The sequence below is a fragment of the Schistocerca nitens genome, chromosome 10, assembly GCF_023898315.1.
Source record: "Schistocerca nitens isolate TAMUIC-IGC-003100 chromosome 10, iqSchNite1.1, whole genome shotgun sequence".
NCBI lineage: Eukaryota > Metazoa > Arthropoda > Insecta > Orthoptera > Acrididae > Schistocerca > Schistocerca nitens.
In genome coordinates this window covers 229,509,431-229,653,609 of record NC_064623.1, presented here as the reverse complement: position 1 = coordinate 229,653,609, position 144,179 = coordinate 229,509,431, and the positions used below count along the sequence as shown (strand labels likewise).

The 144,179-nt window shown below is 45.7% G+C and overlaps 1 protein-coding gene and 1 non-coding gene across 2 annotated transcripts; both read right to left on the bottom strand.

The window, feature by feature from the left end:
- Nucleotides 1-26,519: 26,519 nt before the first annotated feature.
- On the bottom strand, nucleotides 26,520-115,971 carry LOC126210171 (UTP--glucose-1-phosphate uridylyltransferase-like). Its single transcript, XM_049939328.1, has 11 exons — nucleotides 115,840-115,971; nucleotides 81,736-81,972; nucleotides 81,265-81,447; nucleotides 75,748-75,953; nucleotides 75,585-75,660; nucleotides 62,465-62,608; nucleotides 60,628-60,766; nucleotides 55,751-55,888; nucleotides 44,634-44,800; nucleotides 39,823-39,927; nucleotides 26,520-27,048 (listed from the first exon to the last, which is right to left on the bottom strand). The coding sequence occupies exons 1-11, from the start codon at nucleotides 115,858-115,860 to the stop codon at nucleotides 26,941-26,943; spliced, it is 1,524 nt and encodes a 507-aa protein (XP_049795285.1). The 5' UTR covers nucleotides 115,861-115,971; the 3' UTR covers nucleotides 26,520-26,940.
- Nucleotides 34,109-34,182, bottom strand: Trnat-ugu (transfer RNA threonine (anticodon UGU)). The gene has a single exon. It is a non-coding gene; the product is annotated as a tRNA-Thr (tRNA).
- Nucleotides 115,972-144,179: the final 28,208 nt, after the last annotated feature.

The window sequence follows — 144,179 nt, the reverse complement described above, 5'->3', positions numbered from 1 at the left end:
AGTGGGTCTGCACCTTTGATGGCCCACCAATACCAAACTCTCTACCAGGACTACAGTGGGTCTGCTCTGTGATGGCCTACCTACCAATAGTTTTCAAAACTTCGAATGACTCTGTTGTGGGTTTGCTCTGTGGTGGTCCATTACCTGTCTGCATGTCAAGAGTCAGCATTGTCTTTCCTTTGGAAGGAGAACACTACTTCTTCAAGACTGCATGGAAATCCACTACTTCTGTGTGCGTATTCTTTCACTTATGAGTCTTAGTGAAAGAAACTGTAATTACTATTGTGATAAATGATCAGGAGTGTCTTTATGAGAACAATTTCAGCTTTTGACCAACATTGTATCAATAAGTGTGTGCATTTGATTTCTTTGTTATTGTAATTATGAAAAATTTTATCAAATCATTATTGGCCACTGCCCAAAACAATTTGTAAAATTTTTTGTTGGGAGCATGGGGCTATGTAAGTAGGCTGTTTAGGTTTTTATGTTGGTAACGCCACGTAGCGCTCTGTATGAAAAATCACTGACTGTGCTGTGTGCAGTCTTTGGCTGCTTTGCATTGTTGGAAATTGCACGTGTGTGCATCAGAGAGAGTAAATTTGTAAGACTGGACGTCATGAACTGATAAATATATTATGACTTTTGAACATTATTAACAATAGTGTCGCTCGCTATATTGCAGTAGCTCGAATAACGAAGATTTTTGTGAGGTAAGTGATTCATGAAAGGTATAGGTTATTGTTAGTCAGGGCCATTCTTTTGTAGGGATTATTGAAAGTCAGATTGCGTTGCGCTAAAAGTATTGTGTGTCAGTTTAGTGTTGATCAGAATAAGTAAAGAGCGAAATGTCTGAGTACGTTCAGTTTTGCTCAGCTGTTTGAAAATCAAATAAAAATGGTTCAATTGGCTTTGAGCACTACGGAACTTAACATCTGTGGTCATCAGTCCTCTATAACTTAGAACTACTTAAACCTAACTAACCTAAGGACATCACACACATCCATGCCCGAGGTAGGATTCGAACCTGTGGCCGTAGCGGTCACGTGGTTCCAGACTGAAGCGCCTAGAACCGCTAGGCCACACTGGCTGGTGAAAGGTTTATCAGCACAGTAATTCATAAATTTTTCTAAGGGGCTGTTTCAGTGGTACCCGACAAATGAATTCAAAGATACTTGTATCATTCGATTCCATTTACGAAAGACAGAAATCCCGATTTGTTACAAATGGTTGAAGCGGCTCTAAGCACTATGGGAGTTAACATCTGAGGTCATCCGTCCCCTAGACTTAGAACTACCTAAACCTAACAAACCTAAGGTCATCACACACATCCATGCTGGAGGCAGGATTCGAACCTGTGACCGTAGCAGCAGCGCGGTTCTGGACTGAAGTACCGGATTGTTACAAGCTCACCTGAAAGATTTCATCTTCATGTAAGATATTTATGTAATGTTAAACTACATCATTTTTACTGTCAGATGACATCATTAAATTTATCTAAAAAATTCTTCATAACAATAAAAAACTTTTTCCATTTCCCTTTCCTCTGTGTCAGCCTTTAGGTGTATGTGGTCATAGACGATCGATTGATACCGTGTTTTCGTACAGCCTTTGACGCTTCGTAGATGTCCTAGCTAGTATTTGTGGTAGTGTAGCTGCGTCTGATGCGTCAGCACTTTGACTAATGGGCATAAAATGTAAGCGGTGTTGGGTCGTCGGAATGTCTACCACCTGCTACACGCGCTCTCTCTTAGCACCTGACTCAGATCGACTGGAGGGTTTCCGCTGACCTTGTCCCACTATCTGCAACATTATCTGCTGCGAAGCTGCACGATTGTCCGGTGACACTCGCCACCTGCAGACGCCGACGTGAGTTCTGTCACGACGGGTGGTTGTAATCGAAATGCAGCTACCCGCGCAGGGCCAGTGTTAATGCACAACCGACTTACCCTGAAAAAAAAGTTTGTTTCCGCCACCAAGTGCAAATCTGGCACTGTGAATGCAAGGAAGACGTACAGAAATATTTCTGCATGTAATGGATTAGGAACAATACGTGGGCAGAAAAGGTCAAAGGAGTGAGAAAGGCATAATGTTGATTTTATTATGAACTGCCGCCGACACAAGTTATTCAATACGAGGCACTGAAGAGTGCCAAATTTGCATCTGGCGGCCGAAACTAGAACAAATTTTTTTCCCAAAGTAAATCAGTTCCACAATAACGAAAGTTGCGCTGCCATACAACAGTTACAACCCACAATGGACCTCCGTGAGTAGCTGCACTTTAATTGTAATCACGCGGTGAGTTAATATAGATATTTTTTATGTCACTGTACAATCACGTTTTTCTCTTTTCACGTAACCCCTGACCACAAGGAGAATGTGGGATGCTTCTGCAGATGGGCCGCGCTGTCGAGTATTTGCCAGCGAGCTGCGACGGGGCGGGGGTTGTCCGTCACTAAGAGCAGCGATCATATCTTACCTCTGTCTTTCTCGAGAGACTTTTATCATTTTTCGGTAACTTAATGTCAGTGGAATTGTTTTTAGTCGTTTTCAGTTTATCAGATGAGCTTGTTCGCTTGTAATGTACAAAGCTTATAACATCAACAAATGTTTACTGAAGATCGAAAGCCAAAGATTAGAATACAGTAGAACCCCTCTCATACACCCTCGGCTGGTCCTCGCTCGAGCCGAACTTGCCTCGACTCGTGCCGTCGTTGCGTACTGTATTGTTATTTACATGTAGTTGTTGCTTACAGGTAATTGTTGTTATCGCTTCTCCGTTTTAGTGCTCCCTCATCTCATCTGTCGCACTGTTTCTGTAGTTATCCATGTTTCTTTTTGTACAGTACTGCACTGCGAAGTTCTTACTGCTTACTATCATTCGGTGGTTTTACGACATCGTTTTTCTTTGTTCGTTACAGACTGTATGTATTTGTTTTACTTTGTCTCTAATGTGCAGCTGTGTGTGTTTTTTCAACATATCAGAAGTGGAACGTAAACACGTTACTCTTTCATTAAATTAAAAGTTAGCAGCGCTACGGAGACTGGACAAAAGGGAATCACTTCAGAAAATCGCCAAGGAACTCATTGTAGGCGTTCCAACAGTAAAAGATTGGAGAAGAAATCGGGCAGACACTGAAACACGTGCAGTGACGATAGATGGTGAAAACGCTGTTAAGAATCGGTAAACTTCGAAAAAGTCCAAACATGTACTGCTTCGCGACGCATTGTAGATGTACACTCCTGGAAATTGAAATAAGAACACCGTGAATTCATTGTCCCAGGAAGGGGAAACTTTATTGACACATTCCTGGGGTCAGATACATCACATGATCACACTGACAGAACCACAGGCACATAGACACAGGCAACAGAGCATGCACAATGTCGGCACTAGTACAGTGTATATCCACCTTTCGCAGCAATGCAGGCTGCTATTCTCCCATGGAGACGATCGTAGAGATGCTGGATGTAGTCCTGTGGAACGGCTTGCCATGCCATTTCCACCTGGCGCCTCAGTTGGACCAGCGTTCGTGCTGGACGTGCAGACCGCGTGAGACGACGCTTCATCCAGTCCCAAACATGCTCAATGGGGGACAGATCCGGAGATCTTGCTGGCCAGGGTAGTTGACTTACACCTTCTAGAGCACGTTGGGTGGCACGGGATACATGCGGACGTGCATTGTCCTGTTGGAACAGCAAGTTCCCTTGCCGGTCTAGGAATGGTACAACGATGGGTTCGATGACGGTTTGGATGTACCGTGCACTATTCAGTGTCCCCTCGACGATCACCAGTGGTGTACGGCCAGTGTAGGAGATCGCTCCCCACACCATGATGCCGGGTGTTGGCCCTGTGTGCCTCGGTCGTATGCAGTCCTGATTGTGGCGCTCACCTGCACGGCGCCAAACACGCATACGACCATCATTGGCACCAAGGCAGAAGCGACTCTCATCGCTGAAGACGACACGTCTCCATTCGTCCCTCCATTCACGCCTGTCGCGACACCACTGGAGGCGGGCTGCACGATGTTGGGGCGTGAGCGGAAGACGGCCTAACGGTGTGCGGGACCGTAGCCCAGCTTCATGGAGACGGTTGCGAATGGTCCTTGCCGATACCCCAGGAGCAACAGTGTCCCAAATTTGCTGGGAAGTGGCGTTGCGGTCTCCTACGGCACTGCGTAGGATCCTACGGTCTTGGCGTGCATCCATGCGTCGCTGCGGTCCGGTCCCAGGTCGACGGGCACGTGCACCTTCCGCCGACCACTGGCGACAACATCGATGTACTGTGGAGACCTCACGCCCCACGTGTTGAGCAATTCGGCGGTACGTCCACCCGGCCTCCCGCATGCCCACTATACGCCCTCGCTCAAAGTCCGTCAACTGCACATACGGTTCACGTCCACGCTGTAGCGGCATGCTACCAGTGTTAAAGACTGCGATGGAGCTCCGTATGCCACGGCAAACTGGCTGACACTGACGGCGGCGGTGCACAAATGCTGCGCAGCTAGCGCCATTCGACGGCCAACACCGCGGTTCCTGGTGTGTCCGCTGTGCCGTGCGTGTGATCATTGCTTGTACAGCCCTCTCGCAGTGTCCGGAGCAAGTATGGTGGGTCTGACACACCGGTGTCAATGTGTTCTTTTTTCCATTTCCAGGAGTGTAGTTACACTAAGGAAGAAGGAGAGTAACATCAATATCTGGGCCCATTATAAAAGAAAAGGTAATAGCTTTGGAGAAAAAGCTAGAAGCCGGAAGTAGGTTCGCAGTTAGTGAAGGCTGGATGCATCGTTGGAACACCCCTTGCGGTTTTAGGTATGTTTCAATTTCTGATGAAAAACTGTCTGCTGGTGCGGAAGCGGCTAAGGAGTTTTCTGTGAAGTTTAAAGAAACTGTGCAAGAAAATGGGCTTTTGCCTTGCCAAGTCTGTAATATAGATGGGACGGGCGTAACGTGTAAAAGGATGTCAAACAAAAAGCGCCAATCGTTGCTTCTTGCAGCATCGCTCATAGTACACACAGGCTTCCCCTGTTCATTATTGGCCAATATGAGAAACCTCGGGGATTAGCAAACATTACTGAGTTACCTTTCTGCTGGTTTATTACCGCAATCAAAAATCAGCTTGGATGAACTGCAATTATTTCCAGAACTTGAGTTTTCGATGAGTTCGTTGCAACTGTTCAAAGGGATTTGAAACAAACTACAACAACAAAAAATCCCTGTTCGTCCTGTGTTGCTTTCGAATAATGCACCATCACATCATCTGAGGAGGAGTTAGTGAAATAGGATATAAGAGCTATCTTCCTTCACTTATTCAACCAACGCATCAGTGAGTGATAGAATGCTTAAATAGGTGGTATCGCATCTTGTTTTGAATTTTAGAAAAGTCCAAAGAAATCGGTAACGTACTTGCACCTGTGAAACGTCGAAGATGCTAATCTATGCGAGTGCTGAGTCGTGGGAAGAAATAAAACCTGTCATACTGCGAAAATCTTGGCGTAAGTTTTGGCCAGTAGTTATGTCCGAAAGTGACCAGATCGAAATCGAGCAAAACAACTGCAAACTCTACAACTGAAGTCCCGGCCAGTGGTGTGACACAGACATTGAAACCAGAGATGACAACCAGATTTTTGCCGCTGTTTTAGAAAAAAATGGTGAAGAAACTCTGAACGAGGACGTATGGTGATGATGATGAATCCCCTACCCGGATTTCACACACCGTAGACTTCAGTACATCGAGAACTCAGGCGTAACATTTATGGACATTTTGTGGCTCAAGAAATGAAGGAACACTGCAGCTAAGTCTGGAATTTAATATGATACACTAAGATCTATAACTGACTTTCTTCCTAAGTAATTTTTTACTGGTGTATAGGCCACCTTCAATTCTTACGGTACTGTACATATGTACTGCATGTATAGTGCAGAACACTATGTACATACTGTACAGTAATTCTGTTTTTCCATATGTAATAATAAAGCTTTGGTGCGGTTTATTGCAATGTTTTCACTACCGAGAACAAATAATGCACTTACGTATAGCAGTCAATTTTGAGTTCAGAGATTATTTATTTTAATGTAAATCCGTATTTTTCTGTACTTGCTGATAATTCGACCTTTTTGCGTTCTGCCCCATATCCTGCCCCAAAGTTGATGGCTTGCAGAGGTTGTACTGTTCAGTGAAATTTATAGAGGAGACATAAATTAATTTTATCGGAAGAATATAATTTAATTTTTCTTATACGTTGGTGCCTGGAGGGGCGTGTGTGGGACAACGAGGTTGTTAAATTATTAATGCATATGAAGACAACTTTAAGAGAGAAGTATCTGATTTGATATTTCTGAACAGTGTATGGAAGGACTGTGCCGCTCAGCGTCTATTAACTGAATGCTATTGCCGATGGACATCATCACAGTCGCCATTGTTACTCTATGTTTCCTATTATCTTTTCCTTCACAACAGCACTGATGCGTCATGTGAGATGTCACAGTATCATTGCCAGTGAGGATACGTAAACACGGTGCTTAATTTACCCCCTGAAACGTCCCCTTAGAAAAATTAATGAATTACTGTGCTGATGAACCTCTTACATTATTTGATTTTCAAACAGCTGAGCAGAACTGAACGTACTCAGACATTTCGCTCTTTACCTATCCTGATCAACACTAAACTGACACACAATAGTTTTAGCGCAACGCAGTCTGACTTTCAACTATCCCTACAAAAGAATGGCCCTGACTAACATTAACAAATTACTTACCTCACAAAAATCTTCGTTACTAGAACTACTGCAATACAGCTAGCTCCACTACTGCCAGCTGAATAAAAGATTCAAACTACCGAAGGCACTGACTACTGATAGGCATAGTTAGCAATTGAAAAATTTTGATAGAGAACAAACAATGTATTTACCTTAATAGTGTTCAAAAGTCATTATATATATATAGCAGTTCATGACATCCAGTCTTACAAATTTACTGTTTCTGATGGACACACGTCCAGATCATCCGCTCTCAAAACTCCGCCATTTCTCTCCCCACATCTACCACTACTGGCAGCTCACCTCCAAATGCGCAACGCTACGCGCTGTTAACAGCCAACTGCCCAACACTACAATAGCATATACTCCAACAAAGCAAACCAACCACAGCCTTCACACAGCACAGTCAGTGATTTTCATATAGAGCGCTACGTGGCGTTACCAACATAAAAACCTAAAGAGCCTACTTACATAGCCCCCACGTTCCCCACAAAAAATTTAAAAAATTGTTTTTGGCCGTGGCCAATACAGATTTGAAAAAGTTTTTTCATAATTACAATAACAAAGATATCAAATGCACACACTTATTGATACAATGTTGGTCAAAAGCTAAAATTTTCTCACAGTCCATAAAGACAGTCCTGATCATTCATCACAGTAAACTTGCAGTGGTTTTTTTTTTTTTTTTTTTAGTCTGAGCGGTAAAAGAAAATGCACACGGAAGTAGTGGATTTCCATGCAGTCCTGAAGGAGTAGTGTTGTCCTTCCAACAGAAAGACAGTGCTGACTCTTGACATGCAGACAGGCAATGGGCCACAACAGAGCAAACCCACAGCAGAGTCAGTCGAAGTTGAAGAATATTGGCAGGTAGGTCATCACAGAGCAGACCACTGTAGTCCCGTTAGAGATTACAGTATTGGTGGGCCACCAGAGGTGCAGACCCACTGCAGCCCTTGTAGAAATAATAGTATTGGTGGGCCATCAAAGATGCAGACCCACTGCAGGCCTTGTAGAGACGGCCAGCAACCATCTGTTGCGACTGTGCAGGTGCACAATCACCATCAAAGAGTCTTGCGGAGAATATAGCAAGTCCATAAACCACCACTTGTGTACTCACAAAGCTTTTGGTGTTGTCCGTAGAACCAGCAATGCTGTTAATCAGCCCCTTGCTGAATTATTAACACACGTCCAAACACTAACAGTCCTCTTTTTTCACATATTGTGCATATACTGTGACTAACAGAAGTGTGTGCAGTGAAATGAATGCTTACAAGTTACTTTATTTGATGAACTGGTGTCAATTACAATTTTATAACATGAGAATACAATAAAAAAGGTACAAAGTACATCATTAAACAACATAACAATACAAATAACGTTTGTAGTAATACAGGCTTTACAAAAGAATAGAAATAAACACTGATGTATGTGTTACAGGAATTATGAGATAAGTAAATAAATAAAATAATGAGAATAGTTTTCAAAACATTAATTTCACACATGAGCATTAAAACAGAACAGAATAAATAATGTCTAAACACCTTTACAAAATAAATAACACACTATTAATGCAAATTATATTTGAGGATAACAGTATTCCTCATTGTAGTGAATGTAGGTTAGTATTAGAAAAATTCTACAACATAAATCTTATTAGGTAAGACACATAAAGACAGGAAAAACACAAATACACATAGCAGAATAACACAAAAGGAAAGGACGGAGTTCGTTTTCAGTGTAACATTTGGTACTGCAGTCCAACCTAAAACTTCATTCCATAGATCTTTCCTCTCATTTCAACACTTGCAAAAAAAAAAAAAATAAATAAATAAATAAATAAATAAAATAAAATAAAATAAAAAATCCTATCTAACCCTGTTGTCCCTAAACCCTACTGTTTTGTTCGTATCCTCTTTCAAAATAAATATTTCTCATTGTACAACACTCATTTTTGTCCAAATCTTCTTCGTATAACTTCTCAATGCTTTCTTTCGCTATTCTTCATAGTTAGTTTCTTATATAGTCTACCCCCTCTGAAGCTAACTTAAATCTACTGAGCTCAGATATATATTCTAAGGGACGAGGCAAAGCAGCAGCACACAACAGATTAACACAAGCAGCAACGACAAAAAATACAAATTGGCAAAGCAATCAGCAGTAAATCTAAATTAGCAAAGCAATTGCAATATTACAACTAATATAAGGCACTGTGCAGCAAACAAGAAAAATAAATTAGTAGTAAAACTGGCTTAACAGATAATAAAAAGTGAAATTCAGTAGCACTATGCCTGGCAAACAGCAGCAGCAAATACTGTAACTTATATCTAAACATGACAAAGCTCAAGAAGAAAATATAGTACACTAAAGACAACAATGCAGATAAGGGGAATGTCTATTCACATCTTAATGTCTATGTAATTTAAGTGGTGCACCACAATTTATTCTCAAAAAAAAATTACCAAGTACTTGAAAAGAAAATTATGTATGCAGTTACTGTTATTAGTCCTCTCTTATTGTTCTTTCCTTTCCAAGAAGAATGTGGATCATAAAATTATTATTTATTAGATCTGTTGACAGAAAGTGTTCACATTAGCAAATGCATTTAATTTTATTTTATAAAACCAATGCTGCAACACAGCTGGAAACCAGATATCAAATGAAATAAGCAACTATATAAAGCAAAGCATAACAATATCATTCAATATTCATGTGGCATTTCATAAGTCAGTAGAAGTTCTCTCAACTCTCGTAGAAAGACACTTGTCATAATCAGGTGTGCAGATCTAAGAGTATTTCCCATCAATTCATAAGCAATTCAGTAGCACAATATAATCATATGTTTCCAAGTAATGAGCGTGTCGTATTTGGGATGCTTTTTACAAAGGAATGTCAGTAGCGTGGTTAATGGCCTCTTTTTTCTCCACCTAATGGCTTTTTCTCCAGGCGTCTGGTGCAGCTGGGCGCCCACAACGCATTACGTCAAGCTCACTTGGCTTTCTTACCGAAATATTTACGACAGCAGTTTGCACTACAGTCACAGTCTCATATAAAAAATTTCAAAGGTCGAGAATTAGCGTTACAAATGTGTAGAAACAAAAACCAATAAATATAACAGTCTCCAAAGAAATTTCGTTGGCATTGTGATACATTCACGCATTTACACACATTTCATAACTCTTAAAGTAAGATTATTGGTTCCCAACATCCTTTTTGACAAATCAGAGTCCCTAACCACTACTCATTATTCGTTACCTTATTACTCATATACATATTCATAGACACTTCTTCAATATTTCATCATAATAAATACATAGAATAATCAAATTCCTCATATAGCATTAGCTTATTGATCATAAACATACCTCAACAGCATAATACACATTGTCATCCTAATGATAACATCATAAAAACTCCGCCAAATCTCAAAAACGTCGTAGCTTTCTGCAATAATTTCAAAACCTAAAAAAAATTCTCTGCTCATTTCCATAGTGTCATCTACCTCAAACCTCAAACGTACTTTAAAATCATGATCCCATACCAAACACATCATTCAAAGCTCTCATAGTATCACAATGGTTCCAAAAAAATGTGAACAGTTCACACAGTACAGACAAAATACAATTTCATAAGCATGAAGTTATCCAACTGTGTAATTACGTAGACATATGTCACTGATGTAGTAAAAAAATGTTTGTTTCACTGTTAAATGATCAGATAGCTGTGTAATTTATGTGTTAGAGAAATATGGTACCGATGTATAAAGTTGTATAAGCAAATACCATATTAGCTAGGGCTCCTTGTGCTTGCCAAACACATGGTACACAAAGTAAGCGTGTACCCCCTGAGGATTAATGTAATTATACCCTCAGGTGTTACAGATTACAGCAATGGAATGAAATGTATCGTGGAAAACTTTCTTTGTATCTTTGTAATTCAAAAATCTTTAAAAATAAATGTTTTAAGTACAAAATTAATCACCAAATGTGTGTCCTGTAGCGCTAAATGTGGGTCTTGCTGTAAGATAATTCTTTGGAAGTGTCATAGTTATCGTCCTCTGTAAGCAAAGTTCTGCTGAAGTCAATGTATTCACCTCATCATAAACAAAAGTGAAATGCTTTGCGTATAGATATTGTAGTTATTACGCTTATTGCCATGATGAAGAAAATACTGTACTCTAACGTGTTGTTGTGCTACGGAAAATGGTGTCTCATTGTAGCTATACCACAAAAGCTACTGCTAAAACATGTTTTACTTCCCAGAATGATACAGAAAAACTGTGCAGATATAAAATAGATACACCGCAAAAGCAAAAATGTAAATTGTCACTCATTAGTAGCGTCGTGATATAATCGTGTAGCTGTCACATAAACTAACCACTGTATCATCTGGTATCTCACAGAAAGTACTCTAAATCAAGAATGTACTTTCAAGTAAACCAAAATGTTGCATTAAAATCTCATTAGCAGTATATCTTCTAAGTATGTAAGCCTTATAGTCGTTACGTGATCGTGCAACTAACAAGCCAGATTGTGCACACAATACTACTGTACGTCTGTTCACTATAACAATGCATTTGTAATTACTTGTCTAAATAAGTTCCCTAGGTTCTAGGCTGGATAGTTAACTTCAAAACATTGTTGCAAGTTAACAGTTTCTAAGTGTGACAAAGCACAATAGTAATGTGAAGTGAAAAATTTTATATCAAAGACTAAGTTAAAAAGCAGATTATCTCCCAATAAACGGTTTTACATGTGAAATGTGGTGCAATCCATTAGTCTTCATAGTACTCAGAGTTTCAACTTGAACGCAGTTATCATGCGGTATAAGTCGGTAAAGAATGCTGGAATTTTCCTCAAGGTTAGCGTCTATGTTATTTTTCTCTGAGCCAGCCGGCGCACGCGGCTGCCTGCTGTGCGAGTCATTGTCTGTCTCTTTGTTGGCGCCAGTTCTGATGAAATTCAGGTCTGTCGTTGTCTGTCGTCATGTCGGTAATTTCTGTAAATAATTTCTTGTCGGTCAGGTAGTGGAGAACTTCTCCCTGAGTCGTAACTGCGTGGAGGACCGTTGTGTCTGAAGTTATTCTGTCTCCCTTGATAATAATTGTTTTGGTTCCCATATTATCTGTTTCTATGGTTGTCTCTGTCACATTCATTACTATGGAAAGGCAATCTTTCTCTGTAATTATTATTACTTTGCCAACGGTTGTCATACGGGTGGTGTCTGTTTTGGTCATGATTTACGTTGTAAGAATAGCCTTGTTGTGTCCAGTTATTATTTCGGTCATCGCGGAATTGTGACGGATGTGACCTGTAATTGTTGTTTCCCGTTTTCGCGTCCCGCAATTGTCAGTGTCAATTTCCAATTGTTGTAACAGTCCCTGAAAAGCTTCAATGTCGTCTTTGTAACGTCCTGCCAAAATAATATGTCGTAATGTTCAGGCAATTTGATTAAGCAAATGCGGATGAGTTCTGAGGGGCTGAAAGGGTTTGACAGGTACTGATTCTTGTGCAACATGTCTTCAAAATATTTGACAAGACTGGAAAATTCAGATTGTTCGAAATGTTTCATCATTATTATGTATGTTTTACTCGGTCTTGTGTAGCTTGAGACCAATACGCTGAGAGGAAGGCATGATAAAATTCTCCTTCACTGTGACAATCGTGAATGACCGATCGCATTCTTACAGCTGGTTCATTCTCTAAATAGCCACACACAAATTCTAATGTGTGCTCTAATGACCAGTTGGGAGGAAAACAATGAGAGAACTGATGAAGCCACGCTTGTGGATGAATGTCGTTGCTGGAAAGGTTGAATTTACGTGTAGTAATACAGCTTGTAGTCAAAATCATCATGTCGGCGAGTCGCATGTCGGTCATTGTTACGTCGTTTCGGCGGTTCCATCTCAAAATTCGGTGTACCTTGCCAATTTCTTTCATGATTTCCGAAGTGACCTGTCTTATTATATTGTGGCTGTTCCGTATTTCTATGTCCCTCTTCCGGTATTGGAGCGCGAGTGTCCTCTAAAATATGTAATTCTTGTATGACCTGTGTCAACTGATTTGTACTTCCCGGATTTCTCTTTGGTGTTGCGTATTAATTTGATTCTGATTTTGTTTGAATTTCCTAATTTGTTCGTACTCTTCTGTGTCATTAAAGACTACCGGTCTTGTGTCATTCAGATTATCATCTACCTTCGTAGATAAATTACTTAGCTGACCCGAAAGTTCGACTACTTTCTCTGATAATGAACTAATTTCCTCCATGTGTCTTTCTGAACCAATTTTCAGAGTATCTACTGTAGCGTAACCGAATCGGTAGATGCAACTGAGTCAATTTTAGCCTGCAAGGTCTCGTGATTTTCATGAACAATAGTTTGCAGTTCTTTTATGGCTGCTTCGTGATTCTGTAACGCATTTTCATGCCGCGAAAAAGTAGGTTGAAAATGCTCACGAATTTGTGTTTTTACGTCATTACAGACTTTTTGACATTTCGATTCGATGTTATGTAACTCAGTAGCTAAATCTTGACATGGTTGTTCAAGCGTGGTGTCTAACTTTTGAAGATTTTGTTCCATTGTGTCTAACTTTTGAAGATTTTGTCCCATGTGTTGTATTAACTGTAATAACAATGCACTGGTGTCTGAAACATGTTCCTCAGTGCTTTTCGGCAGTGAATTTACACCGGCAACATTCACATTATGATAAGCAGAAAATGTGTCTTGACTTATTTGAGAAAACGGTGAGGACCCAAAACCTGAATCTACAGTATTTGCGAGATTGTGTCCTGTCATTTCGGATTCCTGAGGCGAGCTGTTGCCGACCGATCGATCGATAATGCTTCCCTGTTCACTAATTGTTTCACTGTCTACACCATTATTTGCAGCCCGCTCAATTTCCCTTTGCATAATTACCAAATTACTGCTTTGAACAATCGTTAATTCATTACACGGCGGCGCTAACACACTGCATTCGTCTTCACTGTCATTTCTCAGTTTACTTTGGAGCCTAGTATTACATTTTTCACACGCCATTATTGTCACAGTATTTCAACGATTGTACAGAAAAGCACAATTTGAAGAGCAAAATAAGAAAACACATTAACATAGCATTGAAAATAATATCTCGTTAATTGCAAGCGCAGCTGCGAAATACTTGGTGCAAATCTACATGCATGCCAGAACTGTTTTGCTGTACAACAATGAAAAACTACAACTACAAAGGAAATTCTCTCTGTAATTACGCGCTAGCAATAAACAATAGCTACACTAATTACTCAAACTACAAGAAAAAATCAGAAGATTCCGGTGAGGTATCCTCGGCTAAGGGTCGACATATGAAACGTCCCCTTAGAAAAATTAATGAATTACTGTCCTGATAAACCTCTTATATTATTTGATTTTCAAACAGCTGAGCAGAACTGAACGTACTCAGACATTTCGCTCTTTACCTATTCTGATCAACATTAAACTGATACACAATATTTTTAGCGCAATGCAATCTGACTTTCAATAATCCTTAGAAAAGAATGGCCCCGACTTACATTAACCTATACCTTTCGCAAACCACTTACCTCACAAAAATCTTCGTTACTGGAACTACTGCAATACAGCGAGCGCCACTACCTTCAGTAAATAAAAGATTCAAACTACTGAAGGCATAGTTAGCAAATGAAAGATTTTGATAGAGAACAAACAATGTACTTATCTTAATAGTGTTCAAAAGTCATTATATATATAGCAGTTCATGACATCCAGTCTTACAAATTTACTGTCTCTGATGGACACACGTCCTGATCATCCGCTCTCAAAACTCCGCCATTTCTCTCCCCACATCTACCACTATTGGCGGCTCACCTCCAACTGCGCAATGCTAAGCGCTGTTAACAGCCACCTGCCCAACACTACAATAGCATATACTCCAACAATGCAAACCAACCACAGCCTTCACACAGCACAGTCAGTGATTTTCATATAGAGCGATACGTGGCGTCACCAACATCAAAACCTAAATAGCCTACTTTACACCCCCAGAAGAAAGAGTCAAGAGGCATTCATTAGCTCAGGCGACCTAGGATGGCACGAGCACAGAACCTCACTGCACCCAGTCCAGCGATGCGGAAGTTCGTCGTTGAGGTAGCGACGAACATCGATGCTCCTGTGTTGTTGGAAGGCGAAATTCCCAGAATCAGCTGAAACGACCACAACTACAACTCATCAAGATGAGATGTTTCGAACAGAGGAAAAACCACCCACAGAACTTGGCCTGCGACACTGCACAGGATACATTAATCTTCAGAGAATCTAGTTCATGAGCCATAGTTTAATGACGATTTTCAGTGCTCTACACCCATTACGGCGATTAACCTTTCCAGATAAATGACGGGTTACTTCGTCGCTCAATATCAGCTTCGAGATGATATGTTCATCCTAAAGTGCTCCTTGCATCGATATGCAGGATTGAAGGGAGGGAGAGAAGAGAAAGAGGGTGCCCTGGAGGAAAAACACAGGAGGAGGAAGGGAGGATCAAAGCTGGTAGGAGGGGTAGATGGAGGGGACAAGGGCATTATCAGGGAGGAGGAATTGGCGGAAGCCACCTCGGGCAAGGGTATGAAGTGTGGTGAGATGGAGAGCAGGTGGAATGTAGGTGTACAGGTGTGGCAACAGACAGGGGTGGGAAAGGATGGGAGGGACAAGCGGGTGAGGGGGAACAAGTTTACAATAGGTGTAAAGGATCCGTATCCATTCAAGGAAGAGGAGGAGGTGTGGGACAGGAATTAAGTCGTAGAGGATCCGCCTGAGGGCAGGGAGGCAGATACGATAGGCGAGGCGAAGCGTGTGGTGTTCCAGGATTTGAAGGGACTTGTAGAACGTAGGAGGGGTGGAGATCCAGGCGGGATGGGCATAAAAGAGAATGGGGCAGATGAGGGATTTATAGGTGTGGAGGAATGTGGAGGGGTCCAGACCCCATGTGCGGCCAGAGAGGAGCTTGAGGAGGCAGAGTCAGGAGCGTGCCTTGGCTTGGATCGTCTGGAGATGGGGGTTCCAGGAGAGGCGACGGTCAAGGGTGATGCCAAGGTACTTGAGGGTGGGGGTGAGGTTAATAGGACGGCCATAGATGGTGAGATAAAAATCAAGGAGGCGGAATGAAAGGGTGGTTTTGCCTACACTGAGCATCTGGGTTTTGGAAGGATTGACCTAGAGCAGTCACTGGTTATACCAAGTGGTGAAGTGGTCAAGAAGGGATTGGAGAAGGTGGTGGGAACATTGCAGGGTAGGGGCGAGGGCAAAGAAGGCAGCGTCATTGGCGTATTGGAGAAGGTGTAAGGGGGCTGAAGGCAGTGGCATGTCTGTTGTGTGAAGAAGGTAGAGAAGATGGGAGAGGACAGAACCTTGGGACACACTGGCAGAGGGGTGGAAGGTGTAGGAACCCGTGCTGTGGATGGTGACATAGGAAGGATGGTGAGAAAGGAAGGAGGCGATCAGACGGACGTAGTTAACAGGAAGGGCGAAGGTTTGGAGGTTGAAGAGGAGACCAGAATGCCATACACGGTCGAAGGCATGCTCAAGGTCGAGAGAGAGGTAGATGGCAGAGTGACGGGAATTTAACTGTTCAGAGAGGAGGTGAGTGAGGTGAAGGAGAAGGTCATTGGAAGAGAAGGATGGCCGAAAGCCACAATGGGTAGAGGGAAGGAGGCGGTGCTGGTGGAGGTGCTGGAGGATGCGTCGGGTGAGGATGGATTCCAGGACCTTGCTGAAGACCGAGGTAAGGCTGATGGGACAGTAGGAGGAGACAGCGAATGGCGGTTTGTCGGGTTGAAGGAACATCAGGATCTGGGAGGTTTTCCACAGGTCGGGGTAGAAGCTGGTGGACAAGACCACATTATAGTCTGACCAGGGTGGAGAGGAGGGAGGCGGGAGCTTTTCAGAGGTGATGGTAGGTAACACAGTTGTGACCAGGAGCAATGGTGCATTTCGTGCGTAGTGTAGCTATGATATCTTGAGTGGTGATTGGTATGTTGAATTCAGTGTGTGCAATGTTGTCCAAGTACTGGAAGCCAGGAGAGAGTGGAGGGGCAGAGGTATCAGTTCGATAGTTCGATCATGGACATCAGGGAAGAGGGAGTAATCGAACTGGGGATCGTCAGGGATGGTAAAGGTATTGGAAAGGTAGGAAGCAAAATGGTTGGCCTTACTAAGGTTATCAGAAAAGGAGTGGTCATCATGAAGGAGAGGGTAGTAGACGGGGGGGGGGGGGTTGGACCTGGCAAGGGAGAGGAAGGCTGACCAGTACTTAGATGAGTTAATAGACAGGGTAGCATTAAGGCGGGAGCATGTCTGTCGTGAGTTCCGGCGTTTCTTCGTCGCGAGCAAGTTTTGTTGTATGTGTCGTTAGAGTTGCCGGTTGTGTTGTATTGTGTCCCGGTCCTGTGTGTGAAGAATAGCACGGTACAGACGGCGGGATTCATGAAGGAGGAGGACGGCCTGTGGGGATAAAGTGGGGAGGTGTGGGTGGAAGGTGACGGTAGGGATGTGTGACTCCACGGCCTCAGACAAGGTCTGCTGGAGAAAGGAGGCGGCATGGGTGTCATCAGGGTGGTGGTAGGTGAGGAGGTGGCTATCGATCCAGGTAGTGAGGGTATTCTGGTAGGCATCCCAGTTGGTGCAGGAATAGTCATGTACATGTTTCAGGGGAGGGTCGATGCGAGGGTCTGGGGGGGGGGGGGGGGGGGACCACCGTCTGATTTGGTGAGGAGGGCAGGGAGATGGTCACTGCCTAGAGGGTCGAGGACGTGCACCATGATGCGGCCGAGGAGGTTGGGTGAGGGCAGGACAACATCGGGAGTGGTACTGGATTCGGGGCAGGTGTGTTGAGGAATGGGAAGGAGGTCACCTTGGAGGGTAGTGAGGAACCGATGCCACCGCCATAGCTGGCGGCGGAACGACTACGGATGTTGAGGTCGGCAGCAGTCACGTAGGAGGAGAAGGTACGATCGATGTGGGAAAGGAAGTCGAAGGGAATAGGGGTAGACGTAGATGGTAGCGCAGGTAACGGTAAGGCCGGGAAGAAGAGACTGAGGATCAGGTGTTCCGTGGGGTCGGTAAGGAGGGGTCGGAGCCGAACAGGGATCTGGCAGTGGTGGCCAATGGCTACCCCACGATGTGCTATCGGTAGGGGATTATCGGAGTGGTGAAGCAGGTAGAGCGATGTGTGAACAGTATGTTTGGGCTGGAGAAAAGTTTCGTTCAGGAGGAAGGCATCGATGTGGTGGGTCGTGAGGGTATGCACGAGGAGGTTCTTGTTAATGGAGAGCAGATGTTGTTAAACAATATACGTTGCTGTCGCCCCGTAATGGGAACTTAGAAGAGGGTGTCGAGAGGGGAGAAGGTGAAGTGGGCGGCGATACCAAAACACAGTGCTCTCTTTATACGACGATTCTTTCCCGTAATTCCTTCTGAATATCCTCTACACTGTTGTAACAGAGTTAGCATGGAAAGGTTTACGTCTAGGTTTTTTCTGCACACTTAGAACGCGGGCATCATTGCAATCGTTATTGTAATGCAGAAACGGAGCGGTTTATGTGACGTCTGAAAGGGCACAATCAATGGCTTTTGGCGAAGGATGGAAGCAAATCCGAAACGTCTAAGTTTGGAAACTGTCCGTGTGCTGCCGTGGTAACAGTTTACCGCGCATGGCGAAATGGCACTGCCGAAAACTGGCATCGGGGCAAGTGTCGTGCACCACACGCGGGGTTGCGCAGATGAGCGCAGTCTCGTAGGTGTGCGACAGATGAACTGAGGGCTACCGACGGCCGTTCTGCCTACGTTGCTGCGTCTTTGGTCTACCCAGAGGCCACTGGCATAGCCCTCGATTGCCCGCCATATTTTGCGGATCTGAACAAATGCGACTGCGTTTTGTGGGGGCTATCTTTAAAGACAAGCTGTACGGCAATAGCCCGAAAACCGTAGCTAAGCTGAAAACAGCCATTTAGTATGTCATCGACAGCACCGTTGTTCCGACACTTCAGGGGGTCATGCAGAATTTCGCTATTCGTCTGCCCCCTCGTCATCGCCAATGATGGCAGGCGTATCGAACATGTCATAACCTACATCCAAATATCTGTAGTGACGTTCACATGTTGAATGAAGTGTGTGCACGCCGTAGTTTGTAACTAATTTACGTTAGTTGAATAATCGTCTCGGTGCAGACTGTCAGCTGCGTGAGAAGTTCGATTGTCCTGCTGGTAGATGCCATCGCCACTACAAGAAACAAACTGCATGCAGGGGTGCACGTGGTGCCCGAGGGTAGATGCGTTCTGGTGTTGATCCATTGTGCTTTCCAGAATGACGAAATCATCCAGGGATTGTCCTCCAGCTCCGTCCTTTGCGACGATTGTTGCAGGGTGTTCGCTTTCAGACGTTTCACACCGCGCACGCCAACGACCACCTATTCGACGGTGCACAAACCGCGATTAATCTGGAAAGGTCACGAGTCGCAACTCAGTGGACTCGCAGTTGCGATACTGACCTGCAAATTGCAGCTGTGGCTGCAGACGAACAGCAGTCAACACCGGTGCACCAACCAGCAGCCTGCTGCAGGGGCCTAGACATAGCGACGTTCGCTGAGGACACGCCCTTAGTAGCCCCTCGGTTCATCTGGACGTCACAGCAGTTCGGCCCTGTCGTGTATGACGTGTGAGGACTGTTGTGTCTAGACAAGACAGCCTAGACACAATGAGAGGAAGCCGAAAGGCTTCAATTGAATACGGCGCCTTGCTAGGTTGTAGCAAATGTAGCTGAAGGCTATGCTAACTATCGTCTCGGCAAATGAGAGCGTAGTTGACATCTTGGGTTGTCGGGTGTTCTGCCGGATATCAGCGTCGTACTTGCACGATATTTCGGTCACGTAGCTCGTAACCTTCATCAGGTGCGACCTGAGACTGCTCCTCGAGTGGACCTGGTCCAGTATTTATGCCTATGGCCTTCCCCCTCCACCAACGGCTGCAGGCGCTTCCTCTGTGGTCCGCGCCCATTCCCTGCGACCTGCTGGAGCGCTGCTGCTCCGTTTTCGGTCCTCTGCGGTTCTAGGTGTTCCCTCTGCGGTCCGCGCCCACCAAACCCGCTCCTGGGGGTTTCATCTACGGTCTGGGGTACCAAGCGTTCCCCCTGCGTAGTTGTCAGTGAACCGTTCCTTGGAAAGTCGGCTGTACAACTGGGGCGAGTGCCAGTACGTCTTTCTAGACCTGCCGTGTGGTGGCGCTCGGTCTGCTATCACTGACAGTGGCGACACGCGGGTCCGGCGTATACTAATGGACCGCGGCCGATTTAAAGGCTACCACCTAGCAAGTGTGGTGTCTGGCGGTGACACCACAAGGACAGTTGCCTCGGCACTTGTTTCCGGTAGCGCCACTTTGACATCCACGGTATACTTTAAGCACGGAGGCATACGAACAGTTTTATACACACTTAGCCGCGTCGGAAATGCTTCCACCATTGGTCCGGAAGCTAATGACTGTGCCCTTCTGGACGTCAGATAAGTCGCTCCGTTTTCGCATTACGACAACGACTGCTGTCTCTTCCACGTCCCATAACACTCTGTATACCCTCCACCGGTAGCACAGCGTCTGAGTCGCTGCAGCCATGGACTGTGCGGCTGGTCCCGGAGGAGGTTCGGGTCCTTCCTCAGGCATGGGTGTGTGTGTTTGTCCTTAGGTTAATTTAGGTTAAGCAGTGTGTAAGTTTAAGTTCAAAAATGGTTCAAATGGCTCTGAGCACTATGGGACTCAACTGCTGAGGTCATTAGTCCCCTAGAACTTAGAACTAGTTAAACCTAACTAACCTAAGGACATCACAAACATCCATGCCCGAGGCAGGATTCGAACCTGCGACCGTAGCGGTCTTGCGGTTCCAGACTGCAGCGCCTTTAACCGCACGGGTGTAAGTTTAAGGACTGATGACCTTAGCAGTTAAGTCCCATAAGATTTCACACACATTTGAACATTTTTTTGGTACCACATCCACGTGGCTTCTGTGAGTGGTTAGTGCAGAGTGGCGTCGAACATCGCAGTCAGTACGTGAACAGTGCAAAAGAGACTGACGGCATTCTTAGATTCTACTTTCAAACTAATTCTCAGTGTTTTCTGAGCGGGTATTCATGAGCTATTAGGTATTCCCTTAGCCAGTCTGCTAGTTCTGGTCGTTTCTTTCTACCAACGGTAAAATTAGCTTGTGATCATTCATGCTGCACTCTTTTGCAGACGAGCTGCAGATTTCAAGTAATCTAACAATGAGTGAAGCCTGACATATGCCTTACCTTCACCAAGTTGCTGTGATGTTTCCTAGACGTACCGCTGCAGTTCCTTCAGGTGGCTACACAGCACGGTCAGAAACAGAGAAGCTCGTAATTTTTAGCCTTTGGCTCGGATTCGATCCTTACTATCGTCTCGCATGCAGTTTTTGTGTTGGTCTCTTTCAGTTTCAGGAAGCCAAACGAAGAACGTGTTTGGCGACTTGTATGTCACACAGTTATTTCTCAGCACAATGTACCGCGTAACTCCCTCTTCAGACTGTTTCTGACCACCGTGTACGGTAAGAGTGATTTCAGTTGTGAGTCTTCGTCCGTGCAAACAATAACAGTAACTGCTGGAAGCTTCGAGTGACACGTAGCTTTACGTTTCTATTGCTTAAGGGCTAATTTCTATTACTGACACGGGAGTAACAGGTTACCAGGATGTGAGTGGACACTGTTTCGTGTACTCGTTGCTGTGATCTGCGTTTCCTCTCATCTGGTCTGGAGGTCGCACTACCACTTAATTTCCGACACATAAGCGTGATTTTGCATTCCGAACTTTTTGTCACTGTTCACCATGTTTCTCCTTCTTCTTTGTGGCGCACTTTTATTCTTTTTGCCCCTCGATATAGCCACTTGTTCGAACACTGTGCTTTTAACAACATAAATATTGTGACTTCTGGATGTGTTTCCTCCTCTTTGTGGGTGACACTTGTTTACGCATAATACTTTCCTCGGAGCTGCAACTGACACTATTGCACACGTTATTGGTAATGTAATGTGAATTAGCGATTCAGGACACAGTCGTATTACCGGTTGTCTCGGCCGCCGGCGCCAGCGCTGGAGTTGCCTGCTGCTGTGGCTGCAGCAAAGAGTGTAACAGCCACGGCGGGGCCAGGAGCGGTCAGTGGCAGAGTGGCGACTGGCACGCACAGTGGCGCCGGGCTAGCCGTGCGGCCCTGGCTCAACTTCCTCCTGACTATTCGTATTTTTCTCCACAGTCGCTCATTGGACTCCTTTGGTTTACAAGTCGTCTCTTACAAGTGAAGTAAAAACAAATATGAACATAAAAGGGTGGTGTGCAAAGTGTTACACTTGTTGGACTTCTTCAGTTATTAATTAAACTACAGTCGTGTAATCTTTGTTATGCCTGTTGATGGTTTTACGAATACGTCAGTGGGCATAATTTATCTTAATGCTGAATTTTTATTTCCTTTACGTTCTTGAGTTCCTGCTTTAGAAAGAATGCATTTTTAATTTTTAATTTGTTTTTACTGGTCTATTCTATAAAATCTTGGTCCCTTTTCTTCAGTGAAATATATCCCCTCCAGTGGGTTATTTGAATAAAGAGGGCAGTGTGATGCCTGTGCCATGTACTAAGTCTTGCTGTTTCATATTGTAAACTGGAAGCTTAGTTTAGAATTTGTTCGTTAGCTCCTACGTTCTTCTGTATTGATGGCATGTTGAGTTGTAATGTGTGCTTTTATTACACGATTCTACAAGACTTTAATATCTGGTGTACGCTATCCGTCGTAATTTTAATGTACGCTGCTCGATGTGACTTACGCCTACCTTATGTAATACGGTTTGGGAGAGCCAGTCCTGACAAAACTCTACCATCTGGTGAGCAAGATGTAAGAGACAGGCGAAATACCATCGGACTTCAAGAAGAATATAATAATTCCAATCCCAAAGAAAGCATGTGTTGACAGATGTGAAAATTACCGAACTATCAGTTTAATAAGCCACGGATGCAAAATACTAACCCGAATTCTTTACAGAAGAATGTAAAAACTGGTAGAAGCCGACCTCGGGGAAGATCAGTTTGCATTCCGTAGAAATATTGGAACACGTGAGCCAATACTGTCCCTACGACTTATTTTAGAAGCTACATTAAGGAAAGGCAAACCTACGTTTCTAGCATTTGTAGACTTAGAGAAAGCTTTTGACAACGTTAACTGGAATACTCTCTTTCAAATTCTGAAGGTGGCAGGGGTAAAATACAGGGAGCGAAAGGGTATTTACAATTTGTACAGAAACCAGATGACAGTTATAAGAGTCGAGGGGCATGAAAGGGAAGCAGTGGTTGGGAAGGGAGTGAGACAGGGTTGTAGCCTATCCCCGATCTTATTCAATCTGTATATTGAGCAAGCAGTGAAGGAAACAAAAGAAAAATTCGGAGTAGGTATTAAATTCCGTGGAGAAGAAATAAAAACTTTCAGGTTCGCCGATGACATTGTAATTCCGTCAGAGACAGCAAAGACCTGGAAGAGCAGTTGAACGGAATGGACAGCGTCTTGAAAGGAGGGTATAAGTTGAACATGAACAAAAGCAAAACGAGGATAATGGAATGTAGTCGAATTAAATCGGGTGATGCTGAGGGAATTACATTAGGAAATGAGACACCTAAGTAGTAAAGGAGTTTTGCTATTTGGGGAGCAAAATAACTGATGACGGTCGAAGTAGAGAGGATATCAAATGTAGAGTGGCAATGGCAAGGAAATCGTTTCTGAAGAAGAGAAATTTGTTAACATCGAGTATAGATTTAAGTGTCAGGAAGTCGTTTCTGAAAGTATTTGTACGGAGCGTAGGCATGTATGAAAGTGAAACATGGACGATAACTAGTTTGGACAAGAAGAGAATAGAAGCTTTCGAAATGTGGTGCTACAGAAGAATGCTGAAGATTAGATGGGTAGATCATATAACTAATGAGGAGGTATTGAATAGGATTGGGGAGAAGAGAAGTTTGTGGCGCAACGTGACTAGAAGAAGGGATCGGTTGGTAGGACATGTTCTGAGGCATCAATTTAGTATTGGAGGGCAGCGTAGAGGGTAAAAATCGTAGAGGGAGACCATGAGATGAATAGACTAAACAGATTCAGAAGGATGTAGTTTGCAGTAGGTACTGGGAGATGAAGAAGCTTGCACAGGATAGAGTAGCATGGAGAGCTGCGTCAAACCAGTCTCAGGACTGAAGACCACAACAACAACATGTAATACGGTTTTCATTCTGATTTTATATCTCGTGTTATTTTAGTACTGAAGACAGTGACAAGTGACTGAAATCGATTTGTGCTAATAGATGAATTCAGATTGTTACTACCGCGGCTGCCGTTGAGTACACGGCTTCCAATGGAATCCAACCGCTATAATATTTTGTTGACACGGAGAAATGATCGCCGCTATAAAAGAAGACGAATCAGAGTTGGCACGGGAAGATTTAAATCTTCACTCTTCTCGAGCGCTGTTAGAGAGTGGAACGGTGTGCTGGCCCCGCGCGTTAGTCGGTGACAACAGCCCAGTGTAGACGGACAGGCGGCCTGCCGCGTGTTTCAGGGCGAGCCTCGGTGGATCGGCGGCAGGCCGAAGGTGACCAGGAGCCGGGTGGCGGCTGCACGTGGCCAGGCAGTCGGCCGGCGAGCGACTGGGAGGGGCGGGCGGGGGCGGCGGTCCGGTCCCAAGCAGCGGGCGGCGCTCTTAGCTGTGCGGGCTTCCGGCCACGACGGGTGGGGAACGTAGTGGTGAGTGAGACCTTGTTGTGCAGGCGAGTGCGCCCGGCTTGACCAAATTAAGCTAGCAAAAGGTCACAGTCTTCAACTGCAGTGAGGCCACCGTAGATCATACGTATTAAAGCTGGAAAATTTTATTTCATTGTATAATGTTAATCTCTCCTTGTTGCTGGTAGTCGATGTTTTCTTGTTGCCATTTATTGTGGCCAGCGGAACGTACTCTGTTGCTGATTTCGCTTTCTAGTTGATTAATTACATCCTTAGAGTCAGTTAAGGCTTTTGGTTGGATATATTTTAGTTTTTGGTATTCTGAGCTAAGACTGGTTATTGGGTATTTCCTTGTTCTTGTTTTACAGTTGTGATATTATTTTGAGTGTAACACGAGGGGGAGCTAAAAAGTAACGCCCTCTAACTTTGTATGTGAAAGTTCTCGAAGTTTTTTAAACAAAACAAAATTTATTAACGTCCTGCACTCGTACACATATTTATGTCTCAACCTAGAGATCACGGCCACGAACACATTGCCCACAACGAGAGACGAGTTCGTTTAACTTGACGGAGCCACAACGCCACCTCTGTTTGTCGCGCTGCATCACCACCAAAGTCGGCCGACTGGACGAGGCGGACCCAGGGCCTCGCATTGGTGCAGGTTTCGCAGCGCTCCTGTGTCGCCTGCCAGTGTCTGCTGAAAGAAGGGCTCGACGTGGGGTCCCGGTGTATCTCGTCGGCTGTCCTCCCCTCTGACCTTCGTCATACACGCTGAGGTTTAGCACTAGCGTACCCTTCATTACGAGCACGAACAAACCACCGTCGCGCACAACCGTACACAGCTTTCACAACGCTACGGATTTCAACTGGAGGCCTGTTTTCTGCGGTCAGAAACTCGATTACAGCACGCTATTTCTCACCCAGCGACACAGTTACTTTATACAGCTCGATGATACGCTGCAAAATTTGGAGCCTTCCACAGGCAGAGGGCTACAACTTGCGTCAGGGAAGCAAGAAAGTCGACAGAATAACGTAAATGGCAAGAAATACCTCAACCGATATTGAGAACAGAATACAAAATTCGGCGGCATTACTTTTCATCACGTCTTCGTACTTCTGGCCACCGTATTTGTAGAAGTTAGCGAGATACAAAGGGGCAAGCTATTTTATCGTGCGTTTTATTGTGTTAGATATTAAATTTTTACTAAGCTGAGCTCTGATTTCCTCTTTTGCGTCCTTTTTTTGTACGGGCTTGCAGTTGGAATTAGTTAATAAATATATTTAAATGTCGTTCAGGATTTACGCCCGCAAAAGCCACTTTTCTACTCTCAACGTTTCCTGCGTCACGATATATAATGAAGGGACAGTGAAATGTAACAGAGACAGATGCAGACAAAACGTAAGTATACTCTTTATTATTTAAAAAGTAGCTGCTACAGCTGTTAATACATATATCCGACTGCGATACAGGACGGCCACGGAAACATGTTAGCGCTTACCTACGGAACCATTCAGGCGTGCACCTCTTCGTCCGAAGCAAATCGACGACCACGAATGCTCTTCCTTAGGGGCTCCAAAAACATGGAAATCGCATTGGGAGGTATTGCGGTTTTGTGGGGAATGTGTAAGGACGAGACTTCTGCAGCGTAGTCTATACAGCCTTGTTGGGCAGGCTTTATCCTCCAAGTGCAACTGAACGATGCTGTCCGTCTGGGCCCCCGGCCGTTTGGACTCGATGGAGCGTTTCAGTGTCTGCAGAGCGTCCCACGTACCGACGCGCAAGCTGTGGCGCCGTGTTCCACAGCGGGCCCTCGCAGTCAAAGGAGGCGGCGCGCCTCTCGTTTGGAGTATGCTGAAGAAGTTGCGCTGGAAAGTCGCGATCTTTCCCCCTACGATTTCCAATTTTAGATGCGTGTTAAATGAAAGAAGGTATCTGTGTCTTTGAAACACTGAATGGGCACTTTTGTGGTTATAAGTCTGAGTACAAAGTAATTGTTTTCTTTATTCTGCTTTCGTTACATTATAAACATCTTAATACCACTTATAATTGCACATTCTATATGTACTTGTTTACATGTTTCATTATCCCGATACTTTACAATAAACATTGTCTGGAAACAGACACAGCCTTGTCAGAATGTTTCACATTCGCACCATAAATTCTTTTCCACTTGGTACTAGAGTTTTAACGTCACATACGAGAACAGTATAATCAGGTACTCTTGACCACATACCCTGCATATTCCACAACGCGCCATTTTTTTTCACCGGTAATCACTCTGGGAATTCCCAGACAAATGCGGGATGACAGATGATTTGTCCTGGACAGAACACCGCTTAAATTCCTCGCCTGGTTACACATTTCGTAAACCCAAAATTCTTTCATCGACTAGATGAGACACTTTAATGGTCCAGTATTCTCATATTTCCAGAAATGATCTTGTTTTCCAGTACGGAGCCGGATGGGATGTCGATCCTGTCCCCGTGGTTGGCGATGATTATCACCGTACCCTGCAACACACAAAGAGTCGTCCGTCAGGCGGGTAACTGTTTCACAGCACGTGGGAGAGAGAGAGGACACAGATCCACATAGCTAGAAAAGAATTGCAGGTAGCTTAAGATTAATGCAACAGATACTCATGTATATGATGGGCGTGTGGTCAGTTTTTTGCCAACCAAGTGTTTAACTATAATAAACTAATATGATACCGGGATATTGCTCTTATCACACACGGAACACGCGAGTAACGTCCTAGCTAGCTGCTAATTAGCACGCTACCCATTCCCGCATAATACAGTGTGGCATCAATGAATCGCACGGAGAATATGCACAATAAGGCTGAGGCACGTTTTGATTCTTGTCAGTGAAGGTGACAGAATAACTGCGTCACGCGCCATTTTGTCACTAAGAAGAAGACCACACGCTAATCCGATTTTTATAATTTTTCCCACTTCTGGTACGCGAAGTCCGGACCTCAACTATCAGCGCCCCACGGCAGTTTTATCGACAGACACTGTGGCTCCAGCTAGGTGGCTTACTTTCATTTTCCATCCGATGAAAATCTTTTTTTACAAAGCTGAAGGTTCAGCGAGCATTTACATGAATCGTAAAATACCTAGAGATGGAAGAAAAACCGGCAGCGCTCGAACTGGCAGCGGGCTCCTCGTTTCGGTCATCGCTTTTTCTCCCTTTTCTCTCATTCAGTTCGAATAACTTAGTCATTTAAATATAAAATTCATCAAATATGTGGTTATTAACAAGCCTATAATTTTCTCTTTTATGGAAAATTTGCATCTTAATTCAAACTACATGCAGCAAACTGAATAGCCAGTTATCATTGCAATCATAATTTGTTAAGTACTGATTTTTTAAAAATAAAAGACTAGTTTCACGCCCGCTGCTTTGCTCGCATAGACTGCATGGTCTGCACAGATTTTTTGTTTTTGTCTAATCGATTTTTTTTTGTCCACAAACTGCAACACCTTTTAAACCTTTCACGCTACTTAACGGCATAAAAACATTGTGTTTCTGGTTGTACTTCTGACGAAAAAGCGATTCTGGTAGCCCATGATTTTTGTTAATCATGACTTTTACGTTCTTATGGTGATATTTCCATAGAAAATTTCCTCCCCTAGCGCATGTTTCTATGCATCTAACCGAGAAGCGAAATACAAATTTTCGTAGAATTAACTTCAATTTTTATTAATGTATCAAAATATTTTCTTTTTTCATTACTTATTTTACCCCCTTAGAGGTTGAACTTCTAAAAACAGTGAAACATGTATTTGTCTAACAGAGGAGCCAAATACAAATTTTCATAGATTTAGGATTAAAAATGCTTTTTTAATAATGAGTTAATTTAAAAAAACTTTCACCCACTATTTTATTGGTTGAATTTCCAAAAATGCTGAAACGGATACAGTTTTTAAATTTCTCAATAAGAAACCAAATAACAGTATTCGTAGTTCTAGCTTCAAAATTTTCTTAATAGCGACGTGCTTTAAAAAAATCCAGTGTTCGTAGTTCTAGCTGCAAAATTGTCTTAACAGCCACATGTATTCAAAAAGCCTTTTGTCCGCCGTTTTATTCGTCACAGGATTAATTTCCAAAAATGTCGAAATACGTATTTTTATTATTTCCTATCGAGAAAACAAATACCAGTTTTCGTAGTCCTAGCTTAAAAATTGCCTTAACAGAGACATATTTTCCCAACGTTTCACTCCCTTAGAAACGGAATACTGAAAAATCCCTTCCTTAATGACGCCTACAGTATAAGGTGGACATCCTATCGAAATTTCAAGTTTCTATCGTTGTTGGTTTGGTCTCGACTATGATGAGTCAGTGAGTCAGACAGTCGGGACATTGCCTTTTATTGTTTGAACTAAAAAAACATACAAATATATTTTTAATCTTCGTGTTTTACAGCTCACGGCACTGGTCGTAGAACACGTAACTTGGTTTAAAAATTTATCACAGCTGGAAATCAAACCGTATCAATCCACAAGGCAGGCGAGCATTTTGCCCAAGAGGAACATGGCCTCTCAACCGAGTGAGTTTTGCTTTTGCCTATTAAACACACTTGGAAGATTTCAAAGTCGATTTTGTCGAGAACTAATGAGAGTTGAATCGAACTACTATGGGGGACTGAGTGCAGAACTTGACATGTCTTAAATATATATAGAAACACCGAAATACAACAGCCACATCGTCTCCTTGTAAGCTCTGCATTTCCGCCAAAACAACTGAAGCTTTGAACAGTTCCTCACGCGTTTTCCACGACCTGTGCTTCGTGTTACACGCGATGCTGCATCCTCGCTGTTTTATCGTGATCCCCATTTTGCGTCGCATTCAGCTGGTGACTAAACGCGTCTGCTCCTTTCATCCACTCAGACGCAGTGCCACAGCGATATACTTGGGACATAAAAAGTGAGAGGTGCGCATGCGCAGACATGTGACAGCAGACAACTGGTGGCCCGAAATCAGGGTTTCCAGCATTTTCTATGACGGGCTTGCTGCTGTTCATGAATAAGGGTCAATTACGCGTCAGTCTTATTAAAAAATTCGAAGACAAAAAGAACGACCCACCACGACAGATTTATTCCAGTGGGACAAAAATCGGTAGATCTACACTACTGGCCATTAAAATTGCTACACCACAAAGATGACGTGCTACAGACGCGAAATTTAACCGACAGGAAGAAGATGCTGTGATTAGCTTTTCAGAGCATTCACACAAGGTTGTCGCCGGTGGCGACACCTACAACGTGCTGACACGAGGAAAGTTTCTAACCGATTTCTCATACACAAACAGCAGTTGACCGGCGTTGCCTAGTGAAACGTTTTTGTGGTGCCTCGTGTAAGGAGGAGAAATGCGTACCATCACATTTCCGACTTTGATAAAGCTCGGACTGCAGCCTATCGCGATTGCGGTTTATCGTATCGCGACATTGCTGCTCGCGTCGGTCGAGATGCAGTGACTGTTAACAGAATATGGAATCGGTGGGTTCAGGAGGGTAATATGGAACGCCATGCTGGATCCCAGCGGCCACGTATCACTAGCAGTCGAGATGACAGGCATCTTATCCGCATGGCTGTAACGGATCGTGCAGCCACGTCTCGATCCCTGAGTCAACAGATGGGGACGTTGCAAGACAACAACCATCCGCACGAACAGTTCGACGACGTTTGCAGCAGCATGGACTATCAGCTCGGTGACCATGGCTGCGGTTACCCTTGACGCTGCATCAGAGGAGCGCCTGCGATGGTGTACTCAACGACGAACCTGGGTGCACGAATGGCAAAAGTCATTTTTTCGGATGAGTCCAGGTTCTGTTTACAGCATCATGATGGTCGCATCCATGTTTGGCGACATCGCGGTGAAAGCACATTGGAAGCGTGTATTCGTCATCGCCATACTGGCGTATCTCCTGGCGGCATGGTATGGGGTGCCATTGGCTATACGTCTCGGTCACCTCTTGTTCGCATTGACGGCACTTTGAACAGTGGACGTTACATTTCAGATGTGTTACGACCCGTGGCTCTACCCTTCATTCGATCCCTGCGAAACGTTACATTTCAGCAGGATAATGCACGACCGCATGTTGCAAGTCCTGTACGGGCCTTTCTGGATACAGAAAATGTTCGACTGGTGCCCTGGCCAGCACATTCTCCAGATCTCTCAGCAACTGAAAACGTCTGGTCAATGGTGGCCGAGCAACTGGCTCGTCACAATACGCCATTCACTACTTTTGATGAACTGTGGTATCGTGTTGAAGCTGCGTGGGCAGCTGTACCTGTACTCGCCATCCAAGCTTTGTTTGAGTCAATGCCCAGGCGTATCAAGGCCGTTATTACGGCCAGAGGTGGTTGTTCTGGGTACTGATTTCTCAGGATCTATGCAGCCAAATTGCGTGAAAATGTAATCACATGTCAGTTCTAGTATAATATATTTGTCCAATGAATACCCGTTTATCATCTGCATTTCTTCTTGGTGTAGCAATTTTAAAGGCCAGTAGTGTACATGTACAGAGAAACAAATGATTACAGTTTCAGGTAAAGAGCTTCACAAATTAAGCAAGTCATTTACAAGTTGGAGCACCTCTGACCTTTACGCAAGCAACTATTCGGCTCGGCACTGATCGATAAAGTTGTCGGATGTCCACCTGAGGGGTTTCGTGGCACATTCTGTCCAATTGGCGGGTTAGACCGTCCAAATCCGGAGCCGGCTGGAGGGCCCTCCCCGTAAGAACGCAAACGTTCTCAGTCTGGGAGATACGGGCGCCCTTACCGGTCGAGGTGTCTGCCGTCTCACAAGTACGAAGACGAGCAGTGAAAACTGTCGTCGAGTGTGGGCGCGAATTGTCTCGCTAAAATAAAGCCCAGGATGGCTCGGCAAGAAAAGCAGCAAAGCAGGACGTAGAGGGGCGTCGACGTACAGCTGCGCTGTAAGGGCAATCGAAGGGGTTGTGCGATGAAGGTAAGCCGCGACCCAGACCACCGCTGCCCGCTGCCGGGCCGTACGGTGGCCGACAGTATGGCGGCTTCTGCAGACACGCCTTGAATCGGGTGTGCAGGCGTCCCGGACGGCGGTGGGCGTCGCCCGCCATACGACGCAGCAGCCGGCAGCGGTGGTCCGGGGTGCCATTCATCTGCACAGTACGAGCCTTCGATTGTCGGCCGCGGCACGCTTGCAGCACACCGTTACGTCGACGACACTCTACATCAGGTTTTCTTACCCTTCACGGCGAGCCATCGTAACCTTACATTTCGGCAAGATAATGCCCCCCTGCACACGGCGAGAGCTTGTACCGTTTGTCTTCGTGCCTGCGAAACCCTACCTCGGCCGCCGGCTCTCTCCCTAGCTGAGAACTTTTGGAGCACTGTGAGTAGGGCCGCCCAACGAGCTGGTGACTCCGACGATCTAGCCCGCCAACTGGCCGGAATCTGGCACTATGTCCCTCACGAGGACATTCCACAACTCTATTAATCAGTGCCAGTGCATAAGGGCCAGAGGTGTTCTGGCGCGTCACTGACTTGCTCAGTTTGCCAAGTTCTCTCACTTGAATAAAACATCCAGTAGTTCTGAAAGTGCCGGCCGAAGTGGCCGTGCGGTTAAAGGCGCTGCAGTCTGGAACCGCAAGACCGCTACGGTCGCAGGTTCGAATCCTGCCTCGGGCATGGATATTTGTGATGTCCTTAGGTTAGTTAGGTTTAACTAGTTCTAAGTTCTAGGGGACTAATGACCTCAGCAGTTGAGTCCCATACTGCTCAGAGCCATTTCAACCATTTTGAAGTCCTGCAAGTGTAGTCACATGTTTCAGTGTACATATACACCACGTCTACCAATGTCGGTTCCATTCGGGTAATTCCTTCGTGGTGTGTCGTTTTTTTGTCTTAGAGTCTATTTTCCGAGCCGGTTTTATTCTTCCCAAGCTGTACTTCAGTACCGCAACTATGCCTCCACGTGGTTCTTAACCAGACAGTTGTAAAGTACTACAGCCTACGTTACTAATTACAAGTATGTTAATTTTAACATCAAAATTACCGCGTCTAAGCGGTGACTTAAGGTTAAAATGATAAAGAGAAAATATACAGGGTGTAACGTTAGGGCACCGTCAAACTTTCACGAAGTACAACAAAATGTGTTACAATAAAATCGGTCGGGAAACGCTTCCGTCATAGAGATTATTTTGTACTTGTCTTCATAATCACATTAATCACGGGAAAAACACAGGAACAGATCGTAGGAGCATTGCATCAAATGTTTTCTTACATGAAATGTTCAACATACCCTCTTGGTTACGTTTGGTTAGAACATACAGTAAGGTAATTCTTAGGTTGTTTCAATTGTAGGAAGGTAATGTTGACACGCATCTGTTTTCATTCCTGGTGCGGGCATGCAATGAACTTCTTTGCTCTAGTAGCACCTAGCAAATAGCATCAACAGCTTAGCGTCAATCGCAGATTCAGTTCGTTGTTCGGTGCGACGGAACTGTACTCAAATGCGGGACTGACAGACGCCCGTCTGCTGAACGAAACGGCGGACGGCGATGACCGTGGCTGCCAGTGTTTGTATCGCGAGCGATTACCAGAGGGGCAGGAGGGCGTGTGATGAAACTGAGGGTCGCCTCGGACAGTTTGGGGTGCTGAAGCCTTCTACTCGAAACTGGGGGACTTGTAGATGGATGAGGACGCCTCAGCTGGACGGGGAAACTTCTTGGAGCATTCGAGGACAGCCCTAGTGATGGCGTGGGACAGTCAGATGAAACGAGCAACCTTCAGCACATCAGAAAAGAGTGCTACATAAAAACCACGTACTACGTGTGCAGGCGCTGTCAGCAGCTGATTTTTCTGCACTGGTACACGTCTGATAATGATTCATTCGACAATGTACAGTTGTTCTTTTCAAAGTAAAAAAAAAAAAAAAACAAAGCGTTTCCGGACATATGTCCGTACAGTACATTTCCTTCCTCTACGTGTGGGAAGTATTTCCCGAAAATTGGCCGTACCTGCTCCGCACGCCAGTCGGAAAGGAGAGGGCATAGGGGGGCTGTGAAGAGGACGCCAGCCAGTGGCACGCACACCGACCCTCTGCAGGGCCTCTGTTATGCAGACGACAATCTGCTCAGCATATACCAGCATAATCAATAATAAAGCGCAGGAATTTGGTCAGTTTCTTTCCAGGAACTCCCCGACATAACAGGAATGATCCACGAAGAAGTTCTTCAATAGAGACTTAAAGTGCGAGGATTATTGCTAAGATTTTATACTTCTCGTGGCAGCCTGTTCAAACTGGATGCGGCAGGATACTGTACGTCATTCTGCACAAGACTCAAGGAGGTGTGATCCAAATACAGATTCGATTTCTGCCCGGTATTAACCGCTTCAAAGTTGCTAGTTCTTCGGAATAAGGCCATACTATTAATAAAAAAAAGATATATATACTAAGATGTCCGAAAGAACAGATACCATCGGTGACCATGCAGCTCGTTAGAATGAAATTACAATGAAATGAACACCGTTAGCTGCTTACAGGCGTTGACATACGTCAACGGGGACAGACGAAATGTGTGCCCCGACCGGGACTCGAACCCGGGATCTCCTGCTTACATGGCAGACGCTCTATCCACCTGAGCCACCGAGGACACAGAGGACAGATGTATGTCCACGCCTGTAAGCAGCTAATGGTGTTCATGTCATTGTAATTTCATTCTAACGAGCTGCATGGTCACCGATGGTATCTGTTCTTTCGGACATGTCAGAAAGAACAGATACCATCTTAGTATATATATATATATATATATATATATATATATATATATATATATATATATATATATATATATATATATATAAGGCTCACCGGCCACTTAACCATCTTCATCTTCTGTGCGAATGCACAAACAGTGCCCGAAATCTTACGGGAATCGGCAATGCGCCGCGAGTAATGAGTATAATGGGCGGGAGCACTACGAATGTAGTGCGGGACAATACGTTGAGAATGTGGGTCTCGCGGGAGGCGTGCCAGAGATAAATCCCTGCAGTCGCGCTATCCTCTGTGTCCTCGGTCGCTCAGGTGGATAGAGCGTCTGCCATGCAAGCAGGAGATCCCGGGTTCGAGTTCCAGTCGGGACACACATTTCATCTGTCCCCGTTGACGTATGTCAACGCCTGTAAGCAGCTAACGGTGTTCATTTCACTGTAAAAAAAAAGATAATTATATAAAGAGAGGTCAGTGTTCGAATTATCACAGTCAAGAAAGCGGATCGAAAGGAGATTCGCAAACGTACAGCATATATTACCCGCACTGCCCCTTTCGTGGCCGAAAATACATTTTGTTTGGGGGAAGAATTAATCCATAATATAATGCCATGCGTCATAAGCGAATGAAAGTAGCAAAGTAGAGTGATTTTGTTGTTCGACTAGTGACTTACTAAAATGACTGTTACAGTGGTAAATATAGCAGCATACAGTTTTTGAGCTATCGCGCTATCGCCAGATCCTGAACGTGGGCTTTCCATGGCAGCCACCACCTGGGAGAGTTCGTATGTTCTGTCTCGCTAATCATACGCCAATTCTGTGTAATCGAAATCTCAGTTTTAGATGAATTATGTCTCAGAAACTGTAAAAACTCTTATTGTGATTCAGCATGAATTTACTTTCTTCAAGCCACGAAGTTATGTCTTGGACTGCAGTATTTGATACATTAGCCAAGTCCCACGTAGTATCCTTCACTACCAAGCTAATGCCATGAGCTGACTACTGAGGCAGCATCCTTCACCCCCCCCTCCCCCCCACCCACCCTTCTTCCCCTGTTAACTCCGCTCCAAACGGTCGCCACCTCCTACTCTTTCTCATTACTGTGCAGAATGATGTTTTACTGTCTGTTCTTAAAGTATGAGAGGAACCAGTTGTGAGCTGCATCTCTTATTCGACAATGGTCCAACTTTTGCTGTAATATTTTCTGATTAGCGTTTTCAGTTGCTGAAGCACGTCTAAAACAAGCTTTACATTTGACAGCAAACTGTGCGACCTAAAGCGATCAGTTACCCTTATGGCTATAGATATAAAATTTTAGAAAGCACTCTATTAATGAAGCGTCAACAGCAATCGGTATAAAACGTTAAAATCCAATGAAACATTCTCGATCGCAACAGAGGTTTATTTTGGTTGGCAGCCGGCTTCGATGCATAATTTAGACCATCTTGTGGCCGTACTTGCAGCAGGCGGCCGTGGGCGGAGCGACACACGCAACAGCTCGGACACGGGGCTGACGGCCGGAGGGCGGTCTAAAGAATACAGCGAACCCGGTTGCCGACCTAAATAATCTTCTGTTGCGCTCGAGAATGTTTCACAGAATTTCAATCTTTTGTATACAGCCTTTTCAATAATTTTGTGAAGAACCAATAGCATAGAATTACGTCTAAAATCGTCTACACTCCCCTTTTCTTCTTTTTTGTATAGCGGTTTGACTAATGAGTAACTTAATAGGCTGGGTAAATGACCATTCCTAAAGGAAAAATTACAAGTGTGGCTAAGTACAGAGCTAACGTATGCGGCACGTTGCTTTAGTACCGAGTGAGGTGGCGCAGTGGTTAGCACACTGGACTCGCATTCGGGAGGACGACGGTTCAATCCCGTCTCCAGCCATCCTGATTTAGGTTTTCCGTGATTTCCCTAAATCGTTTCAGGCAAATGCCGGGATGGTTCCTTTGAAGGTATTAGAGATAAAGTTAGTGAACTGCTTATAGAAGTTGACTCTGAAATTATTGGTATATCTGAACACTTCTTAAATAAGGAGATAATTCAGAGGCTTCCTTTACCAGGATACAGGTTGGCTGGCAGCTTTTCTAGGAGCTCTTTGCGGTGTGGGGGAGTAGCCATGTATGTGAAAAACGCTATCCCATTTGAGTCAATTGATGTTTCAAAGTACTGCACTGAAAAGGTGTTTGAATGTTGTGCAGGTGTGGTTAAATTTAGTGGAGCTAAACTTCTTACTGTTGTTATTTATAGATCCCCAGACTCCGATTTCACAACATTTTTGCTAAAGCTAGAGGAGGTTCTTGGTTCACTTTATAGGAAATACAAAAAGTTAGTTATATGTGGTGACTTCAATATTAATTGTATAAGTGATTGTGCAAGGAAGAGGATGCTGGTATACCTCCTTAATTCATATAATCTTATGCAAACCGTATTCTTTCCAACGAGAGTGCAAGGGAACAGTAGAACAACCATAGACAATATTTTTGTTCATTCGTCATTATTAGAAGGGCATTCTATTAGCAAAAAGGTGAATGGCCTTTCAGATCATGATGCACAAATTTTAAGTCTAAAAGATTTTTGTGCAGCAACACATGTTAAATATAGTTACCAACTTTTTAGGAAAGCTGATCCAGTTGCTGTACAGACTTTTGTAAACCTTATCAAGGAACAAGAGTGGCAAGATGTTTATAGTGCTGATACAGTAGACGATAAATATAATGCTTTCCTCAAGACTTTTCTCGTGCTCTTTGAAAGTTGCTTTCCGTTAGAACGTTCAAAACAGGGTACTAGCACAAACAGGCAGCCTGGGTGGCTGACTAAAGGGATAAGAATATCTTGTAGAACAAAGTGGCAATTATATCAAAACGTTAGAAACAGTCACAATCTAAATGCAGCAGCCCATTACAAACAGTATTGTAAGGTGCTTAAAAATGTTATTAGGAAGGCAAAAAGTATGTTGTATGCAGATAGAATAGCTAAGTCTGAGGATAAAATTAAAACCATATGGTCAGTCGTAAAGGAAGTGGCTGATCTGCAGAGACAGGTCGAGAATATAGAATCAGTGCGTAGTGGGGATGTCCGTGTTACTGATAAGTCGCATATATGTACAGTACTTAATAATCACTTTCTGAATATAGCAGGTGAACTAAATAGAAACCTAGTCCCAACAGGGAATCATATAGCGCTCTTAGAAAAAAGTGTTCCGAGACTGTTACCTGAAATGCTCCTCCATGATACTGACAAGAGGGAGATTGAGTTAATAATTAAATCACTAAAGACCAAGAACTCTCATGGATATGATGGGGTATCTAGCAGAATACTGAAGTATTGTTCCACGTATGTTAGCTCAGTACTTAGCCATATCTGTAACTTTTCCTTTAGGAGTGGTCGGTTTCCTGACCGATTAAAGTACTCGGTAGTGAAGCCACTTTATAAAAAGGTAGACAGGGATAATGTTGACAATTATAGACCTATTTCTATGCCATCGGTGTTTGCTAAAGTTATCGAGAGGGTTGTATATACAAGGTTACTGCAGCATTTAAATTCACATACTTTGCTGTCAAATGTACAGTTTGGTTTTAGAAATGGCTTAACAACTGAAAATGCTATAGTCTCTTTTCTCTGTGAGGTTTTGGACGGATTAAATAAAAGGTTGCGAACGTTAGGTGTTTTCTTTGATTTAACGAAGGCTTTTGACTGTGTTGACCACAAAATATTACTGCAGAAGTTGGAACATTATGGAGTAAGGGGAGTAACTTACAATTGGTTCGCCTCCTACTTTAAGAACAGAAAGCAGAAGGTAATCCTCCGCAATATTGAGAGTGGTAATGATGTTCAGTCCCAATGGGGCACTGTTAAATGGGGCGTTCCCCAAGGGTCGGTGCTGGGGCCACTGCTGTTTCTTATTTATATAAATGATATGCCTTCTAGTATTACAGGTGATTCAAAAATATTTCTGTTTGCTGATGACACCACCTTGGTAGTGAAGGATCTTGTGTGTAATATTGAAACATTATCAAATAATGTAGTTCATGATATAAGTTCGTGGCTTGTGGAAAATAATTTGATGCTAAATCACAGTAAGACTCAGTTTTTACAGTTTCTAACTCACAATTCAACAAGAACTGACATTTTAATCAGACAGAATGGGCATGTTATAAGCGAGACGGAACAGTTCAAGTTCCTAGGAGTACGGATAGATAGTAAGCTGTTGTGGAAAGCCCATGTTCAGGATCTTGTTCAGAAAGTAAATGCCACTTTATTTACCATTAGAACAGTATCTGAAATAAATGACATTTCAACACGAAAAGTAGTATACTTCGCATATTTTCATACGCTTATGTCATATGGTATTATTTTTTGGGGTAATTCTTCTGATTCAAAAAGGGTATTTTTGGCTCAAAAACGGGCTGTTAGAGCTATGTATGGTGTAAGTTCGAAAACCTCTTGTCGACCCCTATTCAATAGTCTGGGAATTTTGACATTGCCCTCACAGTATGTATTTTCTTTAATGTCGTTTGTTGTTAGCAATATTAGCTTATTCCCAAGAGTTAGCAGCTTTCACTCAGTTAATACTAGGCAGAAATCAAATCTGCATGTGGAATGCACTTCCTTGACTCTTGTGCAGAAAGGAGTGCAGTATTCTGCTGCATCCATTTTCAATAAGCTACCACAAGAACTCAAAAATCTTAGCAGTAGCCCAAACACTTTTAAGTCTAAACTGAAGAGTTTCCTCATGGCTCACTCCTTCTATTCTGTCGAGGAGCTCCTGGAAGAGCTAAAAAATTAAGCAAATTCCAGTGTTACATTCTTGATTTTCTTTATTTAAACTAACGACTTGTCGCCTGAATATGTTTCTTATATTTCATTTAATCTGTTTCTACAATCGTGTTATAATTTCATGTATTGACTCGTTCCATGACCATGGAGACTTCTCCTAAATGTGGTCCCACGGAACAATAAATAAATAAATAAATAAATAAATAAAAAAAGGGCACGGCCGATTTCCTTCCCAATCCTTCCCTAACCTGAGCTTGCGCTCCGTCTCTAATGACCTCGTTGTCGACGGGACGTTAAACACTAACCACCACCACAACGTTGCTTTAGTAGCCTGCTAGACACCCCACCATATCCACGAGCATCCTCGGTCTTCCGAGATGTAATCACTGACTCAGTCTCCCCCATGCTTGTGTAACGCAGGCCCCACTGTGCACTACCGTCGGTGTGCTTTTGTAGTCGCCAGCAGGTCCTGGTGGTGCGACATCATCCGAGACACGAGGCAGGTGCGATTCAGAATATGTACGTCAGTCACGGAATGTTGGTGCACGGATACTAGTGCAGTTGCTCCGCGGCGATACAGTCTACCCACGATTTCTCTCAGCATTGTCGTACGTGAGCTCTAAATATGATAACCGTCCCCTTTCAATTTTTGGTTATGTTCTGAAGCTACGTTTCAGTTCTCTTGGTGTACGTAACAGGTACATATGTCACAACTGAATCCTGATAACGCTGCCATACTCTACCTTGAGCGATACGCCTCTTCCGAACGTTACGTCGCCAGACACTGTCAAGTGGTCCAACTCGATGAGGTCCGGTATGTTGGCGAACCTCGAGAGGAACTCTTTCACCTGAAACAGCGAAGGGAGTGTCAGATGAGATATACCACTGAAATGTGGCTAGTGAAACAGTTAGTCTATGAAATCCAAGCGACTTGAACTATGGCCAAAATTTCTAATTATTTCATTATTCTAAATATTGCGTTATTCTACTTATTATTTTCGCACTGCAGCGGAGTGTGCACCGCTTTCAGACTTCCTGGCAGATTAACACTGTGTGTCAGACTGGGATCTCTGCCTATCACAGGCAAGTACTCCAATGCCTGAGCTGTCCAAGGACGAGTCAAGACTCATCTTCACAGGTTCAGTTCTGCCAGTACCCCTTCCCCTACCTTCCAAACTTGACAGAAGTTCTTCTGAATACTTTGTTGGACTAATACTCCTAGAAGAAAGGACTCATAAGCGATCTTTAAATGTGCCAAAAAATTACAAATTATCGAACACTCAGCTGCGGAGTGGAAATTCATTTTGTAAACAACCCTCTAGACTGTAGCTAAGTCATGTCTCCCAAATGCCCTTCTTTCCGGAAGTACTACTCCGACAAGGTATGTAGCACAACTTCTGTGAAGTCTGGAAGGCAGGAGATGTACTTTCGAAAGAGAGACTGTGAAGGTGAGTCACGAGTTGCGCTAGAATATCTCAGTCACAGCGTTGTCGCATAAAAGACAAAGGTCCCAAAGTTCACATATGCACACATATCTGATCTGCCAGGAAGTTACAAATCCGTGCACACGCCACTGGCGAGTGAAAATATACCGTAGAAAAAAATTCGCCAGGCTGTGGCTAAACCATGTCTCCACGATATACACTCCTGGAAATGGAAAAAAGAACACATTGACACCGGTGTGTCAGACCCACCATACTTGCTCCGGACACTGCGAGAGGGCTGTACAAGCAATGATCACACGCACGGCACAGCGGACACACCAGGAACCGCGGTGTTGGCCGTCGAATGGCGCTAGCTGCGCAGTATTTGTGCACCGCCGCCGTCAGTGTCAGCCAGTTTGCCGTGGCATACGGAGCTCCATCGCAGTCTTTAACACTGGTAGCATGCCGCGACAGCGTGGACGTGAACCGTATGTGCAGTTGACGGACTTTGAGCGAGGGCGTATAGTGGGCATGCGGGAGGCCGGGTGGACGTACCGCCGAATTGCTCAACACGTGGGGCGTGAGGTCTCCACAGTACATCGATGTTGTCGCCAGTGGTCGGCGGAAGGTGCACGTGCCCGTCGACCTGGGACCGGACCGCAGCGACGCACGGATGCACGCCAAGACCGTAGGATCCTACGCAGTGCCGTAGGGGACCGCACCGCCACTTCCCAGCAAATTTGGGACACTGTTGCTCCTGGGGTATCGGCGAGGACCATTCGCAACCGTCTCCATGAAGCTGGGCTACGGTCCCGCACACCGTTAGGCCGTCTTCCGCTCACGCCCCAACATCGTGCAGCCCGCCTCCAGTGGTGTCGCGACAGGCGTGAATGGAGGGACGAATGGAGACGTGTCGTCTTCAGCGATGAGAGTCGCTTCTGCCTTGGTGCCAATGATGGTCGTATGCGTGTTTGGCGCCGTGCAGGTGAGCGCCACAATCAGGACTGCATACGACCGAGGCACACAGGGCCAACACCCGGCATCATGGTGTGGGGAGCGATCTCCTACACTGGCCGTACACCACTGGTGATCGTCGAGGGGACGCTGAATAGTGCACGGTACATCCAAACCGTCATCGAACCCATCGTTCTACCATTCCTAGACCGGCAAGGGAACTTGCTGTTCCAACAGGACAATGCACGTCCGCATGTATCCCGTGCCACCCAACGTGCTCTAGAAGGTGTAAGTCAACTACCCTGGCCAGCAAGATCTCCGGATCTGTCCCCCATTGAGCATGTTTGGGACTGGATGAAGCGTCGTCTCACGCGGTCTACACGTCCAGCACGAATGCTGGTCCAACTGAGGCGCCAGGTGGAAATGGCATGGCAAGCCGTTCCACAGGACTACATCCAGCATCTCTACGATCGTCTCCATGGGAGAATAGCAGCCTGCATTGCTGCGAAAGGTGGATATACACTGTACTAGTGCCGACATTGTGCATGCTGTGTTGCCTGTGGTTCTGTCAGTGTGATCATGTGATGTATCTGACCCCAGGAATGTGTCAATAAAGTTTCCCCTTCCTGGGACAATGAATTCACGGTGTTCTTATTTCAATTTCCAGGAGTGTACTTTCTTCAAAAAATGCTCATTCCGCAGAGTATGCAGGAGAACTACTACGAAGTTTAGAAGACAGAAGATGAACCTATATTAAAACTCTGCACTTGACCACAAGTAATTATTTAATTTATTTCATCTTCACGCTTTTTAACAGTACGCCATTTTCAAAGGAGCGAATTCCTGTTGACACAAACTAATCGAATTACGCATAACAGTTTGCAGTAGCGCCTGATGGCTGGCTGTGACTCGGAGGGTTGTCGAAAGGTTGTCTATTCCGCCGACACGTAGAGATCGGTGGACGACTGTGTCTGCACAGACACATTTCAGAAGTGCCCCACATAGCTGCGTGGGTGGCACTGAGTGTGGGAGGGGGATTTAGAGGGGCCCTCTGCCGGTTTATTCACGTGGTTAAGTGTTTTACCAGCTGAACGTGTCAATGGCGTAGCCCCAACCCTTTCTCCCTCCTCTCCTTGCATACGCCACTGGAGGGCACGAAAAAGCAACGATAAAAAGCATGAATATCCTTTTCTGCTTCGGATTGCGTTCACATTTGGTCGAATGGTTCTGACTGGTTTCTAGAGGTTTCACCCTGTACACTAGAGCAAAACTTGGAGTCACTCTACACTCTAAAGAGGTATCTAACCCCAATCACGTTCATTGCGCTTGCAGCTCCATGATGTCCTTCGAGAGGGTTGAATCGTCTGGGAGGAGTCAGCAATGTCAAAAGTTGTCAAGAACTTCGCACTGCGAACTGTCGTATTCGATCGCAAAATGTGTGAATGCCCAAAGGAAAGGGATGACTGCATTCATGCGCTTTTAGATACCTCTTGAGATCTTTTTGTGTCAGTTGTAAAGAGCAGTGTGTCCGATATGCTTTCCTCCGCCACCCATAAGAAAGTCACTTGATTTCGACGTAGGGGGTCCCGGTTCTGAAATCCGTCACACATGCTCCAAGGAATGGGTCACATGTGGGTAACGCAAGGTATGACGCCCTTCTCATGCTGTGACACTTGCACGGTGCCACTGGACATAATTTTGGGGAAATTTGGTGCTAATGTGACACCATTAGACCACCTTACACCTCGCGTGAACTTCTGACCTCTGGCCTTTTTGTGTACGTGTCAATATATAAGAAACTATCAGCCTCGATTGCGGTAATGGAACCAACCTTCACCTAGGTTTCAGCCCAAATAATTGAGCCTTCTTTAGAAGATATACCTGAATTTATAATTTGTCTAAGAGGGCATGGTCTAGAAATAAAACTAAAACAGCCTGAACAGGCGTAGTCACATAAGTACTAAGTCTACACCAAGACCTAAGCTCTGGTGTGCGCCTCGTCTCCATGGACGCCGTGCGGTGGGACTCGGGAGCTCACGTGAAACTAAGTGGGCAATTAGAGATTCAGGTATATGTTCTAAAGAAGGCTCAATTATTTGGGCTGAAACCTAGGCGAAGGTTGGTTTCATTACCGCAATCGAGGCTGATAGTTTCTTATATATTAGATTATCACGATTTCTGACTGTGCTGCAATGTTGAAAGTCCAAAAATACATGTCAGTACCTTGCCCTACGAAGCGTCGCTGACCCCGAGTATTACGTCGCAGCGCGCCACGCTTCTGCACCTTTACAGAGGAAGTTTGTCGGCATTTTCGAGCTAAATTTCTAACATATGCGTCGCAGTGGAAGGAAATGAAGGGGTTTCAAAGAAGCGGCCCTTTAATTTCTTTGGGCAGTATACAATGTGATTCAGCTGCCCCTATTGCTGGGTTGTGGGCAGCCCACAATGCCTTCAAATATTGTCTCGTTCGTTACGTGCAAACTATTAATTCTACATTAATTTAATGTAATTAAATTTTATACTGGGAGACGTTTTCACCAGAGAACAAAGTTTTCGAATTATTCAAGAAAGACGCATTTGACTGTCTTTTTTTCTACATTTCTCTCGAATTATTCGAAAACTATAGCCTCCAGCGAAAACGCATCCCAATACAAAATTTAACTTTATTAAATTTCCTGTAAAAGTCCTGTTCATTTTTTTTCTGTAGGACGAATAGTTTGCGTGTAGTGAGCGAGAGAATATGAAAATCTCGCAGATGGTATTTGAAGGCGTAGTAGGTTGCATAAAACCCAGCGATAGGGGCAGCTGAATCACGCTGTGTGTTCTTATACACTACATTACCTGCTCTCCAGACCATGCAAGTAGACAAGGCAGCACACGAAAGCTGTCTGTACCGCTTGCGCCGAAGCAGAGAGAACACAAATATCCTTTGACGCTTCGCTAAGAGACTGACAACCAGAGGAACACAAGCGAGCAATTGTGAATGGAAAGCTAACACGACCGAAAGGAGTTTGTTCGCACTCGCCTACCTTTTGTATCAGAGAGAAGTTTTGTTCGTTTTGCTTGTTTCCTTGTGTCGGCTCTGGCATAAACCAGGTTTTATAAGGTCACCCCCACGAAGGAAATCGCCGTAAGGTTACGGAGAGGCTGCACCACCGGCTGAACGCCGCACGTACCTTTCCGAAGTGCTTGTCGCCCAGCTTGATGAGCGGCGTGGTGGGGAACATGCGCTGCAGGCTCATCACCAGCGAGCCGCTGCTCAGCGAGTACAGGTTGCTCATCACCAGCAGCAGGTCGGACGTCTTCTTCACCGGCAGGAACCGGCTCCGAGGGACGTTGATGCCTGCAACGTGCACCACAACCACAGTCACCAGCTGCACACCGGGCGTCACAAACAGTTATCAAAATAACAGTATCGAGGCACTATGGGACTTAACGTCTTAGGTCATCAGTCCCCTAGAACTTAGAACTACTTAAACCTAAATAACCTAAGGACATCACACCCATCAATGCCCGAGGCAGGATTCGAACCTACGACCGTAACAGCAGCGCGGTTCCGGACTGCAGTGCCTAGAACCGCACGGTCACCGCGGCCGGCCAGTACCGAGACAGCATCCTAAATACACTGGTGTACAAAATTATATTTCCCCGTCCTGTGTCTACTTCACGATATAGTCATACAAACTGTCAATAGATATCCGTAGGATCGTATTCTGCGCGGAAGATGGACTACGGTCAATGGGCAACCGTGCTAACGATGACGTCAGGGCACCTGTCAAACAGGGTAGTGTTTGCCAGGCAGCCCCACATCGATAATAGTTGTGTACACTGTCACAGGCGGTGCAGTATGGCCCAGAGAAGATTCCTAACAGACTCTCTGTGGTGCAGAGCCATAGAAAGAAAGGAAGCAGGGCAGGCGCAAACTGATGAGGCCCGATGGCTTAATGTGGATCGTTCTGTTGTTTCTCGGATGTGGCGACAGTTTATAGAGGCCGAAACCGTATTCCAAAGACCAGGGCAGGGCCGACCACGTGTGACTTCAAAAGAGAGGATCGTTGTTTGGGTATAATGACAAGACAGTACCGCCACGGTATGTGGCATGTGAGCTCGCGACATATACTGCACGTGTTATATCGAGGCAGACGGTGTGCAGAAGGGTTCGGAAGGGTTCCTACAATAACTGTTGGAGATGTGCCGTATGTCTACTTGAGTGGCGTCGTCACGGAAGGGCACATCTAGAGTGGAGTCATCAAAACCCCACCTCGACGGTCGAACAGTGGGCCAATGTCGCTTTCACAGATGAGTCGCCATTTAGTCTGTGGAGTGATTGTCGATGGAGTCGCATCTGCAGGGAACGTAGAACACGATTTGTGGGCCCAAAAACTGTGGAAAGAGACAGAGATCGAGGAGGATCCCTGATGGTACGGGCAGGGATTATACTGACCAATCGAAGCCCTCTTCATGAAACTGTACAGGTGAATCGACAAGGTTCAGCTGCCGTTAGGTATCGTTACGAGAGGTTGGGACCTCATCTGCGGTTGTTGCCAGGTGCTGCGTGCCTAGACGTCGTATTGATTGACGGTAATGCTCGATCTCATAGAGCACAGGTGGTTCATGTTGTCTTGGAAACGGAAGATACTGCACGCACGACGTGGCCTGCTCGCTCTCCCGATTTGAATGCCATAGAGCATGTCTGGGATGCACTAGGGCCACGGGTTGCACCACGTGACCAGTTTCCAAGGCTTGGGAGCAGCGCTGCTGGAAGAATGGGCCCCAGTGCCTCAACACGAGACTGGCGAGGTCATTCACAGCAGGCCCCGTCGCTGTGAGGCCTGTGTTGCTGCTAGAGGCGCTCACACCCGTACTGACAAGGGAACCTCCCCATCGCACCCCCCTCAGATTTAGTTATAACTTGGCACAGTGGATAGGCCTTGATAAACTGAACATAGATCAATTGAGAAAACAGGAAGAAGTTGTGTGGAACTGTGAAAAAATGAGCAACATATACAAACTGAGTAGTCCATGGGCCACATAGGCAACATCAAGGAGAATATAAGCACAGGAGTGCCGTGGTCCCGTGGTAGCGTAAGCAACTGCAGAAGGAGAGGTCCTTGGTTCAAGTCTTCCCACGAGTGAAAATTTTACTTTCTTTATTTTTGCATAGTTATTATCTGCCCGTTCGTTCATTGACGTCTCTGTTCACTGTAATAAGTTTAGTGTCTGTGTTTTGTGACCGCATCGCAAAACCGTGCGATTAGTAGACGAAAGGGCATGCCTCTCCAATCGGAACCGAACACATTTGATCGCAAGGTCATAGGTCAACCGATTCCTCCACAGGAAAACACATCTGATATATTCTATACGACACTGGTGACGACATGTGCGTTACATGACAGGAATATGTTGTCGACCCACCTAACTTGTACACTTGGCGAATGGGTAAAAAGATTCTTCTACGTTGCCCGATTTAGGTTTTCTTATGGATGTGATAATCATTCCCAAAAAAGTGATGAAAACATAAGAGTTTGTCACATAAACTGAAAATAAAAAATTAAAGTTTCCACTCGATGGAAGATTTGAACCAAGGACCTTTCGTTCCGCAGCTGCTCACGTTACCACGAGACCACGGCGCCCCTTCAGGCCCAGTGTCCTTGATGTTGCCTAACTTCCCATGAACTACTCAGTTTGTATATTTTGCTTATTTTTTCACAGTTCGACACAACTTCTTCCTGTTTTCTCAATTGATCTGTGTTCAGTTTTTCAAGGCCTATCCACTGTGCCAACTTATAACTAAATCTGAGGGGGGTGCGATGGGGAGGTTCCCTTGTGAGCACATTAACCAGTTGTCGAAATATGTGTACAAATCCGTCAAGTTGGAAGAAACGAAGGACATTTTTGTCTACCGTTATGCATCTTGCAGTTGCTTGCGTTCTGTATTCTGTACAGTGTTTCTGCTTTACTATCACCTGTTTATACTGTTTTGTCGCAAAATAAAGGCAACCACGCAAATTTTCCTTTTGTTTCTTTAATTTTAGACACAAGTGTATAAGTGGGATAGTCATAAAGTTTTAATCATCATTCAGACAAAATGAAGTTGGCTAATTCTTTGGTTTGTTTGTTTGCGGGGATGTTTCTGCAGTTGTGCTACACACTGAAATAGCACAATACCAGAGTTTGATTACCTCCGTCGGTGGCCAATATTGATAGCAGCTTGGAGGCGCTACAGCATGTGACAGACAAGCGCCATCAGACGTGTGAGAGGGTGTCATATGGGTCCGGCTGCTCACAGCCCCAGGGTTACAGAAGCAGCTGTGAGTGACTCTTGTGTAGTACGCCGTATGAGTTACTGTGAGCGGCGTTCAATAGGTAATGCAACATTTTTTTTTTCTGATAGCAGGTTGGTTTTACTCAGGATTCTAATACACCAATTATTCCCCACCCTTTTGGCTACAAAACCCTAGTCTTCAACACAATCACCTTTGACTGCGATGCCCTTACGCCACCACTCTACTGGTGAATATCGGAGCCAATGTCTCGCTGCAGCAATGACCTCCTGTCACCCACGTACTGCTTCCTGTGGAGTGCGTCGTTTATCGGGTCAGACAGATGAAACTCGGAAGGTGCGAGATCCGGCCTTTTGGCCGGGATAAGGAAGCACTTTTGTATGGCCTTGCATTATCGTGGAGAAGGAAAAGTTCGTTTGTATTTTTCTGTCTAAAAACACGCAGAACTCATTTCTTCAATTTTGTGAGGGCAGGAAAACACACTTCGGAAGTGACTGTTGCATCATACGGGAGGACGTCGAGGACAATGACCCCTCCAGAGTTCAGGGAGACCGCCACTGTGACTTTACCGGCTGAGGCTGTGGCCTTGAAGGAGAGATGGTGTGGCGCCGCTCCGTGGATTGCTCTTTTGTTTCCGGTTCGAAGTTATGAACCCGTGTTTCATTTCCTCTGACGACGTTCGGCAAAACATTGTCCCGATCAGACACATAACGCACACGCAGTTCTGCACAGGTGGTCCATAGTTGTTGTTTACGGTCTCGTGTTAGGCAGCGAGGAAACCAGCGGGCACACACCTCTGAGCCCCGCAGCTGCTGCCTGCCTCTTTAGCTGAGTGCTCGGCGCGTCTGGCTGCCGTGCAGCTGGCCCGGGTTCGATTCCCGAGTGTGTCGGAGATTTTGCCTGCTCGGGAACTAGGTGTTGTGTAGGCCGTTCATCATTTCGTTATCATCGACTCTCCAAGTCGCCCAGTGTGGTATCGAACGCAAGGACTTGCAGCTCAGCGGCCGAACTTTTCCAGATGGGGACTCCTGGCTATTAATGCCGTGCGATCAGCTCATTTCACCCCAATTGGGGGACGAGTGTATCAGCACTACCAACAGAGACGTCCTGTTAAGCAGCGAGGTATCTGATTTCCATCCGTCGATCATGTTGAATGAGACTGTCCACACGTTCCAACACTGTGGGAGCCACAGCTGTGTGTTACCAGCCGGCAAGTGGGAGATTGCAATTGTTTGCGTGACCTGTTGCGATGATGACACGTGCCTCGCCAACGACTCGCTGTGCTTTTGTTCACTCGCACGGTTCCGTAGACATTCTGAAAGTGTCTATGAACATCTGCGATGCTCTGGTTTTCCGCCAAAAGCAATGACAGCTCTCTGCTTGAAACGCACCTCCAAGGAGGCTGGAGTATGAACATTCGACGATCTGCCACACCAAATCCCGCGTTGCTCAACAGAAACTGGCAGAGAAAAGAACGTGTTGCCTTACTTATTGAACTCCTCTCGTACAAATCACGTCTAGTTTCTAAGCTACTGGCCATTAAAATTGCCACTCCAAGAACAAATGCCGATGATAAACGGGTATTCATTGGACAAATATATTACACTAGAACTCACATGTGATTACATTTTCATGCAGTTTGGTAGCGTAGATCCTGAAAAATCAGTACCCAGAACAACCACCTCTGGCCGTAATAACGGCCTTGATACGCCTGGGCATTGAGCTTGGATGGCGTGTACAGGTACAACTGCCCACGCAGCTTCAACACGATACCACAGTTCATCAAGAGTAGTGAATGGCGTATTGTGACGAGCCAGTTGCTCGGCCACCATTGACCAGACATTTTCAATTGGTGCGAGATCTGGAGAATGTGCTGGCCAGCGCACCAGTCGAACATTTTCTGTATCCAGAAAGGCCCGTACAGGAGCTGCAACATGCGGTCGTGCATTATCCTGCTGAAATGTAGGGTTCGTAGGGTTCGAATGAAGGGTAGAGCCACGGGTCGTAACACATCTGAAATGTAACGTCCACTGTTCAAAGTGCCGTCAGTGCGAACAAGAGGTGACCGAGACGTATAGCCAATGGCACCCCATACCATCACGCCGGGTTATACACCAGTATGGCGGTCACGAATACACGCTTCCAATGTGCGTACACCATCGCAGGCGCTCCTGTCTGTGATGCAGCGTCAAGGGTAACCGCAGCCATGGTCTCCGAGCTGATAGTCCATGCTGCTGCAAACGTCGTCGAACTGTTCGTGCAGATGGTTGTTGTCTTGCAACGTCCCTATCTGTTGACTCAGGGATCGAGACGTGGCTGCACGATCTTTTACAGCCATGCGGATAAGATGCCTGTCATCTCGACTGCTAGTGATACGAGATCGTTGGGATCCGGCACGGCGTTCCGTATTACCCTCCTGAACCCTGCGATTGCATATTCTGCTAACAGTCATTGGATCTCGACCAATGCGAGCAGCAATGTCGCGATAAGGTAAACCGCAATGGCGATAGGCTACAATCCGATCTATATCAAAGTCGGAAACGTGATGGTACGCATTTCTCCTCCTTACACGAGGCAGCACAACAACGTTTCACCAGGCAACGCCGGTCAACTGCTGTTTGTGTATGAGAAATCGGTTAGAAACTTTCTTGATGTCAGCACGTTGTAGGTGTCGCCACCGGCGCCATCCTTGTGTGAATGCTATGAAAAGCTAATCATTTGCATACGACAGCATCTTCTTCCTGTCGGTTAAATTTCGCTTCTGTAGCACGTCATCTTCGTGGTGTAGCAATTTTAATGGCCAGTAGTGTATTTGAATACTAACCCTGCTTTGGACATTGAATTCCTGGTCACCTTTACCGGTGTTTGTTCAGTGTTCAGCCCATCGAAACCTTGGCTTTCTTTACGGATTACGTGTTTGAATCGAGAATGGATATGAAATGTGGGATGCTCCCATAGGAACCAAAACAAAATGGCGCGGTTTACTGATAAAGTGTTCATTTTTTTCAAAATGATATATAACCTTCACGACTTGCTTATAAAAAGGCTACATATCAACGAAAACATAGCGTGATGGTCTACCTTTGGATCGCAATAAAGCAGCGAGTTCTACAAGTCTCTGCTAAATTGTCGGAGGTGTGTGCACCAGTGGTCTGCACACGGCTGAATCACGAGTCAGTTGTTTCTGGGTGAGCAGGCGGCGCCCAATACGTGTGTGCCACGGAGTCCGTGTCAGGCGAATTTGGTGGCTGAGACGTCAACGTGAGTTCTCTACCGTGCTACTGCCTGACAGTTGCTGTTAGGCGGCTAGAGTGCACACACATTGTGTAAATAGTGAATACAGGTGGTACCTGTCCTAATCCGCCGAGGGCTGGATATCACCAAGTTTGCATAGGAGTCTGAAGACGATAGTAATGAAGTGTCGAAACTGTCGCATGATTAATATACTTTATAAAAAATGAGACTCTTTGTGTTCCTTATTTCTACTGGTCACTCCTGGTTGTCAGGTCGTACGGCCGGCGTCAATCAAGGCTGGTATTCCACCGCTATCTGGAGCGTCTCCAGACACGTCTTCGACCTGGAATCTCATTGACTGGATTGCGACTGGCTTTAGTGAGGAGGCCTGCTTTGAAGTGGACCCGGATGGCCAGCGAAGACAAGGAGGTGTGACGGTCTGGGGCGGCATTTCTCGCACACGGCGAGATTTTCCAACTCTTGCCTTCGTGCTGGCCAAACCCTCCATCAGCCAGCAAGGTCGCCGGATCTGTCCCCAGTTGAGAACGTTTGGAGCATCGTGGGCAGGGCGCTCCAACCAGCTTGGGATCCTGACGACACAACTCACCAGTTAGACAGAGTCTGGCACGATGTTCCTTAGGAGGTCATCCAACGACTCTGCCAATCAATGACAAACCGAGCAACTGCTTACATAAGGGCTAGAAGTGGACCAACGCATTATGAACCTGGTCAATTTGTGAAGCTTCTTTTCTTGAGTAATAAAACCATTTTTTTCTGAAATTGTAATCTTTGTTTGTCTGTACATGTACGTCACATCCACCAGGTTCCTTCCCATTCAGATAATTCCTTCGTGGTGTGTCGCTTTTCATTGCCTTACTGTATATTACGTTTTAATGTAGTTGGGACCTTAGGAATTAAGAATCTTCCTCCCTGGTCTTTGTTTAATGAATATTTCGGCGTGCTCCACACCTCCACAAATGTTAACACAAGGACAATGTTCTCGAAAGATACCCCATTCATTTTATTTGTATTGAAAGCTGTGGAGAAGGGCCTGCCTTAAATAGTGATTACAAATATATTAGGTAAGAATTTCCTCCATACAGATCGCTGTGGAAGTTCGAGACCCGAATCAGTGGTGATGGAGTAATCGAAATAATTTCTGCTACCACACAAGCTCGCGGTTTTTCAGATTATTAGATAGCGTAGAGCACAGAAGGCAAAACCATTTGCATTCCACAGATTGTATCTTTGACAGACAATTTATCGTCATATACAGTCAGTAGACATGTGTGGTCTACAGTGAGAATTCTAGTTTCAGGTTTGTCTTGGTTAAGTCTGCTTAAGCCTAGCTTTTATTCCGTTATACTTAAGGTCTTGCCACTCTGAAACTTCAATGATCTCAGTCAGACATCGTTTACGTAAATATGGGCCAGATTTAATATAAAGGGGTAACATTTCAGAGCATAAAACCCGTCATGGTCTCTCATGAATTATTACGTTAAAGTTGAAAAGAGACCAGGCTTTCAAGCTTTACTTGGAAGTGACTGGCTTTAGCTGTAAGCCAAGTAATTAATGCTAGATCATTAGGAAACTGAATTAATTTTATTCATTTAAATGTACCGTATATTCCTCAGGATCATTGTAAAATTATCGTGATATGAAAAGATACATTGAACAAGCTAGCGCATGAGGCCATAGAAAAATTTAGAAAGAGAACTGAACTTTATTTATATAAATGTGCTTCATTTTCCTAGGACTATTCTAAAATGATCACGATTATGGAAAGGTAAATTGAACAAGTAGAAAATGAGACCAAAGAGAAATTTGGAAAGAGAAATGAAGTTCACGGACAACAAATAAAAACTTTGAAATTTTCTGATGATATTATAATTCAGTCAGAGACTACCAACTGTCTGGGAGAACAGTTGAAAACGGGGTGGATACTGTCTTCAGATGAGGTTATAAGATTAAGATCAACAAAAGTAAAACATGTGTATTCAAACGTAGTCGAATTAAATCAGGAAAAGATGAGGAAATTAGGTAAGAAAATGATACACAGTAACCAGAAGTTGGGGTTTACTATTTCAGGACCAAATTCGAATATCTCATTAGAGAAGAATTAAGGACGATAAAATTCAGACTTACAACAGCAAGAACACATGTTCTAAGAAATAGGAATATTTTAACATCTAAAATAGATTAAAGTGTTAGGAAGACTTCTCTAAAAGTATTTGTCTCGAGTGCAGCCCTGCACGGATCTGAGACAAGGACGGTAAACGGTACAGGCAAAAAGAGCTTTTGAAATGCGGTGCAGCAGAAGGATGTTGAAAAAAATTAGATGGGTTGGTCGAATAACTAATGAGTAGGTGCTAAATCGAATCTAGAGGAAAAGAAATTTGTGGTGCGAGTTGACAAAAAGAAGGGTTCAGTTCGTAGGACACATCTTAAGACATCACAGACTAATTAATTTGATGATGGAGAGAAGTGTGGAGGTTAAATATTGTAGAGAGAGTCTAAGATCTGACTGCGATAAACAGTTTCAGTGGATGCAATTTCTGTAATTACATCTTCTGTGAATGGACGAATGGGGCTGCGGCTGGTAGACGACTTGCAGAAAACAGGTACCCAACGGCCGCAAATTAATGGAATACTTTTATTACGCAATAAGCAGATTATTGCACAAATTTACGGCTGTTGGTTTCTGTTTCCTGCAAGTCAGTGGATGTAGGTTGCAGGAATTGTGCAACGATGAAGAGGCCTGCAAAGTATAGACTAGCATGAAGTGCAGCATCAAACCAAGCTTCGGACGGGAAATCCCAATAATATTTTCTTTATTATATTCAGAATTTGTATCGATTACTCTGGTAAAATAAGTCAACAAACATCTTGAATGTTGAGCCGTGGTAAAAATTGCTGTTTTGAACAGCGCGCCGCAGCGCGTATTGTGAAGCAGTCGCCCTCCGTTTCTGGCGGTGGCGCCGCTGTGGCAATCGCAGCTTTGGTGTCGCCCTCTGGTGGGAAAGGGGAAAGGCTCCCTGTTCACGTGCATTTAAGGGGCGCTATGAGCCCGTCAGGGGGTCGGTCTGAGTCGGTGCAGTCTGGGTGAGTCTGGTCAGTTGGTCATCCGGGTCAGTGTGGGGCAATCAGTGTCTGTCCATCGTCCGGAGTGCTAGTATGTGTTAGGCCGCCACTCTGCACGAGTTTGTTCGGGCAATGGGCACTGGCGGTTGGACAGATCGGTTGGTCGGTCGCGCACGCGGCACGAGATGCCTTGTCTGTCTTGAGCGTCGGCCCACGTGAGGTCCCCACGTGAGTCCAGTGGACCGCGCCGTATAGCGGGGCGTAGTGGCTTCGCGGCCGACACGAGAGCAACAGGAGGCAACCCACGACATCGGTCTGGCCGGGGCGAGCTGCGACGCCGTGAGACGGGAGATCGGCGCGCCTTCCTGCGTCCGTTGAAGCGGCTGGCAGCGGACGGCTCGGGAGAGCGTTTTGGCGGTGCTGCGCCAGGTCTTCGCCAGACATCACAGTTATTAGAAGTTAAATGATTCGTGATATGTTGTTTCATTTAGTTGTTAAATTCTACTTGTTTCCTTGATCAGTCCCTCGTCCCCAGCTTACTCGTCCGTCTCCCGTCCGCATTTGTTAGGCAGTTAGTGTCTGTCTGTCTGTCGGTGTGTCATACGTTAGTAGCTGCCTCTGTCATGTTTGTCGGATTCGGTGTTAACGAATTTATTGCTTGAAGTGTAAAGGCCGAATTCCTGAAATATGTTTTTATGTTGCCTATCATCTTGAGAGGCGGTACATGTGTAATGTAGAGCATGTTTGTATATTTTATGTAAGACTGCATTTCATGGTTTTTTTAATTTAAATGGTCATTCTAGTATATAAAGTTGCCACCCTTCCACCATAAGAGTTTTCCTTTTAAAAACAAATTGCACCTTCGGTGGCAAGTTAATTTTTTTAATGTTAGTGTTTTTTACCATTTACATCCCTCCTACGGGGTGCATAGTTTATGTGCTTGTGTGAGTTGTTAAAAATTTTAGTTTAAGATAATGTGGTGTGTTGCAGATTAGCACCAGTGTAGTCTTTCAGAGGTGTCAAAAGGGAGCGGCAAGGTTCTCAGCCCCAAAAGCTCATACTGTCAAAATTTGTTATTTCTGGCTCTGAATAAATTGTAACTTGATATTGAGAGGGTGCTTTCTGATTATAATTTTTAAATATTTTTTAAAAAAGGATTTTTAGGCATAAAATTTCCATTTGTTGAAACAAATTTAATTTGTTTTCACCAGTTACCCACTGGCAACTACTTCCACGTTCACATAGTGTGATTAACTGTGTTAATGTTCTTGATGAGTCGCTAGTAAATAAAGTAAATTCTTAACAAAAGGTTTTGAAAGTAAATTCACAGTTCAAATGTATATGGCATACTTAGTCGTAATTCACCGGTATGCAGGTATGGGCGTATTAAGGGAAGAGGAAGTGAAAGTACAGAACCCTGAGGGACACTGCACACTATGTGCTTCAGCAAAACGCCAGTTTATGTCAGTGAAAGTGTAAATCGGCTTCTTGCTTCTGGCTCAATAAGCGAGTAAAAAGACTGTCTGTCTTTCACCTGTGCGCGAAATGTGTTAACTGGAGTTCTGTATTCTGCTGCAAGCGCCGCTCACCTGGCAGGAGGGAGTTTACGAAGTCGTAACAAGACACAGTGCAGTAGTTCCTGAGTAAAGATTAGTGGTCGCGAGATCCTGCTACGAAATGCGCGCTGTACTCACCCAGACCACCATCAAAGCACTTCATGGCGGCCCCCACGGCCGTCTCCAGCTGCACAACGTTCAGCCCTCCGTCCAGCGACTTGTTGTTCACGATTATTTCCATCTTGAGCGTCTGCTCGTCCAGGACACGTTCGATGGCTGCGTGCATAAGTAAAAGACAGCGTTAGCGGGGAAATAAATGTTACTAGCAGAAAATTAATACGCTGGAAGGAACTGTAGGAGGTATGAAACTGATATTATGTACACGTGAGTCTGAATTGATTTAACCGTTTCATATAAAAAGCTTTGACGACTTTCAAAGGACAACCATCTGAAATGAACTGCAACCTATGTTCACAGTTATTTGTGCGTGTATTCCAACCTCTGTCTTCTTCTACAGTTTTTACCGTCTACAACTTCCTCGTAACGTCAAAGTCATTCCTTGACGTCTTAAAAGATATCCAATCATTCTGTCCCATCTTTTGTCAGTGTATTCCAGATATACCTCCTCCTCATTCCTGACCTTATCAGTCCATCTAATTTTCAATATTATTCTGTAACAGCACATCCCAAATACTTCGATTCTCTTCTGTTCCATTTTTCCCACAGTCCATGTGTGACTGCAATGTAATTCTGTGCTCCAAACGTACATTCTCTGGAATTTCTTTCCCAAATTAAGGTCTACGTTTGATAATGTTATTCCTCTCTTGGCCAAGAATGCCCTTTTTGCCAGTGCTAGACTGCTTTTTGTATCCTCTTGGTTCCGTCGATCATGGGTTGTTTTGCTGCCTATGTCTTCTTCGTGATCACTAAGCCTGATGTTAAGTTTCTCGTTGCTCCCATTTCCGCCACTTGCCTTTACTTTCGTCTTTCTTCGATTTACTCTCAATCCATATACTGTACTCATTAGACTGTTCGTTCAATTCAGCAGATCATGTAATCCTTCTTTACTTTCACTTAGGATAGCAATGTCATCAGCGAATCTTATCATTGATATCCTTTCACCCTAACTTTCAATTCCAGTCTTGAGCCTCTCTTTTATTTCCGTCATTGCTTCTTCGATGAATAGACTGAACAGCAAGGGCGAAAGACTACGTCCCTGTCTTACACCCTTTTTAATCCGAGCATTTCCTTCTTGGTCTTGTAGTCTTACGGTTCCCTCTTGGTTATTGTGCGTATTGTATATTGCCCATCTTTACCTATAGCTTACCCCTATTTTTATGAGAATTTCGAACATCTTGCACCATTTTACACTGCCTAATGTTTTTCCAGCTTGAAAAATGCCTTGTATGTGTGTTGATTTTTTTTAGTCTTGCTTCTATTATCAAGCGCAAACTCAGAACGTCCGTCTGGTACCTTTACCTTTTCTGAAGCCAAACTGGTCATCTAACACATCCTTAATTTTCTTTTCCATTCTCCCGTATGTTATTCTTGTCAGCAATTTGGATGCATGAGCTGTTAAGCTGATTGTGCGATAATTCTCACACTTGTCAGCTCTTGCCGTCTTCGGAATTGTGTGGATGATGTTTTTCCGAAAGTCAGATGGTATGTCGCTAGACTCATACATTCAACACACCAACGTGAATAGTCGTTTTGTTGCCACTTCCCCAATGATTTTACAAGTTTCGATGGTATGTTATCTATCCCTTCTGCCTTATTTGATCTTAAGTCGTGCAAAGCTGTTTTAAGTTCCGATTCTAATACTGCATCCTCTATCTCTTCTATGACGTCATCGGACAAGTTCTCCCCCTCATACAGGCCATCTTTGTAGTCTGTCCACCTTTCCACTCCTTCCGCTGCATTTAACTGTGGAATTCCCCTTGCTCTCAACCTCATCGAAGGTCGTTGAGCCGTGCTTTGGCTCGTGTTTGTGCCGTTGGCTGGTTGGCGTCGTGTATTCGGATTGTGACCTCTCGTTTTGTTAGTCCGTTCACTGGCGCCCCTACGTTTGCTCGCTTTGTCTGTCCGTGAGTGGCAGCAGCGGCGTTTATCGATAGCGAGTACTGTGGTACTATCTCTGGAGCGACCTCGAGCATATCGGGGTCGTCGTGTGTGGGAGTTGAGTTCAGTCGGGACGGAGCAGCAGTGAGGTCCGACAGCCCCAGCACTCGCCGACGGAGCTGGCGACACACGTGCACTGGCCGAGGGAAGGATGTGGTCGCGAGAGTGCACGACCACGTCGAGGTCCGGATTCAGAGAGTTTAACTTGAATGGATCGTTATATTCGAGTAGTGCAACTTTCACTTTGTGTGTGTGTCCGTCGAAGTGACCTCATGCCATCAAGCTGTGAGTTGGCGGTTTTATTCTCCGACGTTTCCCTTGCCTGGCTTGATTGGCAACCACCGATGGTTGGTCGTTCGGTCGGTCGTCTCAGTGGACGACGTGTGTCTGGTCTTTCCACCGTTTCTGTGTTCTTAGCGTTCATGTCTACTTCCAATTCGTCTTGTTGCTGTATACTGACTGTTTTAGCACTGATTGACTTGTTTGTGGAATTGTCTTTTGCGGTTCCGTATGCATCTAATCAGTTTTTGAATAGGCAGTTTGGTCTTAACCCTGTTTGCATACTAGGATTTGGTGGAGCCAATTTGTGTAATTAAATACTTGCCATTTGACGATGATAACTGTTATTCTATCGTGCTTTTGGCTGTCTCATCGTAGGTGGATTTTGCGAGTGTGTTGGTCGGCGTTTAAGCTGTCCCTAGTTTGTGTTGCCACCCTGTTAGCTGAGCATAACTCTTGGCTGCCAGTCTCACCGCTTACGCAGCTGAAGGGACTTTTCTCAGGTCGATCCTTGGAGCACTGTCAGTGGATCACTCCCTTCTTATTTGGTCTGATTGTGTCGATTGTTTAAAAATAATGTTTTGTTTAAATTATTCCTATTGCTTGTGGCCTTCAGCCGACAAATAATTTGAATTCTTTCTTAATAAGGCCTTCAGCCGTCACTGTAGCTTGTGCTAGTTAATTTTCTTTAAATGATTGTTTTTAAAAATTATTTCCTTAAATAGTGTATGTGTTTACTGTACAACCAACACTAACTAAATGGTTCAAATGGCTCTGAGCACTATGGGACTCAACATCTTAGGTAATAAGTCCCCTAGAACTTAGAACTACTTAAACCTAACTAACCTAAGGACATCACACACACCCATGCCCGAGGCAGGATTCGAACCTGCGACCGTAGCAGTCCCGCGGTTCCGGACTGCAGCGCCAACACTAACTGATTAGCCCCGTCCACACCTTTTCCTGCTTTCCCAAAGTACCACGTTTCAGTTGTTTTGACTATTGTGTGCTAGGCCAGTCCGTACTACCATTTCGATTTCTTCACATTTTTCCTGCAGCCTTTTCTTCTTAGCTTCCCCGCTCTTTCCGTTTATTTCCTAACTGACTTGTATTTCTGTATTCCTGAACTTTCCTGAACACTTTTGTACTTCCTTCTTCCGTCGATTAACTGAAGTATTTCTTCTGTTACCCATGGTTTCTTCGCAGTTACATTCCTTGTAACTATGTTTTGCTTTCCAACTTCGGCGATTGTCCTTTCAGGATATGTCCATTCCTAAAGAGGAAGTTTAAGTGTATCTCTTCATTACATTGTACTTTCGTATCCCAGTTCTTTCGAACTTTTTTTTCCTGACTAGTCTCTTAAACTTCATCCTACTCTTCATCATTGCTAAATTGTGATCTGAGTCTATATCTGAAGTTGGGTACGCCATATCTGATTTCAGAGTCACTGCCTGATCATGTTGTAATATAACTAGAATCTTCCCGTATCTCCTGACCTTTCCCAAGTATACCTTTTCCTCTTGTGATTCTGGAGCAAAGTATTCAGCGTTAGCATCTGAAATCTATTGCAGAACTCAATTAGTCTTCTCCACTCTCATTTCTAGTTCGAAGCCCATATTGTTCCATAACTCTTAGTTCTATTTCTTCCCCCACAACCGCCTTCCTATCCCCAATGAGTGTTAGATTTTCATCGCCCTTTTCGATTCCTCATATACTTTCTCCATCTCTTATCTCCTGTCTGCAACATCGGGATGTGTTCCTGAACTATCGCTGCCTGTGTTGGTTTGCTGTCGATTCTAATAAGAACAACCTTATCATTGAACTGCTCACGGTAACTCACTTTCTGTTCTAACTTCCTATCCATAACAATCCTACTCCCGTCATAACATTTTCTGCTGCTGTTGGTATTGCGATATACTCATTGAACAGAAATCGTTATCTTCTTTCCGTTTCACTTCACTCACACCCGCTATATCTAGACTGAGTCTTAGCATTTCCCATCTCAGATTTTCTTGCTTTCCTATCACTTTCAAACTTCTGACATTCCACGCCCCGACTCCTAGAACGTTACTCTTTGGTTGGTTATTCACTCTTTCTCTCATGGTCACCCCCCACTTGGCAGACCCCTTCCGAAAATCGGAATGAGGGACTAGTCGGGAATATTTTGTCAGTGGAGAGACATGATGACACTTTTTCAATTACAAGCCGCCTGTCTATGGACACACGTTATGTGTCTCTAACGCAGGGGTTCACATTGCGTTCTGCGTCCTCATTCCGTTGATCATTGGTGGTTCTTGCGTCTTTTAGGGGCCGCTTCCCACCTCAAGGGCAAAAGAGTGCCCTGTTCCTCCGTCCGCCCCTCCTCCCTCTTTTACAAGACCGTTGGCAGAACGGAAGTCTTCGGCTGCCATTGCCGATAATTTTTATTCAAAATTTAAGCAGTGGTGAGATGCCAAACCGGGACCCATAACGTTCTGGTTACCCCTTGACCTCGGGAACACTACGAAGCACCTTTATCACAAGTTAATGAATTGTTAAGAGAAACAAAGTAATCGTGACTTTTTCTAAGGCGGATTTATATTCCTTATAAAAACTGCAAGACTCGTGCAGCAACTTACCGTCGAGCTTGACCCACAGGTTGTTGGTGTTGAAGTACTTGAACGTCTTCACCGACTTGAAGTCCTCCACGTGCTCCTTGGGCACCTGGGCGATCTCAAGCAGGCGCAGCTTGTCCTCGTAGTGAATGAGCGTCCCACCCTACATCGAAAGTTGCACACAGTGCAAATGAGAAGTCAACAGGGATATGCACATCTGTTTCATTGGTAGGGAAAAGGCGCTTGGACCATCCCCTTGAAGACCTGAAGATGCTTTGGTGTAAAATGTAAGTGCTCTAACCGAGCGAGATGGCGCAGTGGTTACAACACTGGACTCGCGTTCGGAACGACGACGGTTCAAACCCGCACCCGGCCATCCTGATTTATGTTTTCCGTGATTTTTCTAAATCGCTTAAGGCAAATGCAGGGAAGATTACTTCGAAAGGGCATGGCCACTTTCTTTCTCCATTCTCCCCTAATCCGGGTTGTCGCTCATGCTCCCTCGTTGTCGACGGGACCTTCAACACCAATCTCCTCCTCCTCCGGCAGTGACTTATCAAGGAAATTTTGCGCGCATCGGTTGCTTGTCACTTGCTCCGCCCCACTGCGTTCCCTTACTGCCCACGGCGCCAAGTAGCGTACAGTGGAGTGACAACCGGGGCCCTCCTATTCGAAATATATTGAAGACGAGGCAGCAGAAGGCGCCAGGTGGACACTTCCGCCCAAAATTAATTCTGAAACCTTGTTCGAAAACGCATTATTCTACGCGAAAAATAGTAGCCAATATGAGTACGTAACATGTCAGCCTAACAGATATACATACATTGTATGTTATTTCGACAATATTTTCGACATCTATACACATGCCTCAACATAAAAAATGAATAAACCTAAGCGACTGAAGAATTATTATGAAATAAAGTTAATGATTTTCCAAGGGTGCACTCCTGCAAATGTACTTCACTTTAACAATGCTAGCTTTAAAACCCAAAGTAAATAACGAGCAAGACCGATGTTAATAAATAACTCTGCGCAATTCTTTAGGGACACGCTAATTCGTTTCATTCTTTTACACTGCATTTGCGAATAGCAACGTAAAGGTGTGCAAATGAAAGAGGATCTCTGGCGCCAGCTACAGCGTAGAAACCGCGCTCTTTGACACAACGGAGTATGTAACAACGTGAGAAACAGTAACTGACAAGCAGCTTGTCGTTAGCCACTCAGCTGTGCAGTACTTGGCGCTAGGGCACTAGGCGGATGCAGAGGGCGGAGCGAGTGACGAACATCCGTGGCGCGCCGAAGTTCAAAAGCTGTACTTCAGAATTAGGGCCAAAATTTTAACGCGGGATTGACTACTGAGGCCGATATCTTGCAAGCGTGCTTTTCTCTGCTTAAAATATGAGATCAAGTTGATGATGTGTCCTTGAAACAGACTGGAGAAATTTTTGTCAAAAATGGACTTCACCTGAAAGAAGTCATTTTGGAAAAATAAATTTACTCTCAAATTACACAATTAAATTTACTTAAAACATTTTTTTCATAACTACAATTAATTTTTGCCCGAAACGTTAGCAAAGGAAAGATTGCTGCATAGAGTGAGGGACAGAGAGAGGTGAGGAAAAGGGCTTGAAATGATACGAGACATTAAAGGTGGACGAAGTTAGCAGCTTATTAAGCGGAATAAAGAAACTCAGGGCAGGAGAAAGTGGGCGGGGGCAGGGGGGGAGGGGGGTTGCCTAGTCTACACCTCTCGTAAGACGGATGTACAAGAAAAAGAAGAATGCAAGGAAAAAAACGCAGAATGATATATTTTGGTAGTTCTGTTGAGAAGCTTTACTGTGCAGTGATCAGGTGCTCTCACCTTGACGTCCGCCTTCGTCTTGTCGGTGACCTCCATCACGAACTCCGGCGTCTTGTCCGTAGGGTGCAGCAGCAGGTTGAGGATGTTCAGGTCCACCGTCGCTCCCAGGTTGTCGATGTTCGAAATGAAGCAATACTCTCGCCCCTGAAGCACAATTAATGCTGCCATTACTGAAGTACGGATTGTATGAACTCAAATAACGTCATCATTGCGGTCCATCGCAATGACCCCCAACATCATCTCCATTTCACCGAACTGCAACAGTTTCGTAGCATCGCTTTTTCATGACAGTTTACACGAATACAATAACAGATTTAGACATTCCCAAGGATAGACCATACAGTGAGCCTAGGATGAACATGTGTCCACTATAAAATTGACGTGACGTATTTATTCAACAGTTTTGTTAACGTCATACAAGATGAAACATACATAAATATTTGAAATTTCACCTTGTAATGGACTGGAGCAAATAGATACGGAGACAGCCAGCTTAGTGTCAGGTGCTGTGGTTGCGATGAAAAATGGCGTGAGGGAGGACACCGGAGTGGAGAGCGAGCAGCCAGGCCTGGTGACGATTTGAAGAGGCGCAGCAGCCCTTTGTGAAGGAATGGGTGGAATGCGACACGTCGAATGGAGGCCAGCGATTAGTTTGGCGTTCCTGTCTTACCTACGTGCGTACGGTAAACACGGAGACGTGAACTACGGCTACGTTATTGCCAAATGCGGCGAAACAGGACCAACGGGTGTTATTCTCTTCTTGACTGCCGAAGGACAAAAACAGGTAGCCATCCATCGGAGAATGAAACACGTATATGGCGCACCACGACCATCGACAACCACCGTTGTGGAACGCTGCTACAAGCTTATGCTGTAGCGCACGTCCCGTGTCGGTAGTGGTGTCACGCAGAAGTTCTACCAACTCAATTTGGAGACAATCGATCAACCCCCCCCCCTCCCTTCCCTCCCCACCGTATAGTCCTGATCTCTCCCCATCGCACAATAATGGCTTTTGTCCTTTAAGAAAGGCCTTGAACGGTCAACTATTCCTGTCGGACGACGATGTGCAGCGGCAGTGACAGACATCTTCAGGCAGCACGACACAGCGTTTTACCAAATGGCTATCTTCAACCTGATACATTGCTGGGATGGTTGCCTCATTGTTCTTGGACATTTCACATGACTGCCGTACCTATTATTGACAGTGCTCCCTCGAATTGAAACTTTTTCCTCGCCCCTTACACAATGAAGAGCCAAACAAACTGGTACACCTGCCTGATATCGTGTAGAGTCTCCGCGAGTACGCAGAAGTGCCACAACACGACGTGGCGTGGACGTGACCAACATCTGAAGTAGTGCTGGAGGGAAATGACACCATGAATCCGTCAGGACTGTCCATAAATCCGTAAGAGTACGAGGGGGTGGAGATCTCTTCTCAACAGCATGTTGCAAAGCATCCCAGATATGCTCAATAATGTTCATATCTGGGGAGTTTGGTGGCCACCGGAAGTGTTTAAACTCAGAATGTTCCTGAAGTCACTCTATAGCAATTCCAGACGTGTGGAGTGTTGCATTGTCCTGCTGGAATTGCTCGTCAGAATACACAACGGACATAAATGGATATAGCTGATCAGACAGGATGCTTACGTATCTGTCACCCTGCCAGAGTGGTATCTAGACGTATCAGGGGTCCCATATCACTCCCAACTGCACATCCCCCACACCATTACAGAGCCGCCACCAGCTTGAACAATGTCCTGCTGGCACACAGGGTCCATGGATTCATGAGGTTGTCTCCATACCCATACACGTCCATCCGCTCGACATAGTTTGAAACGAGACCGTACTGACCAGGAAACATGTTTCCAGTCATCAACAGTCCGATGGCGGTGTTGACAGGCACAGGCGAGGCCTATAGCTTTGTGTCACGCAGTCATCAGGGGTACACGAGTGGGCTTTCAGCTCAAAAAGCCCATACCGATGATGTTTCGTTGAATATTTCGCACGCTGACACTTGTTGATAGCCCAGCACTGAAATCTGCAACAATTTGCGGAAGGGTTGCAATGCCGCCATGATGAACGATTGTCTTCAATCGTCGTTGGTCCCATCCTTCCAGGATCTTTTTCCGACCGCAGTGATCTCAGAGATTTGATAATTTACCTGATTCCTGATATTCACGGTACACTCGTGAAATGGTCATACGGGAAAATCCCCACTTCATCGGTACCTCGTAGAAACTGTGCCATTGCTCGACTATAATACCACATTCAAATATGATAACCTACCGGTAACTGATCTGACAGCTGCGCCAGACACTTGTCTTACATAGGCGTTACCGACTTCAGCGTCGTTTCTGCCTGTTTACGTATGCTATACCAGTTTCTTTGGCGCTTAAGTGTAATTATAAGATATAAATATTACTCTTGAAAAGGAAGTCAAAAGTATACAATATACAAATCGAGAATAGGAACCCTTGTCCGCAAACGTCATCCGATGACGCTACAGAGCGTTGAAGTTATAGGCGCCGGCTCCTGCCAGTAGGCAACCCTTCGTCAGCAAACGTGACTTTGTACGCTGACGGGCCGAAGGAAGAACGTCTCGCAGTGTTGTTTATTGTTTTGTGATCGCCACTGATTGCCACGGTCGCCAGTGGAGAAGATGGAGCTGGCTGCTGCGCAGACAGGCCTCGTATCCTATGAACGTGATGCACTGTTGCCTCGGTGGATGATCGTTTCGGACATTGGTTTCCATCCACTGTATATTTCTCTCCTGGGACCGTCTAAAATCTGTAATGGTTTTCGGCGTACAGGAGAAAAATAAACTGCAGATGCAAACCAGGGTCGATAACCCTCACCCACCAAGACAATAGAGAATTATATTCATAGGAAGCAAGGTCTGTCTACACAGCAGCTACCTGCATGTTTTCCACTGGCGTTCGTGGTAGTCAGTTGCCATCACATTCATGGGAGCCAAGGCCTGCCTACGCAGCACACAGCAGTGCCTGCACAAGTCGCACACCGATGCTGATGGAGGTAAGAACCGCTGTGTTACCGTCCTTTATATTCGTGGTCAATCAGTATATCTCATGTTCGTTACCTCTGATGGCTTCTCACATTCTGCTAGTTAGGACTCTCTAAGCTCTAGACGATCTTTATTTCTTGTGCAACTGTTTTACCCTTTGTTGCTGGTATTCCCCACAGCGGAACTGCTATCTGACGAATAGCGCAGAAGTGTGGATTGATGTCGTCCCCTGTTGTAAAAAGTATACCTCGCATTTAAATGCGTTTCTAAAAATTCAGTACATAGTTATTCTATTAATTACTGCTGGTCTTTCACTTGCTTGTGGTCTTCCCACCGTTCCTTATCTTATCACTAGCAGCTGCTTTAGCGTCGTCATCTGATGCTGCCAAAAGGAGCACGAGATCTGCAGACAAGATTTATGTTATCTGCTGATAGGGAACTCGTATGAGATAGCATGTAATTGAACTCCCTTTCATGACAGACTTACTTTTATTTGGCATAATCGTCGCAATTTAAATAACACATTTATAATCTAATTGGACTAGTCTATGCTTGGAATGTGAGCCGTGGGTGTATGTATGTTTCATTAAATATGTCTTTTGTTTACTAAAATAAGAGTTACTCGGTATAATTTGTAACATGTCGTGTATCAGACGCAGTCTGATCATGTCCGAACGCAAAAAAAGGAAACCAAAAATAAATAATGAACTTCATCTCAAAAACTTCACCTTCTGCCGTAACCTGCGATGCCTTTCCAACCACCTTGCAAAAACACAAACACCATCGTATTATTCCGCTCACAGTTCACAAAGCTCAAACCTACCCTAACGCAGCGCTCAAGTACCTCGGCGTAACTCTCGAAGTAAAACTAACCTGGTAACCTTGACTACTGACCACCGAAAAAACCGTCCACAATACACTGAAACTACGAACTAGCAGAACTTCAAATTCTGCGACTATCATCGGCACACACAAAATCTCTTTCCACAACATTATTAGCTGTGCCAACGGACAATGCACTTTCGCTCCTACCGACCGTAAGATAGAAGCGAAAAATTCTTCTAGTAGCGTCAAAGAGCAGAATACACGAAACAGTCTACAGAAGACTGGAACGAAATCATTTTGTGTATTAGATCTCATCTGAAACACAAAGCACATACCGACGATTCGACCGTCTTTAAGGCGGTCATCTGCAGGGCGACTAACTGCTCGTTTCTTGTGAAGGTCTTTTGGTGGCATCACAGATTGATACCACCCTCAACGACGTCTCACAGTTAGGAACGGAAGTGCAAGTTTCCAATGGACGCTGACAGCAGTCTCGTGGGGACCTTGCGCACCCAATGATGCACGCCCGACGCGCCACGCCTTCACCAGTTCCACCTACGGGCGATGTTAGCTGCTGCACGCCGGCTGCAGCTTCACAGCTCAGCCACGGTCTTCGACAGTCTTTCGACTGTTCGCTCACGCACGAGCCCCACACTGGCGCGACGCTCTCTGTGGTAGGTGGACTACGTTGCTGTTCGTGCTTTCTTCGCAACGCTTGAAGTAAAGTAGACATTAAGTAAAACTTATGTTTACTGTATTTACGTGTTTGCTAATCATTTCCTCTCCTGTCTAGCTTCCCATCAACCACAGCTGTTGTATTACTCTATAGCCCACTTCTCTTTAGCGTTATCTACAAAGTAGTACAAAACACTTCTCCTATATACTGCTTTATTTCTGTTCTCCTATATACTGCCTTATTTCTGTTGTCAAGTGGCCACCGACGTCACATTCTGGTATGCCTTGGCCTGTTCATAGTAAAGATTGCTGTTGATGGCTGGCGGTACGGTAGTCTACCGCCTACGTCCCTGTGTCAGGTAACTGGTAGGCAACAGCTTGTACTAAGGGGTAACGTCGGTGCTGCACGGTGGTTCTCTTGTGGCTGCTTGTTTATACTCTTGGCCCTGGGTCACGTGGACCTGCTGGTTGGCGAACACGTGCTACCAACCCGACTCGGATCGCTGGCAGCCGTGCCATACGTAACTTGTAGCCATCTTCCCTGTTCATGCTGCTGGAACGTTTAATTATTTCGTAGCCCACTTTTCTCCACAGTTGTATCCACGGCTACCGAGCTAGCACAGTGATTTCTCACAAATTCAGCCGCGTGTCAGCCGATGTTTGGGTGCAGCTGATTTGCTGTGTTGGCCCAGACGGGTCTGACTCACGTACGCTAAACAGTTTTGCGGTTTCGCCACCACGGACTTGGCCGCACTCTGGTCGAAATTGGTAAACGCCTTGAGAGCAGAGAGCATCTACAGAAAGCTTCGTGGGCCTCAACACATTAGCATCCCTGTAGCACAGGACTACGTATGACTGTAGCAGCACAGGAAATCGGCAGTAGCCAAACACCGCCAGGGATGCTGCCGAACCAGCAGTTTTCCATAAGTGCGTGAGCCTGCTCAACGTCTTTGGATGCAGCGGTAGTGTAACTCCATCTTTTACAAGTGGAATGGGACTGCGACTGGTCGCAGACTGTAAGAAAATAGATGCCAACAGCCGTAATTTTATTTAAGAATTTTTCGTTAGAGGTATGAAAGGTCAACGAGCACCTAGAGGAAATCTACAGAAACCAGTTGGATATTATGGTCTCTGTAATAGCTGTGTGTTTAGGGGCTTAAAGACGATGCCAATGAGCCTCCGAAACTGGCAGCTAGATAATTTTATTAAATAAAATTATGGCTGTTGGTATCTATTTTCTTCAATTTAAACAAGAGACGCCACCGGAATGATTGAAGACCCTAACAGTACGAACGGGGAGGGTGGCTACAAGCTGCCGAAGGCTTGTCTGCCGGTGATCCAAGTCCGTGGCGCCGCTTGTGTTGGCCAGCCAGCAGCTCCACGAGACACGGGTTGGGCAACGTGAGAGCAAACGAGCACAGGACGGTGTCGACGTCCTGCGACAGGAAACCACTGCCCTGGCTACGAGCTGGTGGCAGCCTACTGCTTAGCAACACAGGCTACTGCCTGCCCTGCAGCCATCCAAAACTTTACTACGAATTGGACGATAACGTTCAGAAAACTGACTCGGTCGTCACCCGGCAACCTAACTAAGGTGGTATGTATACGTCAGAGGATCAGTATAGTCGCCCTGAAGAGGACCGCTACAAACAAGTTTTAAGAACGAAAACATGTCCCAAAACATAGTCCAAACATATTTGTTATCCGCGCTCTTACCATTTATCACAAACCTCGAGTTTCACGTCTCAAACTAACCAGTACAGACATACTCGCATAACGTTTTCGTGTGCGTGTGTCGCATTAATACAGTCGAGTAGTGCACAAGATTATGTCCATTAGTAGTCGTCTCTATGACGTTTTTAGCATTTCACAATGACGCGGTGTAATAACCGACAGAAGTATATAAAATGTATTCGCAGTTGCGAATACGAACAACCGTCAGCTTGTAGTGCCCCCAGAATTTTACGAAAGTCTGGAGACCCTTGTGTTCCAGCCGTTTCGAACACGCGTTATTTTAAAGCGGGGCGTAAGGATGAGCATGGGATACTGCACCCATTTATTGTTTGTGCAGGCGAACTGGAAGAGACATAGTTCGTCGGCGCTGGCAAATGTTCAGCGCGACCTGCCAAGAATAAACACATACGGCCCGGAAGCTCCGTGGCCGGCTGCAAAGAGTAACGTAGCTTTGTATTGTTGAAAAACAAATGGAGTGACTCGAGATAGTGACTGTTTTAGTAGACGTTGAACCGCTGTTGAGAGTACGTGGATAGCCAGCCACGATAAAAGCTTATGTATTAATTGTGTTCAAAAGTGTGGGGTCTAGTGAAGCAGGGGATACAACCCGTCGGCTTTGAACAATGACGTCATTCCTTAGTCATCGATAGTAATGTCTTCACGTCGAGGCATAGATAATAAAGCAGTACTGTGTTCTAATAAGCACTATCATTAAAATAATTGAATGTTAATCTAAAAGCGATCGCTTGATATTCGCTACATCATTAAACGTGTGATTTAATTAACTTAATTGTTTGTTTTTTATTCAGACGGTACTTAATATTTTTCGTAATGATATTGAGGTAATGTGGATTATTAATTTTTTATTATAGAACAATTTGTAGTGTCTTATTTTCGTTTATAGAAATGGATTTGGCTATCCCAATGAATCTGGACGATTTAAGGGAAGTTATGGGCCAAGATATGTTGACCACAATTTGCTTCCTGCAAATGTGTGGTCTCATTGCGGAATACGTTCAATGTCGCGAGTGCGGCGGACATATGCGCCTTACGAGTGTATCGAGTCGCCGTTCTCACGACTTATTCGTATGGCGCTGCAGCAAAGATCGGTTGTGGCGGTCCATTAGACGAGGGACGTGGTTCGAGAAATCTAAGCTCGCCCTCAGAGACATAATAAAAATCACATATTGTTGGTGTTTAAGATATCCTGTATGGCTGTGTGTGCATGAGTGTCGTGTCAGTAACCATACCGTAGTAGACTGGTACTCGTTTTGTAGGGAGGTTTGTGGGGAATATATGAAATATAGGGGGCCGTTGGGGGTGGGGGGGCGGGCGTTATGGTCGAAATTGATGAATCTCATTTTGGGAAAAGGAAATACAATAGGGGGGAACCTCCGGTTGGATTATGGGTGTGGGGGCCAGTAGTTTCAGGTCAGCATTGTAATGATGTAGTCTTTAGAGTACTACCAAATAGAAGTACGGAAGTTTTGGTTAGGTTAATTGAAGATCAGGTGGCAGAGGGATCTATTGTTATTTCAGACGGGTTTTCTTCTTATAGGGATTTAGGGGATAGGGGTTACCAACATCTTGTAGTAAACCATAACATTGAATTTAGATCTCTATCGACAGGCGCCTGCACTAACAGCATGGAGGGGTACTGGTCAGCGGTAAAATCACTCATAAGGGAAACGCCAGATTTCAACTTTTCAAAGCCATCTAGATGAGTATTCTTGGAGACAAAGCATTCCGCGGACATATTGCCCGTTTAAATGTTTCATTAAACATGTGGGCAAAATGTACCGTCCCAAACATCTCAGTTAATTTCAGGAGGGGGGGGGGGGAAGGAAGGGGGGTTGGTGAATGTGTGTGTGTGTGTGTGTGTGTGTGTGTGTGTGTGTGTATGGGAGGGAGAGAGAGAGAGAGAGAGATTTCGTAATGTGTTTGTTGTGAGTGTGGGTATGTGATTTTCATTACTGTCTGTTTACGCGAGCTTCCGTTATTCGTCGATATTTCCGTGTGGTAAGTTCTCTTTTCCATTTCTTTCTTTATCTATATTTCACTATTTTGCCATATTTCACTTTCTTATTCCACCAATATGTGTATTTCCGTGTTGCGAAGTACGTAACAGAAATTTGGGAGCTGGCGATCTTTTTTCGTTTTCCAGCTCTAGTATCAGCATGACATTTTCGAATGTGTACTTCCGAAACCCCCATCACAACAACTTGCTTCACTTCGCCTTTACACTGACGACACAACTATAATTTGTATCCCGTACTTCACTTCGCCTTTACACTGACACTATATGTGTCAATTCGCGAGCAAGATAAAAATGTTGCGTATAGCTATATAGCTATTAGCGTCCAAGGCACAGTAGCTGATAAGTGTTTTTTGGTTTTTTTTTTAAATCTCACGAGATAGAATAAACATATCCTACTTTATTAAGCAATCAGTAAAAAAACGAAACTGAAACATAACAGCAAAAGCGAAAATGGTAAACTGCAAATAGAATAGATTACGAAGTCTTCATAAACTATTCTATTTGCAGTTTACCATTTTCGCTTTTGCTGTTATGTTTCAGTTACGAAGTCTTCGTAATCTATTCTATTTGCAGTTTACCATTTTCGCTTTTGCTGTTATGTTTCAGTTTCGTTTTTTTTACTGATTGCTTAATAAAGTAGGATCTGTTTATTGTATCTCGTGAGACTTTTTTTTAAAAAGCCAAAAAACACTTATCAGCTACTGAAGGGAGCTACAACACTAAGAAGAATCGCTTCTCGGCTTTTGACGAGATCACTGTGTAGTTCCCTTTCAACAAGTGAAACACAAAGGTTAAATAAACAATCAAAACGTATAAAATGAAACAGGTTGAAAATGTAACGTACGTGTATTTCCACCTATTCGTTACCAGTGTACATATATCGAGGTCAATGGAAGTCTGGTATACATATATTACATACGTAGGTCCTTCTGTCATCAGTAATACTGATATGTACGTAAGAAAGGACTGTTAGTAATAGCGGAGACGAAATAAACAGCACATCTACAATTTGTATCCCGTGTTCCACTTAGGGTTTACTGAAGCGGAGGATACATCGTTCAGGCGAAGAACAGGACAGTAATGCTAGTGAAAACGAAGAAATCGACGTACGACAAACTCGTATTCCGGACTGTACTTAAGCAACACACTTCGAATCAGCTTTTAATTTGTATCGGGTGTTTCATTTGCGGTTTAGCGAAGCAGGGGATACATAGTTCAAGTGAACAACAGGACAGCAATGCCACTTGAAACTAAGAAATCGAGTACGCTGAACTTGTATCCCGTACTGCACCTAAGCAATACAGTTCGAAAGACTTTCGAGATACAACTGACATACATGTAACGTGATGTATTCTTTGCTAGTAATTTCATTGATTTCTTTCCATTGTATTTTGCGCAGAAATACTAAGATACAAACACGCGTTATCGTTAACGTGAAAATACTACTGGCCCTTACATATGTGTAATAAAGTTTATCTCTCTCGCATTCCTTTGTTTCTCAACATTCTCCTCAGCTCTTTCATCTATGTAATACATGCCCTCTGGCGACTTGTGACGTCATTGTTCAAAGCCGACGGGTTGTATCCCCTGCTACACTAGACCCAAAGTGTGTAATTAACTGGTCTTGGGTGCCCGGTAATGTGTGGGTTTACGTCATAAAGTTTAGTTGTTTTTTTTTTGTACAAAGTGGAAATAAATATGTTCTGGTGCATTGAATGATATTCCACGAGTAGCGTATTTTTAAATAAGAAGAGAGTGAGAGAGCGGGAGAGTGAAAATCTCCCCTTCCTAGCAGTGAAATCTTCGGAGAAGCGTGCGGTGCTAGCAGAAGACATCGGCGCTGCACGAAAGCAGAACCAGCATTCTTCAACAAGTGAGTCCACGAAAACGCTGTATAGAGACAGCTTAACAGTAGACCGGGCCACCGCAAGAAGTACAAGGGAAGGAAGACAGTGAAAAGTAGCGTGCGTATCCGAAGGCACGTTGCACCGTCCTTGTTATCGTAGGCACTGCAGTGGTGTATTTATCTGGCGACAGCAGGCGGCGACTTACTAAAACATCCTGCCGTATGTACCAGTGACACAGCGTGTGTGTGCGAGTACGGGCTGTGACGCAGGAGCAGAGACACGCGGAGGTGCGCGTCTGGCCGTGGGGCGTGCACGGGTGGCCGGGGCGGGGTAAGGCGACAGGGCGGGCGCCGAGTTCCGGTCGGGCACAAACTTTCATTGACGTATTTCCCTTATACAGCTGTGGTTGCTTCTATTCGCAACTGTAAAAGCATTTTACGTATTTCACAACGGCTGTAGTCGCTGCAGTGGCTGGATACGCATTGCCTTGGAAGCGCAAGTACTTGGTTTACAGAAAATATTGGATGTATTATTTACGTGGAGATCAAGAAGGGTAGCAGAAGGAAAGGAAAGACTGAATACAGCATCAAACCAGTCAAAGGACTGATGTTAATAAAAACAATTATTACGTCTCGACTTCGGACGAAGTGCGACCGTCCACGCGTTTGTAATCGTCTGTCCCAGTAGAAGGTTTTGCAGCTTGTTACTCTGACCTTAGAGACTAGTCATAAATAGGTGGAGTCATAAAGAACGTGCTGCTGGAGTTAAACAGTAGCCCACTTCAGACGTGGACTAAGCGTTGTACAAGCCAAACTGGCATACAATAGAAAATTTAACGTTTGTACTGCACCATAAAAACATGTCACATAAAGCTGCGTGTAGCACCTCCACGGAATTGGTAATGTTGCCAACGGACTCAGCTGTGAACGTCCACAATCCTTGCGGGACGGTGCGAATATCGACAACGCCAACACATCAGTGACTTGGTGGTCTGTCCTAAGAACTTGGCACACCCAAATCCTCGTTATACAGAATTTTAACAACTGACTTGCGCACATTTATCCCTAAAAATTGAGATTTGCCAACAAATATTGTTTACTGACTTGTCAAAAATAATGCAGTTTGTAAATGAATTTCTCTTATCCTCAGAACAACCCAATTTCCGCAAGAAATTCATTTTGACGTCAGTGGCTTTAACAATAAACAGAACTGCCGTATTTGGGCCGCAGAACAGCTAGAAATCATCGACAGAAAGCCCCTCCACGAGCAACGTGTTACAGTGTGGTGTGCGGTAATGTCGTACCGTGTGTTTGCCCCATTTCTTTTTGAAAATACAGAAGACACGACCGCCACTGTCCGTGTTTCACGTTAAAAAGTTGTCTGAGACAATGATTGGCTGTGGGAACCAATTAACTGTGGCTTCGGGAAGTTTCCTGGTCGGCTCATTCTCATAACAGAAACACTAGTTGCCTGCCGAGATAGCCGAATCTCTCGACCCCTAGTTTTTCCTTCTGGATTTCCCTAACGACTAGTGTCTACAGCGATAAATCGCGGGCACCCGCTATCCTCGAAGACAGCACTAACATGGTATCCAGCGAGCTTTGATAAGAACTGCCCTCTGCCAGCCACTTAAATGTGATTTTCAGAGTAGAACTGTTGCAGATGGTCATGCAACATGCTGTGCTAAGGATTCGTTACTTTCAAAACCTGAGTAGTGGACATACGCATGATTTTGTCCTTCATAAATAAACTCATGACTGTGTGTTGTAAATAACTGTGGACAAGGCGGTTGTAACAGGATTATTAAACGAATTATGTGCTGAAACTTTCCTGGGAGATTAAAACTGTGTGCGGACGGGGATGCGAAGCTGGGACCTTTGCCTTTCGCGGGCAAGTGCTGTACCAGAAGCTACCCGAGCACGAGTCACGATTCGATCTCACAGCTTTACGTGGAGAATACGACGGTCGTTCAGTAAACGATGCAACACATTTTTCGTCGGCCAGTTCCGCTCGGAAGAATGAGGAATTTGTTTCGGGACGTCGTGGGATACTGCTGTCTCAGCCTCTATATTTTCATGAAGCTCCGACATATGGCGGCGCTATACGTAGCCATCAAAACGGCGTCTGTAGCGGGTGTGCGTTCCAAGCAGAGAGCCGTCAGTGCGTTTCTTTTTGCTGAAAACCAGAGCATCGCAGATGTTCATACCGCTCGCCGTATGCCTACGGAGACGTGGCAGTGAACAAAAGCACGGTGAGTGTTACGGCGAGTCGTCTCTCATCATCAGAACGAGGCCGCACACAGCGGTGACTCCTGCAGTGTTGGAACGTGCGGACGCCATCATTCGAGGTCATCGGCAGACCACAGCCACCTCGCCGTTCAGTTGCCCGTCTCCGTTCGCAGTGCTGCGCTTCCGAGAGAAGCACCAGAAACTTCATTGGACTGTTCTTCCTCATCCACCCTGCAGCCCGGACCTCGCACGTTCCGACCCCCATCTCTTTGGCTATGTTAACGATGCACTCCGCGGGAAGCGGTACGCGGGTGACGAGGAGGTTACTGACGCAGCAACAAGCTGGCTCCAGCGTCGACCAGTGGAGTGTTGCCGTGTGGGAATACGGGCTCGACCAGTAAGGTTGAGTAAGGCCGTCGCTTTGAACGGAGATTATGTTGAAAAATGCGGTTTTATGGCCAAAAAGGGCGGGGCTGTATTGGAATCCCGAATGAAACCAACTTTCTTTCGGAAGAAAGTGTTGTACTACTTACCGAACGCCGCTCGTATATGTCGTGAGTTGCGTAGCTCAAATAGTAGAGAACTTGCCGACTTGTCCTATCTTCGCGTCACACACAGAGTTTTATTCTGCCATAAAAGTCGGAGATGAGCACACAGTCAGCTGTAGTGTGAAAATTCACTATGCGATTTGTGTTGTTGAAATGCTTAAATTATATTTGGGACAGACAGAATAGCGAATGGAGCACAGTACCTGGTCGATGAATTTCCGCAGGAGACCAGAACTCTGGAAGCTTTCGTAGAAGTCTCCGTGACCGGGCGGGTACCACCTGCAACGGAGGAAACGGAGTGAGTGAGATGGCGGGCAGCAGCTGGTCCCACACGGCGAGCGGGCAGAGGCGGCTGGCGGAGCTTACGCGTCGATGTCGGCGTCCACGTCGCACGTCTTGGCGACGGGCAGCAGCGACTCGCGGTTGACGCGCGGGTAGCAGCTCTGGTTGAACGTGTGGATCTCGACCTGCAGCCCCCGGTACTTGCGGATCACCTTCTGCGTGTCCTCGTCCGTGTTGAACGAGTCCATCAGCACCAGCGGCACGTTCGCCTTGTACCTCTTGTTGAGGTGCTGCGAAGACAAGAGGCCACTCTCAGCTCGTGCCCAGCAAATTAAAAAAAAATACATTAGTGTACAAACAATGTAAAAAATTGGCCAGGTGGGAGCAGAACTCGCGCACTGTGGGTTTCGTAAAAACTTAATTATTTATGCAGGGTGATTTTTTTCACCTTGTCCAAACTCTAGCGGTTGATCGATGACAGGATACGGAACAACAAAAGTCTAACGAACTTATGTCCGGAAATGCACGGTTTCCATGCTACAGACCATTTATTCGATCATACTTTGTTACAGAGGCTGTTGTCCGACACGCGCTGAACTACGCAGCCGCAGTTACAGTGTGTGCTGAAAACGGTGTCCGTGTGCCTCAACGCATGCGTGGACGCACGGGTTGAGATCCGGTGAACGAGCTGGCCGTGCAACTGGACCTCCTCATACGATGCATCGACCAGGAAAGACACGACTGAGATGCGTCCGGACGTTAACGGCGAAATGGGCTGGAGCACCGTCATGTAGCGGCCACATCACCTTTCGAATCATCAATGGCACTTCTTCCAGCAGGAGTGGAAAAGTCACCCGCAAGAAACGCCGATAGTTCCGGCCTGTTAGGCGACTGGTCCCAAAATACGGCCGCTAATTACCCGGCCCACACATTCCGGCTGCACCGACGCTGATGATTCGCTGTCACCACACCGTGGGGGTTCTGCATGGTATCCCACAGACGACTGTTATTGATGTTGAAGGTACCACTCCGTGTAAAGCTGGTCTCGTCTGTGAGTAAGATGCAAGTCACAAATCCCGGAATCGTGGTTGCCTGGTGAAGAAACCAGTGACAAAACTGCTGCCATTGTGGAAAGTCTGTCGCTAGTAAGCCCTCCACCCACTGTAAGAGATACGGGTAGTAACCATTGCCTTCGAGAATGCTTCAAACGGTTCTTATGGCTTACCCTGTACTGGCGGGCCAACTGGCTGCTACTGACACGACGGTCACCTTCCACAGTGTTAATCACATTTTCCTCCAGAGTCTGCTGTCCGAACACCTCGGGTACGTCCTTCATGATTTCCTCAGACAAACGGCGAAACACTGTTGCAAACACTGAATGCTGCGGTCGCTGTCGGCGGCGGTAGGCAGGCCTCCTGGTACAACCTTGCTGCCCACCGCCGTTGCCGTCTCTAAGGCAAACACCATATCGGCAAGCCCTCGATTCGAATATGGGACCATTGTGTACAACGCTGTATCACATGCACTGCAAGGTGAGTCAGCAAGAGAAGTGGATCGGACACATTACCAATTTCTATGGCAGGAGAGGGCGCTACGGCACGATGTATCAGGAACAGTACCACCCTCTACGAGGAAACCACGCATAACTGTGGCCGCATGGTACAGCACATATTAGATCGCAGTTTCTGTAACAACGTATGATTCAATAAATGGTCTCCAGCACGGAAACCATGCATTTCCGGACACACGTTCATTACACCTCTCACCGATCAATCCCTAGAGTTTGTACAAATGGTTCAAATGGCTCTGAGCACTATGGGACTCAACATATGAGGTCACCAGTCCCGTAGAACTTAGAACTACTTAAATCTAAGGACATAACACACAGCCATGCCAGAGGCAGGATTCGAACCTGCGACCGTAGCAGCAGCGCGGTTCCGGACTGAAGCGCCTAGAACCGCTCGGCCACTCCGGCAGACCCACGAAGAACAATGAATGTGTAAGACATGTATATCATGAAGGCACTGAGAGGAAAGGAGAAAATGAAGTGTGCTAATTCCTACTGTAATGTAAGAGAATATGTACCAGAAAGTGTCAGAGAGCTATGTTTGCTTTCCGTGTGATTCGTTGGCCAAAATAAGAAGTACTATGTAACTCGAATGTGTGCATCTTCTGTGGACGCTAAACATTTTGGTAGAATGGAAAGTTTTTTCTTAGTCCTAGACATTCGTGTAATGTATATGACAGGAAATTTTCTGTGGTGAAACGGGTAACCAGAAGAGCTGATAGCGTGTGTATGGTGAAATAACACGCTATGTGATCAAAAATATTCCCGACACCTGGCTGAAAATGACTTGCGAGTTCCTGTCGCCCTCCATCGGTAATGCTGGAATTCAATATGGTGATGGCCCACTCTCAGCCTTGATGACAGCTTCCACTCTCGCAGGCATGTTCAGTCAGGTGCTGGAAGGTTTCTTGGGGAATGGCAGCCCAGTCTTCACGGTGTGCTGCATTGAGGAGAGTATCGATTTCGGTCGATGAGGCCTGGCACGAAGTCGGCGTTCCAAAACATCCCGAAGGTGTTCTGTAGGATTCAGATCAGGACTCTGTGCAGGCCAGTCCATTACACGGATGCTATTGTCATGTAACCACTCCGTTACAGGCCGTGCATTATGAAAACGTGCTCTATCGTGTTGAAAGATGCAGTCGCCATCCCCGAATTGCTCTTCAACAGTGGGAAGCAAGAAGGTGCTTAAAACATCAATGTAGGCCTGTGCTGTGATAGTGATACGGAAAACAACAAGGGCTGAAAGCCCCCTCCATGGCAAACACTACCACTCCATAACACCACCAACTCCGAATCTTACTGTTGGCACTACACACGCTAGGAGATGACGTTCATCGGCCATTCGCCGTACCCACAGCCTGCCATCGGATCGCCAGATTGTGTACCGTGATTCTTCACTCCAGACAACGTTCTTCCACTGTTCAATCGTCCAATGTTTACGCTCCTTACCAAGCGAGGCGTGGTTTGACATTTCCCGGCGTGATGTGCGGCTTATGAGCAACCGCTCGACCATAAAGTCCAAGTTTTCTCACCTCTCGCCTAATTGTCATAGTACTTGCAGTGGATCCTAATACAGCTCGGAACTCCTGTGTGATGGTCTGGATAGATGTCTGCCTATTACACATTACGACCCTTTTCAACTGTCGGCGGTCTCTGTCAGTCAACAGACGACGTCGGCCTGTACGTTTTTGTGCTGTTCGTGTACCTTCACGTTTCCGCTTCACTATCACATTGGAAACAGTGGACCTAGGGATGTTTAGGAGTGTGGAAATCTCGCGTACAGACGTATGACACAAGTGACACCCAATCACCTGACCACGTTCGAAGTCTGTGAGTTCCACGAAACGACCCATTCTGATCTCTCACGATGTATAACGACTACTGAGGTCGCTGATATGGAGTACCTGGCAGTAGGTGGCAGAACAATACACCTAATATGAAAAACGTATTTTTTGGCGGTGTCCGGAATGTTTTGATTACATAGTGTATTACGAAATGATTGCAAGTGCTTTCAGAACTTGCAAGTTGACCATAAAGCTAAAAGAAATTGAAGATATGTAAAAGTTCTCTAGGTGATAGCCAACATGCTATAGGAACGGGTCGAACGAATCACAAGGCAGACATGTTCCAAAACGCCAGAAGGTCTAGTTTCATACATGTTGCTTTATGCATTCTGAACATAGTAAATTACATTTAGGTGTTGTGGCTTTTGGATACATAGGAGGATTACCAGAGTACATTTGACCTTGTATTTCAGGAAGTGTCTGTTGTTCCTCATTTTAAAAAGTCTTACACTGGACCGGTGGCTAATTGCAGGAACAAAATGCACGACATTCAACGTTTACCTGATTATATTCCGCACGAATTTAGGTATTACTCTGACGTATTTGACAAAATGGCCTATACGTAACACTGCTGCTGCTGACAAGGGAGAGGTTCCCATCGCACCCCCCTCAGATTTACTTATAAGTTGGCACAGTGGATAGGCCTTGAAAAACTGAACACAGATCAATCGAGAAAACAGGAAGAAGTTGTGTGGAACCATGAAAAAATATGCAAAATATACAAACTGAGTAGTCCATGCACATAGGTAACATCAAGAATAATGTAAACTCAGCAGCGCCGTGGTCCCGTGGTTAGCGTGAGGAGCTACGGAACGGAGGTCCTTGGTTCAAGTCTTCCTTCAAGTGAAAAGTTTACTATCTTTATTTTCGCAAAGTTATGATCTGTCCGTTCGTTCATTGACGACTCTGTTCACTGTAATAAGTTTAGTGTCTGTGTTTTGCGACCGCACCACAAAACCGTGCGATTAGTAGATGAAAGGACGTGCCTCTAAAATGGGAACCGAAAACATTTCATCGCAAGGTCATAGGTCAACTGATTCCTCCACAGGAAAACACGTCTGTTATATTCTATACGACACTGGTGACGGCATGTGCGTCACATGACAGGAATATGTTGTCGACCCACCTAACTTGTACATGTGGCGAATGGGTAAAAAGATTATTCTACCTTGCCCGATTTAGGTTTTCTTGTGGATGTGATAAACACTCCCAAAAAAGTGATGAAAACATAAGAGTTTGTCACATAAACTGAAAATAAAAAATTAAACTTTCACTCGAGGGAAGACTTGAACCACGGACCTCTCATTCCACAGCTACTCACGCTAACCACAGGACCACGGTGCTACTGAGCTCAGACTAGTTTTGATGTTGCCTATCTTGCACATGGACTACTCAGTTTGTATATTTTGCTTATTTTTTCATAGTTCCACACAACTTCTTCCTGTTTTCTCGATTGATCTGTGTTTAGTTTTTCAAGGCCTATCCACTGTGCCAACTTAGAACTAAATCTGAGGGGGGTGCGATGGGGATGTTCCCTTGTGAGGAAGATCAATGAAACTATTTTTTATGTACTTTGATTGGCGTTACAATACTGTGAAAATGTATGAGTACACGAAAACAGTTTAAAACAGTACTAAAAACATAAGTATGTGTATGAATTACTTCCTTAGGAAAAGAACCTTTTTCCAAGATTTTGGATTTTTTCTTCAAAGGGATTGCGAAACTTAACAACTGATTAATGGCAAAATATCCATTTCATTCCGTTCTCTAACCACTGTACATTCCATATACTCACACAATCAATCACAGAAGCTTTTCCTTAGTTATTGAAAACTTTTGGTGTGAGGGCCTTCCAAAAATGATTGTATCAGCGGTGTGACCGATATTAATGTATGGCGCTGAAACACGGAGCTCAGCAAGAAGAAGATGGAGTACAGAATTTTGATCTTCGAAAACAAGAAAAATCTTTGGATCAGTGAGTGACAGAAAATGGAATTTCGAGAAGGAAAAACACAGAAATCCAGACGCCGTGATACAGGGCAGAGCAACTGAATGGATGGGACTGTACTGAGAAGGGAAGAAAGGACGGTGAAGCCGACCACAAGTGAGTAGACCTCTCAGGTGACAGAATACGACTGGATGGATGGAGTGAGGAAAGACGGCCACGAGGACACGGAGTGTGCGCCTCACCTCTATCTGCTGGACGGTGAGGTCCAGGAAGGTGAGGTCGTTCCGGACGGCGATGACGGACTTGGGCCCCCTGCAGCCCATGGAGGTGCCCAGGCCTCCGTTCAGCTTCACCACCACCAGCTTGCCCAGCATCTCGTGGATCACGTCAGCAGACGGCTGCGACAGCGTGCTGTAGTCCCGTACCTGCAAAGTGCCACATTTTATTGGCATCAGGGAACTCCGAGATCTAGTATCTCCCCAACTGAGAGGTAAATAGACATGGAGCAGACGCTGGGACAGGCAAGGAATGTTGGCTGCGCCCTTTTGAGAGGAACTTCTTCCACCATCAATAAATTTAGATTTAACTGTTAAGTTCCTACTAAGATCCAGGCAAATGGCAAATTGTCTGATGGAGATGGGGTGAGGGGGGCGTGCTTTATAGTACGTTACTTCTTGTGGGGAGATTGTCGGGGGAGGGCGACGAGTACTTACAGCGTCCTGCGGCAGCTTCTGGATCTTCTCCCAGTCTATGGAGGGTCCGTCCTCGCTGAGGAAACGCTCGAACAGTTTCTCGAAGCCATCGAACTGCTTGCGGAAGCTGGAGCGCCGTGCCTCTGGAGCCGTTTCCAGCAGCCTCTCCAGCTCGCTCTGGAAGTGGACTAGGGCGTCCTTCTTGGTCATCTCCTTGAACTCCTGGGAGCCCGACGGCACCCTCTGGTGGCCGCGAACCTGCGCGAATAAAAAGAAAAGTAAACGTCACATCATTTGCACTCGTATCGGCACGGATACCGGGTGTCAGTAACCAGCTCAGATCTCTCTTGAGTGTGACTAATTATACAGGGTGATTCAAAAAGAATACCACAACTTTAGGAATTTAAAACTCTGCAACGACAAAAGGCAGAGCTAAAGACTATCTGTCCGCGAATTAAGGGAGCTATAAAGTTTCATTTAGTTGTACATTTGTTCGCTTGAGGCGCTGTTGACTAGGCGTCAGCGTCAGTTGATGCTAAGATGGCGACCGCTCAACAGAGCACTTCATCACTGGCCTCCAAGAAGCTCTGATCTTACCCCCTGCGATTTTTTCTTATGGGGGTATGTTAAGGATATGGTGTTTCGGCCACCTCTCCCAGCCACCATTGATGATTTGAAACGAGAAATAACAGCAGCTATCCAAACTGTTACGCCTGATATGCTACAGAGAGTGTGGAACGAGTTGGAGTATCGGGTTGATATTGCTCGAGTGTCTGGAGGGGGCCATATTGAACATCTCTGAACTTGTTTTTGAGTGAAAAAAAAACCTTTTTAAATACTCTTTGTAATGATGTATAACAGAAGGTTATATTCTGTTTCTTTCATTAAATACACATTTTTAAAGTTGTGGTATTCTTTGAATCACCCTGTACTTTGAAAAGACCGTTACTTACGTGCACAGGTATGCGGTGGTTCAAAAAGAAAGAACAGATTTCAGTTATTTATTACAGACAAAGTATAAAAGACGGAAACACACTGCGCATGTTACTGGATAGAGGAAGGTTCAAAGTTTCATGTTCGACAGACACTATACCATAGATTCAACTTGAGCACCGCGCATTACTCGAGAAATGTAAAGGGGACTCCATTTCATTCCACATAAGAATCAACAGGTCCCTGTTTGTAATATCTGAAGAAATACGAGTACTTCAAGCCAAGACATTATTTAAATATTCATTTTGAATTGATCGGTTTCAGAAATACGTTGCTGTCATTTTCGTATCTGCAAGTTATGCATAAGAATGCTGATGTTAGACTAAAATAAATTACACATATACACTGAGGCGAGAAAAGTCATGGGTTAAGTCCTAATATCGAGTCGGACATCCACTGCAGCAACTCGATGGAGCACGCACTCAACAGGTCGCTGGAAGTCCTCTGTAGAGATACCGAGCCACGCTGCTTCTGTGACCGTCCACAGTTGCAAAAGTGTTGACATGGCGCATCGGTCTTCTGGAACACCGATGGCCTCCAGTTAGCCGAACATAAAAACTGTCAGTCAGTGAGCATGTAGGTTGGACCAGAAGAGCCAGTCCATTCCATGTGAACGCAGCCCACAGCCTTATGGAGCCGCCTACTGCTTGCACAGTGCCCAGTTGACAGTTTGGGTGCGTGGCCTCGTGGGGGCTGCGCTACACTCCATCAGGCCACGGTTCTTCTGTAGTCCGGGTCCAGTCGACAGGCCTCGTGGGGGCTGCGCTACACTCCATCAGGCCACGGTTCTTCTGTAGTCCGGGTCCAGTCGACAGGCCTCGTGGGGGCTGCGCTACACTCCATCAGGCCACGGTTCTTCTGTAGTCCGGGTCCAGTCGACAGGCTCACGAGCCCAGGGCAGGCGCTGCAGGCAGAGCCGTCTGTCAGGGCGAAGGCACTCGAGTCGGTCCTCTGCTGCCACAGCCGACTAACGCCAGATTTCGCCACACTGTCCTAACGGATTCGTTCGCCGTACGGCCAACATTGACTTCTGCAGTTATTTCACACAGTGTTGCTTGTCTGTTAGCACTGACAACTCTATGCAGACGGCCTTGCTCTCGGTCGCCAAGTACAAGGTATCGGCTACTGCGTTGCCCGTGGTGAGAGGTAATGCCCGAAGTGTGGTATTCATGGCACACTCTTGACACTGTGGATCTCGGAATATGGGATTCCCTGAAGCCTTGCCTGTCAATTCCCATCGTGCGGCCATAATCGCGTCGGATGAATGACCTGAGAGTGCAAACGACAGCTTCGCCAATGCCTTTTACACGTTGTGTACCTACTGTAGCCGGGAGATGCTTTAATCACAGATCCGAAGATGGCAATAGAGAATTGCTGAAAACCATAATATCTACGAATCTTGGCAGTTGAAAATCTCTTCAGCGTTCATAATACTACAGATCGGCCCCCCTGCTGACGATGAGGCTGTGGTATCTTTCCATTTCGCATCCCCACAAATTCTTACACCCACATGTACGTACGAATAGAGCGAGTGCGATTGTGAGTCACTGGTACTGTAGTCATAAAATACTACGTGTTCTTTTACAAGGAAGACATTGAAAAGTTTCCATCTCGGCTACTGCTTATACGTATTTACTTTAGTGAAACTCGGACAATTGCCCATTTTCAGACTTACAGGCCATTTTCATGTGCTCTTGATGCCAAAATGTGGTAATACTAGCTGATTACTTAAGAGTGTTCTCAGAACTCTTTTACTCGCTGTTAAATAATCGTATAACATTACATGTTTGCACCAAAGGTATACGGAAATTGCGTGGAAGCCGGAAACTGGCAGTCGTACGAGTTTCAATAAAGCAAATGCATGTAAGCCACAGCCGAGGTGGGAACAGTGCAGCTTCTTTCAACTAATACAGGGTGGACACTAATAAAACCGACAAGCTGCAGGGAGGCATAGCTGACTGGAAATGCAGGAAAACAGGTCCTACGAGCACGAGTCCGGAAATGCATCGCCGCCACGGAAGATGGCGCTGACGAATGAAAGTCCCTCTGACCACGTGGCGTGTGCTGTAGCAAAAAAAGTACCCCCGCAGACACTAACCACATTACACAACATTTCAAGCCCTTTCTGGGAGTTTTATTGTCATAGGTCCTTTTAGAAAGACGAACGTGCAGGGACTGCGCGTACACCAGATTTGGAGGACCGGGTTCTGCAGGATATTGAAGTACAAGTTCCGGGCACGTGCGCCGCCGACACGGCGTAAGCCAAACTACGATCGTGCGTATCCCGCACGAGACACGCCGCTGCCTCTCTATCATCACGTGCACCGGGTGCAACGATTATCAGCAGCCGACAAGAAGGATGTTCTAGATGGTTTCTGCTCCAGACCATCACAATTATGAGATTTATGTCATCATTCCTCTTTACCCAACTGGCATCATCAATCTGCATAATCGTCAGCTGTGGGCTACAGACAATCCTGCGAGATGTTTGAGGCATCGGTTCAGCATCACCGTGTCGGCAAGCGCACGTGGCAACGACGTACTTGCGCCGGTTGTTTTCCTTTGCGGAGGAAATTCCTGGAATCCCGTGGTGGCCACTTTGAACATCTGTTGTGATATGGGCGCGATGCAGCTCTGTACAGTTTCTGCGTCACGAAACACCACCCCACTTCCATACTACAGCTCGCCGACACCTCAACATCATCTTCCCCGGACGATGGATAGGGCGCGAAAGCCCTGCTATATCACCGGGCTTAAACTGTCTGGATTTTTATCTCTGAGGCATTTAAAATGTGTTGTGCGGACCCTTCAACAGCGTATTCACTACACCTGAGACTCCGGAACGTCCGAAAGAGTGCGGCAATCCACGAAGCGACGTGCGCACGCGTGCACTGCACCCCACGGAGGCAGCTTTGAACTTGTGCTGTGACGTTGATGCTGTGCAGCCCCGTACTGGGTTCCGGGACGGTTTGTTGTCGCTGCACGCGCACCGTCCATTTCCGGACGCGTGCTCGTAGCACCTTTTCTCCTCAATTCCCAGTCAGGAATCCGTCCCTACAGTTTGGCGGTTTTATTCCCGTTCACCCTGCACGAGGCTGTGTTTTCCTACACATCCACAATGTTCAGTGAGGATGCACAGTATCGTTCGACCTCCGGCGAGAATTTAAAATGAGCGAGCGTAGAGGACGCGGACGGGGACTGCGCGCAGGCGGCGCCGGGGGTGGGTATGGGTGGGCCAGGCAGCGCGCCGAGGTGGTCCGGGTCCTGGTGGCGCAGATCCGAGCGAGCAGCAGACCCGGGGTTCGACTCCTAGCCCGCCACGCGTCTTCACTCGTCGCAGCCGAATCCGCATTAAAGTCACGATGCAGCTAATATCATCAGTTCTTTCCCCTCCCCTTCTCTCCCTTCCACCTTCAATTTATGTAACAACTAATACATTTCAACTGACGATGTTTCTGTCACTTTCACTGGCTACAAATAATTTACAGCACCTATATTCGTAGCGTGATGTTTCGTCAGCGGCTGTAGCGAATACTTTAGGTTTCGAGATAAATGTGAAGAGCCGGTGGCAATGTACTCGCTTTCTGCTTTCCAGTGAGTGCAATCTTTGTCAGCTCACGCTTATAAAACATGCACAGATACGTTTCCACTGACGAACGTACAGGGAAAAATAGAGTTATTTTCTAAGCGCTAGGACTTAATTGCATGTGAAAAACGGTTTATATTTTATTATAAAAATATATTTATATAACGCCTCATTACTTTCGAAATCCATATTATTTACGTGGAGAAAAAACCGCCGAAAATAGTTTTTTCTCGAAATTTTAAAGCAGGGGCAAATAACCAATGAAAACGCGAGAAACGGCTGGAAGTACAAATAGATTGGATCAGGATCTAAAAAGGAGTGACTTGCGGTCGTCTGCCACCTGAAATAGCTTTACCTACGTACTCGTAGTTTAATAATTGGAAAAGAAACAGACGATGCAAAACAACAATTACACGCAAGGGCTTAAATCATGGAAAATTTCCAACCAAACTGTTCCCAATCCCGTTGAAGGAAATTCCAGTATCCTATTTGTACTATGAAGGAGGAGAGATGACCCATTTACTACTCTAGCGGACCACTTACTGTAAGCAAATAAAAATTTTTATCCGAGCCTTGCTTAAGGTGGTTCGCCTTTCCACATCGGCTGCAATCTTGGTGTCCACCTGAGAGTGGAGTGCTAATAAATTTCTTGTTATACCACATAAATATAAGATCTAGAGATACTGCTCAGATAAAGTGTAGATATTTAGTGTGATGCAATGCTTTCTTTACCCTTTCTTAAACTAATGAAACTGTTACTTTACATGTTGTTTCTAATGGCGTCAAGTTTTAATCAGTTAGTCTTATTTTCATTTTTTGCAAATCATCATTAGCGAAATGTATAGTAAAATATCCAGTCAGCATCAGGCTTCATGGATACGATGATTGGCTGTATGGACAATGTGCCAATGAAGAAGAGCAGTTAAAAAGTACGTACAGATCCGTAACAAATATTATCTATTTAAGAATGCAACGCCTGACAGACGCCTATCTGCGGGAAGGCAAAACTAGGTTTCTAGCATTTATACGTTTAGAAAATGCGTTTGACGACGTCAACTGAAACACACTCTTACGAAATTATGAAGTTATCAGCGGTAAGATGAAGGGAGCGAAAGGTTATCTGCAAGTTGTACAGAAACCGGACTTCAGCCATTAACAGTCGAACTGCACGAAAAGGAAGCAGTAGTTGAGAAGGGAGCGAGACAGGGTTGTAGTTTGCACCCCTTGTTATCAATCTGTACACGAAGCAGGTAGTATAGGAAACAAAGAACAAAATTGGGAATGGAAAGTTCAGGAAGAAGAAATAAAAATTTTGAGATTTGCCGAAGACGTTGAAATTCTGTCAAAGACAGCAGAGGACTTGGAACATCAGTTGACTTTTATGGACAGTGTGTGGAAAAGAGTTTGTATGGCGAACACGACGAAAAGTAAATCAAGGATAGTGGAGTGTAGGCAACACTAAGGGAATTGGCCACGAAACGAGGTGTTGAAATTAGTACATAGACTACACTATATTTACAGCAAAATAATAGACGATCGTCGAAATGCGGAGAAAATAAAAATACCAACTGATACGCAAAAAAACTCTTTCTGAAAAGAATCATGTTTTAAGACAAGTATAAATTTTAGCGTTGAGAAGCATTTTCTGAAAGTATTTGACTGCAGTATTTACAAGTGAAGAGTCGACAATAAACAGTACACAGAAAAAAAGGAAAAAACAAAAGCTTAATCAGTGGAATGCTACAGAATAACTTTCGAAGATCAGATCATTTCATAGACGTACGAGGAGAGGTCAATAAGTAAGTGTCGGTTGTCAAAGTGCGGAATTTGTTGTGAGAGATCGTGGAATATTCGCGCTTTGCCTCTAATAGTTTCATAAAGTTCCGATAGGTGGTAACGCTACACGTAGCCTTGTGTAAGGCAGGTGCGTTCCAACCAGAGAGATGTCATTGAGATTATTTTGGTGGAAAACCAGCGTATCGCAGCAATTCATGAGCGCTTACAGAATGTCTACGGAGATCTGGTAGTGAACAAAAGCACGATTAGCCGTTGGGCGAGGCGTGTGTCACTGTCGCTAGCTCGCACAAACCTGTTCCAATTCCCGCGTGCCGATCGGCCGCACGTCTCACACAGCTGTGACTCCTGGAACGTACGGACACTCTCACTCGAGGTGAGCGGCGGATGGCAGTCAGACAGGGAGACAGGGGTACTCAGAGGCGCGTGCCCGCCGGGTTCTTCGCCGCCCAGCAGAAGATAATCGACAGCAACGAAGAAGCGTCTGTGCGGAAGTGCTTGCACGTATCGAGGCTAATAGCGTGAAAAGTTTTTGTCGAATATCGTCACGGGCGACGAAGCGTGGATCCATCACTTCGAACTGGAAACGGAAGGAGTGACGCCACACCACCTCTCGTGCGAAGAAAAAGTTCAAAGCCGCATCTTCAGCCGGTAAAGTCCTGGCGACGCTCTTCTGGGACTCTTTAAGGGGGTACCCTGCTTGATGTCCTCCCCCACGGTGCAGCGATCAACACTAAAGTGTGTTGTGCTGCCCTCAGGGAATTGGAGAAACGACTTCATCGTGTTCGCAGCAAACGAACTTCTCCTTGTCCCCTTGTCCGTGAAAAAAGAAAAAAGTTCGAATGGCTCTGAACACTATGGGACTTAACTGCTGTGGTCATCAGTCCCCTAGAACTTAGAACTACTTAAACCTAACTAACCTAAGGACATCACACACATCCATGCTCGAGGCAGGATTCGAACCTGCGACCGTAGTGGTCGCGCGGTTCCAGACTGTAGCGCCTAGGACCACTCGGCCACTGCGGCCGGCTGTCCGTGACAAATGGAGGCCTCACACAACTCTGCGCACCGGAGAGGAGTTAACAGAGCTTCAGTGCACTGTCCTTCCTCAGCCGCCCTGCAGCCCGGATCTGGCAACTTCCGACTTCCATCTGTTTGAACCCAATGAAGGATGCGCTCGGCGGGAAGCAGCACGTGGACGATGGGGGGCGGTGGTGGTTACTGACGCAGCGAGACTCTGGACTCTGGCTCCGACGTCGACCAGCAGACTGTGGTAGCACGCGGCCATACGGGCCCTCACAGAAGGGTGGCGTAAGGCCGCCGCGCTGAGCGGAGACTGTCTTCAAGAATAGGGTTTTGTAGCCAACAGAGTGGGCAATAATGTGCTATACTGGTATCCTGAATACAATAAAACCAACCTGCTTTCAGAAATAAATTTATTGCTTTACTTTTTGGCTGCAGTGGAAGTGGAAGTCAAACATGAATAATCAACAGTACGGACAGAGTACAGAGAGTTTTGAAAAGCTGTATGACAAATGTATATTGAACATGAGATGGATGGGTAGGATAACCATAGAAGAGGTCGTGAACCGTGCCGCAGACATCTTTGGCATCGTCTGACTAAAAGAAGCGGGTGGTCGGTATGACAGATCCTGAGATTCGTGGAACAGATTTTTGGTAGTGGAGGGAAGAGTTAAGGGTAAACATTGTACAGGAATGGCGAGATTCAAGGTTCGACTACAGTAAGCAGTTCCAAATGGACATAGGTTGAAGTATTTATGCAGAAGTGAAGAGGCTTGAGTGTGGAGAGCTGCTTAAAACCAATCTTGTGAATTAGAACACAGATGATGATAACCACATACACCTAACAGTTGCATTCTTTGCAGTTAAAGCGACTCTAGAACACAACAGAAGTCACTATGCTCCTCAGAGAACCTGAAAAAAAAAAGTATATGTGGAGGTTCAATATTTAAGTAGGGGGAAACAATTCCGGGAAAAGACTTAAAATCACGTTGAGCCGTAGTACAAAAAAATTTGTTGTTTGAAGAGCGCGCCGCAGCGCGTAGTGTGAAGCAGTCGCCCTCCGTTTCTGGCGGTGGCGCAGCTGTGGCAATCGCAGCTTTGGTGTCTCCCTCTGGTGGGAAAGGGGAAAGGATGACTGTTCACGTGCTTTTAAGGGGCGCTATGAGCTCGCCAACGAGTCAGTCTGGGTCAGTCTCTCGTCCCCAGTTGCTGGTCTGTCTCTCGTCCGCATTTGTTAGGCAGATAGTGTCTGTCTGTCGTCGGAGTGCTAGTATGTCTGTCGTTTGGATCAAACTTTAAGGCAGAAAATGAGAGTCTTGCCACTCCGCCAGTAACAGAACTCAGCTAGTGGTCGCCCGGTCGGGGCTGAGTTCCTACATCTGAGTCTGCGCGTTAGGCCGCCAATCTGCTCGAGTTGCTCGGGCAACGCTCATTGGCGGTTGGATCGGTCGGTTGGTCGGTCGCACACTGAGACACGAGATGACTTGTCCGCCTTGAGCGTCGGCGCATGTGAGGTCCCCACGTGAGTCCAGTGGGCCGCGCCGTATATAAAAAAGGGTAGCGGCTTCGCGGTCGACACGAGAGCAACAGGAGTCAAACCACGACATCGGGCTGGCCGGGGCGAGCTGCGACGCCGTGAGACGGGAGATTGCCGCTCCTTCCTGCGTCCGTTGAAGCGGCTGACAGCGGACGGTTCGGGAGAGCGATTTGGGGGTGCAGCGCCAGGTCTTCTCGAAAAATCACAGTTTATTAGAAGTTAAGTGATTGGTGATATGTTGTTTGATTTACTCTTACGAAATTCTACTTGTTTTCTGGTGAGGTCACCAGCCGTTTTGCTTTGCGGTCGTCCAACTATTCTTCTCTGTTTGGCCACCAGCGGAAAGGTGGTTATTTATGAATTGGGTGGAGTAGGGGCGGGTTAGAGCAGTATGCGTTTCGGGTTGTTCAGTAATCCCCCTGTCAATCTGGCATACGTTAATAGCTGCCCCTGTCATGTTTGTCGGATTCGGTGTTAACGAATTTTTTGCTTGAAGTGTAAAGGCCGAATTCCTGAAATATGTTTTTATGTTGCCTATCATCTTGCGAGGCGATATACACTCCTGGAAATGGAAAAAAGAACACATTGACACCGGTGTGTCAGACCCACCATACTTGCTCCGGACACTGCGAGAGGGCTGTACAAGCAATGATCACACGCACGGCACAGCGGACACACCAGGAACCGCGGTGTTGGCCGTCGAATGGCGCTAGCTGCGCAGCATTTGTGCACCGCCGCCGTCAGTGTCAGCCAGTTTGCCGTGGCATACGGAGCTCCATCGCAGTCTTTAACACTGGTAGCATGCCGCGACAGCGTGGACCTGAACCGTATGTGCAGTTGACGGACTTTGAGCGAGGGCGTATAGTGGGCATGCGGGAGGCCGGGTGGACGTACCGCCGAATTGCTCAACACGTGGGGCGTGAGGTCTCCACAGTACATCGATGTTGTCGCCAGTGGTCGGCGGAAGGTGCACGTGCCCGTCGACCTGGGACCGGACCGCAGCGACGCACGGATGCACGCCAAGACCGTAGGATCCTACGCAGTGCCGTAGGGGACCGCACCGACACTTCCCAGCAAATTAGGGACACTAGGGTATCGGCGAGGACCATTCGCAACCGTCTCCATGAAGCTGGGCTACGGTCCCGCACACCGTTAGGCCGTCTTCCGCTCACGCCCCAACATCGTGCAGCCCGCCTCCAGTGGTGTCGCGACAGGCGTGAATGGAGGGACGAATGGAGACGTGTCGTCTTCAGCGATGATAGTCGCTTCTGCCTTGGTGCCAATGATGGTCGTATGCGTGTTTGGCGCCGTGCAGGTGAGCGCCACAATCAGGACTGCATACGACCGAGGCACACAGGGCCAACACCCGTCATCATGGTGTGGGGAGCGATCTCCTACACTGGCCGTACACCACTGGTGATCGTCGAGCGGACACTGAATAGTGCACGGTACATCCAAACCGTCATCGAACCCATCGTTCTACCACTCCTAGACCGGCAAGGGAACTTGCTGTTCCAACAGCACAATGCACGTCCGCATGTATCCCGTGCCACCCAACGTGCTCTAGAAGGTGTAAGTCAACTACCCTGGCCAGCAAGATCTCCGGATCTGTCCCCCATTGAGCATGTTTGGGACTGGATGAAGCGTCGTCTCACGTGGTCTGCACGTCCAGCACGAACTCTGGTCCAACTGAGGCGCCAGGTGGAAATGGCATGGCAAGCCGTTCCACAGGACTACATCCAGCATCTCTACGATCGTCTCCATGGGAGAATAGCAGCCTGCATTGCTGCGAAAGGTGGATATACACTGTACTGGTGCCGACATTGTGCATGCTCTGTTGCCTGTGTCTATGTGCCTGTGGTTCTGTCAGTGTGATCATGTGATGTATCTGACCCCAGGAATGTGTCAATAAAGTTTCCCCTTCCTGGGACAATGAATTCACGGTGTTCTTATTTCAATTTCCAGGAGTGTGTATGTAATGTAGAGCATGTTGTACATTTTATGTAAGTCTGAATTTCATGGGTTTTATTTAAATAGTTATTTTTATAAAGTTGCCACCCTTCCACCGAAAGAGTCCTTATAGAAACAAATTGCACTTTCGGTGGCAAATAATTTCTTAGTTTGTGATTGTACCATTTCCATCCCTCTTAACGGGGTGCATAGTTAATGTGTTTGTGTGAGTTGTTAAAATTTTTAGTTTAAAGTAATCTGGTGTGTTGCAGATTTGCACCAGTGTAGTCCTTCAGAGATTGTTGTGAGCGGTCGTGACTACGGCCGTGTCAAAAGGGAGCGGCAAGGTTCTCAGCCCGAAGGCTCATACTGTCAATATTGTTCTTTCTGCCTCTAAATAAAATTGTAACTTGATATTTCGAGCGTGCTTTTCTGCTTATAAATTTTAAATCTGTTTTTGAAAAGGCTTCTATGAATAAAATTCCCATTTGTTAAAGGTAATTTCATTTTCATCAGTTACTCCCTGGCAACTACTTCTACGCTCACCTAGTGTGATTAAATGTGTTAATGTTCTTGACGAATCGCTAGTAAATAAAGTAAATTCTTTAAGAAAAGATTTTGAAAGCAAATTCACGGTTCACACGTAGGTAAGACGCTGCGAAGAACAATTTACCTTTCGTTCCATATATTTTGAGCGTCAGCAAACAAAACGTCCATGTCGTGTCGCTCGCCTTTCAAAAGGCATTCCAGCGTACGGAATAGTCGACCAACTTTGAGACTGGGTTGAAAATTTCTTCGAACACAGCATGTCATTCTTACCGGAGATAAAATAGAAGTAGCTTGAGGCGTAGACCAAACGACTGTTGCAGAAGCACCACTTTTAAAAATGTTCATGTGATGACCATGTGATAACGTCCAAGTTTCGCGAAGCTTTTCGATGGATCATGCTGCTGCATACAATGTAGCGGCAACGCTGGGAAACCGTAGACGGTAAGACCCATTACTGTATGACTACACGATTACAGAACAGTCACTGGAAGCACTCACAGAAATTAAATACCTTGTAGTTTGCGTGCGGAGCGATTTCAAGTCGAACGACAACGGAAAACTAACTGCAGACGCCAGACAGATTCATTGGAACCATTTTCAGGGAGTATACTCCGCCCACAAAGGAGGTGGCTTACAACACTTGAGTATTGCTCGTCCATCTGGGATCCGTTCAGGTAGGACTGAAAGAGGAAATGGAAAAGAACCCAAGAAGACCAAATTCATGTAGTTAACGAGATGCGGCAGACGCTGCGAGAGAGACGTTCCGCATCACGACGTGGCTTCCTGTTAAGATTCCGAGAGCATACGTACGTAGAAGGATGAACGAATACACTGTCTGGTCGCGGAAACACCGTGGAGATAAAATTAGAGAGATTCCGGCGCTGACAGACACACACTAAGAATCGTTCTTCCCGCGTACGATTCGCGACTGGAACGAGAAAGAGTGGAAGCGAAGTGATACACAAGATACCCTCCGCCACACACCGTAAAGTGATTTGCAGCGTATAGGTATATGTGTATGTATCTGACGATTGTACGGTTTCAGGTTGCTGTTTGGAATGTAAAAGATCTCTTGTTAAATTACATGCTTTCCTCCATGTACGTTTGCTTTTAACTGGCCGTGGAGGTACGAGGCCGTGAACGGCTCCTTATCTGTACGATGACTGTTATCACATACTTCTCCGAGGGCGATAAGTTAGCCTCGTTTGTGTGTGCGTGTCCGTGTGTGTGTGTGTGTGTGTGTGTACGCGCGCGCCTGTTATGTCACGTGTTGCTTTCTCTGCTGTTGAAACACACTGGGCAAGATTTTCAGATCGACTACCGATTGATTTGTAAGTCGTCTGCGAGGTATTTTTTTGTATTTTTCACGATTTGAAATTTCTTGTTAAGAGTGTAAAATGCATTTGTAGCCAGAATGTAGTCTTAAAAAATTGTAGTAGGTGGAGATTGTACGCTGTATCAGTGGTCACACGCGATGGCCCCTCGTCGGTAGTTGAGTTATTTCGCCTCTTCTCTTGAAGGAGCCTCGCCGCAGTGGTAAGAGCGACGTTCAGCGCTGTCGGAGTCGCCTAGCGCGCGGACTGGTGACAGTTTCCAGCGCCACACGAAGCAGGCTGTAGTTCTGTTACGCAGAGATTTCCCCTAAGCGCAGATACTGTAGCTCACGTGACGGCCGCTACGGCTGTCTTGGCCAGACCCCGTCGTATGGAAGCAGAACCCAATGAAATTAACTTCTCAGTTACAACTACAGATTCGGTATGCAGACAGAATTGCGAGCTTTACTGATGATAATCTCAGACTGGCTGGATCATTAGTTAAAAACTCACAAAACTTAATCGATCTTTTTTTTCCATTTAGATTAATTTTCTCCAGCTACCGAGTACCACCGACGGATTGTCTAGATGGAGGACGATCAAATGGAAGGGGCGAAGTAATCTGTTCGTTCTCCATTTAATTACCAAATATGCATACAGAAAATACACAATATCGCGAATTTTCCTTAGAAGTTCCTCACCACTCATTGCTCGTTCCGGAGCCCCAACAGGCGTCCCAAGACCAGCGTCAAAGGTAGGAGCTGCCCCGCCGGGCCGAGGCTACAGAAAACGGTTCCACGGCCACCCCACCCCGTCTGTCTCGCTGCGGGGAACATGTTTGTTGGCGGTGCGGCGTCCGAAGCTACAGACAGGACGCCGATCCCCTCCCCGTCCTCGTTCCGTTGCTGATCTCGGCCCTACTAGGATTGTGGCAGTTGCCATTTTGGGGACGCAAGCGTTGTCTACTACCGCTCCGATAGCAGCACTGGGTTAAGACCGTCCGGTTTCTCGTTAGAAAACTCGCGGCTATTACGGTGATTCCTTTCCAGAGATCGCGCCGTTTTCATCGCGAGAATTCAGTGCGGCGACTCCACTGACCGGCACACAACCCTTAATATCTTGATTCGTTTCAGTTAAATATTCTTCGTCCTCTCTATGTACTGCACCTATTCTCGTTTAGGTTTCTGTTGTGGTTTCTGTGCTTTTTTTGTCTCATTCCTTGTCCTGTAGCAAGACGGCGTTTCGCTAAGCTATCCAGAATAGTGGATGCTTTCTATAAAACACTGCGACAGGCTGCCTCGCATTTGTGTGTCTTCCTGCAATGTGTACGTATGTATAACGGACGTCAGTCCTAAGAGTCACCAGCCGCAATTTCTCTGGTGTTTTGGAATTTGCTTACAGTGTTGTGTTTTTCCCACTGTGTAACTTGAGTCAGGCTAAACAAATACCGTTCGTCACGTCTTCTATGCGACGCTTAGTGTCGACTCAAAGCGTCGGTTTGCCGGCCGTTGTGGCCGAGCGGTTCTAGGCGCTTCAGTCTGGAACCGCGCGACCACTGCGGTCGCAGGTTCGAATCCTGCCTCGGGCATGGATGTGTGTGATGTCCTTAGGTTAGTTGGGTTTAAGGAGTTCTAAGTTCTAGGGGACTGATGACCTCAGAAGTTAAGTCTCATAGTGCTCAGAGCCATTTGAACCTTTTTTTTTTGAATAATCTACCATTTCTTCATCACTTCTTGAGGCGTACACTGTAGGATTCTTGTTTACCTGGGACAAGTCCTCTATTTCACAAGTTGACAATGCTGGACAAAGTTCGTGGACTAATTCCGCCAGAGGAATGTCATCTGCATCTTCACCATCACCTGTTGCTGAAACGTGTCGCCTTCACTGTGGGGTGGCGAAGGAGGCTCTCTAAATACTGCATGTTTGAAGCAATTAGCAATTATCTTTTGAGTGACACTTTCCCATGCTTCCGATATTACTAAAATTGCACGAAGAACATTAAAACTGTTTCTTTACCTCATTCCATTTTTCGCAACATGTTCATCACGTGAAGTCTGCTGTACTGCATTTTCGGAGATTTTACAACCCACTGGTCCGTATGTTGTTGAATAAGAGTGTCGTTTGGAGGTAAAACACAGGATTTATCCGCTGCAGATTCTCGACTACTGCATGAGCCGGGGAATCATCGACGAGGATAATGGTTTGTCTTTTATTCCAGCTGAGAGTCCCAGATCGGCAACCACTTTTCAGAAATGTCAGGTCATCCAGGATCTTGCATTGTTTTCATAAATGACAGGTACAGAGTGAAACTTTTTAATAAGTTAGGTTTTCTCGATTTTCGATCAGAAAAAGGTTTTCTTCGCATGATCGTGTCATAACTATTTGCAGCAACCATAACTGTGATTCTTATCTTAGATGTTTTTCCACCTAGTACCGTTCACCCTTAAATTTCAATGTTTTATCTGGAGTCATGTTGTAAAACAAGGCATCATCTGATTTGTAGCCCTCAGAGAAAACGGGCCACTTCTTAAGTCAGCCACTCGTCTGTCACACCATCAGGTGTACACCACAATTTTCCCGGTGATAATGTCGAGGCGAGGTCGGAAATGTATCCAAGAGGAAGAAAAACTGTAACTTCGGATTTTTAAACAGACGCGCAAATTCACTGACTTTCGCTTGAATAATAGGTCTATTGATCGGCACATTGTTCTAGCTTTGCTGCATGAACCAAGTAAGTAATACTTCTTCAAGTCCTTTCTGCTCAGATGATCTCACCCGCTTGGTTTCTAACGAACTTTATTCGAAAAGAGGCTACGTTTTCTCTCTGTACTTCCAAATTGTAGAAATCGTTGAGTAACAGACACTCACTACCTTTGCGATGTTGCCGACTGATTCCCCGTTTTCTAATCGCCCCCGTTATGTGTGACTTTTTTGAGTATTACATCTTTCCTCTTTATTGTGACGTCTTTAAAGCGATGCAGTGACTGTTTAACACACAATCCGATTTGAAACGAAAGATCTACACAAAACAGGAGTTTACATTGATGTTAATAATCCCCAAATGCGTAACAAACAAAAAGGAACATTGGATGCTATAACCGATGCACACTCCGAAAATATAACAAAAAATACGTCGTTTTATACGATACTCGCAACAAGAGATGTGGTACTAAGCGATTTTTTCTAATATAGCGCTTACATAGGATTTAGTCGGGACCTATATATATATACCGGGTGATTCATGAAGATATGCAAATATTTTAATATGTTGTTCTACAAGTAGAACTAACGAAAAATTTCATATAAACATAGGTACGCAAATGTTTAGTTACGGAATTACGGCTAATAAAAGATCGGTCGGTACCGCTGAGACTTCAAGGCCTGTTCGGACTGAGATATATACTCCTGGAAATTGAAATAAGAACACCGTGAATTCATTGTCCCAGGAAGGGGAAACTTTATTGACACATTCCTGGGGTCAGATACATCACATGATCACACTGACAGAACCACAGGCACATAGACACAGGCAACAGAGCATGCACAATGTCGGCACTAGTACAGTGTATATCCACCTTTCGCAGCAATGCAGGCTGCTATTCTCCCATGGAGACGATCGTAGAGATACTGGATGTAGTCCTGTGGAACGGCTTGCCATGCCATTTCCACCTGGCGCCTCAGTTGGACCAGCGTTCGTGCTGGACGTGCAGACCGCGTGAGACGACGCTTCATCCAGTCCCAAACATGCTCAATGGGGGACAGATCCGGAGATCTTGCTGGCCAGGGTAGTTGACTTACACCTTCTAGAGCACGTTGGGTGGCACGGGATACATGCGGACGTGCATTGTCCTGTTGGAACAGCAAGTTCCCTTGCCGGTCTAGGAATGGTAGAACGATGGGTTCGATGACGGTTTGGATGTACCGTGCACTATTCAGTGTCCCCTCGACGATCACCAGTGGTGTACGGCCAGTGTAGGAGATCGCTCCCCACACCATGATGACGGGTGTTGGCCCCGTGTGCCTCGGTCGTATGCAGTCCTGATTGTGGCGCTCACCTGCACGGCGCCAAACACGCATACGACCACCATTGGCACCAAGGCAGAAGCGACTCTCATCGCTGAAGACGACACGTCTCCATTCGTCCCTCCATTCACGCCTGTCGCGACACCACTGGAGGCGGGCTGCACGATGTTGGGGCGTGAGCGGAAGACGGCCTAACGGTGTGCGGGACCGTAGCCCAGCGTCATGGAGACGGTTGCGAATGGTCCTCGCCGATACCCCAGGAGCAACAGTGTCCCTAATTTGCTGGGAAGTGGCGGTGCGGTCCCCTACGGCACTGCGTAGGATCCTACGGTCTTGGCGTGCATCCGTGCGTCGCTGCGGTCCGGTCCCAGGTCGACGGGCACGTGCACCTTCCGCCGACCACTGGCGACAACATCGATGTACTGTGGAGACCTCACGCCCCACGTGTTGAGCAATTCGGCGGTACGTCCACCCGGCCTCCCGCATGCCCACTATACGCCCTCGCTCAAAGTCCGTCAACTGCACATACGGTTCACGTCCACGCTGTCGCGGCATGCTACCAGTGTTAAAGACTGCGATGGAGCTCCGTATGCCACGGCAAACTGGCTGACACTGACGGCGGCGGTGCACAAATGCTGCGCAGCTAGCGCCATTCGACAGCCAACACCGCGCTTCCTGGTGTGTCCGCTGTGCCTTGCGTGTGATCATTGCTTGTACAGCCCTCTCGCAGTGTCCGGAGCAAGTATGGTGGGTCTGACACACCGGTGTCAATGTGTTCTTTTTTCCATTTCCAGGAGTGTATATGTGTGTGTGTGTGTGTGTGTGTGTGTGTGTGTGTGTGAACTGAAATTAAAATATTTTACTCGCTATCATTGTTTCCCTCTGTCCTTGTTTCTTTAAATTGCTCGCTTAGACGATGAGACACATGTCAAGTGAGCAACTCTCTAGCAGAATGAGATTTTCACTCTGCAGCGGAGTGTGCGCTGATATGAAACTTCCTGGCAGATTAAATCTGTGTGCCCGACCGAGACTCGAACTCGGGACCTTTGCCTCTCGCGGGCAAAGGTCCCGAGTTCGAGTCTCGGTCGGGCACACAGTTTTAATCTGCCAGGAAGTTTCAACTCTCTAGCTGATTTAACAGCTGATTGCTACTACCTGTCTGACAGGAAGACTGATAGTGATTTCTCGAATTTCATTCATATCACTCACATTCTACTGATCAGTAGATAAAGTTCGACAGAAACTAAATCCGTGACACAATACAGCAACTATTAGCACGTGTATGTCAGAAAATTCGTAGCGTTGTCCACTTAATAACTTCCCAGTGAAGAACGTGACCTAGGACGCTCAGAAGCGCTTAGAATACATAAATAGCTCGTCCCTAAGGCAGTGCTATTGAGCCAAATGCACGCAGAACGAAATGTTGTCTTTTAGCGCCATTCGATAGCGATATATTATACCTGCGCTAACAATTGGAATGTAGATTAAAGTTTTATGATTGAGGATGTTACACTCAAAGACTGCTGTGTGAGAAATCACAAGTTGCACGATCGTCATTTCATCGTCAAACTTCACTCTGTACAAAACAATCAACTTTCTGCACCGAAGTACAACCCCATGTTGTGCTACGAGTGGCAAAAGGCAAGGTATGACACTGATATACCAAAAGAAAATACCATCGTTTCAAAATGTAATTAATGTGACGTTTGATATTGGACTATTTGAATGGAGAAATGATGATGCATGTGAAAACGTGGCTTCAGTCAGATATGCAAAATAAAAAAAAAAAGGAAGTGGTTCAAATGGCTCTGAGCTCTATGGGACTTAACATCTGAGGTCATCAGTCCCCTTGAACTTAGAACTACTTAAACCTAACTAACCTAAGGACGTCACACACACCCATGCCCGAGGCAGGATTCGAACCTGCGACCGTAGCTGTCGCGCCGTTCCAGACAGAAGCGCCTAGAACCGCTCGGCCACTCCGGCCGGCTCAGATGTGCAAATTACTCTGTTCTGCTCTGTTTTAACCGCTGCATTGAAATCCCAGACCTGCACTTTGAACGCAGAATACTGCGGAGAAGCGTAACTGTTTTAAGCATAAGGAAGTACAGCAATAAGACACGACAGTAAAATATGCGTGATTTTGGTTCTCTCTTAGACCTGACAGGTGACCATGGAAACGGCTTTTACGGTAGGACGCTCACTTTTGCATGCAATTGGCTCATACCACAGTTCTTGTGATGAGCGATGTATATTCTGATAACATTTCCGTGCGATTCTGAGAGTTCAGCGTCACGCAGTTCCCTTGTAGGCGAACGGTAGCTATTCTCAGTCTCACGTTCTACGTTATGGCGTTGATATGTCTGCTGAAAAACGCTCGCAAAAGCGTACGGTCTTATTACACCTGCCAACAAATCTACCTTCAACTCGCCTTTCCTAATGCTCCCTTATCGCTCATTATTACGCCTCCGTACTCATGATGTGTAATGTTGTAAGTGGAAGTTGGGCGACTTCCGATGTCGAGTAAAGATTATGGCAGCTACAGACGTAAATTTCGTGTGCCTTACTGGAATGTCTCTCTCTCTCTCTCTCTCTCTCTCTCTCTCAGCCGACACCTGCTCGTGCGGAAAGCGCTCGCCCGATGCTTCGACGCCACGTCGCTCATAAATTTGAGATTAACCGTTACTTACTGTTTCTCACTTCCTCCGTTGGGCGTCGTTACTAATCCGCGTTTGTAAGGAGGGAGTCCCACACAGATAAAAAGTTGACGGTTTGTAATGATAGTAATACTTGTCATAATTGTTCAAAAGAAAGAACGAAGGAGGGTTACTTTTCGACATCCCGTCGACAGCGAAGTCATTAGAGGCTGAGCGAAAACTCGGATCTTGGTGGTGGTGGTAAATTCCTATGGAACCAAACTGCTGAGATCATCGGTTCCTAGGCTTACACACTACTTAATCTACCTTAACGTAACTTACGCTAAGGACAAGACACTCATCCATGCCCGAGGGAGGACTCGAACCTTCGAGGGGGAGCCGCGCGAACCGTGTCAAGGCGCCCTAGACCACGCAGCGGAGCGATTTTGGCAAATGACGGAAAACATAAATCTCAATGGGTTTCTGGGTTCAATTGGCTGTACTTTTGACATAAATACGAAAAACCAAAGTCAAGCCTTATACATTCCTTGTCACTTAACACCACCAGACGTAACTATGACTTGCTGCTCCTCTGTCCGGATACTGTCTGCTTCCTCCCCGACTCCCTTCACAGATATTCATGCGGGCTCTCGTTGGGAATACGAAGGACACTTACAGTGAAGTCACCAGAGCGACGCGGTCGCTCCTCATATCGTGTCGCACCCCCCTTTGCTCGACGTGGTGCAGCGACTCGACGTGGTACGGACTCAACAAGTCGCCGGGAGTCCCCTGCAGAGATACGGAGCCGCGCTGCCCCCACAGCCGATCGTAACTGCGGAGGTGTCGCCGGTGCACGAGACTCTGTGCACGAACTCACCTCCCGATTATGTCCCATAACTGTTCGATGGGATTCACGGTGGGCGATCTGGCTGGTCAAACCATTCGGTCGAATTGTCGCGAACAACTGTAGAAATGACATGGTGCATTGTCATCCATAAAAATTCCACCGTTGTTTGTGAAAGTGAATGGCTGTAAATGGTCCCCAAGTAGCCGAACACAGCCATTTCCAGTTAATCGCACCAGAGGACGCAGACCAATCCGTGCAAACGCAGCCCGCGCGATTGTGCAGCCACCACCAGCTTGCACAGTGTCTTGCTGACAACATGGGTCCTTGCCTTCGAGTGGTCTGCGTCACACTCGAAGCCTACCGACTGAACTCGGGCTCATCTGAGCATCACGTTTTTCGAGTCGCCCAGGTTTCAACCGATAGTCCGTAGCCCGTAGCCCACTAACGACAAATTTCGCCGGATACGTTAGTGGTACGACTAACATTGGTTTCTGCGGTTATTTCACGTAGTGTCGCTTGCCTGCTAGCCCTGACAACTCTACGCAAACGCCGCTGCTCTCTATCGCTAAGTGAAGGCCGTCGGCAGCTACGTTGTCCGTGGTGAGAGGTAACGCCTCACATGTGGTATTCTCGGCAGACTCCAGGCACTGTGCATTGTGAAATATTGAATTCCCTAACGACTTCCGAAATGGAATGTCCCACGCGTCTAGCTCCAACTACCATTTCGCGTTCGAAGTTTGTTAATTTACGTCGTGCGGCCATAATGACGTCGGGAACATTTTCACACGAATCACGTGAGCACGAGTGCTAGCCCCGCCAGTGCACCGCCCTTCTCACACCTTGTGTGCACACAGCTGTCCAACGACCACTGTCACCTCAGTGCGTATTTCCCCACACATGTGTTTCTTTAAATTAGCTCAAAATTTTGAGACGTAAGACCGTGCCAGTTTCCCTGTGTAGAATACTCAGTGACGTACTTCAGGTCGGGATACCAATATCCACAACAGACTGGAAAACGCTACGACATAAACACAAGTCCAGCCTCCAGTACATCATGTTGAGTGACAGTTTTTCAAGGTTAATTATGCCTTCAATGTTTCACATGTAGCACTCATATCCGTAAGATTAAAAAAGCCTACAGAGTAGGAAACTAAATACATAGATAGAAAGAGTCCTTGTATTGCGCAATGGTAAATGACCAAATCAAAAAAGGTAACAACTCACTGGTCATGTTAGAGCAGACACAGAGTAGCCACGACAAACGATATCAGACTATTAGTCGACCACAAGCCCGTCAGAACGCGCCCTGCCGTCTTAACGACCAACAACTTGCTCTTCAAGCTTTTATTACTTCCACACTGAATACGACAGTAAAGAAAAGCGGTATGGTTTTCGTTTATTCACATGTCGACGTGCGTTTGCCATAACGGCCGTTGGAGACCAAATACAATGATACCGTGATTGGGTAGTATACACAAACACTACAACACAAATAAAAGACTAACGAAAAACAAACTGAGACACTTGTCAACACTATATACAGGGCTATTACAAATGATTGAAGCGATTTCATAAATTTACTGTAGCTCCATTCATTGACATATGGTCACGACACACTACAGATACATAGAAAAACTCATAAAGTTTTGTTCGGCTGAAGCCGCACTTCAGGTTTCTGCCGCCAGAGCGCTCGAGAACGCAGTGAGACAAAATGGCGACAGGAGCCGAGAAAGCGTATGTCGTGCTTGAAATGCACTCACATCAGTCAGTCATAACAGTGCAACGACACTTCAGGACGAAGTTCAACAAAGATCCACCAATTGCTAACTCCATTCGGCGATGGTATGCGCAGTTTAAAGCTTCTGGATGCCTCTGTAAGGGGAAATCAACGGGTCGGCCTGCAGTGAGCGAAGAAACGGTTGAACGCGTGCGGGCAAGTTTCACGCATAGCCCCCGCAAGTCGACGAATAAAGCAAGCAGGGAGCTAAACGTACCACAGCCGACGGTTTGGAAAATCTTACGGAAAAGGCTAAAGCAGAAGCCTTACCGTTTACAATTGCTACAAGCCCTGACACCCGATGACAAAGTCAAACGCTTTGAATTTTCGGCGCGGTTGCAACAGCTCATGGAAGAGGATGCGTTCAGTGCGAAACTTGTTTTCAGTGATGAGGCAACATTTTTTCTTAATGGTGAAGTGAACAGACACAATATGTGAATCCGGGCGGTAGAGAATCCTCACGCATTCGTGCAGCAAATTCGCAATTCACCAAAAGTTAACGTGTTTTGTGCAATCTCACGGTTTAAAGTTTACGGCCCCTTTTTTTCTGCGAAAAAAACGTTACAGGACACGTGTATCTGGACATGCTGGAAAATTGGCTCGTGCCACAACTGGAGACCGACAGCGCCGACTTCATCTTTCAACAGGATGGTGCTCCACCGCCCTTCCATCATGATGTTCGGCATTTCTTAAACAGGAGATTGGAAAACCGATGGATCGGTCGTGGTGGAGATCATGATCAGCAATTCATGTCATGGCCTCCACGCTCTCCCGACTTAACCCCATGCGATTTCTTTCTGTGGGGTTATGTGAAAGATTCAGTGTTTAAACCTCCTCTACCAAGAAACGTGCCAGAACTGCGAGCTCGCATCAACGATGCTTTCGAACTCTTTGATGGGGACATGCTGCGCCGAGTGTGGGAGGAACTTGATTATCGGCTTGATGTCTGCCGAATCACTAAAGGGGCACATATCGAACATTTGTGAATGCCTAAAAAAACTTTTTGAGTTTTTGTATTTGTGTGCAAAGCATTGTGAAAATATCTCAAATAATAAAGTTATTGTAGAGCTGTCAAATCGCTTCAATCATTTGTAATAACCCTGTACATGAAACACAACCAACACACAGTCAAAGAGAGAAAGCGATATGTTTGGTTGGAATGTGTTCGAAAACGCTGAAAGTCGGACAAATAACTTCAGAGCGGCACATGTGGAATAACTAAAGCCTAAAATCGTAAGTAGAACCAAACAGTAATTTAATCTTATGAAAGTAGCGCTGCGAAAATTTGTTTCTCTCCTAACAAAATAACAGAAAACTCTAATACAGCAGCTTATCTGGAACCATTATATAATGTAACTATTATACACACGCGACACGCTTATGGCAGAGAACAAACAGCCTTTCATTTAGTCGCATAAACGGTCCACATCTCCAAGAAAAACATTTTTGTTGTTTGTTGATGATTTACTGCGTATTCTCATTTTCAAAATAAGAAAAAATTCAAAGACATGGTAAGGAACAACCACAAATACGAGTATAAATACAGTTGTCAGGTGTTACACGATGTTGGGCAGGAAGTATGAAGGATGCTTACAGTTCTGTTCCTTACTAACTTTGTACTCGCATAGTTAGTATACTAACCCCTTGTTGTTGCCCCCTATTGCGCAGTCTGTCCACATTTAAAGTACGCCGCGACACAGGCTTATAAAGACCACCTACACGTGTTTGTTTTTCTTGGCAGAGGACGGATAATCAGATTATAGCTTGTAAAAAGCGTGAATGGGTTAGGTAATGTTTCGCAGTCGGAGCTGCGCCACCTACATAACTTTTTCAATGTTCGCACAGAACGTCGTTCAGATTCCTCAGTCCGCCTCTTACAACTGGACAAACGAGAGGCTACTTTACGTAATCTGCACTCGTTCGTGTCAAGGCCCCTCGATAGTGGACACAACGTCGCAACAAGGCCTCCTTACGTCACTCTGCTATCTGCCTATTCGCGCTATACAAGTTACGCCGTCACGTAGCAAGCGACCCAGCGATGGTTAAGCGTGCACGTTTGTCCCAGACCGGAACACCATACATGTGCTGTATGAGCTAGCGTGTCTTCAAAACATGTTCGCGGCTCTGTATTTCTGTATGCAATATCAGGATGCGTTTTGTTTCTTTCATTTATTGTAATTTCATTCCCTCGTGACAGGGGTACACAAACTGGCAAAAAAAAAAAAAAAAAAACCGCCGTCAAACTTTAGGGAAAGGTTATTTACACGAAAACAAGAAAAAATATCTGTTACACAAGGGCTCTAAAATACATACCTTAAGAGATACGAAGACTTGTTCATCTTCGATACTATGAAACACATCGCTTCTACTGCAAGCTGGTTGCTTTTAGTATTTCGGGAGGAGGTTCAAATGGTTCAAATGGCTCTGAGCACTATGCGACTTAACATCTGAGGTCATCAGTCCCCTAGAACTTAGAACTTGTTAAACCTAACTAACCTACGGACATCACACATATCCATGCCCGAGGCAGGATTCGAACCTGCGACCGTAGCGGTCGCGCGGTTCCAGGCTGAAGCGCCTAGAACCGCCCGGCCACACCGGCCGGCGGGAGGACGTAGTGTGGTGTTTCGTGTATGTTGTGTGTGGTGGCTTGACCTGATCAGAGAAGACTGCGTGGGTGGCGGTTCTGTCAGTTTGATGCGGCTTCGGTTACCTTTTCTCTGCTCTCCTTTTTGTTTTGCTCTCGCGGTCTGGCTACTCCGTGAGCGAACTGATTCTCCAGGGTGCTGCCGTAAGAGAGTCTCTCACTATTACCAGCTATTAAATGATGAACACGTCCTCACGATAATCTTCTGTCTTGTTTCAGCTATGTACGTTAACTGTGAAGACAGATCCAGTTATCAATGACGCATAACTTGAGATACATCATTCAATACGTCTGATCACACGTAATATCTATGATTTACAGCGCTCATTTGTCTCGAGTGTCTTTATTGTAGTACGTTTTCTCTGAGGTGTTCGTGACGCCGTCAAGGGTCGTCAGCGAGGCATAAACGTCCGCTTGCGGCAAGTGCTGCCGCGGTCTGCCCCTGCTGTGTTACGCCACTGCACAGTACATTTTTCATACGACGTACAATGTTTGTAAAATACACATCTTTCGCCAGAATGAACGGCTCCAGTGGAACATAGATCATATTCACGAATAACACTCGTTACACCACAGTAGTATGAATCAAAACAAGGGAAAAACGTCTAGTACACACGGGCTCTAAAACGCGTACCTTAAGAGCTATGAAGACTTCCTCGGTAGAAGAGATGTGTTTCTCAATAGGAAAGGTGAAAAAGTGCTCATAGCTCTTAAAGTATGCATTTTGGACCCCATGTTTACTAGACATTTTGCAAATACCTCGCAGTAGAAGAGATCTGTTTCATAATATCGCAGCCCATATTTACTACACATTTTTTAACTTATTTCTGTGTAAGGAACTTGTCCCTAAAATTTGTCGATATTTTCTTGGGATATCATGTACACACGGTGTCCTATTTACCTCGAGCACCCCAAATAAATTTTTGTCCAGGAGCAAAATAAGAAAATCTGTGAAGCATATGCTGTTCAGGAGGCCATTATCAGCATAGCTGCCTTTTTGCGACTATGTTCGTTGTGAAGATGTGATTTTTAAAAAATTGTACCGTATATATTTTTTATTCGGTAATCGACTTCTTCTCCTCAAAACCTGTTCTAAAATGTATCATAGTGAACCATTTACGTAAACATGGCGCTATTAAACACCTAACAGGGAACTGACTTTAACTTTCCTCTTCTAATACAAGGTGTAGGTATCCATAGAAACGTAGTTCGTCGACTTGCTGGAGCTGACAGTAAAAAAATAGAAACGCAAGGAAAATGAAAACTTACATTCTTCACATACGAGTAGAATTTGTACTTTCTCTTCGTCAGGGTACTTGACACTCACACAGATCTTCAACTGAAAACAGTTGACCGAATGATCGGTGTGGCTTTTCCTTGTGTTTCACTTTGTTTGCTGTCAGCTGCAGCAAGCTGACGAGTCACGTTACCTCGGCTATTTGCGCTGTGCACCAGTGCGGGAAAGTCAAACTCTGTTATGTGTTGGCAGATTAAAACTGTGTGCCGGACCGAGACTCGAAGTCGGGACCTTTGCAAGTACTCTACCGTTTGAGAGAGCACTTGCCCGCGAAAGGCAAAGGTCCCGAGTTCGAGTCTCGGTCCGGCACACAATTTTAATCTGTCGGGAAGTTTCATATCATCGCACACTCCGCTGCTGAGTGAAAATCTGATTCTGTTTTGTGCTACGTTTTTAATGACGTGTAGTTTACGTGACTGATACACGGTGATACTTTTCTGAACAGGTCTTGAGGAGAGCAAGTGGATTATCGAATAAAAAATACATGGTGCTGTTTAAAAAATTCGTACTGCTGTTCACAAGCTTGTAACGAACAAACTCACGGGGAAGGCAGTCATACTGGTTAATGTTCCCTGGTACCTAAACAAGATTTTCTTGACGTACTTGTATTTTGCTTCAGGACAAACAGTCATTTAGAATGGGCAACACCCTGTGTGTCGCACTTAAGCCGAAACCATTTTAACACATAAAGGTAGGATTTTAACGCAGGTACGTTTCTGCAGAAACTGTGATATATCTGAAAGGCAGCCTACGCCGCGCGGGATTAGCCGAGCGGTCAGGGGCGCTGCAGTCGTGGACTGTGGGGCTGGTCCCGGCGGAGGCTCGAGTCCTCTCTCGGGCGTGGGTTTGTCCTTAGGGTAATTTAGGTTAAGCAGTGTGTAAGCTTAGGGACTGATGACCTTAGCAATTAAGTCCCATAAGATTTCATACACATTTGAACATTTGAAAGAGAACCTACGATAACAACAGCGTACCGGGGACCGCCAAATTGGAACATTACATGTCCAGAATGATAATTATTGCATTATATGCAGCGCAGGACTAAAGAGCCCGTATCTGGTCGGAGGACGAGCAAAGCAATTTTTTAAGACACATCTTGAGCACGAAGAAACAAGGCGGAGTCTGTGTACAATGAGTTGACCAAAGTCACGGGGTAGCGATGTGCGTGTATACAGATGGCGGCAGTATCACGTACACAGGGTACGAAAGGGCAGCGCATTGGTGGAAATGTCCTTTGTACTCAGGTAATTCGTGTGAACAGGTTTCGACGCGATTATGGTATCACGACTGGAATTAATAGTCTTTAACTCCATTTCGGAAATCGTTAGGCAATTCAATATGCGGAGATCCACATTATGAAGAGTATGCCGACAGTACCAAATTTCAGGCACCATCTCTCACTACGGACAACGGAGTGGCCGACCCCCTCCACTTAATGGCAGGGAGCAGCAGCGTTTGCGTAGAGTTGCCAGTGCTAACAGCGAAGCAACACTGCAGGAATCAGTGTGGGACGTATGACGAGTGTATCCCTTACGACAGTGCGACGAAATGTGTCGTTAACGGGCTGTGGCAGCGAGTGCCCTTGCTGGCAGCACATCACCCGCAGCGCCTCTCCTGGGCTCGTGACGACATCGGTTGGACGCTAGACGACTGGGAAACCGTGGCCTGGGCAGGTGAGACCCGAATGTGGCGCAGAACCTGCGAAGCCACGGACCTAGGTTGTCGACGAGGCACTGTGCAAGCTGGTGGTGGCTCCGTAGTGGTGTGGGCTGTGTTCACGTGGACCGAAGTGAACCGATCACTGACTGGCTATTGTTACGTTCGGTTACTTGGAGGCCACTTGCAGCCATTCACGGACTTCACGTTCCCGTGTCACAGGGCCACAATTCTTTGCGATTTGTTTGAACAACATTCCGAACAATTCGAGCGAATGATTTGGCCAGCCAGTTCGGCCGACATGAATGCCGTCGAACATTTACGAGACATAATCGAGAGTTGAGTTCGAGCACAAAATCCCGCACCGGCAACGCTTTGGCTCTTATGGACGGCTGGGCTGCAGAGGCAGCGCGGCTGAGTACTTGTGCACAGCAGGGCAGGGCAGGGCTCTCCAGCGACTCGTCGAGTCGCTGCACTGCGTCGGGCGACAGGAGGTCCGGCACGGTATGAGGGGCGTCCCGTGACTCTCGTCACCTCAGTGTACACACGTCCAGGCAGGACTTATTGTGGAAGAAATTTCAAACGCTATACGGAAGAGATCTGACATGGGCTATGGTTCTGCAGCAAATCACTGACGTCACTAACTTCAGCAGCAGTCCCTGTCTGCAGATAGTATCATAAGCCGTAATTGGATCAACAAGTACCACGGATGTTTTTAAGCTTTCTTGCAAGCCTGCTTCAGTGAAAGTTCTGAGATCAAGTCTTCAGTCATACAGCTTTTATTGAGGCAATTATCCCAGACACAGAAAACTGTCTCTGTCTCCAAACGGTATCGTGAGGTACAGTTGAATCGAGAAATACAACGAATGTTTTCGAATATTTTTGAAAGTCTTCTCCAAAAAAAAAAGTTTGCTCTCATAACTCTGTCTCTTCTCTGCAAACAGTGGTGGTGGTGGTGGTTAGTGTTTAACGTCCCGTCGACAACGAGGTCATTAGAGACGGAGCACAAGCTCGGGTTAGGGAAGGATTGGGAAGGAAATCGGCCGTGCCCTTTCAAAGGAACCATCCCGGCATTTGCCTGAAACGATTTAGGAAAATCACGGAAAACCTAAATCAGGATGGCTGGAGACGGGATTGAACCGTCGTCCTCCCGAATGCGAGTCCAGTGTGCTAACCACTGCGCCACCTCGCTCGGTCTGCAAACAGTATCGCGACCTATAACGGGATAGAGAAACACTACAGATCTTTCCAGATGTTTTTTAAACGCCTCCTTCAACAAAAGTTTTGAGATTCACGTCTGACCTCACCATTCTCACTGAAGCAGGCTTTCAAGAAGATCTGAAAACATTAGTAGTATTTCTTGATTCAACTGCTGCTTACGATAGCGCTTCACGACAAGAACTGTTTCTAAAGTTACTCGTACCCTCTAGAAATATAGGCCAGCTCCTGAACGACATCTTCATTGATTGATATTTCCAAGCTATCGTTCCTAAGGAAATCAATAACCGAGGAACTTCAACGAATCCACTCCCAGAACTCTGTACTAACGTCCATTATTTTAAACCAATATATTGCTTTCACTCTTCACGGTCACGTATGAAATTCGCTCACACAGATGACCTACTCACTAGTAACCAAGACACGAAACTGAAAGGACGTTGACACATGGCGTTTCAGTGTTGCGGCAGTACTATCGTAGTAGCAAACACGAGCCAAGAACATAATGTTCGTGCATGCGTATCAATAACAGACAGGCTTACTGTCAACAGCAGATCTATATTTGATTGAAGTCTTATGGAACACATAATCCATACAAAACCTAAACCATTGTGTTTGGGTGTCACATTTGACAAACCCTTTACCTATCGGGCTCAATTGACAAATGCTACACCGAAAGTTCGCACCAGGAATAATGTCCTCCAAAAGGTCTCCGTTATCATAAGAGCATCAGCAGCTGCTCTCCATTGGGGCTGGTCTGTAATTCAGCAGTGCATTGTGCTCCTGTGTAGCTAAACAGATAGCATGCCAACAAGCTGTAGACAGAGCATCTTAACTTGATTGCATATTTCGAGATTTTGAGAAGTGATCTGACAACCTTCTACAAACCGTATCTAATAAAATTGTGGATCAATGGAGTATCGTCTCAGTTGCGCGACTGGGTTTTCGTCATTTGCTGTCAGAGAAGTCATAGTTCATCGTACCTGATGGGAAGCCCTCTACTGCAACTGAGGTTTTAGTTGGGGATCCCCAATGAAACGTTAAGGGCCCACTGGTTCCTGTAATCTATATAAACGATTTAGGAGAATCAGCAGCTACGTTAGTTTGTTTCCAGATTATTCTACCATTTACCGTCTTTTCATCAGAAGATTGAAACGAATTACAAAATGACTTAGACAAGATATGTTTACAGTGTGAAAAATGGCAGCTGATCCTAAACAATAAAAAATGTGTGGTCGGCTAAACGCCAAATGATACAAAGTTAAAGGCTGTCGAGTCAGCTAAATACCTAGGGATTACAGTTATGAACAACTTAAACTGGAACCATCATTTATAATACTTTGTAGAGAATGCGAATTAAAGACTGAGTTAGAGCCAGCCTGGGTAGCCGCGCGGTCTGACGCGCCGCTTCCCGAGCGGGAAGGCGTGCCGGTCCCCGGCACGAATCCTCCCGGCGGATTAGTGTCGAGGTCCTGTGGATGGTTATTAAGGCGGCTTTCCATCTACGTCGACGATGCGGGCTGGTTCCCCTTATTCCGCCTCAGTTACACTCTGTCGGCGATTGCTGCGCAAACACTGTCTCCATGTACGCATACACCATAAGTTACTGTACCACGCATACATTTGGGAATACACTCGTCTGGTATGAGACCTCCACGGGGGGCAATCCGCACAATAACCCTGGGTTCGGTGTGGGGCGGCGGTGGGGTGGGTGGACTGCTGTAGTCTGTTGTGGGGGTTGTGAACCACTGAGGCAAACGGCGAGACGAAGCCTCTCCGTCGTTTCTAGGTTCCCGATTTAATACACAATACAATAGACACACAAGATTGAATATTATTGGCAGAATACTTAGGGGATGCTACAAATATATAAAAGAAACTGCCTACACTAAGCTTATTAGTCTTCTGGAGTTTTGCTGTGCGGTATGGGATCCGTATCACATATGACTAACGGAGGACATCGAAAAAGTTAAAAAAAAAAGGAACGTCATTTCCTGTTATCACACAATAGGTATATGATAAGGCAGTTCGGATGGTACTCAATAAAATAAAGAAGTTATTCGTTGCGACGAGATCTTTGTTACTGAATGTCAATAACCAAATTTCTCCTCCAATTGCAAAAAAGATTTTGTTGAGCACCACAAAACTGGGGAGAAATGATCATCGTAATAAATTGACCATTGTAATAAGATGTGTCAAATCAGAGCTCGCAGCCGCGCGGGATTAGCCGAGGCGCTGCAGTCATGGACTGTGCGGCTGGTCCCGGCGGAGGTTCGAGTCCTCCCTCGGGAATGGGTGTGTGTGTGTTTGTCCTTAGGATAATTTAGTGTAGTGTATAAGCTTAGGGACCGATGACCTTAGCAGTTAAGTCCCATAAGATTTCACACACATTTGAACATTTTCAGAGCTCGCAGTGGAAGACTTGCGTGCTCCTTTTTTTCCCACATGTGCCCGAGAGCGGAACGTTTCTACGCATTTTCTGACAAACGCGTAAGTGTGAACTGCTGATTAATAGTGTAGACACGCGCTAGAAGCTCGACAGCCAACTCGGTGTGTGCCGTCAGGGACCGAGTACAGGCTACGCCACTCTACTGGCGCACAACTTGAGGCCGCGCCTCTCCACCTGGCCTCAGCTTTACAATCCCGAGTTTCCCGTCTGCTATGTCTGACACACTGAAATCCAGACAGCCGGCAGTAAAAACTGCTGCGGAACTTGTTGATGAACGATTTAATATACTTTAAGTAGGTGGCACGCCCACAGTTCGTAAATATTTGAAGAACGGCATAATTTTCCGCCAAGAGTTGCTGATAAAATGTCTTTGATGAACAACTAGTTTCGATGCACAGATCACAAGTTTCCCGTACACCGACACACCTAGTGGAGTCGGCGTGAGTCCCGTGCTGCTTGGGGCCACGGTGCCAGTGATGAGTTCTGTACACTGAGCAACGTGGAGGCCGCGTCAAGGCCGCGTTTCTTGTTATAAGATTTCATTTATGGATCAACAGACGTGAAATAACGTTAATGTACAGGCTCGAATCTGTAGTTGTGATTTCTTCGGAGGGAACTAACAAAGAGAAAATGGCAGTGTTGTCTATGATGTACTGCTGTAACTTTGCGATATTGTACCTGTATAATTTAAGAAACTTGCTTGTATAGTGAGCTTTAAAAATGCGTTTAGCATTCTTAGTCCGAGATAATGTTGAAGAAGGATGTGGTGAAATTTTTTAATGCGTTAGTTATCATGAGTTATACATTAAACAATTTTTTTCACGGTATGGCCACAGAAAGGTGTTATTGAAAGTGGAGCATTTGCCTGTAACAGTATACCTCAATGGGGACCACGGATTAAATGAATGTGCACGCATATGAAATGTATCTAAGTCAACAGTTCAGGGGCATATTGAAAAGAAAAATGAAAATGGGTATTTGAAATTTTTGGGCGCTGTAAAGTGTTCCTGCCGCCCGCAGTGGCCGCGCGGTTGGAGGCGCCATGTCACGGACTGCGCGGCCCCTCCCGCCGGAGGTTCGAGTCCTCCCTCGGGTCTGTGTGTGTGTGTGTGTGTGTGTGTGTGTGTGTGTGTTGTTCTTAGCGTAAGTTAGTTTAAGTAGTTTGTAAGTCTAGGGACCGATGCCCTCAGCAGTTTGTTCCCTTAGGAATTCACACACATTTGAACAAAGTGTTCCTGAACAGAGTTGAAACGAATCGGAAGATCATATTTATACACGTGAAGAGATGATGTTCGGTGACAAGTAGCTTATACAAAGCCATTCTTTGTATCAGATATCAATAACAACGTCCTGCAGTTGAGGATGGACTTGCTTAAACGATTTTGTATGTATGTAAATAAAAACGTAAATGTTCGTTTGCTCAAAATCTTAAGTTTCTGGAAGATCTTCATTGATTGCTTTGAAACGTTGACACAACGTTGCATTCAAATACGCGGGTCACGGGCTGTTATTATTTTTTTTTTATCTTCTGGAGCACCATTACCAAAAGTCTCGAATTGTTCTTGACAGATTTACTTAACAATAGACTACTTGTGCAGAATCTTAATTTATAAAATTAAGTCCAGGACTGAAAGGAGGGGTGGAGGGGGGGGCAGAAGGAGATGGAGTGGGGAGCAGGAGGAGATGGAGAGACAGAGGAGGAAGGGGGGATGGACGAAGGGAGAGGGGGAGGGACGTGCAGAGGGGAGAAGGAGGTCACAGCGTGTGTCCAGTTTCCACACGTATTAGATACGCGAGCTCCCTGAGTTCTCTCTTTTCAGTTTAACCAGACTGAGCCAGAGCAAGACGTGGCCAGGTAGAGCTAGCGACAAAATTTTACTTATTTAATCGTAAGTGTAGGGGCCCCCGTCGGGCAGGCCGTTCGCCGGGTGCCGGTCTTTTAATTTGACGTCACTTCAGCGACCTGCAGTTGATGAGGATGATGGGATGACACAACACCCAGTCCCAGGGCGGAGAAAATTCCGCGACCCAGCAGGGAATCGAACCCGGGCCCAGAGGATTGACAATCCGTCACGCTGACCATTCAGCTACCGGGGGCGTACGAGTGACAAAATAAAATCTCGGTACTGTATTCGAGTGGATCAAGAGCCTCGATTGGACGTCGGGCCCTGCGAGAATTAATAATAAAGCAGTGAAAGGGACTGCACAAACCCGTCTCCTTTCTGGTCCTTGTGCATTTGCACATTGTAAGTCGTCTGTTAGTGTATTACATACACGTGCTGATGGACTCGGTAATGGGTGGAATACTGTCAGTGAGACACGATGTTTATCCTCCCAAACAGAAGGGGAGTAGAGGGTGGGCAGGAACACGGGAGAGAAGGAAATTAGGACGCATATACAGTTCCTATACACATTAGAAACGTCTGCTATCTCTTTTGTTCCTTTATCGTGTAACCAGACTCAGTCACTGCAAGACGTGTCCGAGTGGAGACAGCCACAAATAAAATCTAAAAAGTGGTACAGGTTAGGCAACTCTCCCCTAGGTGAGGGGTAGTGTTAAGTGGCGTAAGCGTGGTTGCTGGGGCAGACTAATCTTTTCGTACGGTACGTTTATTTAGGGGAAACACACACACACACGCGCGAAGTAATGGCGCATTCCAAAGCGACGCCAACGACCAAATCTGGACGCCAACCTGCGACCTCCAATTTACGACGCAGAGACGTTATTCCGAGAGCCCGATGACCATCGAGCATTCTCTCTCTCCCTTGCAGACGCCACGCCACAGCGGTGACTCGGCTTCGCGCTGCGCGTTGCGGCCCCGCGACTCACCCTGTTGAGCAAGTAGTCCATGGCTGGTGCGGCTCCTCGGCTGGCGACTGTCGGCGCGCGCCCGCGGCGGCCGCTTATATGTCTGGGCGACGTCACGCGGCCGCCACGGCGCGCTAATCCTCCGCCATCTGCCGGCAGATCCGGCGCTGCCCTCCGCTATCAGCGCGGCCGAAGGTCGGCCGCGGCCGCGGCGCGCCCCGCCTCACGCAGTTACCACTCGTCGGCTGGACCGCGGTCCGCCGGCGCCCCACGCGGCCCGCTATCTGGCCGGCGTGATGGTGGCTGGCGCCTCGCCGCCGCCCGCAGCTCCCCCCAGTCGCGTGGCTCAGGTCTCGAGGCTTCAAATAAGGCCTTCTGTACGGCTCCGTAGCTCCATCCCCAGAACTTCCTTGTCTGTCTGCCTGTGTGTCCGACTGTTCACGACCCTTCTTCCTCTTGCGAACGGCTAGACATAACGTATTGTCATCTAAGTCACATATTAACGTCTGCGGTCCCTCGTTGATGTAAAAAAGTGAAGCAAAGTCAATAAAATGAAAAGATATGTACGTTTACACTGAGGTGACAAAAGTGCTAAGACAGCTCCTAATATCTTGCCCGGCGTAGAACACCAACTCGATGTAGCACGGGCTCGGCAAGTTGTCGGAAGCGCGCTGCAGAAATGCTCAGCCCTGCTGCCTCTACAGTCGCCCGTAACTGCGGGAGTGTTGCCGGTGCAGGGTCTCGTGCACCTACTCACCTCTCCATTACGTCCCCTAAATATTGATGAGCTTCACGTCCGGCTATCTGGGTGGTCAAATCATTCGCTCGATTTGTCCGGAATGTTCTCGAAACCATCAGGGAACGATTGTGGCCCAGTGACGTGGCACTTTGTCATAAAATTCCCATCGTTTTTTGCGAACACCGAGTCAATGAATGAATGCAAATGGTCTCCAAGTAGCCGAACATAACCATTTCCAGTGAATGATCCGTTCAGTTGACCGTAGGACCCAGTCCCACAGCCCACACCATTACCGAGACGCCACCAACTCGCACAGTGCATTGTTCACAACTTAGGACCACGGCCTTGTCGGTCTGTGCCACACTCGAACCCCGCCATCAGCTCTTACCAACTGAAACCGGCGCTCACCTGAGCGGGTAACGTCCAGCGTGCAAACGATGTGGTCTCCAGCAGCCCAGGGCACGTCGTGCTGTCAGCAAAGGCACACGAGTCGGCCGTCTCCTGCCGTAGCCTATATTAACATAATTGTCGCCGCACTGTTCTGGCGGGTGCGTCAGTCGTAGGTTTCACATCAACTTCTGCGGTTACTCCGCGCAGTGCTGCTCGTCTGTCAGCAGACACCGCTGCTGCCGGCGGCTGCTTGGCGGCTGTCGGGCGCTGCTTTGTCAGTGGTGGGAGGCAGGGCTCGAAATGTCGCATTCTCAGCACACTGTTCACACTGTCCGTACCGGGATACTGCACTCCGTAACGATTTCCGAAATGGAGTGCCCCATGCGTCTAGTTTCAATTACCATTCCGCGTTCGACGTCCGTTACTCCCCGTCATGCAGTGTCAACCGCGTCCAGAACCTTCTCCCACGAATGACCTGACGACAAGTGACTGCTCCGCCACTGCACCGCCCTTTTGTAGCTTGTGTGCGTGATACTACCAGCATCTGTACATGTGCATACGCGTATCCCACGACTTTAGTACGTCACGTTCTTTGCTCTCGTCAACTCTCACCAGAACCTACAGGATAATTCCCGTTTACCTAGAACCGTGAAATTTGGCAAGAAGCTAGGTTTCACGCTATAACGAAAGGATAAAATCTGAAAATTGTGAATTTTTTATTACATCACACGAAATAAAATCTTCCCTGCCGTTTCTATCTGTCTATCTGTCCGTCCCTCAGTTAACCCCACCTTTCCCGGGAACGGGTAGACGTATCGCTTTGAAATCTACGTCACATACCGAGGTCTACAGTCACCTGGCGGTGACATCTGAGTCAGTATAACCGAAAGATACGGCCATTTAAGTCACATATTTCGATGCTAACAAACTCTTCATTTGTGTGTCCATAGTGTCCGTAGTTGCTCTATAATTCTTGAGGCAATTTTTGGTCTGTCGCTGAAACTACAAAAATACATTTCTTCATCAGACGCGTTTCTCACACCACACTTTTATGCACACCACTCCATCTAAAAATTGGACGAAAATTATTGGCGCCAAAAACAGAAAAACTTCGATGTGCTAGCACACCGCATTTCCCGATGTAAGCGAGAAATCAGCCGAAAAATCACCACCACTCATTATGCTTTACCTCAATAAAACGAAACGCCTCTGACGAAAAAATCACGCATTTTTGTAGTTGCAACGACAGACCAAAAATACCATCAAGAACTAATAAACTCACTCGTTAAATCCTATAGGCACTTACGATTGACGTAGAAATCACGAAATTCGACAAGAACAAACGTTTCACAGTGCAAGTGAAGGAAACAAATCGGAGACTTGTTACCTTACAATTACATCACACGAGAAAAATATTTCTCTTGTTATTTGTTATCCGACATCAAACTTGAAACTAGAACATTGTCGCAATTCGCGGAATCGCTGGGACTGATGTCTCTCCAGTATCAGTGTCGATAACAGGCAAACAGCGTCGAGGTGCTCGGATCCCCGAATGGACGGAACGCGTGTATACGTGATTAATGTAGTTCAGAACCCTAAGTGCACCAGCCCCATTCGCACTCGGCCAGTTTCCTTACATACGGCGTGTCTCCAAAACAAGAGACTCTTTTTATCACTGTAGCACTAACATTTATTAAAACACGGAAAATTTTCAAAATTCAGAATGATGTCAACAAATGCAGAAACCATCCATTTATCGAAAGTGTTCAAATTGTTGGCCACTGTGAGCCACACGCAGCTCGTAACGCACTCGGTATTTTGGCGTATTCGTTTTCAATGACTGCTTTCATCTCATTGACTGTAGCTGGTCCTGTGCTGTAACCACATGTCCTCATAGACAAAAACTCCACAAGGGTGAAGTCTGGTGAGCGTGGAGGGTGCTCGGCATCGCCTAACGATCTGACTGGCACGTGTTCGTCAAGTTAGGCCCTTAAGTCCCCATCGCAGTTGGGAGGTGCTCCGTATGTAACGTAACCGTATTCACCTGTGCTAATATGCCTCCAGTTCTACGCCTCCTGCAAATCCGGCTGAAAAGTGATTCTCGGAAGTAGGCTATTTCAGATGATGCCTGTACCACGTTTGTGGTTGAAACACTGTATCTGCACTTTGATGTCGAGTCGCTTACAGTTTATGGTCAGGTCGAGTCTCGTTTATTATTCTTTATAAACAGCTAAGAACATACTACATCTCTTATAATATGATTGTTCCAGTGCATTAACCTTTTATAGAAGTGACACCAAAGTTGATGTGTGGCGAACATACCAAGTGCAGAAGTATCAAACCGGAATTTGGTTGCAATAATTACACGTCTATAGTTTGAAACTCATTTTATCCAAAATAATCTCCATTGTTATTTATATATGTATCTCCCACCTCTCCGGCAGGCTATGAATGCCACGCGAAAAAAACACTTTTTTTTTTTTCAAGCAAACCAGTCTGCGAGCCATTTTCGTACATTTTCATACGAACTGAAGCGTTGTTCAGCGACAGCGTGTCCCAGTGATGCAAATACGTGATAATCGGACGGAGCCAACTCTGGAGAATAAGCCGCACGCACGCCCTAGTATTTCCCAACTGAACGCCTCGACCGTTCCTCTGACCCATTTTGCTGTGTGAGACGGAGCGTTGTCGTGGAGCAATGTGACTTCGTCTCGCCTTTTTCATACTCCGGCCGATTTTCACGTAACACTCGGTTTAAATCGATCATTTGCTGTTAATACCAATCATTGTTAACGGTTTCATCAGGTTTTAGCAGCTCGTAATATATGACACCCTTCAGATGCCACCAAATCACAAAGTATTGACTTCTTCCCAAAGCGATTTTCCAGTCGATGTCAAAGGTCTGCCTGGATTCAACCATGATTTACGACACTTAGGATTCTCAAAATATATCCATTTTGCATTACCTGTCACTATTCGACGGAGAAACGAGTTTCTTTTGAATCTGGCGAGCATTTCACAAGTAGTCTTCCGATTTGCCTGCTGTCTTCTTTCCTATAGCTTTCAACGGAAGTGAAACAGCTTTCTGCGTCACAGTCAATTGTTCCGCGAGTTCCAGTTGAGTTTGAGTATCGTCTTCACCACATAAGGCCGGCAATTTGTAGTCTTCGAACTTCCTCGGTGGTTTCCCGCACACGTCGTTTCTCACGTCGAAGTCACCACTTCTGAATTTTTTGAACGACTCGAAACACTGTGTTTTCCCAACAGCACTTCTCCGAAAGCTTCGACAAGCGTTCGATGCGATTCAGCAGCAGTTTCCTTCAAATGACAACAGAAAACCAATGCTGTCCGCAAATCGTAGTTCGTATGCTAGAAACTCGACATGTTTACGGGTTTGAAACAGATACCGATGTACGGATCTTGGGTTTCTGTGTGTTGGCATTCGTCGTCAGCCGTTACAGGAAGCAGGTGGCGCTGCATACGCGGCCTCACGGGCTCTGCGCTAACGGCCAGCACCATCTACAGGCAACTTCCGGTTTCATACTCCTACACTTGGTATAACTAACACAGGCACTGATTCAAGTTCTCAAGTCACTGTCCTTGCAAGTAGACAGTCACATCATAACAAACACGCTGTGCACAGCAAGTATAACTTGGAAACAACGCAGTTCACAGTCCAGTGCTGCTGCCACAGTGCGGGGAACTGAAGTCTGCCAAAAAGCATAATAATAATCACACTTTCAATCTCGAATTAATCACTCAGAATAGTCGTAAAAATAACGGAACGATCTCCAGAATGCGAAATTTAAATTAAACTCGGCACGTTTTACAACTTGTAATTTGGATTAACTCGTCTGCATACATTTTTCAGTACTTTTGGGCACAGAAATTACTCGCATCAAAACCTGCCATAGACGACTTCCTACAGCTTCTAAGGAACCTCTTTTATAAGATCGCAATTATAAAACTAAAGTTAGCTTCTGTTGTTTGCTGTATTTCATTAAGCTACAATTAAAAATCCATATTTCTGAGTACATTAACAGTACAGGGAGATTCGTTTTAAAAAGGACTTTAAGATACAACAACAAATTCTATTGAATTATTCCTACCAGTTTGCCTCAATATAGGATTTTATTCCAGTAACAATGTTTTACTTATGAATTCTAATTACTCTGGAATTAACCGGCCGGTATGGCCGAGCAGTTCTAGGCGCTACAGTCTGGAACCGCGCGACCGCTACGGTCGCAGGTTCGAATCCTGCCTCGACATGGATGTGTGTAATGTCCTTAGGTTATTTAGGTTTAAATAGTTCTAAGTTCTAGGGGACTGATGACCTCAGAAGTTAAGTCCCATAGTGCTCAGAGCCATTTGAACCATTTTTTTACTCTGGAATTAAATGAATGCAAAAGTTGCTAACGTATGTTCAATATTAGCTGTGTAAATGCTACAGTCCTTTTCTTGATTTTTTTATCTGCTTTATCTTACGAGTATGTTTACATAAGAACGATGAGAAGGATGTTTCGTATTACTTGTATTTGTAATTAGCACAGCTTTTAGGTAACCTAGTCACACTAATGGATTCTAGTGAACCAAAGAATGTAATAAATAACAGACGTAATTTGCATAAGCCCTGAATCAAAATTCGAAATCTTTACTTGCTGTGCACATTCCGTGTAAATGATCGTATTGAAGATATCTCCATGAAAAAAAGAAGAAATAAATAAAAATTCGGAGGATGTGAACAAAAACACAACAGGAGGAAGGAATACACATGGTTTGTTACACATTCCGCTGGGAAAAATTATTCCCCACCCCGAAACATCTCTTCGATGAGTGGCATGACATATTGCTATAGTAAGTTCAGCTAATTTTCACCAGTCATTGCTTGCTCAGAAACGAAAGGTCCAGAGTAACCAAATACTGATAACCCACACCACATGTAACTCCCGGTAGGTTCACATGTGTTCCACTGTAAGGTGACGATTCTCAGCTGCCAAGTAAGTGCAATTGTGACGATTAATTGAATCATTTAACGCGTATGTGGCCTCATCACTCAAAACAACGTTGTGCTTGATAGCACTCACAAATTTCATCTCATTGACAATGCCCCACAGTGGTCCCAGCAGCTCTCTAGGCGGCTACGGCACTGGAAGGTTTCAGATACATTGTTGTTATTGTTGTGGTCTTCAGTCCTGAGACTGGTTTGATGCAGCTCTCCATGCTACTCTATCCTGTGCAAGCTGCTTCATCTCCCAGTACCTGCTGCAGCCTACATCCTTCTGAATCTGCTTAGTGTATTCATCTCTTGGTCTCCCTCTACGATTTTTACCCTCCACGCTGCCCTCCAGTACTAAATTGGTGATCCCTTGATGCCTCAAAACATGTCCTACCAACCGATCCCTTCTTCTACTCAAGTTGTGCCACAAACTCCTCTTCTCCCCAATTCTATTCAATACCTTCTCATTAGTTATGTGATCTACCCATCTAATCTTCAGCATTCTTCTGTAGCACCACATTTCAAAAGCTTCTATTCTCTTCTTGTCTACACTATTTGTCGTTCATGTTTCACTTCCATACATGGCTACACTCCATACAAATACTTTCAGAAACGACTTCCTTACACTTAAATCAATACTCGATGTTAACAAATTTCTCTTCTTCAGAACCGCTTTCCTTGCCATTGCCAGTCTACATTTTATATCTTCTCTACTTCGACCATCATCAGTTATTTTACTCCTCAAATAGCAAAACTCCTTTACTACTTTAAGTGTCTCATTTCCTAATCTAATTCCCTCAGCATCACCCGACTTAATTCGACTACATTCCATTATCCTCGTTTTGCTTTTGTTGATGTCCATCTTATACCCTCATTTCAAGACACTGTCCATTCCGTTAAACTGCTCTTCCAAGTCCTTTACTGTCTCTGACAGAATTACAATGTCATCGGCGAACCTCAAAGTTTGTATTTCTTCTCCATGGATTTTAATACCTACTCCGAACTTTTCTTTTGTTTCCTTTACTGCTTGCTCAATATACAGATTGAATAACATCGGGGAGAGGCTACAACCGTCTCTCACTCTCTTCCCGACTACTGCTTCCCTTTCATGTCCCTCGACTCTTATAACTGCCATCTGCTTTCTGTACAAATTGTGAACAGCCTTTCGCTCCCTGTATGTTACCTCTGCCACCCTCAGAATTTGAAAGAGAGTATTCCAGTCAACATTGTCAAAAGCTTTCTCTAAGTCTACAAATGCTAGAAACGTAGGTTTGCCTTGCCTTAATCATTTTTCTAAGATAAGTGGTAGGGTGAGTATTGCCTCACATGTTCCAACATTTCTACGGAATCCATACTGATCTTCCCCGAGGTCGGCTTCTACCAGTTTTTCCATTCGTCTGTAAAGAATTCGCGTTAGTATTTTGCAGCTGTGAGTTATTAAACTGATGGTTCGGTAATTTTCACATCTGTCAACACCTGCTTGCTTTGAGATTGGAATTATTATATTCTTCTTGAAGTCTGAGGGTACTTCGCCTGTCTCATGCATCTAGCTCACCAGGTGGTAGAGATTTGTCAGGACTGGCTCTCCCAAGGCTGTCAGTAGTTCTAATGGAATGTTGACTACTCCCGGGGCCTTGTTTCGACTTACGTCTTTCAGTGCTCTGTCAAACTCTTCACGCAGTATCATATCTCCCATTTCATCTTCATCTACATCCTCTTCCATTTCCATAATATTGTCCTCAAGTGCATCGCCCTTGTATAGACCCTCTATATACTCCTTCCACCTTTCTTCTTTCCCTTCTTTGCTTAGAACTGGATTTCCATCTGAGCTCTTTATATTCATGCAAGTGCTTCTCTTTCCTCCAAAGGTCTCTTTAATTTTCCTGTAGGCAGTATCTATCTTACCCGTCGTGAGATCCTTACATTTGTCCTCTAGTCATCCCTGCTTAGCCATTTTGCACTTCCTGTCGATCTCATTATTGAGACGTTTGTATTCCGTTTTGCCTGCTTCACCTACTTCATTTTTGTATTTTCTCCTTTGTGGTGTCACCGCCAGACACCACACTTGCTAGGTGGTAGCCTTTAAATCGGCCGCGGTCCATTAGTATACGTTGGACCCGCGTGTCGGCATTGTCAGTGATCGCAGACCGAGCGCCGCCACACGGCAGGTCTAGAGAGACTTACTAGCACTCGCCCCAGTTGTACAGCCGACTTTGCTAGCGATGGTTCACTGAAAAAAAACGCTCTCATTTGCCGAGACGATAGTTAGCATAGCCTTCAGCTACGTCATTTGCTACGACCTAGCAAGGCGCCATAGCATTTGATATTGAGATTGTAACATGTATCGTCAAGAGCGATGTACACCAATTGTGGATTAAAGTTAAGTATTATATCAACTACGTACTTTATTTGCTACTATTAATTCCCTTAACTGTTCCAGACCTCGCGCCAGCCTGCGTGAGCTTAAGCGCGTGCCAAGTCACAACATCCTTTCATCAATTAAATTCAGTATCTCGTCTGTTACCCAAGGATTTCTACTAGTCCTCATCTTTTTACGTACTTGATCCTCTGCTGCCTTCACAATTTCATTCCTCAAAGCTACCCATTCTTCTTCTACTGTATTTCTTTCCCCCATTCCTGTCAATCGTTCCCTTATGCTCTCCCTGAAACTCTGTACAACCTCTGTTTCTTTCAGTTTATCCAGGTCCCATCTCCTTAAATTCCCACCTCTTTGCAGTTTCTTCAGTTTTAATCTACAGTTCATAACCAATAGATTGTGGTCAAAGCCCACATCTTACAATTTAAAACCTGGTTCCTAAATGTCTGTCTTACCATTATATAATCTATCTGAAACCTTCCAGTATCTCCAGGGTTCTTCCATGTATACAACCTTCTTTCATGATTCTTGATTAAGTTATGCTCTGTGCAAAATTCTACCAGGTGGCGTCCTCTTTCATTTCTTAGCCCTAATCCATTTTCACCTACTACGTTTCCTTCTCTTCCTTTTCCTACTGTCGAATTCCAGTCACCCATGACTATTGAATTATCGTCTCCCCTCACTACCTGAATAATTTCTTTTATCTCATCATACATTTCATCAATTTCTTCATCTGCAGAGCTAGTTGGTATCTAAACTTGTACTACTGTAGTAGGCGTGGGCTACGTGTCTATCTTGGCCACAATAATGCGTTCACTATGCTGTTTGTAGTAGCTTACCCGCACTCCTATTTTTTTATTCGTTATTAAACCTACGCTTGCATTACCCCTATTTGATTTTGTATTTATAACCCTGTGTTCGCCTGACGAAAACTCTTGTTCCTCCTGCCACCGAACTTCACTAATTCCCACTATATCTAACCTTAACTTACCCATTTCCCTTTTTAAATTTTCTAACCTACGTGCCCGATTAAGGGATCTGACATTCCACGCTCCGATCTGTAGAACGCCAGTTTTCTTTCTCCTGATAACGACGTCCTCCTGAGTAGTCCCCGCTCGGAGATCCGAATGGGGGACTATTTTACCTCCGGAATATTTTACCCAAGAGGACGCCATCATCATTTAACCGTACAGTAAAGCTGCATGCCCTCGGGAAAAATTACGGCTTTCAGCCGTTTACAGCAAGGCCGTTTTGGTTAGTGTTACAAGACCAGATCAGTCAATCATCCAGACTGTTGCCCCTGCAACTACTGAAAAGGCTGCTGCACCTCTTCAGGAATCACACGTTTGTCTGGCCTCTCAAGAGATACCCCTCCGTTGTGGTTGCACCTACCGTACGGCTATCTGTGTCGTTCAGGCATGCAAGCTCCCCATCAACGGCAAGGTCCATGGTTTAAGGGGGGGGGGGGGGGGTGAGATACAATATATAATGGTAAGACAGAGATTTAGGTACCAGGTTTTAAGTCGTAAGACATGTCCAGGGGCATATGTGGACTGTGACCACAATCTATTGGTTATGAACTGTAGATTAAGACTGAAGAAACTGCAAAAAGGTGGGAATTTACGGAGATGGGTAGTTTCGAGAGGTGAAATAGTGAAGGCAGCAGAGGATCAAGTAGGTAAAAAGACGAAGGTAGGTAGAAATACTTGAGTAACAGAAGAGATATTGAATTTAATAGATGGAAGGAGAAAATATAAAAATGCAGTAAATGAAGCAGCAAAAAGGAATACAAACGTCTCAATAATGAGATAGACAGAAAGTGCAAAATGGCTAAGAAGGGATGGCTAGAGGACTAATGTAAGAATGTAGAGGTCTGTATCACTAGGGGGAAGATAGATACTGCCTACAGGAAAATTAAAGAGAAAAGAGAACCACTTGCTCAGATGGTAAACCAGTTCTAAGCATAGAAGGGAAAGCAGAAAGGTGGAAGGAATATATAGAGCGTCTATACAAGAACGATGTACTTGAGGACAGTATAATAGAAATGGAAGAGGACGTAGAGGAAGGTGAAATGGGAGAATTGATACTGCGTGAAGAGTCTGACAGAGCACTGAAAGACCTGAGTCAAAACAAGGCCCCGGGAGTAGACAACATTCCATTGGAACTACTGACGGCCTTGGGAGAGCAAGTCCTGACTATCATCTGGTGAGCAAGCTGTATCAGACAGGCGAAATAACCTCAGACTTTAAAAAGAATATGATAATTCCAATCCCAAAGAAAGCAAGTGTCGACAGGTGTGGAAATTACCGAACTATCATTTTAATAAGTCATGGCTGCAAAATACTAACATGAATTTTTCACAGACGAATGGAATAACTGGTAGAAGACGACCTTGGGGAAGATTAGTTTGGATTCCGTAGAAATGTTGGAACACGTGAGGCAATACAGACCTTACGACTTATCGTAAAAGATGGATTAAGGAAAGGCACACTTACGTTTCTAGCATTTGTAGACTTAGAGAAAGCTCTCCTGCAAATTATGAACGTGGCAGGAGTCAAATACAGGGAGCGAAAGGCTATTTACAATTTGTACAGAAACCGGGTGGCAGTTATAAGAGTCGAGGGGCATGAAAGGGAAGCAGTGGTCGGGAAAGGAGTGAGACAGGGTTGTAGCCTATCCCCAATGTTGTTCACACTGTATATTGAGCAAGCAGTAAAGGAAACAAAAGAAAAGAAATGTGGAGTAGAAATTAAAATCCATGGAGAAGGAAGAAAAACTTTGAGGCTTGCGAGCAACATTGTAATTCTGTCAGAGACAGCAAAAGACTTGGAAGAGCAGTTGAATGGAATGGTCAGTGTCTTGAAAGGAGGATATACGATGAATATCAGCAAAAGAAAAATGAGGATAATGGAATGAAGTCAAATTAAATCAGGTGATGCTGAGCGAATTAGATTAGGAAGTGATACACTTAAAGTAGTAAATGAGATCTGCTATTTGGAAAGCAAAATAACTGATGAGGGTTGAAGCAGAGAGGATGTAAAATATAGACTGGCAATGGCAAGGAATACGTTCCTAAAGAAGAGAAATTTGTTAACATCGAGTGTAGATTTAAGTGTCAGGAAGTCGTGTCTGAAAGTATTTGTATGGAGTGTAGCCATATATGGAAGTGAAACATGGGCGATAAATAATTTAGACAAGAAGAGAATATAAGCTTTTGAAATGTAGTGCTACAGCAGAATGCTGAAGATTAGGTGGGTAGATCACGTAACTAATGAGGAGGTACTGAATAGAATTGGGGAGATGATGAATTTGTGGCGTAACTTGACTAGATGAAGGGATCGTTGGTAGGACACATTCTGAGGCATCAAGGGATCACCAATTTAGTATTGGAGTGCAGCGTGGAGGGTAAAAATCATAGAGGGAGACCAAGAGATGAATACTCCAAACAAATTCAGAATGATGTAGGTTGCAGTAGGTACTGGGAAATGAAGAAGCTTGCACAGGATAGAGTAGCATGGAGAGCTGCATCAAACCAGTCTCAGGACTGAAGATCACAACAACAACAACATGAGTAGAATGTTTATGTACATGTAAATAGTTTCCATTATAAAGCTCATTTGTAGATTTTTAAATACTGCACAAGTCAAAGAATTTCATTTGTAAAGATGCTGCATTTCAAAGTGGATATAAAGCAGTTATAATTATATATAGATATATACATAGGTCCCGAATTCGAGGCTCGGTCCGGCACACAGTTTTAATCTACCAGGAAGTTTCATACATAGATATAATTTACAAAACCAATATTTGTGTATCTGTCTAATGTGGCTGTGAAGTATTTGTTTATTTAAGAAAAAATGAACTTTTAAAACTTCTGATATAGCTGTTCCTGCTACACAGCATTTGTTCATTAGTGTGTATTCAGAATATTTTTCTTTGTGCAACATTACTTCAAATTGTGCAAGTAATGCAGTTTTTTACCATGTTTTCTATGTGTGGAGTACACTTTGGCTAATGTGGATGTCACTTACTCTGTGTCCATTAAGGTGTACGCAGTTAGATATTATGGATTTGTGGTGCAGTTTAAAAGCGTGTAACGTGTATCCAAAGCATGTAATGTGTATGGGAAGTTCTCCTTCTTTTGTCAATGTAAAATACAGGGCAACTGTTGGATTGTTATTTATATATTCTACTGCATTCCGTTAGTGGGACCGAGCGAGGTGGCGCAGTGGTTAGCACACTGGACTCGCATTCGGGAGGACGACGGTTCAATCCCGTCTCCAGCCATCCTGATTTAGGTTTTCCGTGATTTCCCTAAATCGCTTCAGGCCAATGCCGGGATGGTTCCTTTGAAAGGGCACGGCCGATTTCCTTCCCAATCCTTCCCTAACCCGAGCATGAGCTCCGTCTCTAATGACCTCGTTGTCGACGGGACGTTAAACACTAACCGCCGCCGCCTCCGTTAGTGGGGGATTTGTGTTTTCTGCGTGAGATAAGCGGTTGCCATGTTTGTTGTCTGTTCAAAATGGTTCAAATGGCTCTGAGCACTATGGGACTCAACATCTTAGGTCATAAGTCCCCTATAACTTCGAACTACTTAAACCTAACTAACCTAAGGACATCACATACACCCATGCCCGAGGCAGGATTCGAACCTGCGACCGTAGCAGTCCCGCGGTTCCGGACTGTAGCGCCAGAACCGCTAGACCACCGCGAATAACTTGGCAGTTTTTTGTGATTCTATGCCTAAACAGACAATGCTCGTGAAGATAAGTGTTGTGTTAGTTGTTATTCCTCTATTGCTTCCATTAGTGCGGTTGGCCTAAATTTTGTTGCATAGTTCGTCAACTGGGTTCTCTGAATAACCATTACTTATTGCAATTGCTTTCATCATATCAGTTTCTTGTGTTAATGTTTTGGGCTTCAAAGGTCATGTTTGTGCACTCTCCAGTGTGGATCTAAATACAGCATCCTTGTGTTTAGGCGCCTCAGTCCGGAACCGCGCTTCTGCTACGGTCGCAGCTTCGAATCCTGCCTCGGGCATGGATGTGTGTGATGTTCTTAGGTTAGTTAGGTTTAAGTATTTCTAAGTTCTAGGGGACTGATGACCTCAGATGTTAAGTCCCATAGCGCCCAGAGCCATTTGAACATTTGAACCTTGTGTTTGTTTGGATGATGTGATGATTCTGATGAAAACATGCAGAATGAACAAACAGAGTTTAGCAGCCACGGTTCTGTCAGCAATTTTAAAAGGTCATTTTTTCCTGAATAAACAAGTGCTTAGCACTGTAACCATAAGATGACATATAGCCACATTTGACATATTAGCAAATCTTTAATTCATGAATGATATCATTGTATAATCAATAATTTAACAGCTAATAATCAATAATTTAACAGCCAGTTTAACAGCTTGAACTCTGATTGGACAATGTTTAGGAAGGATAGGACTGATGCTATAGAAGGTGGTGTGTTCATTGCAGTTAAAAGCTGTTTAAACATAAATGAGATCGATACTACGTCGGACTGTGAAATAGTCTGGATAAAGCTGTCAATCAGACAAGGATTGACCATTGTATTAGGATGTTTTTATAGACCACCAGCATCCGCAACAAATGTCGCAGAACGTTTCAGGGAAAGTCTTGAGTACATAGGAAGATAGGAAGAAAATATCCAAATTATCCATTAGTTATAGGTGGAGACTTTAATCTAGCATCCATTGACTGGGGCCGGCCGGAGTGGCCGTGCGGTTCTAGGCGCTACAGTCTGGAGCCGAGCGACCGCTACGGTCGCAGCTTCGAATCCTGCTTCGGGCATGGACGTGTGTGATGTTCTTAGATTAGTTAGGTTTAAGTATTTCTAAGTTCTAGGCGACTGATGACCTCAGAAGTTAAGTCGCATAGTGCTCAGAGCCATTTGAACCATTTGACTGGGAAAATTACACGTTTATCATAGGGGGCAGAAGCAAAGATTCGTGTGAAATTATTCTAGGAACGCTCTCAACGTACAATCTTGAGCAATTGGTTAGAAAATCAACTCGAGATGGGAACATACTGGATATCTTGGCGACAAACAGACCACATCTTTTTGAGGAAGTTAATCTAAAGAAGGTATTAGCGACCATAATGTCGTTGTGGCTTCTATGTCAGTGGAATTTGCAAAAAAAAAAAAAAAAAAAAAAAATATTCACCGCGGGAGACAAAGATATTGAGCATCTTTGGTCGGAATTTAAAGGTATTGTTCACCACGTGCTAGGAAGTATGTGCCTAGCAAAAGGGGAGTGAAAGGATCCAACTTAGTACAACAAAAATATTAGGAAGTTGCTGAGAAAGCAGAAAATTTTGCACAGTCGTTTTAAACGTAGTCACTGCCCCGCTGACAAACAGAAATTATGCGAAATGAAAGCACCTACCAGAAGGACAATGAGAGACTCTTTTAACGTATTTGAAAGCAATATTGTATCTTCAGATTCTAAAAATAACCCCAAAAATTTTTGTTCGTACGTAAAATCTATGAACGCTACAATTAATTCAATACCTTCTCTTGCTGACAGTACGGGTAATGTAACCGATGATGATAAACAGAAGGTCGAAATTCTAAACCTAGGTTTCAAAAACTCGTGTACGATAGACTGCTACACCATTCCCCCTTTCAATTATCGAACAAACGAAAGGATGGCTGACATAGTGTTTAGTGTAACTGGGATTGTAGAACAGTCAAGATCCTTAGACGCCAGAAAGGCATCTGGCCCAGACGGTATCCCGGTAAGATTTTATGTTGACTATGCTACAAATACAGCACCATTCTTATCCGTCATCTATCAGAGATCACTGGAACGGCGGAAAGTTCCACGGGACTGGAAGAAGGCCCAGGTCATAGCAATCTATGAAAAGGGGAGAAAATCGAATGCAAGTAATTACCGGCCATTTTCACTGACATCGATTTGTTGTAGAATCATGCATCACATTTTGTGTTCAGACATAATGACATTTCTAGACTCAAGCTCATCTGCAGAAACCAGCACGGTTTTAGGAAACCGGTCATGCGAGACACAGCTGGCCCTCTTTGTGCATGACATACAGCAGTCTCTAGATACCGGCTCCCAGGCTGATGCCATATTTCTCGACTTTCGAAAGACGTTCGACTCACTTCCGCACTGTCGCTTGCTACAAAAAGTGCGCGCTTACGGTCTGTCCAATGACGTATGCGGTTGGACAGAAAGTTTTCTAACACACAGGGAGCAGTATGTCGTCCTGAACGGGGTAACTTCAGCAGAAACAAGAGTAACTTCAAGTGTGCCCCAGGGCAGCGTAATAGGACCTCTGCTTTTTACGATTTACATAAACGATCCGGTTGGTGGTATTGACAGCGCCCTTAGACTGTTTGCCGATGATGCTGTAGTCTACAGGAAAGTAGTATCACACGAAAGTTGTGAACAAATCAATGAGGATTTGCAGAAAATAAATGTGTGGTGTAATGACTGGCAGTTATCTCTCAATATTAGTAAGTGTAATCTACTGCGTATAATAAGGCGAAAATCCCCATTAATGTATGAGTACAAAACAAATGATCAGTCTTTGGAAGCGGTAACATCAGTCAAGTATCTGGGTGTGACTATTCGAAATGATCTCAAATCGAATGATCAGATTACACAAGTAACGGGTGAGGCGAACTCTAGATTGCGGTTTATTGGTAGAATCCTGAAGCGATGCGGTTCTTCAACAAAGGAAACAGCTTACAATACGTTAGTTCGTCCAGTCGTATTGTATCTGTATGGGACCCTTACCAGTTGGGTCTGATTTAAGAGATTGAGAAGGTCCAAAGAAGAGCGGCAAGATCCGTGACTGGTACATTTAGCCATCGCGAGAGCGTTACAAATCTCACAGAAAGTTTGAAGTGGGACACACTTGCAGATAGACGGCGCGCCAAACAGAAGGGGCTGCTCTCTAAATTCCGAAATCCAATCTTCACCGAGGATGTAGAGCGTATATAATTACCACCAACTTTCAAATCGCGTAATGATCATCATTCAAAGATAAGGGAAATAAGAGCTCGTACTGAGGCGTTCAGACAGTCGTTTTTCCTTCGCGCGATCCACGAGTGGAACAGAAGGGGTGGGGAATATGACTATGGCACGAGTTGTGCCCTCCGCCACACACTGCTTGGTGGCTAGCGGAGTATATATGTAGATGCAGCTCTGTATCTTCTTTGAAATAATAACAACTGTGTTTGTAGAAATGCAGCATCTTGACATTTGAAAATCTTCGGCTTGTTTTCACTCGTGTTCACAAAGATGCTGTATATTGGAAAGTGTATATACACTCCTGGAAATGGAAAAAAGAACACATTGACACCGGTGTGTCAGACCCACCATACTTGCTCCGGACACTGCGAGAGGGCTGTACAAGCAATGATCACACGCACGGCACAGCGGACACACCAGGAACCGCGGTGTTGGCCGTCGAATGGCGCTAGCTGCGCAGCATTTGTGCACCGCCGCCGTCAGTGTCAGCCAGTTTGCCGTGGCATACGGAGCTCCATCGCAGTCTTTAACACTGGTAGCATGCCGCGACAGCGTGGACGTGAACCGTATGTGCAGTTGACGGACTTTGAGCGAGGGCGTATAGTGGGCATGCGGGAGGCCGGGTGGACGTACCGCCGAATTGCTCAACACGTGGGGCGTGAGGTCTCCAGGGTCAACAGAAGCGTCCGATCTTACCCGTCGGCTTTGACCCGTGACGTAAGCGTGTTGTGGTGTGTGACGTCATTACGGCGCGGAGTTTGATTTGCGATTGTGGCGTGTTTGTAGATGTCTTGTTTTTCTTTGTCGTGCTCTCTGGTGGTGTGTTCATGGTTTTCGTTTGTTTCGTTTGTTTCGTGTGGTGGGGTCAGTTTTCTGTTGCTCAGGTGTTGGATTTGAAGCGGAATTTCTAATAGTGAGTTAATGGTTAATTTAATGCTCATTGCTGTACGTCGGGTGAGTTTGTTATTAAGTGTATTCGGTTGTGGTTTTTTGTTCAGGAATGGATATGAAAGACCGGATTAATAGTTCTCGGTTGAGGGCTATGATGGGGGAGACAGCTTTAGAGCTGATTAAATTTCTTCAGCTATTTGGCTTAATTGCCGAGGTCGTGAAGTGCGGTGTGTGCCGTGAACCTATGAAATTGGTTAAAGTTCCGGACTCTCGGACCAGGGACGGATACATGTGGTGTTGCCGGAAAGATGGCATATGGCGTTCTGTAAGGCGTGGTACCTGGTTCGAGAAGTCTAGATTGGCCATGCGTGAGATTGTGCTTATTACGTATTATTTTTGTTACAGTTGCGGACAGAGTTTTTGCGCGTTTGAGACTGGTGTGAGTGAGAGGACTGTTTTAGACTGGTATTCCTTTTGCCGCGAGGTGTGTTCGGAATTTATTAAGTACAGGGGTAAGTTGGGTGGGCATGGGGTGCTTGTGGAGGTGGATGAGTCGCAGTTTGGTAAAAGGAAGTATGGGAGGGGGAAGTCTGTGGCTGGTCTTTGGGTGTGGGGGGCTGTTGTTCAGGGGGGTGGGGGTACTGAATGTGTTTTTAGGATTGTGGAGGGGAGGTCGAAGCCTGAATTAGTGGGGTTAATTGAGGAGTATGTAGAGCCGGGGTCCACAGTAGTTTCAGATGCGTTTTCTTCATATAGGGGGTTGGGTGAGAGGGGATTTAATCATTTAGTAGTGAACCACAGTCTAGAGTTTAAGAATTATGATACTGGGGCTTGCACTAACACAATTGAGGGGATGTGGGGAGCGGTTAAGTCAGTTCTTGGGAGGGGGAAGAGGCGCTCTTCCAACCTTCAGTCTCATTTAGATGAGTACTGTTGGCGGAAGAGTGTCCCAGAGGGCTATTGCATTCTTCGGGTTTTTTTAAGGGCTGTGGGTAAAATGTATAGACCGAAAGTGGTTAGTTAGGGTGGGCTGGGTAGGTGGGTGGGTGGTTTATTTTGTTGTATAGTGTTTGTGTGTTGTATTTTGGAGTTGTGGGGGAGGGGGTTGACGTTTGGGTGGGTTGGGTTTTTATTTTACTTCAGTATTTTTTCGTTGGTGTGTGTGTGTGTGTTTTTGTATGTGTGTGTGTGTGTGTGTGTGTGTGTCTGTGCGTGCGTGCGTGTGTGCATTTGTGTGTGATTGTGGTGGCCAATCTAGTTTGTGGAGCTGGAACTTTTTTGAGGTAAGTTCCGTTTTTTTTTTTTTGGTTATTTATGTATGTTTTGTGTATTGGGTATAGGTTGGAAACATCCGATCTCACGCGTCGGCTTTGACCCCTCACGTAAGGGACCTACACATTGATCTGTAGCGTAGCCCTGAATACGAGGTTAGGTTGGGAGTTTTTTTTTGGAATGCGGCCGCGGCAGCGGCCGCCTATGATTCGAAAATATTGATTTGACACTAATGAACATGTATACGTAATATGAAGCAATTTGATGAACATATTGATCTGTAGCGTAGCCCACTTGAGGTTAGGTTGGGAGTTTTTTTTTTGGAATGCGGCCGCGGCAGCGGCCGCCTATGATTCGAAAATATTGATTTGACACTAATGAACATGTATACGTAATATGAAGCAATTTGATGAACATATTGATCTGTAGCGTAGCCCACTTGAGGTTAGGTTGGGAGTTTTTTTTTGGAATGCGGCCGCGGCAGCGGCCGCCTATGATTCGAAAATATTGATTTGATCAATATGTTCATCAAATTGCTTCGTATTACGTATACATGTTCTTTAAACACGTATTGGTATTTGGTCAGTTTTGTGATGTTGATTTACTTCGTTGTTTTGCGTGGTTTTGAATGGCGGTCGGTCGCTACATTTCTGTATATTTAGTTTCTCCGCACCCAAAAACCCCTAATTTCCCACGCTTGTCCCGTTACAGTCATTAGGCTTTTTGTGAAACTTGTGTATTTCAGTGTTTACAATACGTATGCGATGTTTTTATATCCGCCATATTGGAATTGTTTATACTCGTTTCCGCGGTATTTGTGACGTCATGGGTCAAAGCCGACGGGTAAGATCGGACGCTTCTGTATTTCCGGTCTCCACAGTACATCGATGTTGTCGCCAGTGGTCGGCGGAAGGTGCACGTGCCCGTCGACCTGGGACCGGACCGCAGCGACGCACGGATGCACGCCAAGACCGTAGGATCCTACGCAGTGCCGTAGGGGACCGCACCGCCACTTCCCAGCAAATTAGGGACACTGTTGCTCCTGGGGTATCGGCGAGGACCATTCGCAACCGTCTCCATGAAGCTGGGCTACGGTCCCGCACACCGTTAGGCCGTCTTCCGCTCACGCCCCAACATCGTGCAGCCCGCCTCCAGTGGTGTCGCGACAGGCGTGAATGGAGGGACGAATGGAGACGTGTCGTCTTCAGCGATGAGAGTCGCTTCTGCCTTGGTGCCAATGATGGTCGTATGCGTGTTTGGCGCCGTGCAGGTGAGCGCCACAATCAGGACTGCATACGACCGAGGCACACAGGGCCAACACCCGGCATCATGGTGTGGGGAGCGATCTCCTACACTGGCCGTACACCACTGGTGATCGTCGAGGGGACACTGAATAGTGCACGGTACATCCAAACCGTCATCGAACCCATCGTTCTACCATTCCTAGAGCGGCAAGGGAACGTGCTGTTCCAACAGGACAATGCACGTCCGCATGTATCCCGTGCCACCCAACGTGCTCTAGAAGGTGTAAGTCAACTACCCTGGCCAGCAAGATCTCCGGATCTGTCCCCCATTGAGCATGTTTGGGACTGGATGAAGCGTCGTCTCACGCGGTCTGCACGTCCAGCACGAACGCTGGTCCAACTGAGGCGCCAGGTGGAAATGGCATGGCAAGCCGTTCCACAGGACTACATCCAGCATCTCTACGATCGTCTCCATGGGAGAATAGCAGCCTGCATTGCTGCGAAAGGTGGATATACACTGTACTAGTGCCGACATTGTGCATGCTGTGTTGCCTGTGGTTCTGTCAGTGTGATCATGTGATGTATCTGACCCCAGGAATGTGTCAATAAAGTTTCCCCTTCCTGGGACAATGAATGCACGGTGTTCTTATTTCAATTTCCAGGAGTGTATGTACGCAAACAAAAATGTCTGTTCATATTGTACTTCAAAACAATTTATCCACTACTGGAAACAGAAAGTTCTTTACCGACTTGTCTTAGTATTGTAAGCTGATTTTCACATTGTGTCTGCCTATAATATACGAATGCAATCTTACCAGGTCCAGAATTAACCTAAATTTGGAGAAACGAAATCAATGTAGACTGTAAAGGAACATGTAGATCAGGCCCCAAGGCCTGAAATACGTCGTATATTGAAATAAAATTACAATTGTGACGCAGGGCTGTTGTTTTTCATTTTACGAAAGTAATATAGTCGCCGAAGGACAACTAACACCAATGGAAATATTAAAATGGCAATGTTCACTCACCACTGTCAGTACTTTATTTAGCGCTACAATTGTAATCAAAGTTGTGCAGAGTGTGGCCATGTGAGCGCGTAAACGAGCGAGTGCGAGTTTCTTTGCCCGTCGTTTCAGGCTACGTTCAAGGTGTCAGTCTTTCTGTAGTTATTCAAGGTAAACACGGAACCTTTATGTGACCATTTAGTTGTCCGTCTGTCAGTCGGTCTGTTGAGACCGTTTGTTATCAGGAGCACGTATATGTATCAAGTCGAAATTTATGTTAAGTACTAAGGGCTACGGTGCATCGGCCGTGTAAAACAGCCGCGTGGTCTCAGGCGCCTTGCCACTGTTCGCGCGGCTCCCCCCTCGGGCATGGGTGTATGTGTGTTGTCCTTAGCATTAAGTTAGTTAGATTAAGTAGTGCGTAAGCCTAGGGACCGATGACCTCAGCAGTTTGGTCCCACCTACAGCGTAAAACAGTTAAGCTTCTAAGTGAATGCGATCAAAAGATACGGCCATTTATGTCACAAAATTTGATAGTCGCTAACCCACTGATAAAAAACATATAAGAGGCATTCAAATGAAACCCGGTCACTAGTGTAAAGTAACGGTAACGGTTTTATTAACAAAAATAGTCACCAGAACTGTTGGCACATTTATCCCACTGCGACACCACTAGCCGGTCGATTCCATCCTCGAAGAAGCCAGTAGGCTGCTGTCGGATCCAGGCCTGGACGCACTCGCACACTTCGTCGTCCGTTGCGAATCGATGTCCGCGAATAGCCTGTTTTAGAGGTACGAACACATGGAAGCCACACTTTGAGAGGTCGGGACTGTACGTCGGATGTTCCAGCGTTTCCCACCGAAACTGCTGCAGTGTCGTTCATTGCTGCAAGTTCCAGTGTCGATGCATTATGGTGTGAGCGGTGCCCACGTTAATACCAAGAAACCGGTGGATCTCGTCCACGGTTGTATCTGCGGGTGTCCGACACTAAAGTATTCACTTCCGCAACCACTTCCGGTGAGACGACACGATGAGTCTGTCCAATGATTCGCGACCCTCGAGGAACCGTTTGCGCCACTCCAGAACACTCGAACGTCTCAGACTGTACCCACAGTACGCAGCCTTCATCCGTCGATACATTTCGAGGCCTCCAGCTCCCTCCGCCGCCAAAAATCGAATCACCCCTCGTTGTTCCTGCTTACTCGCCTGCATGTTCGGTAGTGGGCGACAACCTGTGTGACTTCGGCGTGAAACCACACTGGCGCTATGCAACACCAAACGGTGCACACGCGTCAGTCTCTCCACCAATAGATGGCGACACCATACCCACAGTTACGTGGTGCCACCTTACGTGTAAGGCGAAGGTAGACGCGCTGACCAGGTCTCATTTGAATGTACCTCGTAGATGAACTGTCTATACACATAATTAAGTTTGTACGGAAGCCTCAGAGCGGGGCTACTAGTCGTACTTGTGCGGTTTTCTCCTCGGTCGGGCTTCCCTCTCCTTTCTGGGCATCCCGTTGTCTGCCCGCACGATCTGGACTCACGAACCGTGTGCGATTTGTTGTCGATAGCAGGGGCGACCAGCAGGTGAATCTGCACCATTTCCTGACTGCAGTGCTCTCTGTAAGACACCGGGCCGCGACTTCTGGCAGCTGACAAACACCGTCCTCCTCGTCTTCGTCTTCTTCTTTTTCTTCTTCATATCCTTTGCCCTTTCCAGTTTCATCCGCGCGGTCGGCACTATTATATGGAATGAGACAAGGTAAAGTGCTCCACCGAAAGTCGATAATATTGTGCAATATTTTCTTATGTGCAATAATATGAAACATGTATGGGTAAGATTGAGAGGTTATGTAATAATATTGAAAAGTTTGGAAATACACTGTAAGAAACAAAGAGTCAATGCACCACCAACGAATTATCCGAATGGGACGGAAATCCGCAGATCTGATGTACATGTACAGAGAAACAAATGAATACAACTTCATCAAAAATTGGACGATTTATTCAAGAGAAAGTGCTTCACAAAGTGAGCAAATCAATAACGCACTGATCCACCTTTCGCAGTTACGCGAGCAGTTATTCGGTTTGGCGTTAATCGACAGAGCTGTTGCATGTCCTCCTCGAGGACATAGTGCGAAATTCTGTCCAACTGGCGCGTTAGATCGTCAAAAACCCGAGCTGGTTAGCACATAATGGTGCAAACGCTCTCAGCTGGGGAGAGGTCTGGCGAAATTACCGCCCAAGTTAGGGTTAAGCAAGCACGAAGACACGCAGTAGAAACTCTGGCTGCGTGCAGGCAGGAATTATGTTGCTGGAAAGTAGGCCCAGGATGGATTTCCACGAGGGGCAGTAAGACGGGATGCAGAATATAGTCGGCGTGTCACTGTCCTGTAACGGTGCCGCGGATGACAACCGAAGGGCTCCTGCGATGAAAAGCAGCGCCGCCCCAGACCGTGACTGGCTATCGGCCTGTATGGCGGGCGTCACTCACGCCGGTACCCCACCGCTGTCGAGGCGTCTCCAGAGACACTGAAGACAACTCTACTCCAGTCAGTGAGAATGCAGGTCCGCGACGTGTCTGGAGGCTGTCTCTCGCCCGCCTTACGACCTGTCAGCCAGGAATGATACTATAGGGTGCTATTTCGTTTTAGAGTAAGATCGCTTCGGTTGTCACCCTGCACCAAAGTGCTGCTATGAAAACAGTGATGTCGAAAATTAGGTGGCCTGATAAGATATGGAGCGACGACGTTCTCCGCAGAATTGGCGCAGAAAGGAAGAAAAGGAGGAGACTGACGAGATAAAGTGACAGGTTGATAGGGCACGTGTTACAACACCATACAATAACCTCCGCGATAGGAGGGGGACCTGTAGAGGGTAAAAAGGGTAGCGGAGAGCAGAGGTTGGAATACATCCAACAAACAATTCAAGATGCACGGCGCTGCGCAAGTGCTACCCTGAGCTGAAGGAGAAGAATTCCGTCACGTACTAATTTATGACACGGGCAGCCAAGGCCGTTCAATTTCAATATGCGAGAATTCCGTGGCGGGACGCATCGTGCCAGAAGGCTGATGATTTGGAGAACATGTAAAAATCGAAATGTCTTCACTAGAATTTGGGTGGAAGTCACAAACTCCGTGACTTCGGGCTTCAATCCTCAGATCTATCGGTCGTGATGCTAACAGCGGGCCTTCAAAACCGCAGTTGCGCGACAAGGCGTGGCTTTTGCTAGGTAGTGAAATCGTTCTTGAGAGGTACTTCTCCACGCATCTTCCATTCTTTTTCTTGTGAACTCAGTGCTGGGTTCATCGAACGAACAAGAATATCGACATCGTCCTCACAAATGTTCGAATGGATTATGTTCGGGTTATATGTGATTGAAGTCGTAGGTGAGAATTCAGTGGAGTGTTCACAAAGCCAAACGTCACAACAAAGCGACGCGACATGCCTCCTTGTCCCATTGAAACATGAGATCTCCGTCAGAGGAGAGAGAAATGTGGGTGGTCTGGAAAAGTCCACGCAACCTATGTAGTTGCCGTTAGTCCCTGCAGCCGTACGATGGGGCCCTGCAGTGAGTCTGTGAACACAGTCGAGCCACCTCTTCCCCGAACACAGCCTCGGTGGCACGCACCGTCCACAGCTTCACAAAGCATACGGCACACTCCCACGCAACCATCAGTACGATACAAGCGAAACAGGGTTTCATCGGACTGTGCTCCCCGCCGGCCCTGCTCCACCGTCCAGTGACAACGTCGTCGGTCCCACGCCAGTCGCTGAGCCCAGCGGCGAAGTGCCAGCATAGAGACGCGACTCGTCGTCGGTCGTTGCGATGCGCTTCTCTCTGTACGTTCCTCACAGAAGTGGGTTTCCGGCGCCTCACATTCAGATCATACTCAATGTGACTGCTAATTCATGATATACCGGTTGTTTCAAAATGACTATACGGGTTCTAACATACGTACCATTAATTGCATTCGGTACGTCAGATGAAAGAGCAACTCAAACAGTTTTGTTTATATTCCTTTGCACATGCACGAGCAGGGCTTCCTGGTCCTCCGTTAGAAAGTGCTGGTAGCACAGATGACAAGTAGTGATGGATGAAAATTTGTGTGGGACCGGAAGTCCAACCTGGACCTCCCGCTTTTTGCAAGCGATCGCCTTAACCACTTGTGCTCGGGATGTGGACAGTGTGACTTGGGGAAGTGTGGGCGGGTCTGGGAGCGGTGCATAGGCAGCCTAAGCCGTTAAGGCGAGCGCTCGCGACAAGCGGCACAGGTTCCCTTACGACATTAACAGATAGTATGTCTGCACCTAACGCAGGTGACGCGTTCATATTCACAGCCAAATAATTTATTTCGGTTTGTTTCGGATGGCTATCAATCCTCATTAATGTGTGTTCATCTACAAATACAAATAAAAATTAAGAAAGAAGACTAAAGCAGTTTTTGCAACAGTTCCTCCAGCAGGCACACTGGTCAAGGTTTATATTGCTGTACACACCGGTACCTCTAATACGCAGTAGCACCTCCTCTTGCATTGATGCATGCCTGTATTCGTCGTGACATATTACCCACAAGTTCATCAAGGCACTGTTGGTCCAGATTGTCCCACTCCTCAACGGCGATTCGGCGTAGAGCGCTGGGTTACGTCGTCCATAAACAGTCCTTTTCAATCTGTCCCAGGCATGTTCGATAGGGTTCATGTCTGGAGAACATGCTGGCCACTCCAGTCGAGCGATGTCGTTATCCTGAAGCAAGTCATTCACAAGATGTGCATGATGGGGCCCAAATTGTCGTCCATGAAGACGAATACCTCGCCAGTATGCTGTCGATATGGTTGCACTATCGGTCGGAGGACGGCATTCACGTATCGTACAGCCGTTACGGCGCCTTGCATGACCACCAGCCATGTACGTCGGCCCCACATAATGCCGCGCGAAACAGCAGGGAACCTCCACCTTGCTGCACTCGCTGGACACTGTGTCTAAGGCGTTCAGCCTGACCAGGTTGCCACCAAACGCGTCAACGCATATGCGACACTCATCGTTGAAACGAACGTGATGCCAATCCTGAGCGGTCCATTCGGCATGTTGTTGGGCCCGTCTGTACGACCCTGCATGGTGTCCTGGTTGCAAAGATGGACCTCGCCATGAAGTTGCGCTTCATGCAGCCTACTGCGCACAGTCTGAGTCGTAACACGACGTCCTGTGGCTGCACGAAAACCAATATTCAACATGGTGGCGTTGCTGTCACGGTTCCTCCGAGCCATAATCCGTAAGTAGCGGTCATCCACCGCAGTAGTAGCCATTGTGCGGCGTGAGCGAGGCATGCCATCGATAGTTATTTTCCCTCTGTATCTCCTCCATGTCCGAACAACATCCCTTTGGTTCACTCCGAGACGCCTTCCCTTGTTGAGTACCCTTTCTGGCACAAAGTAACAATGCGGATGTGTTCGAACCGCGATATTGACCGCCTAGGCACGGTTGAACTACAGACAACACGAGCAGTGTACCGCCTTCCCGGTGGAATGACTCGAACTGATCGGCTCTCTGACCTCCTAGGTCTAATAGGCGTTGCTCATGCATCGTTGTCTACATCTTTGGGTTGGTTTATGACATCTCTGAACAGCCAAAGGGGCTGTGTCTATGACACAATATCCACAATCAACATCTATCTTCAGGCGTTCTGGGAACAGGGGTGATGAAAAGCTTTATTTATGTGTGTATTATTCATGTTCGTTGGTTGAATGTAATAAATTCTGAAAGGCCTTAAAAACCCATATATTCAGTTTGAAACAAGCGGTGCTTGCACTTTATTTACGTGAGGTGATTTTGCTAAATGATGACAAGCTGCAGGAAACAATTCGTGAGAGGATAATGCGCTAAAAAATCAAATGAGCATTTGGCTTGAAAAGCTCTTCAAGGGAGGTACACCCACATGGAGGTGGGAATAAAAAGTCTTCGGCAGTGCAGGTTTGAGTAATTGAAAGCACACATTGGAACATACCAGGCAATTGTGAATATCCTGTCTGTGCTAGTGTCTTAGCTCCATACGCACACTTCCTCTGGAGACCCAGCCTCCCCCGCTGGATGACCTACCCTTGGTGGTACTAACGGTAACATGGGTGCTACATGATGATGTTCTAAATCACTACCGCATTTCCTCATGGGGACATCACATCATCTACCGCAGATGATGAACTGGACGAGGTTGTCCAGGCACATGGCCTCACTAATCGGTGGACCCCCAGCCCTTAGATTTCTACCTGTGGTGACACCAGAAATCAGTTGTCTATGTGGAGTCCATCTCTGAGGAGCAGACACTGTTACCACTGATACCATTCAGTTGCAGGTTGTCACATTTTCTTATGGGTGCTTCAGTCGCTGCTGCATCACGTTCGCACATGCTTAGACGCCCGTGAGGGTCACTTCGAACACTGTGTCCAATGATGATCTCATCACCTCACGCATGGTGATTTCCCAATTTACTTTTAATCCATGGAGTTACCCGTAACAGCAAAACATACTGAGTTGTTTATTTCATAGATTATATCACTTTGATTCAAAGTTGTGTTAACGGAATACACCTTCCCAGCATCTTAGATAAAACCAGTAGCTGAGTGATGTAGGAGAAGGAGCAGTGGCTTTTTTCACTGTATCTGTTTCCACTATTTTCAGTCTTGTCCGTATGTACATATACATGATTATAGGATGAATATCTTAGACAAAAAGAAAATGACGCACCAGGAAGGAATTATCGGAATGGGTTGAAAATCGGAAGATGTGTTGTAAATGATTAGAATTTCAGAAAAATTGAATGATTCGTTCAACAGAAAGAGCTTCACAAATTGGACAAGTCAATATAGCGTTGCTGCACCTCTAGCCCATATTGCAAGCAGTTATTCGGCTTTGCACTGACTGATAGGGTTGTTGGAAGGCCTCCTGAGGAATAGTGCCACACTATGTCCAAAGAGTGCATTAGATGGTCAGAATCCCGAGATGGTTGGGGAGCCCTGCCCATAATGCTACAGACGTTATCAATTATGTAGAAATCCGGCGACCTTGCTGACCGAGGTACAGTTTGGCAAGCACGAAGATAAACACTAGAAACTCAGGTCATGTGCAAGTGCGCGTTATGTTTCTGAGAAGTAAGCTCAGGGTGGCTTGCCATGGAGGGCAACAAAATGGGCAATCAATGTGTTCGATGTAGCACTGTGCTGTAAGGGTGAAGACTGCCGTGGATGACAACCAAAGACGACCTGCTATGACAGGGAATAGCACCACAGACCATCACTCCTGGTTGTCGGGCTGTACGGAGGGCGACAGTCGGGTTGGGATCCCAGCGCTGTCCGTGGCATCTCCAGCCACGTGTTGGCTGGTCTTCGAGTGTCGATTCGAATCGAGACTCGTCACTGAAGGCAAA

Bases quoted from the DNA above. Each gene is read 5' to 3' on its own strand.
- LOC126210171 (XM_049939328.1), bottom strand. From the start codon at position 115,860: ATGGACTACTTGCTCAACAGG. The intron at 55,889-60,627 runs GTAAGTTGCTGC...TTATGCACGCAG, and splicing joins CCTGTGGGTCAAGCTCGACG to CCATCGAACGTGTCCTGGAC. The intron at 39,928-44,633 runs GTACGTGCGGCG...TCGCTGTTTCAG, and splicing joins GCGACAAGCACTTCGGAAAG to GTGAAAGAGTTCCTCTCGAG.